At 42.6% G+C, this 144179-nt stretch overlaps 2 long non-coding RNA genes across 2 annotated transcripts; one reads left to right on the top strand and one right to left on the bottom strand.

Moving 5' to 3' along the window:
* The first annotated feature begins 32656 nt into the window (after nt 1–32656).
* Nucleotides 32657–120483, top strand: LOC109280561 (uncharacterized). The gene is made up of 4 exons (XR_002086939.2): nt 32657–32966; nt 35757–35876; nt 44600–44682; nt 117221–120483. It is a non-coding gene; the product is annotated as an uncharacterized LOC109280561 (long non-coding RNA).
* On the bottom strand, nt 52902–56122 carry LOC132248745 (uncharacterized). Its single transcript, XR_009460101.1, has 3 exons — nt 56059–56122; nt 54759–54841; nt 52902–53768 (listed from the first exon to the last, which is right to left on the bottom strand). It is a non-coding gene; the product is annotated as an uncharacterized LOC132248745 (long non-coding RNA).
* Nucleotides 120484–144179: the final 23696 nt, after the last annotated feature.

The following is a 144179-nucleotide window of genomic DNA, read 5'->3' on the forward strand; positions in this document are numbered from 1 at the left end:
CTTTCCATAATGAAGCTGCTTCCATCACTCCTGACAACTTGGGAATTATACAGAACTCTGGCTGGGACTGATAATACCTATGAGTAAATTGTCCCATGTCTAAAGTGCCTGCCTGTGCATTGGGGTTAGGGTGGTCTGTTTGGATACACAAACTTGACATGGTTTTTTCCCATAGATACTCTAAAAACTTGCTGCCTCATCTGATTGTCATTAGTAGGATTATTTGTGGAGTGATAGTACACATGTTTGGTGCATGGAGTGGAAAATATCATCAAAAATATATGAACAGAAAACTAAAAATATTAGTCTTCCCACCACTATGCATGTAAGGAAGGGAGTAAGTATGTACTTATGGAAGGAAAGAAATCTACCTATGCAATGTGTTGCTTCTTTCTGACAGTCTGATAAGCAAGAGGACTTGGCATGGATCAGGAGTAGAAGTATAGGAAGTTGCTCAGTATCTCTTGATTTTGTCTTCCCCAAAATGTGGTAGAAACTAGTACAAGTTAGACAGTTTCTCCCTCTGCACTATCAAATCTTTTCCCCTGGGGCACTAGGATGGGTGAATTGTGGATCTACAGTATATCAAGGTCCTGAAAGATTTCTGCTTTCCATGAAGCAGAATGAAAAGGCATCTATGGGACTGACCTTTCCCAACTATAAGATTTTAAAACCCATGTTTTAGGCTAAATGAACTTCTGGCTTCTCTAGGGCATTTGGGCACCCAACTGCCCTCTAAGCCTGCAAAGAAGAATAAATAGGAGAATCCGACATGGTGAAAATTATGGAGTTTCTTCATTACCCAGAGCATGGATGGAGTAGAGGCCTGAATATGGTTTGAGCTTACAGGACATTCGAAAGGGAGGCAGGGAGAAGAGTTAAAGAAAAGAAAAACACTAAGGCTTGTTGCTACAAATGTTGAATATAAGATATAGGAACATAGCACTGAGAGGGGCCTTCTGGGTCATTGAGAATTTTCAGGCAATCATTAACCCAAGGGACCACCGTAATCAGCACTTCAAACCCTCATATACAACTACAAGGAATAATATACAGAACACTAAGAACACTTTACTTCACTTTTTTCCCCCTTGTTCACTCTCTAAAAGTTGATTAACTCAATTTCTCTTGAAGATTCTAAGTAATGTCATCTGTCCAGAGGGAAGTAGGTGTCCCTGGAGGAAATACCACGGAGAGAGACAGATAAAGAATTTGAAATAAGAAAGGAGAGATGTCACAGTCATTGCAACTGCTAACATGCTGCCTGAGGTCAAGGACATATTATTTTTTCTCAGGCAGAATCTTCATGAAGTGGCTTGAAGTAGTATGGCTTTTAGGCTCTCAGCAGGCCTCCAGTAATCAGATATTCATATAATCACAAAGGGCCTGTCAGTGAGCTGCTCTAATTTTTGCTCCTGAAGCATCATGTATATCAGCATTCCTGTGCTGAAAATGGTGGCGGGGCCTTTTTAACTATAGCTCATCAAACGAGCTTTATTTAAAGTACCCCACCACCATTTTTCAGCACAGGGACGCTGATACATGTGATGCTAGAGTCTGCTGGAGCGTGTTCATTGCCATGCTCCAGCAGACTCAATGAATCAAGTCTGCTTTGATGTGCTGCAATTACAGCCTGTCGAAGCAACCTTGATGCATGTGTATAGGTGCCCCAAGTGTTCATCAAATCTGATTGCACTCAGGTAGAAGATAGTGTACTTAGCAAGCCATATACATAGGAACTCAGCAGACTTTTTACTACTACTCTGTCCACTTGGGATAGAGAAGAAAGCACCATTTTTTCTCTCTCGCTGCTCTTTAGGAGGTGAAACACCAGTGACAGGATTTGAAGCAAGTGTATTTTTCCTCTTCTGATCTTTGGCCTTACTGGGAGAAACAAACTAAGAAATGGTGCCAAGTATGCTCTATGAATTATACATGAGTCCCTTCAGAAGTTTCAGCTAAGTTAACTTGGAAGGGAAAAAGTCTTCTGATTCCACAGAGCTCTGGAATAATATGTGGCAAAGTTATCATGACACAGCACAGCATGTGCTAAAAGCTGTAAGTTAACATAGTCTCACATTAGAAATAGGAGAAAGCACTTGTGGATGTGAGAGCCAGGCCTGATATTATATGTGCATTTCTCTTCCTCTGGGATCCCAACTTAACTGTTAAGTGCACTGAACTTTTTTCTTCTGCAAATGGGTTTGCAAACCTTCTTTGTTCCCATTACTGTATGTGTTCAGACCAAAGGTCTTTAAAAAAAAAAAAAAACTTTAGTGTTAACTTAACAAGGCAAAGGGTTATTAAACTAATTAAATTCTGTACAAAAGTGTAATCGATATTTAAATAATAAATCAACTTTGGGTGCTCTTAATAATCTTGGTGAAACACATTTCAATCTAGAGGCATTATCTGGTATTTATCTTTAATGAATAATAAATGGACACTGATATTGACTGAATAAGTGATTAAATATTCTATCAGTAACAGAACATGAAAATCATTTTTAATTATTAATCAACTACGAATTTTACTTGTCAAGTGCAATCATTTTTTGACATGAATGACTTATTTTCCTTGCTATCACCAGAGGGTAGGTAAATTCAAAATACAATTAAGGCTAATATTGGACATTCAGCACATACAATATCCACCATCTAGTCTCTCAAGCAAGAGAGGATAGGTATTTCAGAAGATACTATAGATCTTTAAACAGATTCCTCCCAGTTTCACAGGGTCCAGAGAGTCCTATTCTCTCCCAGATCAATATATGGACATAACATAGTTTGCACTTTGAAATGTGAAATTGAAACTCTCACACATCTTTTCAAGTGTCTCTTTTCTGAATATAATCCACTCTGAAACTCCAGCACTGCTTTTTTTCACACACACAAATTTCAGTTTTGAGTATGCAAGGAAGGCTGATGTAGGACTCTATAGAATCAACATAATTCAGTGGCTTAGGCACAAGGTTGACAGTCCAAGGGACTAGATCCTTTCCCCAGCAATGCCATTGACTCATTATATGACTTTTGACAACCCAGTTGACTTCCTTGTGCAAAACAGATGTAATGATACAACTCTACGTTTGTAAAGTACTTTGGTGTCTACAGATAAACACTGCCAGAAATGTGCTAAATACATTATAGTTTTACTACCTGGGATTTACTAAGGAGTTTATTATTAAGATCTGTGGAAAACTTGGGAGCATAATTCTTGCTTTTTCCAGGATTTCAACTCAAATAACTACTTATTAAGGTATTTCCCATGAGTCATTTAGCTGTTGCTGATGACATTTCACAGACTGCTGATCACAGCCTACTTCTATCCCCATTCATACAATAAATACACAGATTAAGGGAATAAGAGAAGGTCATCTATATCCAGTGTCTCAGAAAATATTTTATAAGCTTTATTTTATTTTTATTTGTATAAGTTTGCATACAGCCTACAGAGAATAGGAATGGTTGCATAGCACTGCTTATGGGAAAAATATACCCATCCACCTCTCACTACTTTGTAACAAAACTCAGTCCTTTGAACTGATGTCACAATGCTGCATAAGCTCAGCTTCATATGTTTTTAATTTTTCTGTTCTGTATTTATGTGAATTTAAAATGGTGAATTGGTCAGGACTTCCAAACTGGAATGCAGTTCCACTGAAATGTGAACCAACTGCATATGCTTCCTCAGCCTGGCAAAGGATGTTTGTGCTCAAAAGCTTGCAAAGAAGATTTTTTTCCAACTATTCGTGTTGTTCTAATAAAAGATATCAGATTAACCCAAATACCTTGTCAACCTATATAAATAGCATTTTGGGATCCGTTCTTACTTCCTCCATGGCTCTTGATCAAATGGTACCAGCGCACAAGAAAATGGCAAGTAGACTCTTCCCTTTATGCGAGTAATGTGCATACGTAGAATAGTGGTAAAGGACACATTTCATATGCCTCGTTAGTCAGCACTTTCTACTCTCTGAGGATTAGATGTCCCCAAGGGACATGAAGCATACAAAAAGGAGGCAGATCCAGAGTTCCATCCCCTTAACCACTGGCTACATGTAGGATATGGCAGATTGGTATGATAAACCTCACAAATACACCTGACAGATATAGAGGTGAAAAGTCTTTGTATGCCTGGGAACTCAAAGAGCAGTTCTGTATTTCTCATTTGTCTGGTTCTTTAAAATGGGCATGGTTAACAAAGAACAAAGCTGAGCAATGAGAACTCATAGAATACATTTATGTTGGGGATAAATAAGCAACAAAATCCATCTCACTCCCATAGCTGTATTGACACTGTATGGCAAATAGCACTGAATTCAAAACAATGACCATAATCTCCAATGTGATTGCATCTCATTGTGAACACACACAAAGATCAGAGCTAATAAGGAAGTAGGTTCCATTTTCTCTGACATTACCTACGTGACGCTCTAGCAGGGCCACACATTTAGGGACCTTGAGGAACAATCTGTGAGAGGTAGTTCATGACATCACAAAAACACAGAGACCTACAGAATAGCTTGTTCTGCCAAAGCAGCTTCCTACAGAGCTTTCTTCCTGCAGTATCTGGCAGGGTGTTCTGAATAATGGGAATAAAGGAATGGGAGGCAGAAAGCAAACAGATACCAAAGAAGATAACCAGTAAAGGAATCAGCATTGATAGCTTTCAAATAGTCTATAATGGTCTCAAAGAAAGAGAAGTTTCTTTTCTCATTCTATCTACAAATGGTTCAATTTCCAGGACTTTGAGTAGTGAATTATTGTAAGATTGAAAAATGTCAGTCAGAACAATATATTTGCACATAGTAACTGCATATCTGTAACAATGAAACTTGATAGAGATACCACGGATGATAGAGACAGAGGGTCTCTATTTCCACCAGTTTACTTACGCTTTACAGGCCCAGCTTATGTAGGGTGAATTAGCACAAGATACGTTTGTCATAGAGAACAATAATTTGATTGGGTTTATGTTCACAGGCATACTCCAGAAAGTGGTCTTCCAAGGAACCATAATATTTCAAGAGGAAAGATTATGTTCCTCACATAGAAAGCACTGAAAAATATTCTGTTGAGTGACACTGAGGTCACATTTTTTAATCAGTGCCAGATTGGGGGAGGAGGAGGATTTGAACTCTCAAACTTTCTTCTTTATGAGATTAAATATCCAGATTTGGGGTGCAAGGCAAACAGTTTGTAGAAAGATATATGAATTGTAATAAGTTATAAAAAAAGGACTGTTAAAACACTAAACACAGAACTGACAAAATGAGATGCTTTTTAAATACAATGCATAATTAACCCCTGGAATTCATTGCTAAAATATATTGTAGAGGCCAAAAAATAAGGGCCATTAAACATAATTATAAATGTATATGTAAAAACCACTACATCCAGCTGCATTATACAAAATACAAAATGTACAAGGATGTACTTAAAATACAAGGTAACAATCAACAGGTAAAGCCTAAATACCTTGGAAGTGTAATGGAGGCTTTGTGTCAATTTACCCTAATCATTTTAGAGGAATATCACTTGAATATTCAAGTAATATATGTAATACACTTTTGCTCTCCTGTTTAGGCTAGTCCTCTCCAGAGAAGTGTAAATATTTAGATGTGTTATTTGTTTCTCAATGTTCCCCTCAGGATAGAATTGGAGAAGGAATTTATTTTAATATATTTCTCCAAAATATATTGCAACACTTTAGAGTTTCTGTTTTGGCATTGTATTAGTGTTTAGCTCTCATGGGTACATGTGAAGTGAGCCATCGAGAGCTGGTAGCAGAGAGGGCAAAATAAAAACCACAAGGTGGTTGGGAAGATATGCAAGAGAAACCATGAGGTGTCAGGGAACATGTGGGAAAAGAATTTCCCAACTGTAAGGTGATCTGGGAGATATGGAGGTAGTAATTAAATCTTGGTAGGAAGACTAGGGAAAATAGTATGAAGCCCTGAAGTTATGTACACCCCAATAATTGGATTACATTGAGTGAGAAAAGTTCTCTATAAATAAGGGGAAATCAACAAAAAATAGAAGCATGGAAATTTAGGGTTGGGGGGGACCTCAGGAGGTCATCTAATCTGACCCCCTGTTCAAGGCAGGACCATCCCCAACTAGATCATCCCAGCCAAAGTTTGTCTAACCAGGTCTTAAAAACCTCCAAGGATAGAGAGTTCACAACCCCTCTGGGTAACCTGTTCCAGTGTTTTACTACCCTCCTAGTAAGCAAATTCTTCCTAATATGTAACCTAAGCTTCCTTTGCTGCAACTTGGAGCCTGTTGCTCCTTGTTCTGTCATCTGTCAACACTGAGACAGTGTAGCTCTATCCTCTTTTGGGCCCCTCTTCAGAAAGTTGAAGGCTGCTATTAAATCCCCTCTCAGTCTTCTCTTCTCTAGACTGAACAAGCCCAATTCCCTCAGCATCTCCTCATAAGTCATGTCCCCCAGCCCCCTCACCATTTTTTTTGCCCTCTGATGGACCCTCAATTTATCCGCATCCTTTCTGTAGTGGAGGACCCAAAACTGAACCCAGTACTCCAGAGGTGGCCTCACCAGTGCTGAATAGAGGAGAAGTAGAAAGATGTAGAAATGTAGATGTTTGGAAACACAGGTCAAACACATTGTACAGCAGCTACAGTTACTAAGCAAAAGTGCTAATATGATTTTAGAGACCAAAAGTCATCCTCCATTTTGTACGTCCAAGTTCTGCATGACTACAGACTTCATTCAATACTAGCCTCTTTGCTCTTGTATTTGAATGATGAGGTAGTTCAAAACAAGCTGTATCTGCTCTGCCTTCAAAAGAAAACAGATACTACAGAGAAATACACTATGTCTTATATGTCAGGTATATTAAGCCAGAGCAAAACATCTACCTATTAAACTTAGTAGGGTTATAGTATTGTTTTAGCCATGATAATCCAAGAAATGTGCAAGGAGGAAAGGGATTCTTTTCTTCCATCCTTTCATTTGAGAGGGAACTTAGACAAGCTTTCGTGAAGAATAGTGCTTTAGGCTGAAAAGCTTGTCTTACATCCTTCCCAACTATACAATTGGTCTCATACAAATTATCACCCAAAACTGTCTTTCTAGATTGTGGGCAGCCAAGTCTGAGCTACTGCTCAGAGATCTAAGTACTGACCAGGGTCAGGAGGAGCAAACACAATCCGGGGACAGTCTGGGTCAGGACATCAGGAGGTCAATCTGAGAGCAAGGTCTAGAAATAAACCAGGTCAGAAAGCCACCTAATTAAACAGAGAGTCAAGTCAGAGACCAAGCTGGGTTGAGAAGCCATGAGATCAAGCAGAAAATGTGAAATCATAGAGCAAGCCAGGTCAAGATGCCAGGAGTTCAGACAGCAGAGACAAAACACAAGCCAGAGAGAGAAGTCTAGGATCATACTGAACCCTGTTACACACACACTTCCTGTTTCTGTTCAGGGCTTTACATGGGGCAAGTAGAGGGTCAGCTGATCCTGGCCAACCACCCCAGTGACAGGGAGTGGACAGAGGTTTAAACCCTACTGGAGGGTTTAGGGCATCCTGGGTCAGTATCAGCATTTAGCTATAGGGTGGCAGGCTAGGATGAGCAGATGTGTTGACCAGATTGAGACACCAGGTTTGAAGCTGAAGCCTGACAAGAACTTGCTTCTATCAATCTTATTCTATTTCTATGCTGTGGCCAAAACTGCAGTTCATGTAGACATATCTGAGCTAAGTGAACTAGCTACTCGTATAACAACAGCAGTGAAGCTATGGCAGACTTCAGCAGCCAAGTATTGTCCTCAGACATCTTGTGCAGCCTGCCTTGACGTCTATACTGTGACCAATGTACACACATTTAAGAGCTATGTGGAAATTAAGAGCAAGAGTTTGGTTGATGCACCTGGGTGTTATTAGGAAGAATAAACTAATGTTTTGCCTCAGTGGATGGAAACTATAACACAACATGGTACCAGAGGTGATTGAAAACAAGTAAGTGTATTGCACAGATTAAGGTTTAAGAAAAAGACACAGAAATAAAAACAAAAAATGGAGCAACTATGGGTTCTGTTAGAGCTGAAACTCTCCAGCCATGTGGCAGAGAACTAGAAGGCTGAGCAACAATTTAACCTGTACATGAAGGTGAGTAGAGCCACTGAAAAGCCAAGTGACCAGAAGGTAGCTATTTTTCTGAATATAGCAGTTGTTGAGGGCCTGGATGTATATAGCAGACTGCAACTGAGCCAAGCAGAGCAGGCTGATTATAAGACAGGGTTCAAATAGTTTAAAGAGTACTGTACTCCTAGGTCAGATATAGACATTACACTTTTACTGATATAAGTGATAGGAAACTGGTATACCCGTAATAGAACAGAAGTCTGGCACACAAAACTGGTCTATACCCATAACAGAAATTCAGCAAACATAGACTGGTTTAAAAATGATGGAACCGAGTCTAAGATTCTTCCCTCCCTCCCCCAAAGGACGATAGTGTGTTCTGTTCACTATTGGTTTAAACTATGCTGCCTCTGGAAAACAACATAACTTACATTAATTCTGCCTGGGGCTTTCTGAACGTCTTTACCTAGCCCAAAAGAATGAGACTTTTGAAATATCAATTCCACATGAGGTCACAAAAAGAGGGAGAACCCTTTGGAAATTTCAGAAGGATCTCAGGCTGCTGCATCAATCCTGCAGTTTTGGAGAACTTATAAACTCTGTGATTAGAGATCAGATAGTGATATAGAGTTAGACAGTGTGTATATCTATTTGTTAAAGAAGATGTGGTTCTTTCAGAAAAAAAACATGTATTGTTGGCCACAGCACAAGATCTGACTTTACAAATAGTAATACAAACCATTAATGCAGGATGGTCTGTAAGGTACATACTACTGCTTATCATCTATTTGAAGCTGAACTGTTAGTACTTACATTGTTGTTTAGAAATGAGAAATGAGATTTGTTGTTCCCAAAGTATTACACCAGGATATGTTACAGAGACTATATGAAGGGCACTTGGGTATACAGAAATGCAAAAGAAGGGGTAAAAAACCTCTGTACTGGCCACAAATAAATATGGACATAGAAAAATGTAGTAAAGCATATGTAACCTGTCAAAAATACAGAGTCAAGCAAAACAAAATGATAGTGACTCAAGAAGAATTGGCCTCATGGTCCAAAGTAGACAGATCTGTGCACTCATACTAGATAAAAAAAAATCTATGTATTGGTTTTAGACTATTATTCTCACTATCCAGAAATGGGAAGACTTGACAAAACTACTGCAAAGCATATTATAGAACAAGTAAAATCTGTCTTTGAAAACATGGCATACCAGTTGCAGTGAGGTCTGACAATGGCCCATGATTTGATGGATGAGTTCCACCACTTTGCAAAGGAATATGAACACATCACCTCTAGCATGATATCCGCAGTATACTGGACTTGTAGAAAATAGGGTCAAGATAATACAATGGCTGCTAACAAAGGCAGAGTGTCTCATGCAGATCTTTATCTGACATTAATAAATTACAGAGTAACTCAATTGAAACATGGGCTTTCTCCAGCTGAGCTGTTATTTAATAGAATGCTTAGAACAGGGTGACCTAATTTGGTAACCACTCGGCACATCTACACATGCATTAATGCACTTTTCCTAATGTGAATTAAATTTAGTCCCTCCAATGTCAATGTGCATCAGGCTGCTCTAATGTGCAGCAGTGAAAGTGCACACTTTTTTAGATGCACTTAATGTGCAGTAGCCTGTTTTACTGTGCATTAGCGTATTTGTACATTTTTACATGACACTTTAATGCACAGTAAAATAGACTACTGTACATTAAAGCACACGTGTAGATGCACCCAATAATAAGAAAAAACACATTGACCTAAATGCTTATAAGTTCTCTGTAAATTTAAATACAAGCTTTATTATGAAAAGAGGTCATGAGAACTATAACCTTAAATACCCTGAGACAGAGTATGTATGCACAATGGTAAAACAGGGGTCCAGGAGGCAGCTGTCTCTTGAAGTAGCTCTTACATCTAACGAAGTGGAGTGGAGACAAGTGAAATAAATATCTACAGAAGAAATAGGAAATACCTGCAGCAGAAGGACAGCAGAAGGAATAAAGAATGTCTGACTGGAGAAGGATATGGAGGAGCCTAGAGCACAGATTAAGACAATACGAAAACTACAGCACAGACTAATCAAGACAATGAAGAGTCTAATGTGATGTCTCCGGACCTGCAAGCGTGTGAAGAGCACCACAAAGACGTACTGAAAATTGTTAATTTATTTTTTAAAAATTGAAATAATACCTATATATTCAAAGAAGTTTAGTTTAGGGCTGGAAGGGACCTCATGAGATCTTTGTGTCCAGCCCCCCTGCTCTGAGCAGGAAAGACTGCTGGGGTCAAATAACCTCAGCAAGGTGTGAGTCCAGTCTCCTTCTGAAGATCTCGAGGGTAAGTGCCTGCAGCTTATTTCAGAGTCTGGTCACCTGAACCATGAAGAAGTTTTTCCTTATATCCAGTCTGAAATCTTCTTCTAAGACTTTCTGACCATTGCTGTAGGTTTTCTCCTTGTGGCCCTTTGGTGAATAGTTGTTTGCCTAGCCCCTGATGCTTACCCCTGATATATTTGTAAGCTGCCATCAAATCCCCCTCATGTCTTCTCTTTTCTAGGCTGACCAGTCCTGTATATGTCAACCTTTCCTCATATGGCTTGCTCTTCAGGCGTCTAATCATACGAGTGGCCCTTCTCTGGATCCTCTCAAGCTTCTCCACATCCTTCTTGAAGTGTGGTGCCCAGAACTGGATGCAGTACTCCAGCTGTAGCCTTACCAATGTGGAGTAGAGTGGGAGAATAAATTCTTTAGTTTTGCTTGAGATGCATCAGTTGATACATGCTAGTGTATTGTTCACTCTGCTATTGAGTGATATGGATTGTGTTTTCTGCTCAGGAGGTATATTATATATACCTTCAAGAGTTAGGCATAGTTTAAAAGAAAGAACTAGAGGACAGCCTGATGGCTGTGTCTGGGTTCTGTTAGCAGGAATATAGAAACCTCCTTATAAAAATGGCTCCTGCCTCAATGAACAGAATCCACAACGCAACACCATAGATACTACTACCTCTATACTTCAGTGGGCATGTCTACATGAGACATTTAACTGTGCAGTAAGCATCCAAGTCTACACATGCAGACATTTACTGTGCAGTAATTTATTCTCATCATGGGTAAATTTGCTACTTATAAATACACGTAGCAAATTTACTCATAATTAGCACAGTGAATGTGGTGCTGGGGGTGCATGGTAAGGTGGGGTTCTGTGGGCAGCAGTCCAGGAGGGCTACAGCGGGGAGTGCAGGAGGAGGTGGTCAGCCAGTACCTCTTGCACCTGGTACCCCGGCCCCCACTGGTGGGTGTGCAACTTGGCCAAGGCCTTGGCAGAGGCAGGCCCACAGCTGCTCCTGCCACAGCAGCTCCTGCCACAGCAGCTGGCACTCCCAGTGTCAAGTATCCTTCATCCACTGCGCCTCCTCCACCCAGGCCTTGTGGAAGAGATCCCTCTGGGCCTTGCAGATGTTATGCAGCATGCAAGCTGTGATGATGATCCAAGCAATGTTGGCCTTGGCAACCATGAAGTTGGTTGTGAGGGTGCTCCAGGGTCGCTTGAGGTGGCTGAAGGTGGACTCCACAAAGGTGTAGGGCCAGTCCAGGCACCAGTTAAAGTGTGCCTTGTGGGTGTGTGGGTATGGCCAGCTTGAGCAGAACGATGGCCAACCACGTGACCATAGGAAGGGACCACCACATGATGCTGTCCTGCCACTCCAGCTGTGGGTGGAGCTACTCCAGGAGGTGCTGCAAAGTGGCCCATGTTATCTGGAACTACTCGAGCCACTGCTCATCAGTCCAGGTGGTCTGGATGGTGTGCATACCTCAGTCCTGGCTCGCTGGGTGGGCTCAGAGGTGGTGGGACTGAAGGCCCAGGAGGGCATGGATGGCCCTGCCAGTGGCACCCAGGAGCAGATTGTCATTGTCCCTACTGGGGTCTGGGTGGCAGCATGGAGTCTGGGTGGAAACAGCGTAGCACCAAGGGGCCTGGGACACCATAGGAAGCCAGGCCAGGTGGCCACACAGCACAACAGAGCCACCAGAACCAAGACTGCCCTGGGCCAAGTGGTGGCCCTCGTGGTGGGTCAGCACAGTGGTGAGCAGGAGCCCAGGGCAGCAGACATCACTCTTGGGACCTGGGGCTGGAGCAGCCATGGCATGGTGGGCAGAGGCTGAAGCAACAGATCTGCTTCATGCTGCCCCTGCTCTCTGTAGGCTATTCTGGGCTAGGGAATCAGGTGGTGCACAGGGCTGCCTTTTAAAGATGGCCACTGTCTGCAGACAGCTGTGGCCAGAGCTTCCATCTCTCCCTGGCAGTGGCAGGGGGCTGGTGCAGGGTTCCATAGAGTGGGAGCAGACTGCTGCCATGCACAGCAAATCTGATCCTGCTTCCCTACATGTGTAGGTGCCTGCTTGAGGTAGGTTTACTCTAGAGTAAATCCACTCCAGAGCAAATGCATGTGTAGATGTACCCACTAAGTACCTATATTAACTAAATTAACACTAGCTTGTATGTGACTGTGCTGTTTTCCCACCTCTGATTCTAGTGCTGTCAAACACTTAGGTTCTCATATGCCATTAGCATTAAACCACCATGACTGTTAAATCCATCCTAATAGTACCCATATTATAGTTAAAGCCTGCACTTTTAAGATCAGTGCAAATAAAATCTTTCAATTATATTTCTCTTTGAAATTCATTTTTGTTCACTGATTGAAACCAAAGTGATATTTTAAAATCATAACCAAGCCAACTCTTATTAACCCCCTGCACCATAGAGAAAAAGCCACTCTTCAGAATCACCAACACTCTTGACTTTATCATTAGTTTTGTAAAATGTAATGTTTTGATTAAAGCTCCCGGTTCCTAAAACAGTGCAAAATAACACAAGAATTTGGTTTCCATTTCTAAAAAAAGTAAGTTACCAGATCTTCATTTTTTAAAGAGAAAAGCTTCTACTCTAATGGCTCAATCTCAGAAGAGAAAATAGAATAAACCCAAATCTTTATCTTTTAAAAATATCTCCTCTCATAGTTTTAAGGCAATTTCTTAATTTCTGGAGCCTGGCTCATGATTTTTTAAAGTTTGTCCATGGCAATACTACATTGGTATAAGGTGCTGAGGATTTGTAATGGAATACAATGAGCCCCTGCATATTTTCATGATGTTACTATAAGTCTGCAATACAAAGCGGCACGGTAGACTTCCAGCTTTCCTTGTTGGGCTAGTGTGTTTGTAAGCTTCAGACAGGTGTTCACATTCTGTTACAAGGATAAGTGCTCGCTCTAGAGGTTTAGCAGCTTTGAGTACAGAAAAGAAAGGTGGGGGGAGGGCTGCAGTGCAGAAGTGTTAGTATTTAAAGATATAGTCTACATTTATCACATTTGTCACTTGCCATTAATTTAAGTTCCCTTTATGCATCTGTTCAAAAAATAATTAGGATTTTATGCTGCAGTAAATATGCTTGTTCATCCATTAGTGCAAAGCAGAAGATTAATTGCATTACAATGGGAATCGGGACTACAGCATTCAGAGCTACAATGATAATAGTGACAGCTGGGCTGCCCACAATACTTTGCTCTGATAAGCTTCCAAAACAAGTGTAGATGAGAAAATAATTAAATCACTGACAAGGCAATGCTAGCCCTGTTCTAGTTGTGTGTGCAATCAGCGATACAACCACTGGAATAACAAAGGATCACCCTACAAGCAACAATACTAGGATTGCTCCAAAACCACAGCATTAATATCTTTATTAGAGAAGTTTTTCTCTTTTATTTTTTTAATCATAAAAATTGTGCTTAGATCTCCTTTTACTATGACTTGCTATGGAAGGTTTGAGAGGAAAAGAACCTTATAGGGACATCCAAGCATTTCTATATGCGTGTTCATTTGGAAATACAGATGATTTCAGGAACTCAGAGGCTCTAATTGCAAATCGTACCACATAATTATGCAGTCACCTAATCAAGTGAACTGGTGAAAAGAAAGGTAGGCAGGCTGAAACTGCAATAATTCACCAACAATGATATATCTGTTTGACTAAAGGCAGAAGAAAGAGCACAGGAGACCCTTAAAAGGGTCTTCATTCCTAAAGTACATTAACAAAGAAAAAAAAAAATCATCATAATCCTGTTTGCCACAGAAAAAAAAATGAACCTGGGCATGCTCTTGTCTTGCAAATTGTAGAGCAATATAAAATCCACTTGTTCATTTGCTGTTAGAGGACATCCTTGTTTGTCTAGAGGATCATGCATAAATGTTAAGTTTAAGTTATTGGAAAGGACTACTTGGACTTGCAATTCAAACATGCCCCCTTTGTGATCAGTAGGAGTCTTGCTATTGATTTCAGTTTACACGTGCATTAATGCACCATTGCTACAGCACATTAAGTTTAGTACTTGTAATATGAGATACTTACTACATGTACAGTAGCCAGTGTGACTGCACGGTAGCAAAGACACATGGTCTTTTCATGACACTTAATGCACAGTAGAAGAATTCTAGTGAGCATCAGTGCATTAGCACGGCTTTTGCTGTGATGCACTAACGTGCAGTAGAATTCGTCTACTGCACATTCAGCATCTCATGTAGGCACACCCAGTGAGAACAGGACCTGGTCTGTATCTTGTATATAATTTAAAAATATATTTTAAGATAGATCTTTAGCCATGTTATGTTTCAGTTTTTTATCATCAGAGACATTGCCAGGTGTTTTGCAGTACTAATAAATACAAGTAAGCCTGGTAACAAAAATAGCCAGAAAGGGTACCCAAGCTTTTTAGTTACAAAAATAAGCTGTTAGAGAAAATGCACCTTTTGGCCCTGGCAGCTGCTGAGTAATTAAAGCCAAAATGCCTTTATAAAATTTCAAATAAGGTTAATGTTTATAGTGTGGGTGACTTTGCTTGTATAATTTTCTTCCAGCTATTGCTATGTCTTGCATATTTTAATTGGCTAGGCTACATATATGAAATTCCATTTTCAGTGGAATTATCTATATAACAGCATTAGTAGTGTGCCTTGTTCTTAAAATCCAAGATTACAAATGAATGAACATTTGTTAAAACCATGTATTTGTGTTTTTTGTGTATGTGTTCAGTATCTCCCTTGTTGGATTACCAACAAGGTAAGTGGCTCCTTGAGTTTACAGGAAGCTGAAAATGCCATCAAATCACAAAAAAAAGTTATCACATACTTGAATGTCTTGGATGCATCTAATACATGTGATGTTGATACTGTTAAAGTTAAACAAGAAATTATAATTTATAGGAGTAGTGAAAAGCAAATATAGGATTTGCCAATGTACCTTGCAAAACAAAAATAATACTAATGCCTTTCATTTATGTAGCTCCTATTTTATCAGTGAAATACAAAACACTTTACAAAGGAGATCAGTGTCATTAGTGAATGAACAAGTTACAAGTCTAGAGTATTGAAGCCAAGTCTCAGGTATAATAAAGACTGTACAGTTAAACAATGTACAGTTGCACCCTATGAACCATCCAGAACCAAGGCATAGGAAAACATATTTGAACATTCCAGATTTTATAAAATTATCTTTATGTAAGGAAGATGTTTATCAGTCATAAATAGAATTCATCCATTCTTAATCAAAAGCCATATTTTGCAACAGCTTAACTGAAATGGCTATCAGCAGAGAGATGATTTTTTTTTCATAATGTTTTGAAGTGTGTAAAGCCCTTTGGCCAAGTATAACATTATTATTCAGGGTGCCAGGTAGTGGCTGCTCCTTCCTTCTTTGATTATCTTTACTCTTCCCTCCTGGGGATGAGATCACAAATGGGTTCTTTTTTTCTAAATTATTTATTAGTAACATTACATGCATTTCTCAATATTGTCTCAACGGAAGTGTTAGGCATTCACATTCATACACAGACTATTAACCATGTATCTATTATATTGCTACTAAAGCAGAATGGAAAAAGGGAGGGGAGAAGGTCATCCACAATAAACAAAGGTCTTGTCTTTTTTGACAGATTTATTCAATGACAGCACACTCTAAAGGGGTTAGTTAAGGATTGCCTCCAAATCAGGTTGCCACGGCATTATGATGGAAAACAAATACCCACTGTTTGATGTTTGTGTCTTCATGTTATGACATGGTAGCATTGTATCAAAAACACTGTTGTAGCATTCGGATGCAAATATTATGCTTTGACATTCATATTAGATGCCATCATTCTTTGATTTGGTTGAGATGCAACTGTGAAGAAAATTAGATGAATTCTGGAAGACAAGGTTTTTCAGGTGAATCTGATATCTTTTATTAGACCAACTTAAATAGTTGGAAAGCAATTTTTTTAAGCAAGCTTTCAGGTTCAAAAACCCTTCATCAGGAGAGGAAGTTTCTGCAGTGGGTGTGTGCTCTTCCTGGATGGAATGAAAAGTAAAGAAGCCAGAGCCTGGGCTGGTATGTATACAAGGTAGGCAGTCACTGAAGATGTAGATTGAGAAGTCAATGGGTGAGAGAGAGGCTGGCTGGGATGGAGTGAAGGGGGATGAATAGTGGAGAGGTACCTGGGGAGTCAGATGTCAGGTAGGTTATAATGTGTCATAAATCCAATGTCTATATTCAGTCCATGATTTTTAGTATCCAGGAGGTTGATAAAGTGGAGTTCATAGGCTCATCTCTGGGAAGTGATTTGTAAGTTCTCTTTGAGGATCAAGACTGAGAGATTGGAGAGAGATTGGAGAGGATCAAGACTGAGAGATTGGAGAGAGAGACCCAGACTGTCTCTCACCCATTGACTCCTCAATCTCCATCTTCACTAACTGCCTGTCTTGTATGCATACCAGCCCAGGCTCTGGCTTCTTTACTTTTCATTCCATCCACAAAAAGCACACACCAACTGCTGTAACTTCCTCAGCCTGACAAAGGGTTTTTGAACCCGAAAGCTTGCTTAAAAAAATTGTTTTCTAACTATTTAAGTTGGTCTGATAAAATATATCAGATTCACCTAAAGAAACTTGTCTGCCTCTGTCCTTAGAACAACACAGCTACAACCTACACCCCTGTTAGATTAATTCTGGAACTTGTGGTTGGAAAACCTTAAATTAGTTGGGGGGGGGGGAGGTTGTGTACTGTATGTGCTTTGCTAACAATCTAGATGCATTTTGCCAATATAAGCTTAGGTCTATTTATAAATACCTGGTTAGCATCATTAACTTGGAGTGTGCAAAGCAGGCTGTATTCAATTTGGATTCAGATTTGGCCCAATTTGGGGAACAGCGATTCAATTTGCTGATTAGGATCACTGTCCCGATTTGATTCTGATTTGGAGAACCAGCGATTCGACCACAGACACAGCTTTATATGTTTTTTCTACATACCTCATGGTACTAGGTACAGCTCGTGAACGCCAAGATGGTGGTGGGGTGGATGCAGCATCCCACATGAGTGTGGGGTAGTGGGCCCTGTGTGATCAGCAGTGGACCCAGAAGTGGACCAGAACTATTTCTGGTCCACTGCCGAGTAGATTGGGGACCTCCCCCATCCCACCCCACCCCACCCCCGCCAGCTCAGCTTTCAGCTGTGGAGAGACCCCAGGTGTCCCCCAGACCCAGGAGGCACCAATCACCAAGACAGGAGGTGGGAGGGGGCCCCCTGCGCACTCCACAGCAGACCCAGAAATGGACCGGAAGTGATTCTGGTCCACTTCTGGGTCCACCACTATGTGCGCTGGGGACCCTGCCACATTCCTGTGGGACACTCCATCTGTCAAATCTCTGTGAATTGAATCAGAGGCTTCCGATTCAATTCAGAGATTAATGGGTCTCCTGATTCAATCTGGATTCCAAGATTCAGCTGCTTAATTGGGCTGAATCTCCTCTGAATTGAATCAGTGTCTGCACTTTCACACAGCCCTATCACTAACTGGAGAGGAAGAAACAAGCATGTAGCATGGACTCTACATTTCTGTATTTCTTTTCGCCTGCAGAAGTTCCACCACAGAAAAATGTGGCTAGAGACTGAATGGTAGCAGAGAAGGGGCAGGGGCAAGAAATGCCACTTTCCACACAGTTCTAATATGATGCCTTTTCTCAGCACTAACATTTCACCTCACTATCAAGAGATGCACATTTATACAAAGTGAACATAAAATGTGGATGGTCTGTTTTTTCACTGAGGCATTTTATGACTTTAAGGCTAGGGACAGATGTTCAAAAAGCCTAAGCCTGAATTGATTCAATTTTTGCAGGTTAGTCTAACCTGGCTAGGCTAAATCACTTTGTATTTGTACAGACATACCAATATGCAGGCACATGCCTGCAGTAGCTCAGGTTAGAAGCTGGAGGGTGCTACAGAAGCCCTCCCTTCCTTGCACAGTGCTAAGCTGAGGGGGGATGTGGCCAGGCCTGGGAGGTCTGCCTGTACCATTTCAGGTTTTCCCCCACTTACATGCTGCTCAAGGGGTGGGAGCACTCTGAAGCAAGGCGGGGGGGCATGCAGTGCATACATCTGTTGATGATACCAAGCTTTTCAATCTCGAATCCTGCTTCTTTCAATCTCTCATCCTGCTTCCCATACTGTCTGCAGCAAACTGACAAGCAAGCTAGCAAGAGGCTGACAGTGTTTATCACCTCATTAGCAAAACAATAGTCTCTCTCCATTATTTCAAATGCTTCTTAAACAGCTTACATGCTGACCTGTTGATTAGCAACAAACAGCCCTAAGTGATCACTGTTCTGTCTGCCTGTCCTTGTGAAATTGGAAAGACTCGCACACAGAAACACCTTTCAGCATTAACTAGCATACTGCATGCCTAGGGACTGTGAGGGTGGGGTCCGTGCTGTGGGAGATAGGAAGCGGGGAGGGGGGAAATCCCTGCTTTTCCATCAAGCAGTGAGGGTCTGGGGGTACAGCAGGGGTAAGCCAGCCAGATCCTGCTGTGTCTGCCAGTCTCTGCCGGAGCTCCAGCCAGGGAGGGGAGGGGAAAGGAGGGGCCAGCCCTGTTGTGGAACAGAGAGCCCCGCCAGCCCAGATTGCTGCTGAGATGCTGGGGGGAGTCTGATTTATCTTAAACCAGCAAGGGGTCTGGGATAGACATTGCATAAATTTGTTTGAGCCAAATCAGTTAAGTCTGATACTACATTCAACCAAGTTTATCTCAAACCAGTTTCAGCCATTTTCAAACTGGTTTATGTATACTGAACACAGTTCTGTTGCAGGTTTAAACCAAATTCTGATAATTTTAACTGGTTTATGTACAATGTCTGTCCCTGGCCCAGACCTCCAAGTAAGAAAGCATGATTAAATCATCCGATCTGACCACCTGTCCTGTACACTTGTTTTATACACCAGTCTTTGAACTTCATCTAGTCATTCCTGTACTGAGTTCAGTAATTCCAGCCAAAAGATGGAGAACAACTACTTTTTTGGTTAGCTTGTTGCAACAGTTAACTTACAATTAAAAAATGTCACCTTATTTCTTATCTGAATATCTTATTTTAGCATCCAGGCATTGGCTGTTGTAATGCATTTCTCTGTAAAATTATAGAGCTATTTACCGCCCAGTATTTCTCCCTGATATGGTACTTTATATCAAGTCACACCTCACTCTACTTTTTAATAACCTAATAATCTCCATAAGTCTCTTATTGTAAGAACAGATCATTTGTGTTTCTTTTCTTGAACCTCTCTAATTTTGTAACCACCTTTTAAAAATAGACGTATCAGAAGTGGATCCAATGTTCTGTTTTCAGTCCTACCAACAATATATACATAAATAAAACTTTTCTCTCTTCTCTACTAACTGATGCTGTGTTTACACATCCAGAGACTGAATTAGCCTTTTAGCTATAGCATTGCACTATGAAACTTTATTGAGATTTTAATAACTGCAAGGTTTTGGCCACCATTAATATGTTCAGCTTCAAGTACAAAACAGATTTTTTCATCATCCTAACTGCATCAGCTTATTTTGGGAGAGCTGAAAAAAGTCAAAATTTGAGTCTTAGCAAAAATGGAGAATAATATTTTCTTTGGAACAGTGGCTAAGTTACAATACTGCTTACCCAAAACTGTGCATTTTATGAGTCACCAGCAGAGCAGCTGGCACTGCTCATGTAAACAGAAACACCTTTGAAGGTTTTGAATAGTGAAGCTACTAGCAATGACAGAAAAAATCTATTAGCCCCAAGGTGTACTGTAGGGCACCAACTTTGTCAGAGAATAAGCATGCCTAGAACACTCTTATTTCCCACTGCAACATACGTCCAAGTTATTTTCTAGAAACCTGGTTGATGAAACATAAAGCAGTAGCTGTTTTATTGTTTAGTATCCATTATTTTCTTAAAGAAAAAAATAAAAACAACAAAAAATACTTAGTTTGTCTAACTTCAGGAATGGCTCTTTTCTTGAAGAACTTTAATAGCAAGTTGACACCTATAGAAGAGAGAAAGGTAATGGGGGTTTAAATAATGAAAAATGTATGCATTTCTTTGTCCTATCCCATGATTGGTTAATCGAAAACTATGACAACTGGGTCAAACTTTTCTAGTAAGACCAACTCAAATGGAAGCCATGTTGGGGCAATGGACCAGCCAACATGACTTTTATCCAGGACAGAGACTGGTATGGAATTATGACCTGTAAATTATTACATTGAAAATGTGGGAGGTCTACAAAAGAGCTAACCAAAGTCATACTACAAGAATCTGATGCCTGAAATTTGTTTGTGTTTTGTTTTGAGAACTGAAGACCTCTGGTAGTATATATTCAGATAGCTCAAGTCTGCTTGCTTATGAATAAAATTGTTTGGGCTGGAATGATTAATGGGGCACTCTGGGAAGACTACTACAAACAGCTAGTCATTTGCAGTACACTAAAAAATACAAAACAGAAGCTAACAATGAAGGGTAGAGGGTCAGCTGGCTTTCATTTTCATGTTTTGGCTCTGAGCCTGACATTTTCTTTCCTTTATTTTTCACATCAATTTATGAGGTCTGATATCTACAACATTTTAGGATTTGGTGTTTCCAGAGTTTTATTAAAGCATCCTGAACACTGCTAGATTGAGCAGGCAAAAACATTTATCACCAGTTCTAGATATTAGTATTGTGTTTCTTATCCAGTTTTCAAACCTGATCTCTTATCAACTGGGGTCTATATATCGACAGGAAGAGCCATGACTGCAGCCTAAAGCTGAAAATAACCAATGAAGGACATCAGCACTTAGTCTTTGCCTTTTTCCTTTCTTCTGCCTTTCCTTTTGTCTGTGTTGTGCCTCCTGTAATGTATAGTTCAGAATCTTATACAACAAAATTACATCAGTCTCACTGATGAATGTGAGGTGTGAGTTTGGTACACTGTGGGTAAAAAAGGAAGCCTATATTACTGGTAATTATGACTGGTAATTAGAATACCTCCAGACAGTTCAGATGCCAGAAGCTGTTACTGTTGTACAAGGAACGTAGTTTATATTTAATTGATGAATTGCCAACTTTTCCATTTGTTAAAACCAATAATTGCCAGGCCCATGACAAACCATAGCTTTTAACTTACTAGTTCATACTGCAACAAAAAGATCCAGCTCTACTGCTGAATATGATACTGACATAGTTCAGAAAGAAGACTATGTGCAAGGTAGGCCAGCAGTGATTCTTTTTTTGATCACACCATTGATACATTATAAGAAACCATGTTTTCAAAATGTGTAGGTACAGTTTGCAAACCTGTTTCTTAAGAACAGAAATTTCTTCCCCTGTAAATTAAATATCACATATTCTCTCAGGGCTGGCAATTTTAGAAAGAGAGGAGTTGGATTATAAAATATTTATCTCCACTCTTGGTTTGTTTTTTACCAGCTTATATTTCTGGCAAAGAATTTTCATACCCATCAAGGTCATTCATCGTGTTGCAAATAATGCCAAGATGCAGGGAACACTATATTATCCAGATTGTTTACTGCAAGAGACGTGTTTGAGATTTGCAGCATGTCAAAAATTCAGACAAATTCAGTTGTAGTTTTCTACCTGGCGTTTTCATGCAGTTGTTGCATTTGATCTTCCTGAAGCTCAGCAGATGATGCCATGATCCTGCCTTTGTCAGGGAGTTTGGACTAGATGATCACTTTAAGTTCCTTCCAGCCCTACTATTCTATGATTCTAAGTGCCACCTCAGTAGAAATAATTTTGCACACCTAATACAAGTGATGGATTTTCTCATCTTTGTATCAACTGTTTAGAAGGCTGGGAACTTGTTTTCTTCTTCCATCTTTCAACTTCTGGCTAAGCCTTTTTCTACTAGTTTTTTTGTTTGTCCAAGTGATCAATGGTGAATAAAATAAATTGCCAGGTGCATAATATAAATTGAGGATTCTTCACTGAGTAGCATTGTTAGGGTTTTCTTTTTCAGATAGCTCATGAAAGCAAGCAAACAAACAAAACACAATGAAGGCTCTGAGAGGACTGACATATGTACCAGAAAAAATATAAAAAATAAATAAATATGTGCAACTTGGCCACATGATAGTTCCAGAAGTATAAAATCCATCTATAAATACTTAATTATTGTAAATAAGAATAAATTGGTTTTTGCTGTGTTTTAAAGGCCATACATTTTTTACAAGTATTATAAATAAGTGAAGCTGATATGGTCTTGAATAGGATTTAACTACAGTTGTACCCAGGGACAAGCTGCATTCAATGTCATCTTAGAAACTTCTTTGGTGCCAAACATTTGTGGTTCCTTCATTTTAAGTTAAACTCCAGATCACCTACAACTCAGTCTGGTACCTGTTATCAAGTATGAGTCATACTCTTATTGAAGACTGGGAAGAACAAGCAAGGAAGTATTAGGTAAAATGTGTCATGTCTTAGGGCTTTGTTACATATTATACTTTATGCTTCTCAAATGCTGATAGTAGTAGTGTTAAACTTAGTTTACAGTACTTACATGTTCAGGCTAAAAACCTTCTCTGACTGTCCCTGACCTGTACAACTGTGATTTGCTACTAGAGGGCTGGCAGCAGGGGTCTGAATAGAAATTACAGCTGTGAATAGACACTAGCGGTCTGGTGCAGCAGGACAAACTTCTATCTCTGCCCTAGGGAGCTGGTTGGAGAGATGAGAAGGTGGGGGTGGGAACATGAGGCTGGAAGGGGGAAGAGATTAATAAGGGGAATGGGTTGTGAAATGGAAGGTCGAGGGGAAATGGGTGGGAATGGTGGCTGGTCTGGTTAATGAAAGGAAGTCAGCCACTGAAGCCACTAAGGGATAAAACAAAAAGAAGTAAAATAAAGGAATAAATAAAGAGAAATAAAGTAATTAAAGAAATAAGAGTAATTAAAGAAAGTATCAAATTTTGATAAACTAGGACTGGGATTGGGAAACCACAGCTCACAGGAACACTACCCCTGTCCCAGGAGGGAAACCCCGTCTCACAGAGACCCTGATCTGCCCCCCTACCTTGCTTGCTCCCTACTCTCCCTAGCCCTCCCTCCCAGACTGGTGCATGTCCCTGCAGGCTACCTGCCCAGGTCACATCTCCAGCGGCGGAAAGGGCAGTTGACTTGGTGCCAGTGCCATCCCCTGGGCAGTAGAATTTGGGGGGGTGGGAATTTTGTTTATAATTTCAAAATTGGCTAAAATTGAGCATCTTCCCTGTTTCAGGGATGTATATTTGGTAGCCACATTGGTCTGAGACAAAAAGAAATGAAAACTCTAAAACTCTTAGTTCAGAGATGATACCTGAAACATGGAAAATGCTGAATTTTAGCCAATTTTGGAATTATAAACCTCACTGCCAAACAACAAAGAAAGATTTCCATACCTCCCTGCCTTTTTGCCATCTGACACTACCAGGGAAGAAATCTTGCCTTATCTGCACATCAAAGAGCAAGTCACACAAAAAAACTCCAATAGACCCAGAGGAACAGATACCTTCAACTTTCTCTGTGCAAAATGAAATTTATTTTCTACCTGTGGAGACTTTTACCCTCTTTAATTTTCCCCTCAGCCTGAAGAAGGGTGCATGTGCCTGAAAGCTTGCAAAAAGAGATAATTTTTTTGTGATTTCATAGTAAAGTTGGTCTAATAAAAGGTATCATCTCTGAACCAAGAGTTTCAGATTTTTGCATTTCATAATTTAATACATACATTTGATAAATAGGTTATGGGAAACAAATTTGTGTTTTCAGGGAACTGAACTAGAAAGAAAGTCTTCTTCACCCCCTATATAACCTTAACCCTCTGCACACCCTAATTTTAGGACATTTACCCAGCAAATCAATAGTTGAGTTAATCAATCTAGATCAGGAAACTGAATCTAGATGGCATGAGTCCTAATTCCCTCTCTAACCCCTAAACCATGATGCTCCTTTTCTTTACTTCATTTAGTTTCCTTAATTTCTTTTTTCCTTCCTTTGCCTTTTTTACTTTTTCTGCCAGGCTCCATCCAATTGATTTGTAGCAGCTGCTTGGCTCGGTAAAACCCTATAATAATTATATATTGTATAGTAATAGCCAAAAGGTTGGAGACCCTTGCTGTAGATGGAGAGAAATATGCTAGCACAGCAATGTAAGGAAGTATGAAAATATTTAATATAATGTACTTTTAATTTATAAGACAGCTATAGTGCAATATAAGGTGATGAGACAGAAAATTGAAAAAATGATCATTCTATATTTTAGGAAATGCAATATGATAGAAAATCAATAATACATTGAAGCCCATTTAGACAAATGCCTTGCAATAATAAACCTGTTAAAAGAATAAATGCACTATGTGCCAGTATTTTTTATTATAATTATTTTCATTATAGAGTAAATTTTCTTTTAAATGAATATGGAACAAATCAGTTGTTATCAATGACGTTTGAAAGACATAGCACAACTAAAGTAGAATCACTTTTAAAAAATGAATATAGAGATATTTAATTACCTCTTCACTAGAGTTGGTAAAATGAATTTGGGGTTTGGCCACAAAAAAGTCCGGCAAACCAGACTTACTGACATGTAAGTTATATGACTATTTATTAGTGAATGGGAGGTCAAAGAAACATAGAAAAGCATCCAGCCTTCAAGGAACCAGGAGTTTCCTGTTGTGCTGTGACTGCTGGATTCTGCCTCATGCTATTTGTATTTAGTAAAGTAAAGGATTGAATTGTTTGCCAAACTCTTGAACCCCCAGTACTAGCATTGCCTAAGTAGATTAAAAAAATACAAGTCATATGTGATTATCAGCTGACTGGAAGATTGAAAGAAGTAGTTTTCTAATAAAAGGTCTGGTGAATGAACATTGTAGTAGAAGGGGGGGGGGGAGAGGAGGTTGTTTGTTTTTGTAATGGCAGCATTTCTATTAGAAAATGGACTGAGAATTACCAGTTTAGTCCACTGAAGGAGATTATCAAATCAGAAAGCCAGGACACTGGTAGGAAATATACTGTGGCATATTTATTTTCCTAGGGAAAAACTAAAGTGATGGTGCAAGATGGTCACTTCTATGCAGGCTATTTCCTCATGTGACAAGATAGCAACTGAAGTCAGAGAGGTACTTTAACTCTTGGTAATAGCAGAACAGGCTCAGTAAGGGTCTCTTGACTCTAGACTATATCTCACCCCCTCTAGCACAGATCTGTTGACCTTATATTTTTTCCATACTCTAGTTTGAAGGGATTTAAGACCCTTGAAGAAGGAACTTAAGACCCTTGTACTTTGGGCACTGGTTCAATCTGTTTGGATTTTTATTGAGATTCCTGGAATGAGCCAAGAGCCCTGGATGGGAGCATTTCCAATATATGTAAGTAAAGAGGAGTCTAGACATCTTCCTATTCATATATGCTTGTTCTTAACAGCTAGTCTCACTGTACTAACCAATCTGAACCACAGTAATCCAACATTATAAAATAAAATTGGGAAGTGATCCTTTCATTATGTCCTTTTATGAATTTCTAGAATCCAAAGAAAAGTGACCTTTTAAAAAGAAAGTGCCCCTGTATAATTTAAAAATACTTCCATAGTATGTTCCACTTCCATAACTTAACAGCAGTTTTATTTGCAAGCAACTTGAAGTATCAAAAGAATTAGATTTCTCTCCTCTTCAGTGGTCTTCATGGGTAACAATCTTACATGCGCATTATCCTCATGTGGAACAGCCAGTCCTAGATACAATTATAAACATTTCCTCTCTGTCCCTCAGTCATTTCTATGGCTGTCAATGTATTTCCAGTGAATTAAAAGGGTGATTTCAACACATCCCTCTGAAGTGCCATGGTATTCCACAAGAAAGAGTGCTTCCCCTCACCTGCAGGTATGGCATAAAATGTGTCATCTGATATATTAGACAAGATGTGGGTCAGAAAGGAAGTGGTTCTTTCCAGTGGTAGTATATCTGATTTAATGTACCAAAGATCTCAGTCTCTTATGGCAAACACCATCCTTCCCTGTTCCTTAATAAATACTAGCTCATATGTAAAGTCACAGTCAGGAACAGCATGGTACTGGGTATTCATTACTGGAAAAGAAGCAGTGTTTTTAGCAGTTAAAGCAGGGAAATTGGAACTGTGGGTTCCAGTTCCAGCACAGCTTGACTTGATGTCTAACCTTGGACAAATGACTCATTTATAGAAATGGAGATAGTAGATGTTTCCTTCTTTGGTCACAAAATGTGCTCCTTAAGTACTCTTTATCCAACAATTAAAAAGACGTGGATAAGTGCTCGCTCTTATTCTCATTTTTAATGTGTGTATGTCTATGTCTAAATGCATATGCATGCATGTCTGTGGATACATATACACACAAGCAAAAAAGAGGTTGGGGCAGAGGAGGGACAGGAAGCGGGGAAATAAATAATAATAAACTGGTTATTAGGAAAAATAACAGAGAAAATTGTGACCCTGCTGAAACTGCAAGGAATTAGTCTGAATTGATTTAAAAATCAAAAGAATTTCTGGAACGTGGATGAGCTTTACCTCAAAGTACCAAGTCCATTGACCCACATGCACAGCTGCAGCATGAGGAAAGCACACAGTATGCATGTCACCTATCCCCTCTCCACAACTCCCCCACCTAATAGCAGGTAGGGATGGCATGAATTATTAAACAGAGACTCTGGTTGCTAAGTAATTGTATTTTGCTTTTTTGTTTTTATCCCTTTCTGTAGATGATTCCCTAGAGTTCTTATTTGAGGTCTGCACTTTTAAAAGAGCTTTTATGCTCAGTCACACTTTAGAAAACATTTTAATTAAACATAAGTCACTTTTGCTTTGATGTATTTGCATCTGATATATGGACAAATGTGTGTATCAAAAAAAGTGTAAAAAAAGAAAAAAGATAACACAAAATAGAAAGGTCAATGTCCCTCACTCTGCAATTAGCCAAAAAGGTACTAGTCTGATGTCTACCAACAGGTGCTTGGCAAGAAGTACAATTAGCCCAGCAGAAGTTTTATTTGCAAGCAACTTGCTTGCTGAAGTAGACAGTTTAAAGGAGCAATGGCAATGGCAAATGGTCAGTAGTTGAAAATTAAACCAGCAATCTAAGAAGACTGGAATGCAAAGGAGACTACTAATAGCAACATTATTATGAAATAGCAAACACATTACCTTGCTCAATGTATGATGGAGAACAGATAACATGGGGCTTTGTATAAGAACATGCTCTAAGGAGTGGAGACGTGCTTCCTACTGTCTTATTTCCTGAGTTTGTTTGGTGTGCCTGTAAATGTCTCAAGTAATATGTCTTCCATATCCCCTCTTTGAAACTAGCTCATAGTCTAATGAAACTTCACTACCCAAAACCTATTCTTTCCTTTTCCTTTATTTCAACCCATTATTCTGAATCTTTCATGATCACTCTCTTAACTAATAGTCACTACCTATCTTCCTTTGCCTAAATTGTACCCTGATTTCTAGTCTTTATTGAACTGTACTCTGTCCAGGCTGGGGACAACATTATTGGGATGATGATGAACAGTGTGATAGATGATCAGCCAGCATCAATCAAGGGTCTACACACAGCTGAGTAAAAGTACAAGAATACTTGCAATTCAGATATCACAGTAAGGAAATGCTACCTTTTTAAAACACATTATGTTTTTTTTCCCCACCTTCATCTTTTTATGTTCCAATTTAATTTTTTTACTGAACACTTCTTCAGTTTTCCCTTGGGTGCTTTGACGTGTTCTTGACATTAAAGTTGGCCATAGTAATGGTGCTTTGTTAGAAGCCACAGCTGTGTATCCTAAGGCTTAGGGCTCTCTGTGTCTTGGTAGTTCTACAACTTTGTTCCAGTCTAAGGGGTAATCTAAACCGAACTGGCCATCAATGGTTCCACACAGCTGAGGCATTAGCTGACTCATCAGGTGGTAGCAGTGTAGGAGCCAAGAGCACACCTGTTCACTAGGTCTCTGTGAAGTGGCAAGTATTCAATTTGGATTTGGCCTATTCAGAGGGACAGTGATGTGATTCAGTTATTCGAATCACTGTTTTTATTTGATTCAGCCAAATTGGGTTCAGAGATTCGGCATTGATTCAGAGATTCAGCCATAGGCTATAATAAGAAATTACTAAAATACCTATAACTGTCATTTTTTTTTGCAGATTCAGATGGAAACAGCAGAGATTGTATCTGCTTCTAAGGGCATAATGCCTGCCAAGTTTTAAGGAGATAGGTGCAGAGTTTTCTGTGAAAGTGCCCCTCAAAGTGTTGAAAGCAAAACTCATATCACTTGTGTGTGTTAAGGGGTGTAGGATGTAGCCATGTTTGTCTAAGGACACAGCCAGACAAGCTTCTCTGGGTCAATCTGATATATTTTATTAGACCAACTAAATCATTGGAGAAATATATCTTCACAAGCTTTCGGGTTTGAAAACCCTTCGTCAGGCCGAGGAAGCATCTGCAGTTGGTGTGTGCTCTTCCTGGATTGAATGAATAGTAAAGAAGCCAGAGGCTGGTATGCAAGAAAGCCAGTCAGTGAAAATGTAAATTGAGGTGTCAGGTGGTGAGAGACAGGCTGGATGGGGGGGGGGGGGGGAGGGGTGTTAGGGGGGATGTAGGAGGTAAAAGTGAAGAGTTAGCTGGGGAGTCAGATGTCAGACAGGTTATAGTGTGTCATAAATTCAATGTCTGTACTGAGTCCATGAGTTTTTGTATCCGGGAGGCTGATGAAGTGAAGTTCATAGGCTTCCCTGTGAAAAGCATTTTGTAAATTCAAACAAGCACCAAACCTTGCTAACCCCATCACCAGAAGCCAGCTTCCTACAGCCAAAAACACACTGACTGGATCCAGACCATGCCATGACAAGAAATGTAAAACCTACCAACAAAGCTCCCATATGCCCACAATTACTACACTCCAAAAGAGAACCATCACCATTCCTGGATCTGAGCTGTCTACCTGTACTCACCCTCACAACTCCACTGCAACCAGTAAGATCTTTGAGAGGCCTGAGGCTTACAGGTCTGGGCTTTCCCCAGCCAGGACTGTGCATGTGTGTGGTGGCTGGAGGTTATCAGATGCCCCCTACCTGCCTTCCACCAGGGAGGTTTGCGGTCCTGGCATTTCCTGGGGCTGCTTCACCACCAGCAGTCCCTCCGGACCTCCCTACCCTGGCAGGGTGCAGTTTTAGGTCATTTCCAGGACCTGGGGCCTCCTCCTTCCCCAAAGCCCCAGTCCATACCTCCAAGTGTTTCCTGAATAGGAGCTCAGCAGGGTCATGTTCTTCTCCTGCTGGCTGGTGATAAACTAAACTGCTGCCTCCAGATCTGAGAGTGGGGCATTAAATGATTCTGAAAGTAAATTAGAAAAGCAAATAGGTGCAGAGTGAGGAGGGTGTCACTACCTCCAGCTGCATGTGAAGCTTGGGGAACCCCACCAGTGGGAGGTTCACCTTCAGGAACACCAGCTGCTCCACCAAACCAGGATCCAAGGAGGTGCAGTGATGTGTCACAATATCACTAGCGATGCTGAACACCCTCTCACTTGGAACACTGGTCGGTGGACAGGGCAGGTGTTCCCAGGCAACCATGGCCAGATCCTGCCACACCTGGATGCAGGTTACCCAATAGGTCAAGGGGTCACAGTGCAGTGGCTCCACATCCTTGGCGAGATAGGTAGCCACCAAGGCCTCTGTGGTACCTGCCAGATGGTGGGGGCTGCTGCCTCTGGAACCCAACAGTGAAGCCATGCCCTTGGCCCACATTGGCAGTAGCTGTGGTGGTGGTTTGTGGTGGCTTGTGCTTGGAGTGCTGGCATGGGAAAGTGAAGCCTGCTCTTCCATATCCTCCCACCACTGCCTCTCTGACTCTGCTCACCAGCACATCTGCCCAGTGATTGAGGATTTGCTGCTGCAGATGCTCCCCTTCACCCTCAGGTCACACATGCCCGCCACCATGTGGACCATACTGGACCACAATGGATGCCCTCCTTCAGCTGCATTTTTTATTCCCTCCTTCAGCTCCTTCTCCATTGCCTGCACCTCTGGTGCCCCATCCAGGAACATCAATCCCCTGGAACTTCTCGTTTTGATTCTCAAGCTCCTTCACTATGAGGATCATCTGGCTAAGGAAGGCATTGCCAGCACTGAGGCTCTCAGTGGCCTCGAGGAATGGCTTAAACACCACCAAGATCTGGGAGATGGCATCTCACTCTGTTTTGTTAAGGGGGCCATTGATCCCAATCTCTCCAAGCAAGGCCATCTCATGGATGGCTTTCTGTTGCTCTATGAGCCTTTCGACCCTCAGGTATGTGGAGTTCTACCGAGCCTCCACATTTTGCATGATTTTGTGCTTCAGAATGCTCAGCTCTGCCTGTTTGTCCCACAGCATCTTGCCCCTCTTGATGCTCCGGTAGAAGTAGCTCACCACCTTCCTGCATTTTGAAATGAGCTGGCTGGTAGCCATAGTGATGGCACCATTACCAGGAGCCCTGTCCCCCTTCAAGATTCCCTGACTATGAGGTGGAACTTGTGTGCCACACAGCAGATGCCAAAGTTGGCATCATGGACAGCCTTCACCATATTGGACCCATTGCCGGTGACCATGAACCCATGGGTGAGCTTACCCTGCCCAACGAGCCACCCCTGCACCATTCGGTTCATGGGCCCCATGATCTCAGTTGCTGCGTGGGACTCATCCATCACCTCGGCTTGAAGTAGATCCTACCGACGGCCTGACTGATTGCGTTAGTGCCCTCTAAGGGAGAGGTAGGCATGATCTCCACCCTGGCTGCTCTAGATGCCCAAGGTGAAGTGCAAAGCCACCTGTGGCCCCGCCTTGCACAGCTCCTCCCTTAAGTACTCCCTGCATGCCTCATACAGGGAGGGCACCACTGTCCTGCTAAAGGTGGTGCGTGCAGGTAGGATGGGGCCATGAGCACAATAAGCAACCTGAACTCTGGATGCTCAACAAAAGGAGAAGGGCTGGGCATCCAGAGCAAGCATCACTCCAATGCTCTGGGTGACCTCACTCACCTTGGGAACCTTTTTCTCCACCTTTCCCCCACTGTTCCAGAGTGGTCTGCCTCTGCTTCAGGGGGACATAGTCTTTTGAGTGAAAGGGGGGCTTCTTTTTGGGCCCACTCTCACTAGTGTCAGGCTCAGGAGGAACAAGGGCAAGGGGGTGCTGCCTCCTGAGATGCAGCAACATTTCTGTGGTGGTGAAGTGTTTCTCGTCCTTGCCCGACTGACCTTCTTTTGGCAGTGCCGGCAGGTAGCATACCTGGGATCATCTGCCACCTCAAAATGATCCCACACTACACTACCCACCCACTTCTGGGTTGAGGGTGGTCATCCTGCCTTATCCGCCTCCTCACCAGGCAGAGGCACAACAACAGGAGGAGCTGAGCCACCTGCCCCCACAAATTCCTCCAAAGTGCCTTCCAGAGGAGACCTGCCTCTAGGGGAACTTTGAGGGGTGTGGAGCACAAACTCAGATTCCCCCTCCTTCCCCAGAATGTCCTTAGCTATGGCACTCAGCTCTGCTGCTTTCAGATCCAGCTCCTCCTCTGGCACTGGAAAACTCATGCTGGGAACTCAAATTGGGGTGGAGACTGTCATGTGGTGCTGGTGGTTATTACTGGTGTTAGTGAAGGTGGTATAGGCTGCTCCCACTAGCAGCAGAAGACTCAACACTGCCAGAAAAGAGGATGTGCCTATGTTTGGGGGCGGGGGGGGGGGGGAGAAGAACTTGCAGCTCTCCCTCTTCCCCCTCTCCCTCCCCTGCCAGAAGATCTGGTACTTGCCCTTCCAGCACACTTCATAATGTTTGGTGTGATGTCCTGCAAACTGTGTATGTGTCTGATATATATGTTGTGCTTTCCTGCACAGTGATGACATACTGTCAGGGAAAACAAAGAGAGAGAGACTAGCTAGCTAGCAAGAGACTAGATAGCAAGCCATAGCCTTTCAGACACTGCTGGTCCTAGAGAGACAGTTCAAAAAAGGCACAGATCACTTCACACACAGCCTTATATGTTGTTTCTATGTCCCTCCCCCAGAGCACTGTGATTGGAAGGGAACTCAGGGAAAGATCGCAGTCACTGGCCAGCTACAGATGTCAATATCAGAGCAGTCTTCTCCCCCCTCCCCTTCCCTCTTCCTGTTTCCTACAGGCCTGCCTTCTGAATCTCTAAATTTTTCCAAATCTTTTCTGAATTGATTCAGAGGCTTCCAAATCAATTTGGGCCTTTTAATAGGTTTCCCAATTCAATTCGGGTACAGAGATTCAGCTGCTGAATCAGGCTGAATCTCCTCCAAATCAAATTGGCTACTGAAGCTTCGCAGAGCCCTACGGTTCACCATTCATTACAGGATTTCACCCCATCTCCTCATCCTGAAGTATTCATCCAAGAGCCAGAAAAGACAGCATTTTTGGCAGTTTTGTGCTGAAGCAAGTAAGTATATTGCCAAAAGCTTTTATCTTTATCATGCTTCCAGAATAAGGTCTCACCTCAAAACATCACTTCAGTTTAATTGGAATTCTTTTCTACAGCCTCCTCCACTACCTTATATCTACCCTTAATAGAGTAGCACGACTCATTCAGTTAAGTTTAGGTATGAAACTGACTGCACAGAGCCTATTATGAATGTAATAGCATGCACAACATGGACATCCCATCTGAAAATGGATGAAGATCGCAACCTGGCTTATGTACTTCTGTTGTAGAATCTCTTTTTTTAAAAAGCAGGAGCATTTAAATGAATGAAGTGACTTATTTCCTGTGTCTCAGTTTGTCTCGCATGGCTTTCTCACTCACACTTTAGCCATCTCTTTCATTCTTTAAGTCTCATCTATCTGCATGTGTATTTTTATCCTGGTGTGCCTTGTTTTCTGAAAAGGGTTGATGTTGCTACTCAGAACTTTTCAGGGTTCCTCTTTAGTGTGGGGAAGTTACATACTCTCTGACAGAGCTGCCCTTCTATTCAGAGAGCAGAATGCTTTTGACAGCCTTACACATATTTCTATTTCTGAGGCATTTCTTTTTAAATCTCACCCTGCTATTCCTCATTGGCTCCCAAATTCTGCTGATTTGAGACACCAAGGAGAAATTCCAAGAACATTAAGGAAAATCTATTTCAGCAATAAAAGAGATGCGATCCTTTCTATTTTTCAGAGCGATACAGAAGGCGAGATGAGAAAGAATATTTTTTTCCTTGTGGGATTTACAAAAAAAGAGAGGAGCTAATTCAACATTTTATATAATGACTCCAGCAGTCAAACTTCATGCTGTTACCTAATTTATACCGAGTTCTACCTAAATTCAAAATGTAAAAATAATAAAGTCCTGTCTAATTAATTAGCATTTCCCCCCTTAAATAACAGAGACTGAAATTTTCCTGACCTTCTATTCTTTTTTCTTTTGACTAAAAGAAAAATTCTTCCTCCTAATAAGACACCTATGACAAGCTCTAGGTTTCCCACTGTCAATTAAATTTATAACCATGTTCAAAACAAAAAACAGAAGCAAATCCCAAACACCATACAACCAACAACACATTTAAATTTCCCATCCCACCAGTTTTCAGAACAGCCCCATATTCAGTACCCTTGCACCTCCAGAAGTGCTATTTAAAAAAGCTGGAGTTTGTAGTGTATCTTGGGGTGCTCAAATACCATGATGATGAGAATGGGACACATTCCAATACTGAATAAAGGTGGAAAAAATATTAGGTGATCTAGTTACTGTTTTAAGGAGACATGTTCTGTGGAACAATGGAAATTTTTCTACCAGTTTTAAGTGGAGCAGATTCTCTCATTTTACATGTTTCATGTAATAGGGTTTTTGTCATTTCCCTTGTCAGACTCCTTTCACCATTAAAAAAATCCCAAACACACACCTTTCTTGATATTAAGATTAAATGCCATTTTTCTTCCTCGTATGACTTCTAGGCTGGCAGATACAACACTAAAATGTTGATTTCATTTTTATAGACTTCATTGAGTTCATAGACATTAGGGCTGGAAGAGACCTCAGAAGATCAGAGTTCAGCCCCCTGCCCCGGGGGGTGGGAAGTCAGCAGGGATCATAGGATCCCAGCAAGATAAACATCCAAATGTCTCTTGAAGGCATTCAAAGTATGTGCTTGAACCATCTCCGGCGGCAGTCTATTCCAAACCTTGGGGGCTCAGACAGTAAAGAAGTTCTTCCTTATGTCCAGCCTGAAATGGTCATGAAGGAGTTTGTGACCGTTTGACCTTGTCATCCCTTGGGGCACTCTAGTGAACAGACGTTCCCCCAGATCCTGGTGAACACCCCTGATAAACTTATAGGTGGCCATCAGATCACCCCTGAGCCTGCGCTTTTCCTTGGCTCTCAGCCTGTCATCATAAGGTCTGTTTTTCTGACCTCTGATCATGCATGTGGCTCTCCTCTGCACTCTTTCAAGCTTCTCCACATCCTTTTTGAATTGTGGAGCCCAAAACTGGATGCAATACTCCAGCTGTGGCCTCACCAAGGCTGAGTACAACAGGAGAATTATGTCCTGGGATTTGCTTGAGAAGCATCTATGGATGCAAGCCAGCATTTTGCTCACTTTACTACCTGCAGCATCACAATGAAGGCTTATGTTCATCTTGTGGTCAATCATGACCCCCAAGTCCCTTTCATCTGTAGTGCTAACCAGTGTAGCACTGCCAAGCCTATAAGGATGCTGCAGGTTTTACTTCCTAAGGTGGAGAACCTTGCATTTTTTGGTGTTAAACACCATCAGGTTCTTGTCCGCCCATTTCATGAGACTGTCAATATCTGCCTGGATCTCTCTCCTGTCCTCAGGTGTGGATGTTTTACCCCAGAGTTTGGTGTCATCAAACTTGGCCAGTCCACTTCTGATACCAATGTCCACATCATTAATGTAGGTGTTGAATAGTGTAGGCCCAAGGATAGATCCTTGAGGGACCCCACTGGTCACAGAGCACCATGACGATTGACTTCCGTCAACCACCACCCTCTGGTCCTACCACGGAGCTTAAAATACATAATTGTATATATTCCCTTCAAGAATATGCAGACTTTTGTTTCCCATTATTTATCATTTAGCTAAGCTACAGATATTTAGGTCGACATTCGTTAAAAAAAAAAATGTCAAAAACACAACTGCATCCATATTTGTCTACTTAACTAACTAGCCTTATGTTCAAAAGTGCCAACACTGCTCCAACTAGCTTTAATTTCCTCTTCTCACAGTACTTCATTACCTATTAGGAAAATCAGAGCTACCTGAATAGAAACTACTACTCTCAGTGCGAAGCAAATATTGTGAGAAGAACAAACCTACCCACTGTGGATTCATCCCCACATACAGAGGTATGTATTTACAGTGGCACAAATTTGTGCTGCTATTTTATGCTGATGTGCTTGGCCCGCTTCAGGCAAACTGCCCATTTTCTGCTTCTCCTGGCTCCCAGCATGCTGAAGGAGCCAGAGCAGACCTAAAGGAGGGGAGACACACTGAACAACAGCTAGAGCATCTCCCTAGAGGACTCTGCCTCCAACTGCTCTGGTGCACACTCTTGGAGTATGCGCCATGCTGCTTTTTTTTTTCCTGTGGTTTTTCTTGATACCATGAGTTCCCAGTATCAAATGTTATCACCATGCTGCAAATTTGAAATGTAGTGCATGGTTGCACATGCACCATGTACAGTTTGCAGCACCTCAACTAGGTTTGAAGTTTGGCAAACCGTATGTGTGTGTGCTTGTCTGGACATGCCCAATAAATTTAAAGCAAAGGATTACCAGCCAGAAGAGCTGGGTCCTGGGCTTGGCTCACGTATCAACCTCTTTTGATCCCTTGGATACTCACTGAAGGTTCTGAGTCACAGAAAGACATTCACTAAATGGGAATAGTTATACCTCCTGCTTTCTAGGGGGCTTGTAGGGTTTAATTCATTAGTCCATGTAGCCCCTTTGGAATCCTCGTGTGAAAGTAACTAACTATATAAAAATGCAATGTATTATTGTCCTTAAGGCAAAAGTAGTTCATAGAACACACAAACATACACTGAGACATTCGGACTTATTTGGCTTCTTATTTGGAGCTCAAACATGTATTATTATAGTCAGGATCTCACCAGGAGCTTATAGGGCTTGATCCAGCCCTGTTGGACTCAATTGGCTATTTTCATCAAGCTTAATAGGAATTAGATTGGAGAGAAAATCATAAAGAAAGCCATCTCACTTCTAATACCTGTGTATTCAGTTCCAAATACTTTAGGTTATATATACTATCATCCTTCTCCACGAATTGCATGGAGTACAGATTGAGATGAAGCTGTTGACCTAGTTGTAATGATGGTCAGGTCTAGGGAAACAAAAAAGTAATAAAAATGTTTTGCTATAATAATGGGAATAAAAACCAAGGAGCTTTCTCTTGGACAAATCCTAGATGCATTCTTTCCCACTCTAGAATGGCTTGAGTTTCTTGTAGCACTGCCTCCAACTGAATAGAGAATTAAAAAAACAAGTGTTATTTTGCAGAATTTCTCTGGTTGCTGTAAATATACTGGCTTCTATTAAAAGAAAAATCACCTTGAACTACAGTTGTAGGTACAATTCAAAGGAATCTTGCTCAAAGAATTCCGCTCTGTGAAACATGGTTCACTGAGTAACTAAGCTTAGAAACATTGCTAAAAAGCCTTTACCCACCTTTTATGATATAGCAGATGCAGCCAAGTTCTCCCGTTTTCTTAGTCCTTCATGTTTTGCTTACATAGGACGTTTGTATTCTCATGACAGGGCCTCAATGATCTGAAAACATGCCATCCCTAATTTGAAGCAACTTTAATCTGGTTTCTAGTTCTAGTTAACTGTGCTTCCTGGCAACATTGTGGGCACGAGCCACTCTAGGTGATAACTATCACAATACGAAGCAGGCTAAGTAGGTAAAGATCTTTAAGCATGTGGTAGATGTTTAACATTTATTAAATAATAAACACAAATAATTAATAGCATGTAATGCTTCCCCATCATTAGTGCCTTTTTTCATGCCAAGATATACGGCATCCTTTGCCAAAAGTTTATCAGTTCAGCCTTGCAACATCTCTACCTTCAAGATGAAAGGCTTATTACTCTTCTTTTTATAGATGGTTAAACTAAAGAATAGATTGGTCAAGCAACTTGCTTATTGCCATGTAATGTAGCAAGTCATGGCTGCATTAGTAAAAGAACTATGTATGCCTATGCCAACTCCCAGTGTACTTCCTTAACATAACCATGCTTCCCCTCATGCTTCCAAAATGGCGTGTGTATTTGCATAATACATATTGTGCTTTGCGCTAAACCAGAACACTCGTATTCATTTGAAAACAAAAGTATGTTCCTATGGAACTTTAGTGAGGATGTTTAAACATTTTCTATTTATATTTCCTATTCTAGAGTACCAGGAACATAGAAAATCCCTGTGATGTTAGCTAATTAACACAGCAGCACTTTCCTGTTTTATTAATCTGTACAATTATTTTTTAATAACCAGGCAAAAGATGTGTGGCTGATTTGTTATTTCAGTCAGATTGTAACATCTGTATGCACAGCAAAAATAACCATCTGAACCATTTATTGAACATGTAACATTAGTGCAGTGTCTTGGTTTAGTAACCCAAATCCATGACAGGGCTTATTCAAATGCTGTATACCAGTTGATTGCAACACCCAGGCTTCCAGTTCATCTAGGCTAAGTACAGATGATCAAAAAGCCCCTGGCAGAAGTACTGTAACTTATCACACTTTACTCAAAGCATGACATTTTAGAGAAGGAGCCACCCAAACTGACGTTCACTTTCAGTGACGGGGCTCACAGCCTGCCTGCACTGGGGGCGCTCCCACATGCCTCCAGGAGACTGCCAGAGTGCCATCTTTCTCCAGCCCCATCCCTCTGCCAGCTGGTGTCAAGGAAGGTAAAGGAACTTTAACTATGTATTGTTTTTCTAGCTCCTGTCACCAGGAGGTGGGGGAGAAGAGGCAAGAAACAAAGCCCCCCGCCATTATGATCCCCCCACAACTTGCTGGCTGGGGTCTTAGGGTAGCAGGCCACCAGGGCATGGAGGGGGCTCCCTTCCCTCCCCCCAGCCTCCTAATAGTTGCAGCCAAATGCTGCAGTGCAGCACTGCCTGGCCAGGGCTGCTGCTGAAACACATACCCCAGAGCGTTTTCCCTGCTGCCCTGCCCCACCACCAGCAAGCAGTCATCTGCCACAGGGCTGGGGCAGCTGCCAGGAGAGAGACCCCCGACTCCTTCCCCTGCACCACGTCACCTCCAGCTGGGCTGTGGTGCATCTGAGGACTGGGGCGGCTGTGGGGACTGAAACCACCTTCTCTCATCACCCCCCACCCCGCCAGTCTGCACACATGGCTGGGATCAGAGGCTGTCACTGACTCAGGCCAGGCTGGCCTGGCACTCAGGAAGAATGAACAAGCTCTGCCTGAGGCTAGAGCACAGCCCTGTGCAACACTGCCTGGGATGGCGGGGATCGCGCTCTAAGTCAACCTTCAATAGGGTCTGGCACAGACAGTCGATAAAGCACTCTACCAGAAAGCACTTTATGTTGGTACACATCCATCAGGGTTAACTTAGAACTGGATCCACCATTTTTAAAGCACTGTGTGCCACGAATGTCTGTTCCATTGTGGCTGTAAAACACTTCCTATGCATGTAAAGAGCATGAAGTGTAACATCGCTACCTATCACTAGATTGTTAACCTAGTTTTGGTACCAAGCATTAGTCTCAGAAACAGTAACAGATATAAGTTAATCTGGAAAAGTCCTACAATGTATTAGGAAAAAACAAGGCTCAAATTGAAGTTATGTGGAAAAGCTAACCTGTTTCAAAAATAGCCTAGTCAACCAATTGTCATTATGTTGACATACCCAAAAAATTAAGCTTGACACAGTGCACATCTACATGTGTGTTTTAATGTACATTTGCTTATTTTAATGTGCATTATAGCATCAGTTTTAAAAAAAAAGGCATTTTTACATGTGCTTCCAGATGCGATGCCAGGCACTTTAATTAGCGAGGTGTGCTAATTAAAAGCACCCATGTGTTACGTGTATCAGTGTTGCCACACATCATCACATTGAAAAAATGGTGGCAGGATGCTTTGAACTAAAGCTCATTGGACATGTTTTATTTCGAAGTGCACAGCTGCCATTTTGTCAGCGTAGAGGCGCACAATGACACTGATACATATAATGTGCAAAGCTGCTGAAGCACATCAATTTCTGTGCTCCAACAGACTCAATTAATCAATTAATTGAGTCTGCTCTGATGCTTTAGATCTCCAAGCTCATCATAGCTGGCTCCTCACATGTACATAGGAGCCCAAAGTGTGCTTTTGCTAATGTGCATTAAAATAGGCTAACACGCATTAAATCATCACTGAAAACTGTGTGCGCCTGTACACGAGCATGGAGGCTGCTCTGACATGCTGTAATTTCAGTGTGTTGGAGCAAACTCAATTTACTGGGTCTGCTGGAGTGTGGTAATTACCATGCTTCAGCAGCCTCCCGCATCTCGTATATCAGTGTCCCCGTACTAAAAAATGGCAGCAGGGGAAATTAAACTGAAGCTCATTGAATGAGCTTTAGTTCAAACACTCCCACAGCCATTAAGTCTGTTAATACATGTGTAGACGCATCCACATTAGCAAAGAACATCAGTATCATAGCTAGAGATGGAACCTGAGTTTTACTCCAATATATTGCCTAGTTAAGATCCTGCTTCTTGCCTTTTTATGAAATTCAACTTGATTCAAATATTCTTACAGTTAAAGATACAAACTAGTCTGTTTTAACCTTCAAACACTTTATCATTAGACATTTCCTGGGTTATAACAAAAATAAAGAGTTTTTGAGTATCTAGTTGCCAGTTTTAATCCATATCCATGGCCAATACAAGCAAGAACAATCTGTTTAGTTGTCTTTTTTTTTTTTTTTTTTTTTGAAGCAATAAAACTCTTATTCTTGAGCAGAGAGCCTGCAGCCCACAAAGAGACTGGATCCAGACTGTACAGTTCTGATCCAGTCCACATTTTATTAATATTGCACCAATTCCCAGCTGTCTGATTTGGCCCACATTCTGCATTTGCAAATAGCACACTGATCCCTTCTGGCCCATTGTTCCCGTTATGCACAGAGAATTGCTCGTCTCCTCCCTGCAGCCTTTGGTCACAGTCATTGCTGAATAAGCCACTCCAAATTCTTGCTTACGATTTTTTTTTTCGCAGCACATTTTTTGGCTGAGGCTGCGTTAGGGAGGTGAATGAGCAGCCCTGACACACACATAGCTGGGACAGCTGGAGCAGCTGGAGGGGAATGATGGCTTGCAGCACTGGCTGGGTTACAAGCTGTGGCCCGCCATTAGTAAAAGGTTGCCAATTTTACAAGCAACAAATGTGTTTTATAAGTAAACAAATTGTTCAATTTGTGTCAAGGAGGAACGGAATCTGATTATTTTATTTTTTAATGAATATCTTCAACCTCAAAATAAGTAAGCATATCCTAATTGCAGTCCAAATAATTTGGAATTTACTGCATCTAGTTTTGTTCCATGAAGCTTTAAAATCAAAAATACATAAAACTTATTAGGAAAAGAACAATATAGACTGGCATAGATGTCTGTGATCTTCAACTTCTGGTTTTAATATAGATAATGGCAAAGTTGTAATCTCTTTAGGAATACTAACCGGAAATCCTAGCTTTCTGAAAGAGGAACATGAGCACTGATGTAGTTAACCAAACTACTGCTTAATTGGAGAGTTGCTCAATATCCTTCTTCCCCACCATTGTAAATTAAAATTTATGAATATTGAAACTATTGTAAAAAAGGATCAAATTTTATATCTTTCAAAATAATTTCAAGTAGTCCCTCAGGATTCAATATTCCATTTCTAAACAAAAAAAATTCTGTTTTCCTGAGCAAAAATACTTTGAATTTTGAAATTTGAATGAACTTACTGTGAAGCGTTAGAAATAGAAGATCAAAACCAAATTTAAATACTCTAACCCAATCTGAATATGTTTTCAGATTTTCAGTTCCCAAAAATATTTTACAATTTGACATTTCACTCTGAACCAATGACTGAACACTGAGATTCAGTTTTTGATTTACTGTAACCTGACTCCTGAATTTCTTCCTAGACACAACAGATATTAATGACCCCCCTCCATTTTGATGGATCTTGGTCTTCCAATAATCAACTTATTTTCGTCTGCTACTTGTTTGTTTGCTACCCCTGGGAATTTGTCTCCCCACCTCCAAATTCACAGCTCTTATCTTGGTTCTTAACATTCACTGTGCTTGCTTCTCTCCTCAGAACATATGAAGAATGCCTTGGATTCAAAAGGTTGTCTAACTTTATTCTAACCATGCAGTACATCCAAAAAGAGATATCATCTGTGGAAATCCTTGCCTCTCAAATAATTCCTGTACCAGCACAGCTGCAACATCACACTGACACTACCATAACTAATGTGATTCAAGCCACCAGTGTGGGTAAAAGTGCTGCCATATGACCCACACTGAATATATTGGGAACATAAAGTAAAGCTATGCATTGTTTGCTATAAGTATATTCAACAAAATAAAGTTTGCTTAGATTCTAATAAGCACATTCAACACAGTCATGTATCTTACAATCGCCTCCTGCAGAATGAGTTGGAAGGCATACTGAGCATGAGCCAAGACTCAAAGTAAAATTCTCCACTCCTGAAATCTATGTTAAAATTGCCTTGTTTTCTATGCCTGTCTCTGTCTCACTATACAACTATTGGAGACATTTCAGATCCCTGTTACAGTTTTCTTTTTTCTAAAATGAGATTAAGATTTACAATTTTTACTTTGCATAAGGATAAAATGAGCAGTAATTCATTAATGCTTTAAAATATTTTTGAGAGCATTAGGTAAAAGGGATACATTTTTGTCTAAGTATTATGTTGACTAGCTCAACAGTATGTTTTACCTGAAATCCTAAAACAATTTTTTTTCCAAATGCTGTTTCTCATAAGCATAATAAAGAAGATTTAGCAAATGTACAGAATTTTTTATCTTCAAGCTGTAAGTAATTTTGAGTTCTCTAAGTATTTAAAACTGCACTCTAGTATATAAGCATGGCATTATTAGGCATTGCTATTACTACATTAGGATATCTCAGGCAAAGTTGGGAGCAACAGTATCAGAAGTAGTAACGAAGTTTGCTCTGCCTCAGTTTGAAGTACCTTGTTACTGCTTTTTTGACATGTTGAGAACTTGCAGCTCCTAATGATGTGAGAGTCCCTGCTGGGTTACTTCTCTCTAGTCCCGGTTGAGGATGGTTGTGTGAGTGAGATGCTTGAGTAATTTTGGGGGCACTTCTGCAAAGGAAAGCATTTTGCAAAACCATGTTTTTATATTTGGATCTCCAGGTTTGGGGTTTTTTGCCCATTCTCACTAACTGCTGCTCATAGATTATTTCTCAGTAAATCTTGGATTGAGGCTTTGCGACAGTCTCTAGTCAGTATTATTGGCTATGTTTTAATCATATAGGCTCATCACCAATGATCTGGGGAAAAAAGAATTTAAGGTAAAGGAACTTTAACTATGTATTGTTTTTCATGTGCAGTAATTAATAAATACAGCTCTGAATTTATGTATTACCTAAATTTCCATCCAGTTGGTTAGTTGGCATCTGATGGTCAGGATCTTCATACAGAAAAAAAGCTGAACCATGAATTCTTTTCAAGTCTGGTGCAGTGTCGTAAAAGCTGTTTACAAGATAACAGCTTGCAAAGATGGAGGTGAGGGATTTGCCTGCTGCAGATAAAGATAATTTCTATAGAACTACATATGCAGTTGTCCCCATCTGAGCATAGAAACAGAAAGCAGCAGAAGTATATGAGCCAGCACTAATTTTTAAATATTTGGGAGAAACTTGATCAAATATTTGTATGTGGCCATGCCCCCAATTATGTCAATATGTTGTGCTAGGTTCTAGATCTATCTTAGTGGTGCCAATATCCTCTCTTTGGGCACACTGCCATCAGGTTTTCTGGAGAGTTCACTCAGTTAGGGTGAGTTTTTCAATCCTCTACTAGTAGTCTCCCCTTGTGCTTGATACTGAACCTACAATACCTGCAAATTTCTGAGTGGATGATGACTTTGTTAGGGAGACTAAATTTAAATAGTCTTTGTTTATAGACTGTTTTTGTTGACTTCGAGTGGTGATTTCTTTTGTTTTTAATAACTACAGCTATGGAGGCTGGTGTGAGGGGAAGGGTTAGCAGTTCTCTGAGATTTTTGTTTGTTTCTCCAAGTGTCAAAAGGTTCTCAGATTCTAAAAGCAAAGCAGAGCTCTTTTCAGGGCATCTTGGATATCTGTGTACCTTAAAGGGAATGCCTTTCTGCAAGCGGAAACTTTTATCTTGGGGAAATGAAAGCTACTTTGTTTGATGCTAAAGATGATATTGAAGAACAAAATGAGAGTTATAAGGGAGAGGTGTGAGGCAGAAGCTGATTGGGGCCTAATTTGGGGCAGCACTCTGGCTGGTGGATGTCCTCATATTTTTGAGACTTCTGCTTTGCAAAATTTGCTGTGAATAATTACTCCAATGTACAAATGGAGAGACTTAAGCAAGTCAGGGTGGGAGTAATCACAAGGGCTTGATCCTGCAGCTGTTAATCATACATGTAGCCTAGCTGGAGGCAGCATTGAAGTATGGCTTTGAGATTCAATAGGATCAGTACACACACACATACACAGTTAGTCTCAGAACTGTACTAGGCTCAGCATTAGAGCATGAGTGTCCTGATTCTAATCAGTACAGTGTAATTGTACTATGCAAATTAATACAATCTGAAAGCCTTTTTTATTTATGTACTTGGAATCAGTAAGATGAGAGAGTCCTCTGGGAAAACAAACCCATATTATTCACAGCTTCAGATAAATGGTAGAGTTGTTTGTACCAATTGGGAAGTTTCCAAATGAAGCTTTCACCTGCCTCTGCAAACCTACTGTAGACTTACAAAGGTTAGATTTTTGTTTTTTCCTTTCCACACCTAGGTTTTCTCTGACTGCAAGGAAGTCGCTGCCCAAATACCACAAGGATGTATTTGTTGTTGTCTGATGTACAGCAGAACTCAAAGGTGCGTAATCCTTTATGCGTACAGCATAATCAATTCTTTAATCAATCAATCCAATCAATCAGCACTTCAATCCTTTATGCATACAGCAGTCTGCGTATTTATTAAATGTTGCATGGATGCCTTTAGAATTGGCAGGCCAGTTTTTGTATATTACCAAATATTGCAAAGGAAAGAATTACATTTATCTGGTTTGTGGCCATTTTTAATTGCAAATTAATTAGCTCCATCTGGCCCACAATTTTCCACTTAGCAGATAATAGCTTTTGAAACTTGTGTTGTTTCTGACATGGGTAGGCAAGTACTGAAGATTGCAATTTTTGGCACATGTTACGTTCTATGCTTAAATAAAAGTGGGCTATGACCAGCCAGGTCTAAATTGAGCTACTTTTTCTCAGTGCCATAACCTAAAATTCATTTATTACTTATTGCCTTTGCTGGTATTGACTGATAAATAATTTTTAAAGCTAGTAATTTTATTTTTTTTTAACTTAAAATTGACTATTTGAATAAGCTCTCTCCAGTTGTGTTTTCCTATTGATGAAATACCTTTGCTACACTACCTAATATAAATGGATTTTTTTTAAGTCTCCTTTGCTTGACCATATATACCTCACTGTATAAACATCAGGCCATATGAGAAAACCAAAAGCCTTTAGCAACTGCCATATCTACAACAGAGTAAAACTTCTAAACTGAGGGAAACAAAGTTTCTAGAAAAGAGAGAGGGATTTTCCTTTGGCTTAGAAATATACTGTTCTTTAAAGGCACAGAGACAAATTCAGACTAAAGGTAAATCAAGCTCAGGTCACAAGCCAGATTTGCTATAGATAGCTGCTTTGCAAATGTGCTGAGACCTAATTCAGTATCGGTGTCAGAGTTATTCTCCAGTTGTATATTCATGAATGTACTTTGCTCTTTTATTTCTTGTGAAACAATTCCTTTTATGGCATGTGTGGCACTTTGATTATTATGCTAGACACTTTGCCTTGTATTGTGATTGCCTCCATATTTATTGGGGAAAAAAAAAAAAAAAATCGAGTCTCTGCCTTAGTGCCCTCTGTCTTTAGATCCAAGTGTGCATTATTTTTAAGATGCACGGTAGTTCTTTGAAAGCAAACTATTTTTTTTTTTAATGGAAGTCTATCACACACAAGTCAATTTATCTTACCTGGCAGCTTGCTTCTTTTAAAGGAAATGTTTTTTTTTTTTTCAAAAATGCCACTCTTTCCAAGACCAAAACATTTTTTTAATGTCATTGTCTGGTGTTTTGCAGTATTTCCCTCTCCCTGCTAGAATATGTTGTAAAACTCCACTGCCTCTGGGTCTGGCACATGTAACATTGCAGAGGGTTTTGGTTGGGTGCAATTCCAACATAATGTTAAAAACATGGATAAGCAGACTGACAAGCCAAATTCCAAATAACCAAATAATAAATAGTAAATATTTAATAACTATTTTCAGACACAAGATCTAACTGCCTGTGTGTGTTAGTCCTCTGGCATTGCTGTGATAGTTTGTGAATTGGAAGACAAGAATGATGAGTAGAAAGTTCCCCCAAATGCTCGAGTATGAATACAACAGCTCTACCCTCTTTCTTTTTTTCTGCAATACCCATCGCTTTCAGAAAAGGTTGGATTTTTCTCCAGCCCAGGCAGCTGCTCTTACAGAATGAAGGATTAAAGATGGCTTCATTTCTTCCTCCTCTGTAAAGACTTAGGGTGCATACATTCATCTGCTGCATCAATTCTATAAATCATGTAGCTTATTTTAAGCTTCATGATAGTTGCTTGGAACTGGCATTTACTGGTGTTGGAAGCCACACCAGGAACCTGGTGTGAGTAACTTGGTGTTGTGGGAGGGGCAGGATTTCCTATCACAGAGTAGAGAGGTTACAAATCTAAAAAAAAACAGCCTAGTTAAGGTAGAAGGCAGGAATAGTAGGCGTTCTGGGGCTGGGACAGGTGGCTGGGTTTTCCCAGCCCCATAACTACACTCCAAATGCATACAGATACTCACTGGATCAGATTAATTCATTCCTAATTTGAGTTAGTTCACCTACTTGAGTGAACTAATTTAGATCAAGCCCGCCATTTTTGGCTTGATCTAAATCCCCTCCCTAAATGTGTGGGCAGATCAGCATTTAGATTGACCAAACCCTACTTAAGTCAATCTAAAATATAATGACTGCACGTACCCTTGGATTCTTTCTAACTATATTATCTATATAAACATGATCGGGATTCCAGAATATCAGCTGGCCCCCCAAGTTAGGTTGAGGCGACGAAGATGAAAAGTCTCCAGTATACCCTGAAAGGACTGATTGCTGTTATAGTTAGTTTCTCATTTTTTGTTTCTCAAAGATAGATTGAGGTTAGACTGATTAGGCAAGTACCCATATCATAAAACCTACCCCTCACAGTTGGCTCTGCTTAATTACTTTAAGGTCAGTCTCCACAGTATGACCAAAGCTAAAATGATCAAGGTGAATTAACTTCCCCCCAGGTTTGAAGAAATTACTTCTCCCAGTCAGGGATGAGTACACTCTGGGAAACCCTGCAGAATGGTTTCTGATACTGTACATTAGTTCTAGAATATGAACCCTAATAAGCGACCTCTCTGTAAGCCTTAATATGTAATGAAGTAGAACCAAGAGCATTCATATCCAAGTAGTTTGTAACTCACTTAATTCACAGTGGATTGCAGAATTAAGGACTAGTCATTCAGCTATTTGCTGCAGCTTTTACAGTAAGAGTACTGCTCTTAACAGCTGGAGTTTAGGAGTTTTCCGAAGTAGCCGACTGGAGAAGTGGTGTTCTTCGAAATTAAAACTAAGGCAAAAAAAACTAGAGTGCCTCTGTGGTCCCATGCAGCCATTTAGTGCAACTCTACATACTGTAAATTAATTCACAAAGACAGCTTCATGGTAGGGGGCTAGGGGTTAGGAATCTAACCCAGAAGAGCATCTGGTTTCTACTGTGTAATTTCTGAGAGTATTTAAGGATTAGAGTATTCTTGGGATTAGAGACAACAGCCTAGACATACCTCCATTTTTTAACATGAAAAGTGATTTGTTCTCTCAGTTTCTGTAGTTGTGCATTGGTTTACAGGAATTGGAGAATATTCCTGTATGTCATATTTGACCTTATTAAATACAGTTGAAGTGGTTACAGTTCAGCACGACTGCCCTGCAGTCCAAGTTTAGCAGCATCAGATGACAACGTCCTACTATCCTTTAACATGAAGCATCTCTAGTACCACTTAAGAAAACCTCAGCAACCTCTTTAGCAGAAGTGCCGTAAGTTAGCCCTGCTCCCTCCTGAAGTACTGCTTTGATCCCCATGTACCCAAACTGCTGCTCTGCTATACATTTCCTTCATAACTTGTTGCGTGCCACACACAGAAAGTGCCCATGCCACTGCATCATGTGTGGCGCACATTGGCCACCTCAGCACTAAAGACTAATGACCTAGACCAGTTTGCAAAGTTCTGGCTTGTCTCTCTCCACCACTGCCATCTTCAGTATAAACAACAGACCTGCTGAAGTGTGCATGCAACTGTCTCCCTCCAGTGGAGGCAGCTTGCAAAAAACCCAAACTTGAATGCAACTAGCAGCTGATGCACATTTCCTATTCCTTTCATTTGATAGATATCCTGCTTTTCTTCAGCAGAAGGTTCATTATTTTCTTTCCCATGTTACATGTGTGGTCTTCTGCATCTTTGATATGTGTACAGTTTTGGATAGTAGCAAAAGTACAAAAGTATTACAGAATAAAAATGAATCAACTCTCGTTAGTGATACTCACACTTTTACTTGTCTGTACTGTTTGTGCACACAGTTCATGCAACCAGAGACAGATTCTGCTTTACCCATGAGGGGTTTCGATAGACTTAGGAGCCTGTGTGCAATTCTATTCCATCCTGCTCAGATACATGAAAAAACAAACAGTCAAGGAAAACTGTAAGTGGGTCCATGGAGGATCTAGGATTGTGAGAAGAAAGGTGCAGATGGGGTGATGCAGCATAACACATATTTCTATCCAATTAAGAGTCAACTAGAAGCTTTACTAAAAGGTTTGGGGTGTAGGGCTATATTATTTGGTTTAAGATTGAAGCAAAAGCAAATATAGCTTTATTGGAATGTGCATTAATTTTAATATATAAAAATTAACAACTAGGCAAAAATACTCAAAAAGGTACTGTTTCATTAGTTCTGTAATCATTACAGTTATGAAACTGAAAAAGAAATCTGTAAGACAAAAATTTAGTTTTCTTGATCATTTTGACAGTGCATCCAATATTTGAAGGCTGTTTTCAAACCCAAGTTAATATTCACTTGAGTTAATGTTTTTAGCTAGAGTTAAAAACAGTCTGCTGGGCTGTGAATAGGAACTGCATTACCAAGAGCAGCAAACAGACAGTAGAACTGCAGAAGGAAGAACAGCTTGCTTAGTGGAACATTGAGACTATTCAAAAAGAGGAAGGGCCATTAACACCTGTGAAATTAAGAGTTTAGAAGGGAACAGGTAGATTATGAGCTATGAAGTCAATCAATTCCTTCACTGCTGCCTGAATAGAAGTACTACTGTCACTACCAGTCAGTTGTTTTTAAAGTCTGGGCAAACAGGAATCAAAGGGAGATGCAGATGTACCACTGCACCATCCCTGGATCCACCCTTATGTGGCTCCTTCTTCCCCTTGTGGCTTTTCTGTGACTCAGTCTTCAGAGAAAGATAAAACTATGCAAATATGATAAAAAGTAGATGCACTCATGAATATTAAGGACTTTAACAGGATGGAACAGTCTTGCTCTTTGGTATCCAATAGGTGAAGTAAACTTTGGTCTTCAGTGTTCACAACATTCTGAACTTGAGTTCCTTATTAGTCACAAGTAGCACATTTCCGTCATACATACAAGGTGGCATTGCTCGATACAGATAAGTAGCATTTTTCAACCTCTCACTAGAATCCTAGCACAGAAGCAATTAAAGTAGCCAAATGAAGCAAAGGCAGCAGACTTTTACCACTAGAAGTCTCCCTGCATTTCATACTAATGCAATTAACAGAGGTCAATTTAAGTGCTGCACCATGTCAGTAAGTCAGTCTCCCTGTTTTACTAGGAATAATACTTATAATAGCACTAATTCAGAAAGGAAAGGTATTAAATATTCTAAACTCTTCTTAATCCCATCCACCTGCAAGATTCAAAGCCCTAGTAACTTCATTCAGGACCCCCTCCTGTTCATAAGAATTACATTCCTCCACTTGAAGAATAGTGGAAATGCCAGATAAGTGATCAAGCCCAAATGAGCAGCTTGAATTTCAAAACATGTATTGACTACTTGCAGCAAGCCATTTATAATAAAAAGGACAGTGAGCAAATTCTGGTGTAATGGCATGTCTGCAGATATTCATTCTACAAGCAGAAAGCAGCGACATCTGTCCAGTAAGTGCTTACTGCAAATGATTTCTTCAGTTATAACTGCAGGTTACCAGCTAAATGGTGCTTTTCCATTACTAACAATGTCAGAGGGGTGGAAGAGGCCTGAGTTTGTGAAACAAAAAAAAGATATCCAGTTCCTTTATTTATTTAAATTTGGCAGGGCAGGGTGTTACAATTGTAGAATTATACAAGTGTACATAGTTCTTAAAGAAAGAGGAACTTGAAGTATGCCTCTAACGGGTGGACAAATAAAGGAAGACATATTTCAGTCTAGGGTACAGTATGTATAAAGATAATGAGTCAGACATTCTGTTATTGTTAAATCTTGTTACTTATATTTTAAAATAAAACTATGACCTGGGCATGCCATTGCTGACAAATCACAACATCTTACTGCTAAGTCCTAGCTTCTCTTCCCCATCTAACCATTGTGTTGCTTTCCTCTCCCCTCCCCCAGTGCCTTGTGTGAAATTAAGCCCTGGATCCTGCAATTTGCAGGATCTGGGCCTTAAATTAAAAGGAGTTATCACCTCCTATCTATACCATGAAGCATCTACCAACTTTCTGGTTGCTGTAACACCGGATTTTTAAGGCTAAGGGGAAAGAAAGTGCATTTGCCATCAGAGGTGAAAAAACTGTTTTAGAATAGCTTCAGGAACATTTGCCTTTCCATAATATATTAAAAACAAAAAGACACCAACACTATTCCCAGGTGTACAGTTTGATGCAGCTCTTTCTGAAAGAGACATTTTGACTGACTTCTGGTTAATTCCCCCCCTCCCCCTTGGCTTTTTTGTGTGAATATATATCAGTCTGTAAGCATGGGGGTTGCCTATACAGCAGAATACCTCTCCATGTGTACAGTTAGCAGCCCCAAATTTCTTTGTCCTAAAAGTGACAGTGGAAAAGCAGTATTTCTCAGTTCCCACTGGCATCCTCGAACTTTTATTGAAGTTCCTGCTAAGTTTTATTACAAAGGCCCCTTTTCTTTCTAGTTTTAATCTGCAGCTCCACTTCAATCTGCAGGTAATATTTAGTTGTCTTTATCATAGTTCTGCTCTTCTACCTCCTGGGCTTTGCAAAGACTCCAGTCTTTTCTACAGAGAGATTGTTATTGCCAAAAGAGATAGCATAAGAGACTTATGGGTATTGCATCTTCTTTGAAACTTTACTTCTTCAGCCCTCTTAATACCCATGACTGAATGGATGAGTAGTTTAGCATGTCTCATGTAGTAATTATATTCCCAACTAGCCCTTTGGATGTACTGTATGCACTTGCACTATGTGTTTGGCAATTAAACAATAAAAAACTAACAGGCATGGTCTGACCAGGTTTTGAGGCTAGGATTTTTCAAGGAGCTTAAGGGATTCAGGCATCTAAACCCATTTATATCTAATGAAAATTCAATGTTTAGGTCTACAGCAGCTTTATAAGTCATGCTCTTCATGGTCAGTGCTCCACATTGCCAGCCCCTCACATCTCACTTTAAACCAGTTCCATGTTAGAGTTAGTGATGCTGGCACTGAAATACATGGAAATTATTGTGATTCAACTACCAAGTATATGGAACAAAATATTAAAATTTTCACCAGAGTCAATGGATAGAAACCTCAAGGTTAAGCACAGATTGGTTGCCTGTGTGAGGCTGCAGTCCTCCATTAAAACTACAAACACATATCCAGGATCAGCTTTGTGTATGTATCTTTAGGTGGAGATGAGCACAATGCTCAAGACCTTCATCTTTCCAAATTGAGAGAGTTCAAGATGCCAGATGTAATGGAAAAAGTTATCATGAATTTTCTGGCATATGCTATATATTAAAGAGGTGTTCTCCCAGGCCATATAACTGCACTCTTTGTTGTGCATAAGTTGCCCAGAGGCTGACTTCCTGTAGCATGCTTGGGAAGTGCCCAGGGTAAGATGCATACCATTATACAAATCTATGTAAACTCATGGCAAGCTACGGAGCCCATTGTTTCAGCTAGGTATTAAGCCATAAATTCAGGGTCTGTTTCAAGAGGCAGAAAGCCTCTGAAGACAAAGTGAGGTCAAAAATGCCCAGAAAAAGCCAGCATAGTATTCCTTTTGCATACAGGAACTCTTTACTTGCGGAAAGCTGGCAAAGCTGCCCTCTCATCCCTTGATACAAGACATGTTGAGGCATTCTGGAGGAAGTAGAATGGGGTAGTAGAGTACTGGTCCGTTTTGTCGCATTCTCAACTAGCAGATGTTTCATTTTTTACTTTAGACTAATGGCAAAGTTAGAGGTAACCTATTGTTTTAGCTTCTGATGGGGCCTGGCAGCCTTAGAGATCAGAACTAGTTCCCTACAGCGGACAATCTCCCCAGTGTCCAAGCACAGTAAATAAGGAAAGGACTGCGGTCTTACAGATCAGCAGGGAGACAGCGTGGTGTGCCCAAGGGCTATTATGGAAGCTTTTGAAAACAACAGAAAGAAGGCAAGGCAGGGGACCACCTAAGGGACTATTTGGTTCAGAGAGATACGCAATCTCATAGGCAATGACAAGCAGGGAGGCTTTTTAACATCACTGGCAGAACAGTACAAACAGTTCAATGAGAGAGCAGAAAAAAGGCAGATGGGAAGAGTTGTGAATGGGTTTGAAGGTGAAAACAAAAATTCTTGAACATGATAGTGGAAACAGAATCCATCATCTATCTGAAAAAAAATAAAATAAGAAAAGATAAAAGGACTGACAGGAAAAAGTCATCTTGGCAGGCGCATTTTGTACAGACTGGAGCATGAGACACAGGTGTAAAAGCAGTCAGCTGAGGTAGAGATGACAGTAATCAGGGTTGGAGATGAAGGCTGGGACAAGTAAGTGGTACCCATAGTTAGACATTTTTCTTTGTTACATATTCCTCTTTAAGGTCTTTAACATCAGCTGGGTTTTAAATTTGGCTCCTGGAATTGCTCCATTTTCAAATTTAAATAAAAATGCTCCTTGCTGTCAACTTCAGAAAGGCAGTTTGGTACAAAATCTGTGCAGTCCAGGTGTGTAGGTTGTTTAAAGAGCCACTAAATAACTTATCCCATCACCAGCAAAACACAAAATGCCCTAGAAATTAAAAAAAAAACAAAACTTATTTTTATTATTTATTTAAGTAAGAAAGATGATGAGTTTCCTTGTTTTGAAACCAAAGGGTCTTTGGGCAACTCTTACATTTCCCTCTTATTCCCCACAAACAAATCAGAGACTCTCAAACACTTTTAGAAGTAAAGAAATAGACTGTGGAAACATTTCACTGAATTCAAAGAGGAGTTAAAGAAAATTACATTCAGATAGGACAAGGCAACCTAGATGTCCCCATCAGTAGCTGTAGCTAGCTGCCCAAGGCAAGTCTAGAGCTGCCACATAGCTGCCTGCAGACCTCAGCCAAGAAGCCAGATGCCACCAAGAAAGAGGGAGTGGGGGAAGGGAAGAAATACTCGGGCTGCCTCTTCCCAAGGCCGACATCCGAGAAAGAAACATCAGTATAATCTGCATCAACTTTGCTTTGCCTATAGGAGCAAAGGAAGGAGAAAGGAGACAAAGCATTGAGGAAGACAGATGGGAGCCTCAAGAGAAGTACAGTCTCTATGAATAGCTCCTGAACATGTGGGTCATCTCTGGGTTAGGAAAGCAACTGAAAAAAAAAAAAAAAAAGTGTCACCTTGTCACCATCTGCAGTCATCACATACTGTTAAAGATAGAAGATAGCTTTTTGTACCCATTCACAGTAGACCAGCTCCCCCTCAAGGGAGAATGCAATATTTACTTACTGTCACTTTATTTTCTGTCCTAGGTCTTTATTAGATTTTAGGGTCGTTGACTTTGTTCTCTACGGTGGCTTTCTACCCTAATTTAGAACTCCTATGATCCCATTGCCATACAGCTCAACTCATATTTTTGAGTAAGAAACATTAGCTTCAGGGAATAATTATGAACAAGAGGACATTTGCACAGAAGCAGTTTACTCTACTAGGAAATAATCTGATATTGTGATAGCTTGGTGTCATGGTAATAGCAATGTTGAGAAGAAGTCAAACCCATTAAGGTTCTGTTTTCATTCTACCATTGACTTGCATTGTAGCTTTGGGTAAATAACTTAAATTTTTCCTGAACCTCAGTTTCCCCATTTGTAGAATGGGGATTATAGACACTCCCTTCACATGATCTTGGTTAATTTTTCCAAGTGCTTCTGTAAAAGCATTTATTTATTTTTTGCTTTGTGCTTCTCATCTCTGACACATTTAGAAGGTAGACAAACTGGAATAGCTCAACTCTTTCTGTATTTGCTTGTCCAGAAAAGCTTTCAATCTCACCTGCGATTGCCCTAGGAATGGGGAGCATTCAAAAACGACTACTATTTAAGTGTCATTTCAAAGAGCTCAGATAGAGGGCCAGCAGCTTGGGCCCAGTCCTAGTCTGCCTTCTTTATTCAGATTTGCAAGGATTTCTGCAAAGGCAAGACTTTCACTAGCCCAGAATGGTTGTAATAAATCTCAGCAAACAAGTGTGCCTATACCTCAGACAGATGTGTTTGTTCCTTCCTAAAAATCCTAGTCTGATGCCTCCCAGCTATTTTTGTAGTTGTGACACTGCAAGATGCACACAGTGCCCCACCACCCCCTACCTGTTCCTCGAGACAACCAGCAGAAACAGGAGCGACTCACAATGGTGTTCCAGGACAAGTCCACACTGCTGCTGAACTAGCCCCTAGAAACCGCAAATCAGAAAGGATTAAGCCACATCCCCTTGGTCTCTGTACTAATGCAGGCATAAGTTACCTTGGCTGTCCCAATTGTTAATCTTGATCCTAATGCTGCTTATATAGACTCTGAAGCAATAGAGGCAGTGAGCAGTCTTCTTTCTAGATAACCAAGAGCTCTGGGACCCACATGCCTTTCTCACATGACCTTTGACCATGCGAGACATAACCTCTCACATGAGCAGCATCCAGATTCCAGTTGGTCCAAGCTATCAATAATCCATCACCTGCAGCATAGCACAGAGATCACTTAGGCATTGCAGGGAGTCCTAGATGTCCCTGTAACAGGATCATGGCTGTGACACTCCCTTGTGCCCATGCAATTCCTGCTGTGCTTGGACTCCTAAAGTACCCTTCCTCTTTTCCTGCCTGCCACACCTTGACATAACTATTAGTTTCCAAAAGGTTGCCCCACGGTCAGACTTTGTCCTCTATTAGTCTGTGGGTTCCTCCCAAGCCCCACTGGCCCCTGTCCTGTCCCCAGGTGGTGGGTGGGGTTCTCCTAGCTCATCAGTGATCCAATGTATCGATTGCCTATAAGGACTAAATTTCATGGCTTGTAACCTTCTCTATAGCCATGCCCATGCCTCACAGATGCTGCCAGTCATTGCTTAGGTGGAACACTTTGCTCCAAGCCAATGCCAGGTCACCTGAGGCCTCTACACCTTTCTTGGGGCCTCAGACTTCCTGGGCTCTTTCCCCTTCCTCTAGCTAGGCTCTTTGCCTAAGCCCATTGCCCTAGACCTGGCTTCCAGAGTCCAGCCCTGATCTAATACTCCCAAGCCCTGGCTTCACCCACTTAGTTTGCAGGCACTGGTTCTGCTTATGGGCCCCTAGCCCACTTTCTGCCCCCTTGAGCTCTGGCCCTTAGCCCTCTCAGCTTCCAGCTGCCTGTGTCTCCAGGAGTTAGCCCCCCGCAAACACTGTCTACCTACATTGTGGGCTATATAGCCTTGGCAAGGACTCAAAATACTACATGCCCCTCTAACACTATGTGAGCTCATCCTTCCCTTCAATCCACCAGAATAAGCCACAACACAAGCCTCCAGACTATAACTCAACAATTCCCATACTGGGTATGGGCATAAACAACAGCTCCCTGGCTGTGCCACATAGCTCTCCCCCATCCAGAGTTATACTTCCCCACCACCTCTAAGCACCTTACTTGCAGTCCCAGAACAGCTTGGTCAGCCCCAACAGCCCTCCTGCTGCAAAGTTCTTACTGCCTCCAAGACCAGACTACCTGCCCCTAGCTCACACTCTGTGCTTATATGCTGTCTAAACCCCACCTCTTCGGGTCAGGTGGCTCCCCAGCCACACACAGAGGTTTAAAATTAGGGCCTGAAAATCAACCTTCCTCTCCCTGCTGCTGTTTAGCTGAACTAGTTGCAGGCCCTAGGCAGCCTAGATGTTTGCTTCTGTGCATCTTTGCCCCCTGGGCAGCCTAGATGTTTTCTCCTATGCAACTTACTGCTGGCAGCTGGCTACAAATCTGTCTATACACTCCTGGTTAGCCTGCTTCCTAGTTGCCAGCCTTCCCTAAGCTTGCTACAGTTTCCCTTTTAAAGTAACAGGAGCCTTCTGGCTCCCTGTTTCAGTCTCTTTTATGCAGTGAGCATTAAAGTTACAACACAAGGGTTTCATTATAACATTGCCTATGCCAAGCTCATGCTGTCTTATGCTCTAGCACTTCAGCTTGCGCATCATAATACACAGGATGAGTTATTTTTCTGTTTGCAGCCAATTGTTCATCTATTACTTTTGCCAGGGAAGAAGCTGCTGAAAACATTCATTAAAGATATGAATTAACTTGCATTCCAATTCACTGCCACACATGTGGGATTGTTTTTCTTTTTCTTACCCTCGGATTTCTTTTTAACTGGATAGAAGCAGAGGTAGCAGCAGCAGCAGAATTATTAGCCTTTTTTTTAGCAGTAAATTCAAGCTGACATATTATGCCAGCTCAGTGAGAGGGCTATTAGCCTCCTTCATTGTGAAGTGTTGGTACTGTGTATGAATGCGTGTTACTTGTTAATTTTCTCACTTGGGACTCCAACTGTGAACAAGGGCTCCCATTTCCCTCCCTATCCTAAACAGCACAGTGTGCAGATGATGCAGTTCTTAAAAGGAGACTGACAGTGCCACTTGCTGCCATGGCAGACTTCCTTATTTCACCTGCTAGGGAGGATTTTAGGTTGATGCTTCATAATTAGAGATGGAGCTGTAGAAATCTGTGTTTGTTTCCCACCCCCAGCTGTATCCATTTCATCCCCCAAAGCCTCATTTTGGTTTAAAGGCTTCAGATCCATGTTTTGATGTTCACATAAAGCAATGCGTGTTGCTTGGATGATATTAAAAAAAATAAATTATGTGACCTATAAAACTGGCCTGATTTCATCTTACAAAAGATGACTATAATAGAGAGCGGCAGCCAGCAATGCATGTTGCTATATCGATTGCTAATTGGGTAGACCAAAAGAGAGTCTGCTGGAGGGAGTTTCTAGGAGCAGGTGAAAGGTGGGGGCAAGTGAGAACAACATCATTGTGGCACTGTTCTAAGTTTGAGTCTGCTTGAATAAATAATCCATTTCTGATCTTATTGCCAGCTCCCTTGTCTTATTCTACTCCTCCGAGCCTGTCCCAAAGCTCCCTAATCTGTTCTCAAACATATATAGTTTTGGTTCACTTGTGTTTTATCAGTAAGCAGTGTGCAAAAGTGTGAAGTGTAGGGCAGGCACAAATAGCAGAAATGTCTTACAGTGGGGGCTCACTCTGAGGGGTTGCAAACCCACGCAGTATTTGCACAAAGTCTGAGGATGGCTCAAAAGCTGTTCCATGTGTTCCAAACTTAGTTGCTTCAGAGGCCTGACAAAGCTTCAGTGAAGGTCAAGGAGCTCAAGCAGAAGCCTTTCATTTGCTGCTCTACTTTCTCAGCTCTCTGGAGATAGACAGCACATGGTGTGAGAATGTATAAAAGAGATGCATATTGACATTGTTGAGTGGGTAGCAAGAAGAGGGTGAATTTAAAATGCAATCTCTAGAGTTCTTCTCTGGAGTTACTGAATTCTGGTCTCATTGGGATTGGCTGTGTCTCTATCTGAACTGAGAAATACTCAGCCTCCTTTCCTGTGTACTTTTTCTAAAAGCATCCTTAACTAGATACATCATACAATAAAAGGGCTTCTGATTGTTGGTAAGGGTATTTTTTCTCTTTAAAACCAGAGTTGCTGCATTATTCTGTATTACCTTTAGCATACTTTTACAATACAGTCCTCAGGGAAGAAATTTCCTGCCCACACTTCAGCAAAGGTGTATTAGCTATAATCGTAGAACAAGCAAAGCTTCACTGGTGGCCGTGTTGAAGATTTGGTGGCTTGTGAATATGTCATGGATACAACAAGTTTGCATTTATTTTTCATTCTCTTTCATTTATACTCAGGTACACTAAAATCAGTGTCATTTTTGGAGTGTAACAGGAAAAAATTGATTTTATGTCTATGTAAATAAGTTGGGGCAATTCCACTTTCACCAGAGCAATTCCACTGACTTGTGAGAGGATTTTCAGAAAAGTAACTGAGTAGAATTTGCTAGTGCCTTAATTAGGGAAAATATGTGTAGAATGGATAGGTCTATGTTCTTTCTACTGTTTTTTTGTGAAGAGATCTTTATGAGCAAATAAAATATGTTAACAATGCAGTTTGGATATGATATTAACCTTCTAGCACTTGCTTAATCTAAGCCACTCTTTAAGGCCACTTTTCATGTTTTATGTATTATGCTATTTAACTGTTTACTGTTGTCATTTTATATGACTCCATCAAAAATAAAATGTGCCTGGCAAATCTGAGACAAGCACAGCACTGTATCTCCCTTTTCCCCACCGTATGCAGCTTTTTCTCAGTAATCACTCCCTACGCAGAGATTTTCCAGTGCCAGGTGGAAAATCAACTGTGCATTTTGGAGGAGTAAGGTATATGAGAGAGAGACTTCTAATGATACACTCCACCAAGCCAGCTCCATTCCATCAGAGTTGATGTATGAGCTCATATGAGAAAACTAACAAACAGTTTAAACTTTTTTCCTGAATCTGCAGTTTTTATCTAAGAAGTAATTTTAAGCCAAGGGAGATGGAAAACCCCTCTTTATCTCACATTGCCTCCTTCAAACAGCCAGTTCTGTGTCCCAAGCCCATTCAATAATTATTTATTTTGTTACTTTAAGGAATGTGATAATACATTAATCTCTCCCTTTTATATACTCTTTTCCAACCGGATGGAAAGCCAAAGCACAATAAAGAAAACTATATAGACTCCAGTGTGGGTTTATAGGAGCTAGGCACACACATCTCTCTCTGTCTCTTCTTTCTCTCTCAGAGAAAAAGGAGAGTGAGAGAAAGAAGTATCACTGCATCCATGACTGAAATGCAGCTACCTATTGTGTTGGGGGGCGGGGGGGAACCAACTGTTTATTAACTCTGAGCAATGCTGAACAAGTTTGGGACAGGAAGTGAAAATAAAACACTATCATGTTCAACCGCAATGCAGGGAAGATTTTATGTCACCAGAATGTAGTTATCTAGATTAGCCTTGATGAATTTCTAATACTAATACTTCTGCAGAAAATGACTTCTTATTGATAAAGATCCCACATACTTAGGATCTTGGTTTTATCTTTCATATAGAAGTCCAAAAGGCAGCTTATGTGATGTGACCTCTGTAGGCTTTACTTAAAAATAATCTGTGATCTTTCCTGGAAATAACAAATACAGCAGCCACAAAAATTAGCAACATTTACCTAGCAATATTAACATTACTGAGATATTACTATTATGATGCTTGGGTTTTTTAATAAGGCATATGGTATAAATGCCTAGGAACGAAGGAAAGCAATTATTCTCTTCTATAAATATAGGAAAATATTGCAGCATGAAAGTAACTCCTGGGAATTTTAATAACTAGAACAATACCAGGAGAGGGAGTTTAGTTTGAAAACTACCTTCTTACTTTATTGTAGAAGAAATGGCATGAGAAAAAGACAGTGAGAGTCCATCCCTTAGGGTATTTTATACAGTTGGGATCAACCTGTCTGACCACTTGGTGCTATTTTTGATAGACAGTGAGCTGCTCGAGACCTCTAGCTGCAAAAAATCTGGGAATCTAAGAGTCTATATTCAAAGGACATTTTGTAGAGATAAAGTAGATTCCCTAATTTTTGTAACTTTCCACTTAATTTCTTTCCTGCTTGCTTCTGTACAGGCTTGGGGGCTATTATGTGGGTTGGAAATAGAAAAACACAATGACTCTCAACTCCTAACAGTGAAAAAAACCTTGAGAGTCTAAGATAAATTAAAGCAGCCTGAATAGCACTAAAAGAGTGACTGCATATCTCTGTGTGGGATCACTTTTATTAGTTGACTGGGATCTTCTGTTTACTCTTTCCCAAGAACAGCAAAGCGGAACACAAAATATATCAAAGGAGATGGTTTTCTACAATGTATCACTATGCTTTAGAAACTGATGGATGCAGGATGCTACTGGTGCAAACTCAGCACATTAGTAAGATTTAGCAAAAGGTAGATTTTCTGCTAGAGATAGGTTACATACATGAAACTTTCATTTAGTGCTGATCTATCCTCAAGTTTTGGATTGGATCTTTCTCTAATTAATACAATAAAAATAACATGCAGTTACTGTTCACAGTTTTAAATATCCCAAGATTTTAAGCTTCCTTTTCTATGTTGTTCTATTAACTATACTTAGATCTCCTTGGATCATTAAGAACTCGTATTCTTTGTTGTGTGCGCCCTTGAAATACATTTAGATTAGTATACTGCAACACATCACAGTTTAGTTTTGGAGGTTATACTGTAAACAATTAATTCCTTTTATGCATTATGTTGGAATTGGAATTTAAAGAAATTATAGATATGTCTTCTCCGTTAGGAGTAAGAAATGGCTTTGGTTCAAAAAATAATTTGTAAAGGAGAATAAAATTTTCCTATTTGTGTTCATTTTTTAAAAGTTTTGATTTATCATTAGCTACAGGATTAAACTGTTCAAACAGACATACCTGATACAGCAAGATATAAAACTATTTGAAGAAAACAGAAGGAAACATTAGAGGGAGAAAAAGGACAAAATCTTAAGGGATTTTTCATTAATGAAATAAGTTCACTATAAGTTCACAAGCAACATAAGGTGTTTAGTTTAGCATTCATATTTTAAGCCTTGTTTTATATAATTATTCATCAGATGGATCAGATCAGGTAAAACGTGTCAATGCAGTAAATCAGCTTCATTTTTATATGCACTTACTCTTGTACACTGAAACCCCAAGATGCTTTACATAGTTAAGTAATACACTAAGTTAAATAATAAATAATGGCAGAAGAATTGGTAAATTTAGAGGGTGGCAATGGGAAAAAGTGGCCAGTTTCTTAGCTGGTATCATTTGGCAGATTTGTTAAGTCAGCCTTGTTAAGTCGCTAAATGAAGCCCTGTCCTTATTTGTTTTCAGCTGAGGTTAGGAAATGGCTGGTGAATCACTGGGATGCAGAGGTATGGGAAAGCTCATCCAGACAATCAGATATAATCAAGAGATCACAGCATGAATATCATATACAATAAAATAGAAAAATGCCCTGCACCATGAGTCATAACATAATGTTGAAGACTATGAGCATAGTTGTGTATAAGTGACAAGAAAGTCATACCTAACTAACCTGATTGCCTTCTATGATGAGATGACTGGCTCTGTAGATGCAGGGAGACTGGTGGCAAGTCTTTTGATACGATCTCCCACAACATTCTCCCAGGAAAACTAAGGAAGTATGGGCTGGATGAATGGACTGTAACTTGGATAGAAAACTGGCTGGAGCATCAGGCTCAGAAAGTAGTAATCAATGCCTCAATGTCTAGTTGGCAGCTGGTATCAAGTGGAGGTCCTCAGGGGTCAGTCCTGAGGCTGGTTTTGTTCAATGTCTTCATGAGTGACCTGGAAGATGGCATAAAGTGCACCTTCAGCAAGTTTGCACATGACATAAAACTGGGAGGAGTAGTAGATATGCTGGAGGCTAGGGCTAGGATTCAGAATACACAAATTAGAGGATTGGGCCAAAAGGAATCTCTTGAGGTTCAACAAGGACAAGTACAAAGTCCTATGACGAGGACAGAACAATCCCATGCACCAGTACAGGCTGGGCAGCAGCTCTGTAGAAAAGGACCTGGGGGTTACACTGGATGATAAGCTGAATATGAGCCAGCAGTGTGCCCTTGTTGCCAAAAAGGCTAACGGCATACTGAGCTGCATTGGTAGGTGTGTTGCCAGTAGGTCAAGGGAAGTGATTATTTCCCTCTATTCAGCACTGGTGGAACACATCAGGAGTACTGTGTTCTGTTTTAGGTGCCCTGCTACAGCGAGGATGTGGACAAATTGGAGAGTTCAGTGGAGAGCAACAAAAATGGTGAGGGGTCTTGGAAACATGTCTTATGAGGAAAGACTGTGGGAACTGGGCTTATTTAGTTTAGAGGAGACTGAGAGGGGACTTAATAGTAGCCTTCAACTACCTGAAGCAGGGTATAAAAGAGGATGGAGCTAGACTGTTTTCAGTGGTGGCAGACAATAGAACAAGGCGCAATGGTCTCAAGTTGCAGCAAGGGAAGTTTAGGTTAGATATTAGGAAGAATCTTCTCACTAGGAGGGTAGTAAAACACTGGAATAGGTTACCCAAAGAGGTGGTGGAAGCATCATCCTTGGAGGTTTTCAAAATCTGGCTAGACAAGGCTTTGGCTGTGATGATCTAGTTGGGGATGGCCCTACTTTGAGCAGGGGGTTGGACGAGATGGCCTCCTGAGGTCCCTTCCACCCTAACTTTCTATGATTCTGTGATTCTATGAAAGTGCAAAAAGAGTGGTAAGGAAATGCATGTTCTGTAATATAGACTGAAACAGGTCCAAGAGAACTGACTTTGAAAGTCCAACCTTATTTTTTTCCTGTTTCACCAAAAACTTCTTCCCAAATGAGCTAGATGTTTAATTGAGCTGAACGTGAAAATATCTGGGTAGAACGAAAGTGAACAGTGGCACTCTGTAGAATACACATCCCTTCATTCTATAGAATGAATCCCCATCTTAGGTGATGCCTTCATTGATCTCAAGAGACAGTTAAAGTACTAAATGATCTCATCACTGGTGTAGTTGAACAACCAGAAGGAATGAAGTAGCATGACCATGCTTTCAAAGTCAAAACCCAGTTATCATGATATAGCTATGGTCATAAAATAATCATGCAAAAAGTCATTCAGTTTTACTTTTTATTTTAAACACTGCTCTTCAGCATGGATGCCCATTCTACTAGAGTGACTGTTCTTCCTAGATGCAACACATATTGTTCTTGGTACAGAAATACCCCTTAAACAGATATTTTGGGGTTGTAAAATGAAACTTCTTGATTGATGAACAGGAAACTAGGATATTCCCAGTGTCCCAAAAGTAGTTCTTGAGATAACTGGACTTCATACGTAAAGACAGACTGTCTTACGGTCACTTATCCTCAAAGCTGCGATTACTGAAGTACCTGAGTTAGAGGCAGTCAGAGGAGATTTATGCCACTACTTCCTGTGATATGCATCTTCTTTTTTATAACCAATTTTAGCTTTCAGTTCTGTCAGGACACAGTTCCTTTTGTTAGCAATGAACTCCGTGTGATGTTTTTCCTTAAAATATGCTTTTCTTAGTCTAGTAGTTTACATATACTTGCTGTCTGTACCAAATAAAGAAAAAACATAAAAGTTTGGAGTTTGATGGTATAAGTTCCTTAATAAGTAACATAAAAGATTATTTGTATAAACTCAGCATTTTGAAACTCCCTGCACTGTAGTTTATAGGTGCTAAAATGGCAAACATATGTTTATGCCTATGCTTTGTAGTTGTCCTAGTTACACTCCTCCATCCTGTGCTCTAAGGAAAAATACCAACAAAGAATAACAGAATATAAGTATATCTCTTATCTCTTATTTATGTATCTCTGACATTTGTCTCTACTTCATTATACAAAATAATTCATTTATCTTTGGAGGGGAGCAGGTCATGCATGCTTACATTTGGGAAATCCTTGATAGATAACAGCAAATGTTTGCTTCGGAAGAAACAAATTTAGGGAGGGCACCCTATGAGCCCTGTATGTCCCTATTAAAAACTTTTATGCTACACGAGGTCATGCAGTGCCTCATTCTACATTTCCAACTGAGAATAAACCTTGTGCATCTTTGTAAAGAATCCTGTGATTCAAATCATCATGCCAGGTATTAGGAGACTTTCATTTTCTTTCTTTTTCCTAATGCTCCATTAACCTCCAACATCTGTTCTCTCTGTGCACAGTCAGCAGCACCACTAATCTCTCCCTTTCCTCTCTCCTCTTCTAGCAAAAACAGTCATCTTTAATAAAGCTATGTTTGCCTCCCCACCTCCTTCCTCCTCTCAACCCCACTATTCTGGTCTATTAGCACATGCCATGCCATAGGGAATCTGAAGTGCTGCATAGGCATTGATTTTGCTTTACTTCAGCACTTTTTGACCCCAAAGCAGTGCACTCGTATGTCCATTAGAAACTTTTTTTTTATGCCTCCACTACTCTGTGTGAAAAGCGTTAGAAATCTTGAATTGAAGCTTTAGGCCACAGCCATAGGTACTAGGCTAAACTTGTCCCTGACTGGTGGCAACTTGGGACTAAGCAGTTCCTAAAGTATTTTGTCTCCTGACTTGCCTGCTTTATCCTGATGGACCTACAGTGCTGACCCAGCTATTTAGAGGGATTACTTGATCTCCCACCTCAGTGCAGCTTTCTTTGGAGTGGAAAGTAGGAGCTACTGCACAGATTGCAGCACTATACTGCTCAGGATAAGAAAAGTTTATGATAGAAGCAAAGAACATACATAAATATGTGTATATATAAGTTCCATAGAAAGATGGAACTTGTTGTAAATCTGAAGCAGAAAAGCCTCTTCTGACCAACATCAATTGCATGCATTATGATGTTGTTTATCTTTGTGCTTTTTAGATGATTCAAAGAGACATGAACTGCTAGTGTAGAATGTTCTGAAGAGCTAATAAGAAGAAATTAATCTTCCAAAGGAAGATAACGCTTTGCTGGCAGCATGTCTGTAAACTGATATATTAAACAAATGCAGACTTCTGAGTTTAAAAAAAACCCAAAATGTTTACACAGTAATAAGATTAATGGCCACAGAAGCACTATTGGTCATGTTCAAGAGTCCAGCATCCCTAACAACATCTTCAAAACATCTGCATTAACTCTAAGTGGTCCTGAACTAAGAATCAGAATCCAAACATCCCTGACTTGAGAAGGCTTTGAAATCTGAATCCATCCTCATGTTTTCCAAATGTCCATTTTGCTTAGAGGTCCTTGAGTATACAGCCATCATCCATTCTCTGCGTACATAAATGTACTTACAACATCCAATACATTTTCACCTTTTGTGATTGCTAGTGGTGAATCAATGTTCTAGCCTATAATATTAGTGTTCTTGATGATGACTGTAAGAATGAACTCTTGGCAGGCATCAGCAAAGTGACTGATGACCAACCAGGCTAAGAGGGGACACTGGTGAGTGGGAAACCCCATATACTCTACTCAGGCTTTTGCATCCTGGAAGGGTCAGGTCACTCCAGCTTCACTTTATCTTTCAAGTGGGTAATCAACATGGGAGGCAACAGTTACAAGTTATAAATCCAGTTAGTTTTACAAAGAGAGGAATGCTATGGGTTGACTCTGCCAGTGGGAGAAATTACTGAAATCTGTTTAGCTTTCCAATACAGTGGTTCACTTAAGAAGAGATAGGCATACTCCATCTTAATGCCAGGGCCCTGTTTGATAAAGTAAATTCCCTTTTTCCTAATTTGGGAAGAAAGGCTTCTCTTCAAGTACCACTACAAAACTCATGCCATTTTAATCCAGGTTCCCCTCAACTAATTTTCTTCTTAAAACTGCTGCAACATTTCTCAGAAGAGGAGCTGGAGCCTTACAAAGCAAAATTAATGGAGGCTAGTACAAAGGCTTTGTTACAAATTGCACTTTCAACTGCTCAAATGTTGATTGGTGTTAGTGCTAGCTCAAGGTTGGAGCAGTCACATCTTAGAGCTAATAACCTTCTCAGACTGTCCCTTACCTGCACAGCTGTGACTTGCCACTAGAGGGCTGGCAAGGAGGGGCCAGGCAAGGAGATACAGCTGTGAGTTGCCACTACAGAGCTTGGGAACCAGGACAGGCTTCTATCCCTGCTTCAGGGGAGAGGGGGTTGCACCCAGAAACATGAAACTGTGAGGCAGAAACTTAATGGGATAGGGGTGGGTAATGAAATGGGGTGTGTAATTGAAGTGGGGATGGGGGAAAGGTGGTGAAATGAAGCCAGCCAGCCAGCCAATGAAGGATAAAATAAAAATAATTAAAAAAAAAAGATTTAAAAAAGAAATAAAGAGGAAGTAAATTAAAGAAGGTCTCATATTTTAATAATTTGTGCTTGGGGTAGGGGGGGCTCTGGTCATGCTTTCCAGAGTGGTTGGGAGTGGTTAGAGATGACACTTTTGGGGGAGTTATTGCCCAGGAAGGAGGCCCCGGCCCTAGCTCCAGCCCACTCCCTGTAGACCCCACTCCTGGGCCTGTCCAGGCCCTGCGACCTGGCTAGCTAGGATGGCCTCTGCAAGCTGTTTACAAAAGGTTGTACCCCTGGGGGTCGTAAGATCACACCCCAGGGTGGGAGGGGGAGTTTGCTTGGTGAACTTTCCAAGCAAAGTCCCAGAACTGTCCCCTGGGTAGTAGAATTCAGGGGGTGGAAAATTTGTGCACACAGAGCAGGACGGTGGAGGAGGGGACACTGCATCCTGGGATGCTGGAGGATTGCACCTTGGGTGGCTCATCTGTGGGGAATGGCCACATGTTAATAGGACATAACATGGCTCAGAGATAAACCTGCTCTGAAGTGGTATAACTTTAAGCCTTGTAAGTGTGCTTAAAACTAGTTGGTGGTGTTAATGGGTTGATAATCCAGAGGTTAAGATCTCCAAGAGTCACCTAAAATTAATGTTTAGCAAGGCCCTAAGATTCAGTGGGCACTAAGTCTGATTTCATTTACTGTGAGATCCATGCTGTAATCCTGGTAGTCAGCAGGGGATCCATGAAGTGATCATATCCAACACTTGAGTCAGTAGCTCTATAAGCCATCCTTTGCACTGGTTACAGGGGATAAACAATTTGCCACTAGGAGAACCATTCAAAAATCATTCTGATCAGATTAGCAAAGAACGAAAAATATATAGCTTATGCTTGGAATTTGCAGTGCTTTTCAAATTAGTCAAAAATGACTCTAATCTCTGTGGTGCATAATTGGGATACTTTAATAAATTGATGTTCTTAATGCTTGCTCGCTATTTACTTAATATTCATCTTATTAGGTCTAAATGAAGTGCAGTGTGAAGTAGGACCCTTGATATAAAGTGCCAATTACTGGTAACTGCTGGTTACTGAAACCAAATAAAGCTCACCCTTTGCATGGATTGGATTCCCCACTCCTCCTCCACATTGATTTTTAAGCAGCCATCTTCTACAAGAGTGCCTGAGCTCTGAGACATCAGTGATTGCACTGGTCCTCTCTCAGGAGCAAAAAACCTACACCTGGCTTATAATCACATGTAAAAACAAGGTAATTAGTGCTCACAGGCAAATGCATCTACAGTTTGATATTACCTGGCAGAGTTAAAAAGTTTGTATTTTAGATCTTCTTGGTGGCTTGGACTCATACTGGAGAATGATAATCACCTTACACTCCTATGTGAGTTACACTTGCCATGAATATGGAAAACAGGAGTTAATGAGTTCTGTTTGCTAACTTAGTCTCTATTTTTGTGGTAGATGAGGACTTAAGACTGACCATAATTGCGGCTCCCTCCCCACAGTGCACCAGGCAGCTTAGCTGGTAAGGGAATCTCCTAATCAAAGGTCCACCACAACCTAGCAGCCCATTGGCCTGGCATGGGTAAGGTACACTGTGTTTGGCAGCCAGTGGTGTAGGGGAGTGATGTGGCTAGGATCCACCTTTGACTTCACAGCCTGACTTACCACATATCTATTTCCAGTTGGGCCTTTAGCATATGTCTGGAACATGTCTAAACTCATGTCTCTGGAGCTGTAATGAGACATCTGAACTACTCTTCCACCAGTCCAATGGATTTTCTACTAATTGGCCGCACATTCCTACTGTCCTCTCTGCAGTGCTGGGTGCAGAGAATGAAGGGCAGGAATTTGGCTTCATAGAGGTACCTTTTAGACCTAATGCCCCCAGGATGGTGTTGCTTATTAAAAACAGTTAAATCTTGTGAATTTGTGACTTAGGGATTGGTAATGATAACTAAAACCTATGAGTGGACTAATACTAAGTAAGAAGCTATTTTTGACTTAGTGAGTTATATTTTCCATGCCATATTGAGATAAAGTAAAGGATGTTTTTTGACATTTACAATGAAGACAAAAATATATTATAAAAATTCCAAGCATAAATTGTACTCACTGGGCCTGTCTGCACATGCATTTAAGTGCATTAAATTTGGGGGAGTAGTTTGCTGCTCCGGGAATAGGAATGGCATTCTTGCTGCTCCAGGAATAGGCTGGCGTCTACACATGCAGGCAACCTGGGACTAGATTTAGTCCCAAGTCAGAGCAGCCTGCCATGTATCTCTGTGGTCACTGGAGAGAGTGCCGGCCACTGGTCACACGGCTGCCAGCACTTGGCAGCCATGCTGAGGCCAGAGGCAGCTGCCAGCATTTGGCAGTCATCTTAAAAGCACAGCCCTGCCCTCTGATCCCTGCCTAGCCCCTCCTCTGATGGGGAGCTGTGTGCCCAGTGCAGGGGCAGCATGTGGTAGCTCCCTCCCTGCCCACCCTGCCTCCCCACGCCATGACTTTTCCAGCTCCTGCCTCTGTCCTTGCTCCTGCTAGCAGAACCCAGCACCCCACTTCTCCAGCCCAGCCCCTGCCAGCAATGACTAGCACCCTGTGCTGCTGTTGGCCAGGGTACTGGCCCTATTGGTCCCACCAAGTTCCCTCTTCCCAGGCCCCAGGACAGTCACACACCCAAAAATCGGGCCCAAGGCACCAGCTGTGGGAGGCTCTGACTTACCCTTCCTCCTACACTCCATGCTTCAGCCCACCTGCCCCACTGCTCACACCCCCCTGACCCCACCCCCCGAGCACCACTGTAGGACACACACATAGGAGAAAACATACACATTTTATTAACAGAACCCCCCCCCCGCAATAGAACACCATCCCCCAAACAAACACAGCTCCCTCCCCCTTTGCCCCCACACAGTGCCCTTCCACCATCCTCCCCACCCACCAACAATAAAAACCCCGTTCCCCAAACTTCACCGATACTTCACATGGCTGACCCTATCCCTGTGTCCATCTGTGAGGGACTGAGAGGTGGGGCTGCCTCCAGGGAGATCCTGGTGGCAGGCAGCCAGGACCCCGGCTGCAGACAGTTTCCCTGTGGGTCCAGGGGCTGCGGCAAAGCCTGGGGATGCCTGTAGTGAGCAGGCACGGCATGGCCTGCTCCAGGGTGCTGCCAGGGGCCTGTTGTGGGTGGGACCCCAGGGCCCTTCAGGGCAGGAGGGGCAGGGGGAGCCAGGCATGGGCACAGCCTCCCCTGGGTGGCCCTGTGAAATCAACTGCTGCTCCAGCAGCTCCACGCACTGCTGCTCCAGAGCCACCAGCTCAGGTGAGTGGGCATGGCATGCCTGCAGCTGCACCTCCTCCTGGGCAGCCTCCCAGGTGATATCTTCTGCCCATCACACCTGCTGGTTCACCCCCCAGCCCTCCACTGTGACCACCAGCCACTGGAGCAGGTAGGTCCCATTCTGGCTTCACTTCTGGTGCAGCTGGTGCCTCCAAGCAGTTCCAACAGTTGGTGGTAGTGAGCCTACAGCAGTGGTCCTGAGGGCCCCTGTAGCTTCTCCCCCATGCCCAGATGTTGGCCTTACAAAGGCAAATAAAATGCTCTGCTTCAGGAGCCCTGAACTGCCTCGCCTCAGATTGGAGATCGGCTGCATGCAGGTGCCCAGGGACCATGGTAAGCTTGTTCCCCGGGCAGGCCTGGGCCCAGGTGGGTGTTTCCCATCCCCCCCATCCCCCTTTGCTTCCTGATGGGCTGGTGGCATGTCACCTGCCTCCCCTGCCCCCTTCCCAGGGTGAGCCAGGCCAGGCTGCTGACAGCATTTGCTGCCACAGCTCCAGCCCCTGCTGAGCACCCCTCTGCCCAGGCCCTGGCACCTGGGCTTGGGGTTCACAGGGCTCCCAGACAACTGGGGTGAGGGGCTGGCCATGCCCCCACCACCCCCAATGGGGGCCTCTCTGGGGAGGTGCCCCAGGGCTGGCTCCTTGCCATGCTGCCACTGCACCCTGGGTGTGCCCCTGCTACATGTGCCACAGGCAGTGCATGATGAGATGTTTGTGAAGGTGGAGGGCTGCCCAGGCCACTACACCCTGCTGCGGCTGATCTTGCTGGTATTCTGGGCACACCTGTACTCCTGGATCAGGACCCTGAGCTATGACGGTGTGAGGCAAACCCAGCCTGCTCCTCTGGTGATATGTCACTGGATGTGTCAAGGTAGGGAGCGGGCTCCCAGGGCACCAGAATGTGGGTGAGCTCCCACATATGAAGGGCATGGCCCTGGGGGCCACACTGGACTGATTATTGTGGCTGGTCATGGTCACTCAGTGTCACACAGGTCCTTGACTTTAATGTAGCATTGCCATGCCAACTAGGAGTGGCTCTGTGCATGCATCCCAGCTGCCAAGGCCTCATAAATGTGAGTGTTCAAATGTCTGCCCTGGGCAAACTGCCTCAGGACATCCTCCTGACCTCACAGTGCCACAAGGTCATGCACCTCCTCCTGGGTCCAGTTTGGACCCCAGGGCTCCATACCAGTGAATGCACATGGACAGGGCCAAGGCTGGACCTGAGAGAGGAGGAGGACATTATATTCCATGTTGGCTGACTGAGCTCCCATGCAGCTGGCCCTGTGATGCCAGCCCTGGAAGGCTGGGAGCAGCACCCCCAACAGGAGAACAGCCAGGGAGTTGCAGCCACATGGCCGAGATGCTTCACCTGCAAAGAGAGACAGGTAGAAGGTGAGCAGCAGTGCTGAGCAAGTGCTGGACCTGGTAGCACAGGGCTGGGAAAGGGGTGCAGCAAACTACAACCCTTGGCAGCACTTACCTGTGGCCAGGCAGCATCTCTGGAGTGGAACAGACCCAGCAAACACAGCCTGTAGGCTGTCCAGGGGGGCACACAGGGCCTGCTGGGGTGCTGTAGGCACAAGCAGTTCCTGCTGGATCTCTGGAGTGTGTGCCCCAAGGCACACAAAATGGCTGCAGGCTAGGGACTGCCAGAGAGCAGCCCAGCCCAGCAGCAGGACAGGGGGTCAGGTAGGAGCCCTGGGGCTGGGATCCAGCTGGCCCACTACTGGCTAGGTAAACCCAGGTGGGAAGCTCCTGCATTACTGCTCAGTAAGGCATCTACACATGTGTTACTGTGCAGTAATTAATTGGGTGTAAATTTACTACCTACATCATGCCAGTGTCAAATTTATGCCCAAGTTTGCATAAGTCATCATAGTTACTGCACAGTACAGGCATGCATGTGTAGACACACGCATGTACTGTGCAGTAATTTAGGTTATTGTACAGTAAGTGTGCATGTGTAAACATGCCCACTGACTTACTGTATCAGAATTGCATGATTGTACTTAAAGCAATTATCTGTACAATTTCTTATAACAAAACTTCAGAGAAATTATGATGGAAAAATCAAAGATTTTCACATCACATTGAAAGAATAGGTAAGTCTGCAAAATGGCATAGTTGATTATCTACATCTCCTTGAACTGAGAAAAGTTGAGTTTATCCAAGACTGTTAGAATCAGCTTTCTTGTCAGGTTCCTATGGATGGCATAGGCCAGCGCCCTTTAAGATGACTAATTATCAAGAGAAGATTCTATTGTGATTCAGTGTGTGCATGCATTTGGAAACAACTACAGGGCAGGTGCTGAAACCCTAGAGCTACCTGCTGCCCCCTAGAAGTCAGCTTCCACCTGCCTGCTCAGCCACCCATACAAATGCCTAGTTATCTCATCTGCTGTGGTTTGATGTTACTAATTTGCATTCAGGCCCTTAGTCTGATTGAAAGGCAAAAACTTTAGTTTCCTCCCCTCTGTCATATCACAGGGCCTCCTCTCTCAGGCCCTCACATCCTGCTTTTTGCAAACACCCATTCCACCCACCAAATCAATCCCAAGCAGCTTGTCAGCCCCCAAGAGTGTTAATTGAAACCTCCCTGCTGCATTTACAGCTGCCCCATGCCACTTAGCTCAAGCTCCTATTATCGGGTTTCCTTATGGTCCCTTCAGTTCACCGGGAGGGAGGGTCTTCTCACTCAGGCCTCACCCCATGCCCTCCTAAATGTGTCAGGACTTCACCCAACTCTATCCTTTACTTGGTCCTACTCACAGTCAGTTTCTGGGATCCAGTTTTCCCTATGCTTCAGGAGCTACTCCTCCTTATACTTCCAGGGCCTTTCTGCCACGCCTTTTGCTGCTTGTTTCATATAGCCCAGCAGCAGCAGGACTCCTGGTCTGAGCCACTTACCTTAAAGCCATCTACCTCATGCCTTGGGGCTGCACACTACACAGGTTCCACTATGTGGACTGAGTCTCACCACCCTTGCTGCTGTTGCATGAGCCCTTTCCTCTCCCTTCACCCATCTCACCACCACATGATCTGCGAACTTACCAGTTGTACTCCAGCTGTAGTGTCCTGCCTCAGACACCCCTGGCCACCACTGCAGCTGGAGTGGTAGCCAGCAGTAACTCAAGAGCTGAACATTGAGCCTGGAAGTGGGCTGGAAGAGGACTGCCAGTTAGACAGCCCTTGTATAGGCATAGGCAGACAAGGTTCTTTGGGTGAATCTGATATCTTTTATTAGACCAACTTAAATAGTTGGAAAACAATTATTAAGCAAGCCTTCGGGTTCAAAAACCCTTCGTCAGGCTAAGGAAGTTCCAGCAGTTGGTGTGTGCTCTTCCTGGCTGGAATGAAAAGTAAAGAAGCCAGAGGCTGGTCTGGTATGCATACAACACAGGTAGTCAGTGAAAATGTAGATTGAGGAGTCAATAGGTGAAAGACAGGCTGGGGGTGGGGGGAGAGAGAAGGGGGATGAATAGTGGGGAGTCTGATGTCAGGCAGGTTATAATGTGTCATAAATCCAATGTCTATAACCTGAAAGCTTGCTTAATAATTGTTTTCCAACTATTTAAGTTGGTTTAATAAAAGATCTCAGATTCACCCAAAGAACCTTGTCTGCCTATGTCCTTAGACCAACATGGATACAACCTACACCCTTGTATAGGCAGTCACTTTTAGGTCTGTGTTCCAAAAGGAAATCCTCCCAAATTCATCCCATTAGACACAGAACAAAATGTTTTATTGTAAGAGACTGCAGGGAGGGAAAAAGCAAAGGACAGCAAGCTTCACAGAACTTAAGAGGCATTGTTTCTGTTATCCAGTAGTTTTGGAGTTAGAGCACTGAACCAGGATGCAGGACAGTCAAGCTTAGTTTTTTTGTTGGGTATACTAGGGTAGGATGTTTTCAGTCCTGCCTGTTAAAAACTGTTCCACTTAGTATATAATAGAATAGTAATACCAAAAAAAAAAAAAAAAAAAAATCATTGGAGCAGGGACTGGAAACTTTCAGGGTAAATGGGGTAATTCCAATTCTTACTTTCCTCTTTTTTATCTCAAAGACTAAATATTTTATACATTTGAAACAGTTTCAAATAGTAGGACATCTGTGTTCATTCCCTGTGTTTGATCTGCACTGCTGTTTTTAGGACAGTGTCCTAACCACTAAGCTGCAGGGTATTCTGAGCTGGTGGTGCTCCCTCAGTCCCTTCTGATCTATAAAACACTTAAATAGTCTTGAGACAAAGAGTGGGAAGGACTCTTTAGTGTAGACTCCAGTCTAATAGTTAGCTCATTCATTTTGTTTCTATTGCCTGCTCCAGTGAATGTTTAATTATTTATACTGGGTCAAAGAGCGTTGAAAAAAAGATTGAGAGCATGGTAGATACGGCCTTCTCCTGGGAGAGTGAACTATGCATTACATCCCTTCAAGCAGAGGAGGGAATTGTTCTCAGATATCAGAGGTGAATACTCTAAACCCAGAACTATTAGGATTTAGAGCTGAAAGGTGGAACAAGTCCTTTTGTTCTGTAAACCTTTCCACCATTTTTTAACCTAACACTGTTCAGTGAATTCAAGTTTAATTGGTGAATCATTTTGGGACAATAGTAAATTTTCCAAAAATATGGTTGGCCTCCACACCCACACCCACAAAATTCCTACCTCTAATTACAATAACTCCTGTAAAATGCTTCTGTTACATCGCAAGAAAAACATACTGGGGATAGGCCAATATTTCTATTCTGTGTGTCCTTATGAAAGGCTGATGGCATGCTCTAGATACATTTTTTTTTCCTCCACAACAAAGCTAGTTCAGAACATGCAGAATAGGTCTGAATCATCAGGGGAAAGGAGGAGGGTAGGGGGAATATACTTAAAACAGCTTTTTCTAAATTTTTCTCTATCTCATCTAAAGTTCCTCTGTAGCTTATTAAGGTCAGAAGAAAAGTCAAAAGAAAATCTCTCAGCATTTTTAATAAAGCTTCCCTCAGCAACTAGCTTATTCTAAAGAAACAGGTGAAGCAAAAAGGAAGGTGGACTAATGAAGATGAAGCTCTGGCATTCTGACATATCCATGCAGGTCCGTTATCCAGTTCAAGAAGAACGGATAAATGGATAGACTAAGAAAAAATGCAGCTTTGATTCTTAAGTTTTTGGAAAACTGTACTGCTTTTCCAACTGAGCATTGAGGGTTTTCTGCCTCACATTATTTAATGGTGTTGGGGTTAAAGCAGCCCCAGAGACATAATAGGTAGGAATATGCACAATTGCACTGAAGATGAAAAGCACTGATGTACTAGGGTCTAAAGCTGGGTCTCATTATTAAGGGTCCGATTCTTCTTACTCAATCCTCCTTAACAAGTGAGTTCACTAGAATCCTCTCTACTCTCAGGAAAGGAGACTAACACAAACACTTTCACAGGTATCCAGTATAAAATATTGCTGAGTTTTTTTGTGGTGTGGTGGGGGATTGTGATCAACTGGTTTCACAGGGCACTTTCTGGGTAAAAGAAATTATGAACTTTTCTGAATATGCCCTGTAGGGAGGTTTATAATTGTCTTAGAAAAACTTTCTCCTCATGCCCCCCTTCTCCCCCCCCCCCCGCCAAATTTTTTGTTTCCTCACCATAAAAACCTACATAACAGCCTTGAGGGAAATTTAAGATGCCTGTTAGGGAAACGTATATGCTTTTCTTTTCAATACAGTTCTGTTTACAGTGATTTTTTCACAATAGCTCCAATCCCCTTGGTTTTTCTCAGGAAGTAATAGTGTAGGGTGAGAACTGCAAATCCTTTCAAATAAAAGTATCTGGCTCCACTTCTTCATGAAGGAAGCATAATTGTCTTTACTTGACAATGCAATTACTGTATTTACTCAAAAATAAGATGACCCTAATTATTAGGTGGTCCCTCCCAATAATAAGATTCTGCATATGGAAGAGTTATAAATTTGTTATAATTTCCAGGTATAGAATCTATTTGTTGGAGGGTTGTCTTTGTCCCAAAAAGGACCAGGCCCCTCAGAGTCCAGGCAAAACCCAGCCAGCCAGCAGCCCAGCTACTAGTAGTTTAGTGAGGAAAGCTCTGGAGAAGAAAAGGCACAATCCTTTTCAGAGGTGGTGCCCAGCTGGCCAGCAGCCCAGGTGGCAACAGCATGTGGGGCCAGGTTATCCTTCAAAAATTTATGTGCAGATGAGGTATAAGGCAACCTGGTCCAGCTCCACTTCATAGAGGGTGAGGCCACACTCATCATGTGTGACAGGCTGAGAGAGGAGGCAACAGAGGGATTCTGGGTGAACAGTTTGAGTCCCCTTTTGGTGATATTTGATAGACATTTAAGGTTGGTAAAGTAATAGGAATCAATAGAACTGAGAAAAAGGGCACAGCTCAGCTGTGGGAGTGAAGACGAAGTCGAAATGTAATCTGTGTATTGGTTCACCATAACTTGGAAGAAGAGTTGGTGCTGAGGGGGGCTGAGTGCAATGAGCACTACCATATATCTTAATCAGATAGGCTTCCCTAATCTAGTTTTGACGTCAGTTCCCAGCAGCAGATTGCGTCTTGGCCTGCAGGCCAAGATCAGGATGTTGGCCTGGTCTCTCAAGAAGGCTTAGGAAAGATTTGTAGTAGCTGGAGCAGCAGTAGTGGTAATGGCAGTAGCAACGTTTGGAATGGCAGCAAGGAAAGAGATGGGATAGGAAACAATGGATGATAGGAAGCAATATGCACCTGATAGGAAACAATGGATGAAAGCTAAGAGGAGGAAGTAGTTCTGCATGAGAATCTCTTGAAGGCAAGGTTTTTGCTTGGGCATTTCAAAGCTAGAAATGACTCAGCTAGGAATTTCAGCAGGCTGACACTGCAGAGAATGAAGAAGGTTTGGGAACTTGGTGTGAATTGCCTAATCCAGATGCCAAGCAACTTGAACTAGGAGGTAATGTTTAAGGTTAAGAAAGCATACCAAAAGTTCTGAGAGACCTACAGGAAATGTGAGGAAGACCCTGTGCTGGCACATTTTGATTCTGGGGCTGTTGAGGAAACCCAAAAAAGAGTAGTTAGTTGCCCAAAGGGAAGGGAAAAAACAGTATTATGGCAGTGTGGGACAAGAAGGGAGTATGGCTAACAAAGACAGAAGAGATACTGAGTGTGGTGAAAGGGTTTTACCAAAATTCAACATTGGCAGACTGTTACATCAGTGATCCCTTGACTCCTTTTGGTGAGGTTAGAGGAGGAAAGGCACCAGCTTGGAGGAAAGTGAGAGGCATTAGCTGGAGAAGGTGTGGCCATTGGAATAACTATGGGAGGCAACCTGAACCTTCAAGACAAGAAAGGCTCCAGGGAATGGCAGGATCCCAGAAGAATTTTACAAGATTTTTTTGAACATACTAAACCCATACCCTTAATGTTGTTCCAGGAGTGTCTAGAGAGGGAGTAGCTGGAGGCAGGTATGGACACAGGTATACCAACACTATTGGAGAAAGGAGAAAGTTGAAGAACTGAAGGCTAATCCACTTACTGAACCTAGGTTGTAAGATAATGGCTAAGGTGAAAGGAGTGAATAGATTTAAAAAATCATGGGAAAGGTGGTCCACAATGATCAAGCTTACTCATTCCCCACCAAAGTAGTAACTACGACACTACTATTAATAAGCAATGTGATTTGGTGCTTATTGGCCCCCCCTTGCATGGAGTCTTGGTCCAGCTCCCTGTGGCAGCAAGCAGGGACTGCTCAAATTGCTGAATTTCTGAATCTTTCTCTGAATCTTTTCCAAATTGACTCAAATTGACTCAGAGGCTTTGAATCTATTTGGACCTGTTTACTGGTCTCCTGATTTGGTTTGATTCAGGTTTGGAAATTCAGCCACCGAATCAGGCTGAATCTCCTCTGAATCAAATCAGCACCCGAAGCTTCACATAGCCCTACTATATAAGTCAATTCCCAAAAAGCAAACTTTTAAATACCATTCTTAAGCTATCCGTTCTGACAGGACTGAAGATTGAATGTGACACTCCTGAATCTTAAATTAGAAAAAGGGCATGACCAGGTGGATCATGAGTTCCTTTTTGGCACACTGAATAAGATGGGGATCCCACCAGTGTCTCTAAGTTAGATTGAGACTTTATACAAAGGAGCATGTTGTAGGCAAGAAGTGAATGGTTATCTAACAGAGGAAGTCAAGGTCAGAGCAGGCATGACCTGTCACAACTCCTATTCATTTGCATCATCGAGACATTGGTGCAGAGGATCAGGACAGATCATGTGATCAAAGGCATGCCAATCCCTGGAAGAAAGGGCACACTAGCAAAATGCATGTTGTATATGGATGATGTTAACCAGTGTGTCCCTAAACTGGTCAATAAGACATACAAATTACTACAAAAGGTGTCAGGGCAAAACTAAATGTACAAAAAGTAAGTGCCTGATGGTGGGGAAGATGGAAGGAACAGGGAAACTGGAGTTACAGGTCATAACAGACCAGATCAGGATATTGGGAATGGAGGTAGACATGTGAATGATAGGCAAAGTGGCCAGACAGAAAGTAAAAGGGAAAATGAAACAAAAACTGGGGAGCTGGTATGACTGCAAGTTGTTGATAGCAGGGCAGGTAAATGTAATTAAGGAGGTGGTATTCCCAGTCATACTGTATGTAGGCATGGTGTCCCCTTCATCATTGAGCACCAGATGTAGGATTCAATGGGAATTGATGGTATTCTTTTGGAAAGTCAAAAGGGAAAATCTTAGGAGAACAATGTTATATAAGGAGAAATTGAAGGAGGATGGGGTTTCCCAGATGTGTTTTTGTTTGTTTATGCAAATTATGTCAGATGGGATAAAAGGGGGTGCCAAATCAGATGGGCTTGTCTGGTAGTATGCAGGGATATTATTTAATCAATATAATAAATGTAAAATGTCACTCTCATGGTCCTGGGTCTGGATAATGCTGCCAAGGTATGAAACGATTGTAAAATTTGTGAGTCAGTAAAAGATACAGACAAGAGCTGCAACAGAGTTGGTGGACCATAAAACAAATTAGTGCGTGGGCCAAGAAGGAGACGATATCCCCATTTGAGAGGTTCACAGCAAGAAGAAGCATGGACAATTTGGAAGGGAGTGTTTAAAAAAAAAAAAAAAAGCTTACAAAACCAGCACTGGGACTTCAGTTGGTGGCTAATATGTTGGATTGTATGGGTACATGTGCTCCATTACAGTTGGGGACTATGTAAAACAGCTGAATGCCCCAGACAAACATGATTTTGGGAAGAAAACATATGGCATAAGATGTGGAAGTGTCTGTTTGCTAGAATGGTCAGGAAGGGAAGGCAGAGAAACTCCCAAAGCAGCTAGATACTAAGAGCCAACTTGTTCTAGAAGCAGTTCTGTGTGGACTATGGGCTGGGGCCCAGAGGAAGGACAAAGGAACTATATGGAAAGCTGTAGTGAGCTTTCATGAAGCATTGTGGAAGACAAGAAACTTTAGTATTACAACAACTGGAACTCTTGGTAGAAGATGCCTTGCATTTGGGCTTGAGCAAACTGGGGTGGTATCGCTGGTGTGACACAAGAGAAGTAGGTAAGGAGCAGGTGATGGATTTATGGAAAAGAGAAAAATGGAAATAATTATTAGCTCTAGGAGGATGAAAAGATGAGGCCTGAGAGGCAGTGGAGTTATAACTACAGTCCAGGATTTGGCTAGGGAAAGGCTTGATAGGGGCTAGGACCAGACATATATGGAATAAGGGGTGATAGGTGTTAATAGATGAGCTTGGAAGGCAACAGGGAATAGTATAGTATTAAGAAATTAAAGGGTCCAGGCTTCTGAGTTAATGGGAATTTAGGGAAGGAAGGATTTGTTGGATAATTTATTAATTCATAGATTTCATAGACATTAGGTCTGGAAGGGACCTCAGAAGATCAAGTCCAGCCCCCTGCCCAAAAGGCAGGAAGTCAGCTGGGGTCATAGGATCCCAGCAAGATAAGCATCCAGTTTGCTCTTGAAGGTGTTCAATGTAGGTGCTTGAACCACCTCCGGCGGCAGGCTATTCCAGACTTTGGGGGCTCGGACAGTAAAGAAATTCTTCCTTATGTCCAGCCTGAAATGGTCTTGTCATAGTTTATGACCGTTCGACCTAGTCGTCATCCCTTGGGGTGCTCTGGTGAACAAACATTCCCCCAGATACTGGTGGTAACCCCTGATAAACTTGTAGGTGGCCATCAGATCACCCCTGAGCCTGCGCTTTTCCAGGCTAAAGAGCCCCAGGGCTCTCAGTCTGTCATCATAGGGTCTGCTTCCCTGACCTCTGATCATGCGCGTGGCTCTTCTCTGGACTCTCTCAAGCTTCTCCACATCCTTTTTGAATTGTGGAACCCAAAACTGGACACAGTACTCCAGCTGCGGCCTTACTAGGGCCGAGTACAAGGGGAGAATTATGTCCTGGGATTTGCTTGAGAAGCATCTATGGATGCAAGCCAGTGTTTTGGTCGCTTTACTAGCCGCAGCATCGCACTGCAGGCTCATGTTCATCTTGTGGTCAATGATGACCCCCAAGTCTCTTTCTTCCATAGTGCTAGCCAACGCAGCACTGCCAAGCCTATAAGCATGCTGCGGGTTTTTCTTCCCAAGGTGGAGAACCTTGCATTTATTGGCATTGAACACCATCAGATTCTCGTCTGCCCACTTGCTGAGCCTGTCCAGGTCAGCCTGGATCACCTGCCTGTCTTCTGGTGTGGATGCTTTGCCCCAAAGTTTGGTGTCATCGGCGAACTTGGCCAGTCCGCTTCTGACTCCACTGTCCACATCATTAATGAAGATGTTGAACAGTATGGGTCCAAGGACAGGACACCACGATGAGTGACTTCCATCAATTACTACCCTCTGGGTCCAACCCCGGAGCCAATTTTCCAGCCAGTGGATCATGGAGGACCCAAGGCGACAATTGGCCAGTTTCTCCAAGAGGCGATCATGGGAAACCAGATCGAAGGCTTTTTTGAAGTCAAGATATATGACATCAATCTCTTCTCCCTTGTCCAGGTGATAGGTCACCTGGTCGTAGAAGGAAATGAGATTGGTCAAGCAAGACCTACCCGCAACAAACCCGTGCTGTCTATCCCTTAAGATGTTGGCGTCAGCCAGTCCATTAAGGATGGCCTCTTTAATAAACTTTTCTAACATCTTCCCCAAAATAGAAGTCAGGCTAATGGACCTATAGTTAGCCAGATCCACTTTCCTCCCTTTCTTGAAGATAGGCACCACATTGGCCTTCTTCCAGTCTTCGGGCACTACACCAGAGCGCCAAGTGTTTTCAAAGATCCGTGCTAGAGGCTGGGCTATGATGCTCGCCAGCTCCTTGAGTACCCTGGGGTGAAGATTGTCAGGGCCGGGTGACTTGAAGGTATCCAGCTTCTCAAGATGTTCCTTCACGAAGTCAGCATCAATGGAGGGCAGGGGATCACCCTCACCCGGACTTCCCTGCCCCGTAGCGGGCATGGGCGTCCCATGGGGCTGATGAAAGACTGACGCAAAGTACCTATTTAATAGGTTGGCTTTTTCCTGGGTGTCAGTTGTCAGTTGCCCCATCTGGTTCAGCAGGAGTCCAATGTTGCCCCTGCTTTTCCTCCGGCTCCCCACATATCTGAAAAAGGACTTTTTATTGTCCTGGATGCTCAAAGCTAGTTGGAGTTCAGTTGCAGCCTTGGCTTTCCTGGTCTGCTCCCTACAGGACCGGACCAGTGCAGAATAATCCTCCTTGGAGGTGACTCCCATCCTCCATCCTTTGTAGGCCTTCCTTTTTAGCCTCAGGAGGTCTGCTAGGCCCCTGGAGAGCCAGGGGGGCTGCTGTGCCCTCTTGCTGCCTTTCCTCCGAGATGGAATAGACTTAGTTTGTGCATTGAGGATCACTCCCTTGAGGAGCAACCACTCTTCTTGAACTCCCCTCTCCCCATTGTCATGGTCCCTTAGGGCCTCACTGACAAGCCTCCTGAGCTTGTCAAAGTCAGCTTTCCTGAAGTCAGGGACTTCAGTGTTGCTGACTGACTTGCCAGCTTTACAGAGAATGGTGAAGGTGATCAGCTTGTGGTCGCTGTCACCCAGCTTCCCATCGATCACTAGGTTGCCGACTAGGTCATCCCCAGTAGCCAGTACCAGGTCGAGCAGTGCTTTGCCTCTCATTGGCCCATAGACTTCTCGAGTCAGGTAGAGGTCATCCACGTACGAGAGGAAGCTTTGCGATCGCTCAGATTTTGCTGAGCGATCCTCCCACGAGATGTCCGGGTAATTGAAGTCACCCATGACAGCCATGGTCCTGGAGCATGCGGCCTCAGCCAGTTCCTGGGCAAACTTTGGTCAAGCTCAGGACTTTGGGTGGGAGGTCTGTAGTAGACTCCCACCATTGTGTCCCCTGTGCCGCGTTCCCCACAGATTTTAACCCAGAGGGTCTCCAGCCGTCCACCCTGGTCGCCAATATCAGCTTTCAGGGATGTGTAGCTTTCCTTAACATAGAGAGCTACACCCCCGCCCCTTTTCTCTACACGATCCCTCCTGTACAGGGTATAGCCATCTATACCCGTGGTCCAGTCATGGGTGGAGTCCCACCAGGTCTCCGTTATCCCTATGACATCATAATTATTTGCACTGAGCAGGAGGATGAGCTCCTCCTGCTTATTCCCCAAGCTCCTGGCATTTGTGTACAGGCAAGCAAGTGCCCCCTGGGGGTCTCCTTCCTTGCCCACAGATTTTACTAGGGCTGGGGTAGGGGTGGGCTCCCTCAAGTGCCTTGAACTGCTGGCTTTGCAAGGATTGCTCAGTGGGCCAGCAGTGGCAGTAGTGCCCCCGTCCCCCAGGGGGCTTAGTTTAAAGCCTGGTGGAGCAGGTCAGCCAATCTGGCTGAGAAGAGCCTCCTCCCTAGGGGAGAGAGGTGGAGGCCATCTCTTCCCAGCAGCTTGCTGCCTCTCTCGCCAAAGAGCGGGCTGTGGTCATGAAAGCCAAAGCCCTTCCAACGACACCAGCGCCGCAGTCTTTGGTTGACCACGTGGATCCTCCTCTCCTTCCTCGGCCTAAGACTGGGAAGATCAACGAGAACACCACCTGTGCCCCCAGACCCTTTAGCCCCGCTCCCAAATCCCTGTAGCGCCTCATGACCCGGCTGGGAGCGCTCCGAGCCATGTCTTTGGTGCCCACATGAATTAGGAGCATGGGATAGTGGTCTGTGGGTTTGAGGAGCTCTGGGATCCTCTCCGCAATGTCCCAGATGCGGCCCCCCGGGAAGCAGCAGACTTCCCGGGCTAAGGGGTCGGGGTGGCAGATTGGCCCCTCTATTCTCCTCAGAAGGGAGTCTCCCACAACAAACACCTTACGTTTTGTCTTGGGGAGAGCAGGGGCGGTAGCTGCAGTTGGGCCCATGTTGCCTGAGGGAGCTGGCAACTCAGCAGGCTCTGCTGGAGCGGCAAGAGGTGCATACCTGTTGCTCAGCTGCGGTGGGGCAGGGGCCTTGGTGTGGCGGGCCTTAGGGCCCTTGACCACCATGGTCCATGCCCCTGGCTGGACAGAGCGGGAGGTCCCGGAGTCCTCCTTTGGCCTGGAGGGAGACTGTGGTCTACCCTCTGCCCCCCCCCCCCCGGGGGAGAAGGGCCTGGCAGTAGGAGTCTATCTCCTGCTCGCAGTCCCTGATGGCACTCAGTCTCTGGACTGTGACCTGGAGCTCCTCCAGCTGGCGCGCCAGAGACCCCAAAAGGGAGTAGACCCCACAAGGGGAGGTCACCATGATCCCAGGCCCCAGAGCCTGGAAAAGGGACAGGCAGCCCCTGCAGCTGAGAGCCAGGGGCTCCATCTGGGTGGAGGCCGGAACCAAGGGCTCCATCTGGGTGGCAGTCTCTGAGGTGCCGGGGGAGGGGGGCTGCAGAGCCCGAGGGGACCCGAGGGGTGCGGCGCATGCCCATCCGTGTCATGCCTCTGGTAGGCTGGCTACGGCTGGGACTGTCTACCCTGGGGGGTGCGCAGGCAGGGTCCTGGGACCTCCCGCGCGAACTCCGCGCTAACTCACGTGCCGGCAGAGAAGCGTGCCTGTTTGCGCAGCTCCGGTCATGTGGCTCCCTGGGGGGCTGGGCGAAGTAGGGGCCTGGGCGGGGCTTGACCCGGCCCAGCTCCACTCAGCCGCCTCCTCCCACACACACACTAAGGGGGTTAGCCCCCTCTCTCCACAGGCCCTGCTTACCTCCGGCTGTGCTGGGGGTCGGCGGGGGGCTCCACGGCTGCTGGAGGGTCTCTGGGGGGCTTCGGGGGAGCGGGGGTGCAGCGGGCTTTCACCCGCGCGTCTCTTGCCGCTCCCGCGACTAACTGGGGCTTTTCCCTGTCGGCGGGCCCTTTTAAACTGCGCGCATGCGCAGTGGACCTGCCGTCGAGAAAGCTGCTCTTGGGCAAAAGGGAGCCCTGCCTGGGATTTGGGGGACCCTGCCCTACTGAAGGGGGACAGGTGAGTAACCCCCCCTACTTCTATCTCTCCCTGGGGGGCTGGGCCAAGTTGGGACCTGGGCGGGGCTTGACCCGGCCCGGCTCCACTCAGCCGCCTCTTCCCACACACACACTAAGGGGTTAGCCCCCTCTCTCCACAGGCCCTGCTTACCTCCGGCTGTGATGGGGGTCGGCGGGGGGCTCCGCAGCTGCTGGAGGGTCTCTGGGGGGCTTCGGGGGAGCGGGGGCACAGCAGGCTTTCATCCGCGTGTCTCTCGCTGCTCCCATGTCTAACTGGGGCTTTTCCCTGTCGGTGGGCCCTTTTAAACTAATGTCCTATATGTTTTGTTGGTCTTATTTGTAAAAGCTTTGGAAAATGATTGAAGCATGTGTGCCCGTCTCTGCTCCAGAAGGCGCTCTCGGGCAACTCTTGAGCGGGCGGCTAACTAGATCTGCCCCGGTCTCGCAGGAAGGTCCCCGGAGGGTGCCTCGGGAGCCGGTAGCAGATCCCCAGAACTCGCCGACCGAGGTCTCGGCTGGGCCCACAGCAGGGGGGTCCCCCTCTCTGCGGCCTCCAGTGCCAAAGCGCACCTGGGCGGGTTCTCACGGGGCTCCGACCTCCCCTACACCCCGGCCAATGCCACCTTTGGTCGCGGATCTTCTGCTCCTTGTTCCCGGCCCGAGGACTGCGCGTCGTGGGCCCTCTTGCCCTTGCGGGCTTCTTTCCCGACGCCCTCGCCGGCGTCTCTGCCGGCGCTTCCCCGGTTCCCTCACCGGTGGTTCCGGCTGGCTCTTCCCCGGTTCCCTCACCGGAATTCCTGCTGGCTCTATCCCGGTTACCTCGCCAGAATTCCAGCTAGCCCTCTCTCCGGGTTCCTCCTCGGCGCCTCCACTGCCTCCCTCGTCAATTTCGCTGCTCTTCCTCGGCGCTGCAGCTCTCCCAGCCTCCGCCACTCCCGGTGCTCCTGCAGCCTATCCGGCCCACGGCAAAGGCCCCGTGCGGGTGCCCGGTTCCGGCCCCAGGCTCCCCTCCGGGCCTCACGTCCTCCCGCAGCGCCCCCCCTCTGCCTTCGAGGCCGCATTTTATTTCCGCTGAGTGGCACCTCTGTCTGACGTCACTCCGCTCCAGCTGTATGAAAGCGCAGCTAATGAGCCACGCGGGTGGTTCCCCGGCCTGCACGCCGCTACCACTCTCACCTCCTGCGAAGCATAAGCGAGCTTTTCCTCTGGCTCTGGGCCAGGGTCTCTTTCTAGCCCCGTTGTCCCTGGGACATAACCCCCCCTTAAGATGCCTTGGGGTGCTGCTTTGTCTCCCCTCCGGGTCATACCTGTGGGGTCGGTCCGTCCTTTCACCGAATCCTTTTGGTCCCCAGTCTGGTCTTCACTTCCACACCTAGACAAGGAGTCCGCCACGGTATTGGTTTTCCTGGGTCGGTATATGACGCGGAATTTATACGGTTGGAGCGCTAATGCCCACCGGGTGATCCGAGCATTATCGGACTTGGCTGTACTTAACCACTTCAGCGGGGCGTGGTCCATCACTAGTGTAAACTCCCTGCCTATCAGGTAGTACCTGAAGTAGTCCACCGCCCACCGAATTGCCAGGCACTTGCGCTTGATAGTGGCATACCTTTTCTCTGCCGGTAGTAGTTTGCGGCTCGCGTATGCCACGGGTCTTTCGCCCCCCCCATTCTTCCTGGGTGAGGACTGCACCCACCGCCATCTCTGAGGCATCCATCTGCAAGATAAAGGGTTTTCGGAAGTCAGGGGTATGAATTTTGACATCTTCGTATAATGCCCTCTTCAACTTTTCAAAACTTTGTATCATTTCCTCAGACCACCTGACTACTCCCGTTTTCTGCCCTTTGAGGGCCCCCGACAGGGGTGCTGCTAACTCTGCAAAATGGGGTACAAATCGCCTATAATAGTTGGTTAGTCCTAGGAAGGACCGTAACTGGCGACAATCTTGCGGGGCCGTGAAGTTTCGGATGATTTCCACTTTGTCGGCCAAAGGTTTAATTGTGCCCCTGCCAACCAAGAATCCCAGATATTTTGTTTCTTTTTGCGCCAAGGCTCACTTACGAGGGTTTGCGGTTAGGCCAGCACGCCTCAATTCTGTGAGGATGGCCCAAAGGGCGCTCTTGTGTTGCTCCCAAGTCCGGGTGTATACGATGATATCATCTATATATGCTGCTGCATATTTGGCGTGGGGCGCCAGGATCTGGTCCATCAGACATTGGAATGTTGCAGCGGCGCAGTGCAATCCAAAGGGCATCCTAACAAATTCGTACAGCCCCCACAGGGTGCCGAATGCACTCTTCAGCCAGTCTCTCTTGGCTACCGGAATCTGCCAATATCCCTTGGCCATGTCAAGGGTCGATATATACCATGCATCCCCTATCCTTTCTATCAGCTCTGCCACGTGGGGCATGGGGAATGCGTCGAAAACTGCCATGGCATTCAAGCGTCGGTAGTCCACACAAAGTCTTAATGATCCATCCGGCTTACCCACTGGTACCAGTGGGCTTCTCCAGGGACTTCTAGAAGCCCGAATAACTCCTAGTCGCAACATGGACTCAACTTTACGGATAGTTTCTAGGAGATGGTGGGGAATGGGTCGCCACCTCTCCCTCACTATTGCCCCAGGGGGCGTTTTTATGGTGTGGTACACGTTTCGAACCCAGCCGGGCTCTTCGTGAAAGACCCCTCTGAATTCATTTACCAGGTTTTGGGCCTCTCGCTGTTGTGCAAAAGTTAGTTCCTCCCCCAGCCTGACCGGGGTATTTTCTGAAGAGGGCTCCGCCCCTCCTTCTGACCCTCAGGGTCCTAGGTCCTCGTTCTTGGCTTCGGAAAAGGCTGCCCATCCCTCGGGTTCCCGCCACTCCCTTAGGAGGTTTACGTGATAGATCTGCTTCTCCCGAAGGTGTCCGGGTCTGTGAACCTCATAAGCCACTGGCCCCACCCGTCGGAGGATCTCGAACGGCCCCTGCCACTGCATTAGGAGCTTACTAGTGGACGTGGGGAGCAATACCAGGATTTTCTGCCCCGGCTCAAATTCTCGCTCCTTGGCCCGGTGATCATACTGGCCTTTTTGGCGGGTTTGGGCTTCTCTTAGGATCTCGTGGGCCAGGTCCCGGGCCAATCTGATTCTCCTTTGGAACATCTGCTGGTATGTCTTCGGCTCCTGGGAGGGTTCATAGGCTTCATAGGCATTAGGGCTGGAAGGGACCTTGGAAGTTCATCGAGTCCAGCCCCCCGCCCAAAGGGCAGGATGTCAGCTGGGGTCATAGGATCCCAGCAAGATAAGCATCCAGTTTCATCTTGAAGGTGTTCAATGAAGGCGCTTGAACAACCTCCGGTGGCAGGCTGTTCCAGACCTTGGGGGCTCGGACAGTAAAGAAATTCTTCCTTATGTCCAGCCTGAAACGATCTTGTAGTAGTTTGTGACCATTCGTCCTCGTCATCCCTTGGGGCGCTCTGGTGAACAAACGTTCCCCTAGATACTGGTGGTCACCCCTGATAAACTTGTAGGTGGCCATCAGATCACCCCTGAGCCTGCGCTTTTCCAGGCTAAAGAGCCCCAGGGCTCTCAGCCTGTCATCATAGGGTCTGCTTCCCTGACCTCTGATCATGCACGTGGCTCTTCTCTGGACTCTCTCAAGCTTCTCCACATCCTTTTTGAATTGTGGAGCCCAAAACTGGACGCAGTACTCCAGCTGCGGCCTCACTAAGGCCGAGTACAGGGGGAGAATGACGTCCCGGGATTTGCTTGAGAAGCATCTATGGATGCAAGCCAGTGTTTTGGTCGCTTTACTAGCCACAGCATCGCATTGCAGGCTCATGTTCATCTTGTGGTCAATGATGATCCCCAAGTCCTTCTCCTTGCTCCCATTCTTCTCTTAGAACCTGTAATAGGCTCCGCGGGCGATGCCCCAACACTAGTTCGAATGGCGAGAATTTTGTGGATTCTTGGGGGGTGTCCCTGAGTGTGAATAGTATTAGGGGGAGGAGGAGGTCCCGTTTCCAGGGATCCTCCTGTATGCACTGGCGCAATGCCCGTTTTATGGTTCCGTTAAGGCGTTCTACCAGCCCATTGGTCTGGGGATGGTAGACTGAGGTGCGGAGCTGCTTTATCTGGAGGGTCCAGCATACCACCCTTAGAACTCCGGACATGAAATTTTTCCCTTGGTCTGTCAGGATCTCTTGTGGGATCCCCACTCGGGCTATACAATTTATTAATTCCTCCGCGATATGCGGGGCAGTTACAGTTTGCAGGGGGATTGCTTCCGGGTATTGGGTGGCATAGTCCATGATAACTAGGATATATTGGTGACCCGAGCTACTGTGGGGCACTGGGCCCATGATGTCTAAGGCGAACCTCACGAACGGGGTGGTGATAACAGGCATGGATTGGAGGGGGGCCCGGCGCTGCTGCAGCCTATCCGGCCCACAGCAAAGGCCCCGTGCGGGTGCCTGGTTCCGGCCCTGGGCTTCCCTCCGGGCCTCACGTCCTCCCGCAGCGCGCCCCTTCTGCCTTCAGGGCTGCGTTTTATTTCCACCAAGCGGCTCCTCTCTCTGACGTCACTCCGCTCCAGCTGTATGAAAGCGTGGCTAACGAGCCGCGCGGGTGGTTCCCCAGCCTGCACGCCGCTATCGCTGTCACCTCCTGCGAAGCATAAGCGAGCGTTTCCTCTGGCTCTGGGCCGGGGTCTCCTTCTAGCCCCGTTGTCCCTGGGACAGCATGTTTTAAGTTTTGACACCTTAGTGTTTCATTTTCTTAGTTTATGTAGCTTTTGTAAGGTAATATAAGCTGGTGGAAGCAAGTTTGTAATTTTCTGATACTTTCATAAAAATAATAGAAAAATAGTTCCTGTCAGTATGCTTGCTCAATATGGGCCATGTGTTTTAGGCCACCTCTACATGTTACAGGTATCATGCAATTACATGGTTAGTTATGCATTTACCTTGAGACCAAGTACATGTGCAAAGTAGCTATCTCACCATAAAAAGCTCCAAATATAAAGTTAGACCTTGAATATGTGTACTAACCTTAGTGCTGTTTGCTGTCAAGCTTTAATTTGCATGTATAGCAGGGTCTCCCCTACACCTGGGGGACCCTGCTCAGCTGTGGGCTCCCAGGCTGACGACTGCACTATGCCCAGCTGAGGCTGCGACTTCTGCACTATGCCCCACAACTTCTGGGGACTTTCAGTCCAGCGAGTGAGGACTCTGGGTCCCAGCAACACCCTGAAGTTCCCAGTGAGGGACCCAGAGTGCCTCCTGGTGCTGGAACCCAGCTGGATCCTGACAGCCACAGGGTGCAGCTGCAATCTCCCAGCCCCAGGAGTACATGAAACATTCGCTAAGCTAGTCACTGAAATACTTTTGCCAATCAAGGAATACAGGAAAATATTAGGAAGACTTCAAGAAATAGTGTTATAAAAGAGATTTATAAAATCAAAGGATCAAATATTGCTGCTACAGAGTAAATGGATGCAACCTTATTTCCAGGAGGAGTAAATTTGACTGTAGGGCTTCATTGGCTTCTTTCCTAGCAGCCTGAAACCCGACCAATGACTTTCTAGAAGCACATCAAAGTTTTTGTTTATTAGACCTACTGTGCCTCTGAATAGGCATATTTGAAAAATTGATTCTTCAGTTTTCTGGTCAAATTTTTAAAAAAGGGAAAAAGAAACATCTTTTTTAATTCATGATGACTAGAGTAGAAATTATTTTGATTTTCTTGATAAACTAAAAATGGAAAAAAAAGGAGTCAATTTTAATAAAATGAAAGCCCAAATTTTGGAATGGTTCAGGAAACAAGCTCTTCCAACATCCAAATGAGAGTCAGCCATAAAATATACCTCAAAACATGAAAGCTTATTCATGTATCAAAAGAAAGGGGCAGAAAGGCTGGGGAGATTTTATTTTTATCCTTTTTCTTCCTGAGGTGACAAAAAGATATCTAGCAGCCTTTCAAAATAGTGTGTGAGATTGATGTAACCAGACTGAATTGAGACTTCCCATATTTGAAAAACAGTATCTGAGCAATACTCCAAAAGATGGTTTTTAAATTCCCAAAATTAAATGCTTTCTTGAAAAATAATTGTATTAAAGTTTATCTTCAGCTTTCTTCTGTATCACAACCTGTTGCCTTCTTTTCACCTCCCCACAAAATCCTGATGCTTTAGTAAATGCATTTAATTTGTATGAAATCCCATTATACTCCAGTACTCTGAAGGCCAAGTGTCAAAATTCCTTCCCAGTATTGTGCCAACCAGACTGCCTTTTTGAGATTCTGGACATTATGAGTTTTTTTTCTTATTTTTGGGTGAGGATGAGTGATTCAAACAAGTGAATGTGGCAGTTCCTTCAGCTGACACTCATTCATTTATAGAAGTGAAAGTTGTATACACATTAGAACAAGATTTTATGGGTTGGAGATGTGAGTTTAAAGAGAAATTCCAGGGTGGTGAATTTTTGGGTGTGTACAGAAGTTCAGGCAGTCTGTCAGAGAGGTGCTGTAACTTGTGGGTCTTTACACAAAGTGCCATGAGTTAGAGCACTGTTGAAGCCAAAAGGCATTCACCTGTTGGATGTGGGTAGAGGAATAGAGGAGCTCAGAGCCTGCCTGTACTGGCCCAGGCCAGCAGGTGAGGGCACTTCAGCAGCTTCCCAGGAAGCTGGCAGACTGGTCCTCTTCCCAGCCTCCCCCCCTCTCCCAGCCCACCCCCCTCTCCACCTGCAAACTAGTAACTGTCAGCAGTGGCTAGAGGGGAAGGGGAAAGGATGGAGACTCCTTACTATGAAGCTCCCCCCTAGCTATTCCTTCTGGGTCTCCAGGGGATCCAGGCTGGTCTGTGAGGTAGGTGGCAGCTTTGTTTCTCATTCCCTGCCCCAGCTGCAGGCATGGCAGATGTAAGGCTGCCAATGGCAAGATGCTTGCATGGGTGGGGGGGTTGGGGAGACGGGAGCCACCTGCAGGGGTGTTGGGGAAAGCTGGGATGTGCCTGTGAAGTCGGGGTGGCTCTATTTCCCTGCTCTTCCCACCCCAGCTCTGGTGCAGCAGCTTCTGTCTCTGTCAAGATGCTCATATGGGGGTGGGGGGAAGGGAGCCCTCTTTTCCTCATGGCCTGACCCGGCTTTCTCCCCAAGACCCCAGCAGGGGTAGCTGGGTGTGGCACATTTGGCAGGGAGGACTTGCTCCCCCACTGCACAGGGAGGAGACAGACATTTTCGTTCTTCTCTCTGTGACAGCCCTCGGGGTGGGCCTGTACATGGGTTACCTAAGATGTTTTGCCTTTATAGCACCCTTATCTAATACTACATCAGATGAGGGTTACATTTTCACTCAATCAGTCATTTTAAAAGCACTCTGAAGCCATGAACATTTGTCGTGTTAAGGCTACAGAGCGCTTTATGGGGTCTCACTGCACAAAACTATAACATCTGTATACACCTTTTGTTCAGTACTTTGAAATGTGGACTCTCTCTGATCTGTTCAATTTGCTTTAAGATTGAAATGGTTTCAATTGAAAAACTGTAAATGTTGATCCAATCACCATAAGTGGCAGCAGAGAGTCATTAAGAATGACAAGTGTAGTATTTTTATAGTATATTTAGAGAATTCTTGAACATTGACAAGACTCTTTAGCTTTCTTTATCCTTATGTAACTGCCAAACGTTACTGAAGAAATTGCACCATTGATATTCCTTACCCAAAGTAATTGTGTAAGTAAAAAAAGAAACAGCCTTTGTCTCAATTTTTGGCTAAACATTGCCTTGATCCAGAAGAATGATAGTTGAGGTGAGTCTTCCAGGTGATGACCAAATGCTAATATAGCACTTAATTAGAAAACAAAGCTAATTGTCTGACAGACTAATTACATATGTTGGTACTATGTTACCCCAGAGCCAAGATTCAAATAGGGGGTTTGTAACATGTAGGGAATATCTTTACTAGGTAAGCTGCAATGACAATATACAAGGCAGTAAACCATGCAGTAAGCTGCAGTACTGCAAGGCAGTGAACCTAGGAATGTGCAGCAAAATGACGTCCATCTATGCAGTGAACCTAACAAACAGGCAATAAGCTGCATTGCTACAGTTCAATGAACCTGGAAAGCATACAATGAACTCCACCACAGCCAAGTAATGGCCTTGGGAAACGGGCATTGAGTTGCAATATTGCAATGGAATGATTTTTCTGAGAAAAATACAAGTAACTTCTGCATTGCCATAGACAACTGTAACATTATAAGAAATGCAAATAAGTCTACACATCGACTATATTCATTTAAAGATATGTATGAAATGGACTATCAGTTTGACTTGTTTATCTTCTACTTATTTGCTGATCTTCCTAACGTGCTGTAGATGGCAATGTAGGTAAGCCATCTCTGAATTCCTAATGTTCCAGCAGTCAGCTTCTCTGCATATATTAGGCAGCAAAGGCAGCCACTGTGTACAGACCTTGACAGTAAGAAAACACAGGGCATCTTCTAGAATCAAAGATCAGTTGAACTTTGATGTTGTTAGAGGTCTTCTGAGACACATCGGCTTTCTTAAGAGTGTCTGTTTTTGTTCCTTCTCCCATCACTCTCTTTTTACCCACCATGACAAGTCTAATTTTAAATGCTCTGTGGTGCATCTTATGCTGTAATTTACACTAACATTGTTGTTCTCTGTGTTCTGTAAAATATCTTAGGTATAGTTGCAACGTATCTTTAGATGACTACCTCTCCCTTGCATAGAAGGATTAAATGAAAACCAAAATTCGGAGTGAAATTTCCCTTAACTTCTTTGGTATGATACAGCTATAAGCACATTTTCTGGCTTGAGTCAATTCTTACTTTAGTGCCCAGCCAGAATTTGCTGATGCATATGGGACTCACTTATCACGTGGGTATAATCTTGACCAGTTTGGGTAACAGAAAAAACAACTGGAACCTCTGTAAGGTTCATTTCCAGAATTATTTTCATCCCTTCTTCCTTTCCCTGTGCAATAATTTCACTGCTCTATTGGGGCCAGAGATAGAATTCTGAAAATGTAATGAAAACAGCTTTTTCCTGCTGTATTTCCATCACTGTGGCTAGAACTAAATGCGCTTGTACACGTGATGGTCATCATGATGTACATGTGACAAAAATGTCACTTGTGTGTCTGAATGGTATCACATATTATGCATGCATCAGTTTGGAGGGGTGGGGGGGTTGATGAATTTGCATCATTGCAAACTAATGCAATGATTCATTACAGGTGTTAGCTCGCCCCCTGGCAGCAGGACAAGCGGGCAGACTCTGAAGAAAAAAAGGATCGGTTCCCTTGCCACTTCTGCTTTCAGCAGGTGCCTGCTGAAGACAGAAGCAGAGAAGGGCCCAATCCTTTTTTAATTATTCTTTTGGCAGAGCCTGCCCACCTCTCCCACAGCTGGGTGGTGAGCTGCCGGCAGGCCAAGCCACCCCTGAGCTGTGTGGGGGCCCTGGTCCTTCCCTCCATGGCAGTGGTGCCCCCAGGGATGACTGTGCAGGCTGCTAGTGGGCCAGGTGCTATCCCCGTTTGGAGAAAGCACCCAGCCCAATCCAACTGTTCCCCAAGCCCACCTGTTGGAAGCCCACCAGGTGCTGCTCCCTAGGCAGGCTCAGGGAATATTTGGAGCAGGCTGGGTGCTGCCTCCATGCTGGGGCAGCACTTGGCCCACTAGCAGCCCACCCAGGCAGCCCTAGGGGTGCTGCCACCATGGAGGGAAGGACCAGGGACCCATGCAGCTCAGGGGCTACTCAGCCCACCGGCAGCTCATCCCCCGGGCCAAGGGCAGGTTCCAGCTCTGACACAAAAAGGAAAAGGATCAGGCCTCTCAATGAAACAGAAAATTGAAATGGTGGGTTTCAATTAAAAAACCCACCATTTCAGTTTAGAGGACATAGAGTAAAACCCTGAGGACTAAACTGTCATCACATGTACAAGTGCCCAAATATTGCAAAGTCTTTGTAAGTGAAGGCAGTACCGGGGCCCTTTTATGATGCCAGCTAGGTTGGAATCTGGTGGTGTAGAGGAGAAGGAAGTTAACCAAACTATTCTGAAAGATTTATGTATAAATGTGAGGGAGGGAGAGCAAAAAATCTGCCTCTCCCTATTTCTAGTTGGCCAACACACGTGGAGATCACATGCTAGATCGGTAGAAAGAGCTACTTTTCCAACTTGCATTTCCTCTCAGTCCCAGGACAAATGCTTGCTGACAGCTGGAATCCATCCAGAGTTCTTAACTGCAATAGGGCCCCCTCTGACTGCTTGCACACATTCTTCCAAATATACATGTACACTTGTACACAAAAAATATACACAATGTGGGAAAAAATTAATACCTTCTATGTAGCCCTTGTCTTAAAGATAAGAAAGAATGTTTTGATCCAGTTTAGGGGTAGGCGAGGAATGTTTCAATCATTTATTCCTTGTTTGGCTCATCTTTATGGCAGTTTGAGTTTGGATTGAAGAGTTAAGTTTCCCGTTATTCTGTCATATCCAGTTCACCTCTCTTATCTTCATTGTAAAATTACTTTGTGCCAACAGCTGGCATCTGGGGAGAATTCTCCTGTCATATTATGCCTGGTATTTAGAGTTGAAAACATTTGTTTCAAACTATCTGCAATTATCATTTTCTTTCTCCACCCACAGTTCAGTGAAAAATGCCTGTGATTAAATTTACAAACTGAAAGTTAAACACAAGATATGTTTCATTTGAAGACAACTGGTACTCTTTTTTTCTGTTATTTCTACATGGCAATTAATTAATATTATTAAATTAGATTACTAAAGGTTACTATTTTTTTCTGTATGGTCTGAATCTTGCTTTTTTCAGTCACTAGTTTTAGTTTTGAACATAAAACTATTAGTATCTGTATTTTTTAAATATCTTTTAAGTGAAGGAATGGGAGCTGAGGTGATGCAGGCACTATGGTGCACTGTTGCCAGCCAAGGGTTTGCAAGTTTGAAGCTATAGCAGAAGCACTCATGGTGCAGTCTGTCAGACTCCAATAAAACTGTGAATTCTGCTAAATACCTTGTCTCAAGGACATGAAAGAAAAGTGTAGGAATGTATGGTCCAGTTATTGTTAGATAACTCACTATAAAAAACCCAGCACCTGCTTAATGAAATTATCTGCACATTTGGAGTCGTATTTGCTCGATTTAATCATAAAAATATTTGTTATGTTTTCTTCATTTAGCTCTACAGATGCAAGATAATTATGGTAGCTCACTTTATTTTATTTTGACTATTATATTAAAAAGGATTGCAACTAGATGATCTTTATCAGAGTACGTAAAGGTAGACGCTTTAATTGTGTTTTAATACCTGCAAATGTCGCTGGAATCAGAAAGAATCATTGAGTTTCCAATCTGTGCATGGCTTTCTAGGTTTAAAATTTAGGAGGGAAGAACACTATCTTTTATATTATCCATGCACATTTGAAATTGAATTGAAATTTGTATATGAAAGACATAGCCTAGCCACATCCTGTGGTTCTCTCTGGCTCTGTAACTCTTAGACTAACACAGCTTGCAGCATGCAGTGCCTCCACTAAATCCTAACACATACTAAAGAGTCAAGGAATAGTTGCTGACTATAACCTACAGGGATTAATACTGGCCTGACATTAACTTGTCAGTAAGCACAGTAACTGTGCTTCTCCAAAAATGCATTGATAGAATTTAAACACAGTGTAAAACATCCAGTGTGCACTATTATAAAGCACAAGCCATTTAAAGGAGAGCCCATTCATAACAAACCTGGTATGTGTGCCTGAAATGAATCAATCTATAATATTTAGTGATGGTGATCGATTTCCACTCAGAAGTAGGGGACAATTCATTGTTTTTTCAGCACTATATGTGACATCTTCCTCCTGCTCATGTCAAACTGCTGGGCAGAATAAAAGCAAGAATATTTGGTGCTTAAAAGATAGGAGATTTTTTTTTTCTTTCTCCCCCCCTCCACCTTCCCCCCCCATCAGGAAGTTTTCTTTATGCTACTTTTGAATCAAGATTTTGAATTTGGTGCATGGAACTGCATGGAAATGAGATGCCATATCATTTTAGATCTAATCTTGTGAGAAGTGCTTGTTGGAAGTGCTACAGAATCTTAATAACTGCAAAGTCACCTTCACTTTTGTTTTACATTTCATTCTAAAGATGGGAACTCTGCAAATGTAGTATACCCTGAAGTCTTACTGGGCTGTTGGTTTAACATTAACTTAGAGGGAAGGATACAACCTAGTAAAACCCAACTCAGCTCCTACAGCTCCTGTTTTTGCCTAAGAAATCTCAAACCAAAGGGCAACTCAGCATTTGAGTGTTCATGAGGTGGTCATGGTTGATGGTTTTGCAAGGGATGGTTGGAGATTTTCCCTGTCCTGATCTTTGATTTTGATGACTATGATAAGGTAGATAATGAAAAAAAAATCTTCATACTTTAGGCTTCAATAGATTGCACATGATTATTTTCTCATTGCTGCCGCTGAACTATTTTATTTTACTTTTCACCCACTCCAAAAGTTGAATTAAAAAACTAAGTACAGAGGGAAAGAAGGTTAAAACTTTGTTCCTTTAAGTTATTTATAATACTTTTTCCTTTTACTATACACCACTGAAAAGCTTTTAAATGTCTTTAACTACAGCTCACAGAACACACCAACCCTACTCAGTGGGACATGTTAAAGTAAAGTAGCACGGGCATATTTATATCAGCAACTCTTTCCTGTTAAGTAATCTTTCTATTGAATATTTTATCAGAAAGTCAGTTGCTATTCCCATCTGTCTTATCCACAAGCATTTACTGTTGCTATCATTCTTTTACCAGAGATGTACATGAAACTTCCTAGCCCTTCATGAATTTCTCTGATTTTTAACTTATGCTCTCAGATTTCACCAGATGGGTATGTGGAACAGATATTTGATCTCTCATGTTCATTGCCTCACACCTTTTTGCTTGTAATGAGTTTTATGCCAGCAAAAGACATTATATTGAAACCCATGAAGAATGAAGTCCTCAGCTTACATCTACAGAACAAGTTACCACATGACAGGTAGTGTCAGCTTCTATCACATGACCTCTTTGCTCACAGAAGGTCCTGGTGACAAGGTGGGGAATTCAGTCTCCAGACATATTCATTGTTTGGCTTTTTTGATGAGGCTGCTTGTCACAAACAGAGATGGAGATAAATCAAGATGATTTTGCTTCTGCCTGACATTGCTGTTCAGAGATGCACTCCAGGTGATCTCAAACTCCAAAACTGGCAGGAGAGGTTTGGGACAAAAAGGTCCTGCATTTGCCCATCTCTCACTGTAATGATTTCTGTCATGATTAGAACACCCATCAACTGGAATCGTGATGGTTAGTGTGACTACAAATTCATTTTTGCAAACTATAAACCACTTTATGTCACTTCTAACCTGCACTATGATTCAACAATTGAGAGCTGAAAGACTGTATAGGCATCATCAATCCCTCAACAGAAGTCATCCCATAGAGACACTTAAAACATGCCTGTAGGAAGCTAAGGCCCTGGCTGGGATTTAAAATCCTATGATAATGTGCCCTCCACAGCATCTGATGCCAGATAGTTTTGCTAGGCCTCTCAGTGGAATAATGGAACTGTACCTTGCCCTGTTTCTGTACAAGCACTCTACTGGAACAAGAACCCTGTGCTACCTCTGCAAAAAAGTCAGACATTTGCAAAAATGGCTTTTAGATGTTGTTAAACATGATACAAATTATATAAGGCCGTAGAGAGACATTAATTTAAAGGCACCATAGGATCTGATCCCAATCCCAACCATTGTGCCTCCTGTCAAGCCACATGTGCATGGCAGGATGCACAAGTTTGACTGCCCTACTTACAGGGGGAGCTCAAGATCATGCAAAAAAGTCACAGGGACATTCAAGCCTCAATGTGGTCCCCAGAGGCAACAACGATCAGCTGATCATTGACTGTTTTGGGACTGAACAGGGGCTCAAGTGGCCCCATGCATCCCTTGCTAGCCAACAATCAGTAGATTGTCAAATGGATCAGGACTGTAACATGGCTCCAACCAGCCCTACATGGGCCCTGCTGGCCAACAGTCAGTTGGTCATTAGCTGGATGGGATATGCAGCAGGGTCCAACCAGTCCCATGTAGTCCCTGCTGGCCAACCATCAGCTGTTGGCTGGATCCAGTACCACACCAGACAGAACTGGCCCCAATGCAGTTCTGGATTCAGCTGAAAATCAACTGGTTGTCAGCCAGTGGCGACTGCACCAGGGCCAGGTGAGACCCCTGTGCAGTCTGCTCTACCCCATGTTCAATTCAAAGCAAGATGGAAAATAGCTACAAAATTATTACATTTATTTTGTGGAATAATTTTGTGGCTTATTTCCTGCTTTATTGTGCCATGTATTGCCTAAATGTGTGACTAGGTTACTATTTAAGATGTGATTAACAGGTTAATGGCATTTTAAGCATAACATCTGCTAGGGGCCTGAGATAGAAGAGACAGAATGAAGTTTAGAGTAGACTCAACTCAGCAAGGTTTCAAGAATATTTTAGAAATTTTGCTGAATTATTTTTTCCATTTCTATCAAGTTCATCCCCCAAATGGGATACTAACAATTTAGCACAGCAGTTGTGGTTTGTTTACTTATTTTGGCAATACATGTCCATGTCCCCAGCAGCTGACTTCTGTCCTGTGTCCCCAGGGAAAAAAACAACCCCAAAACATATTATAATCTAATACATAAATAACTTGAGGTCAGTTTATGGTGCTGTGCATTCATTTGGCCTTGTAGGGCTGAGCTTGATGGTACTCCACAATAATCCTACCCCAGATTTTGGAACAATGGAGATTACAGCTGTATTTAAAAGAAAGTGCCTATTACATACTGGTTCAACCCATCCAGTCAGACAGGATGTTCAGTGCCTCATTTTCATTTATTGTAAGAGAATGAATTATGTTTATTCTCATTTTAAGGCCTCTTTGCTGTGATAATCTAGTGTAGAGCAGATTTTGTGTAAATGTCACACATATAGTCAGAGTTGTAGTTAGCAATGTATAGAAGGAAGTGTAATTGAGACTATCTTAACTTCATACTTTAAAACTTTCGGCTTCAGAGCTTTTGGTGGAGGTGGGGGAGGGAGAAGGGAATGGGTTAACATTTTTTTTAACTTCAGAAAAATACCAAAATAAAAACTCTAACACTGGAGTAATACTAAGAATGGCATGAGATTGGAGTTATTACATATTTATAAAGGAAATAATATATACTTTTCATAACTTGTGATCTGTTCTATCAATATAATGTTTATATGTGCACAAACAGATAAATATACAGTCTGGCTAGGCACACTTGCTTACTGACTGGTGAATATATAACATGATATTGATATTCATACAGTCTAGCCAGGTATACTTACTTACTGACTGGTGAATATATATATTAGCTGGAACTGCCTTCCCATCTTTATAATATAAGAAAATAAATAAGGCATAGCTAGATTATGTTTGGTGTACCTAATATACCTGCAGTACCATTTTGGTCCTTGTATATTCTTCTATATTTTCTCACCCTAACATTAATTTTATTTACTAAAGTCTCTGCCGCCCCCACCCCTCTCCTTTATTTGACTTAGTCCAATTTCCCTCCCATTTGGATCCCCAAAGACACCTTATTTTAATATGCTTTACTTCCTTCCTGAGCTGTGCAGATTCACCCTAATCCTCAAATGGAGGGGAATATTAAATCCATAGACACCTGAGAAGTGTACTGGTTCCTGGCATGTTCCTGACTCCTACTCTAGGGGAGTCATAGAACTATAATATAGTTTATCAAATGTTTTCTGGAGGGAGTTATGCAGAGCTATATTTTAGGCCTCTGAACTATGCCTAGTTTTGTGACTTCTGTCAAGTCTCTTTGTCCTTGTACTTCAGCATCTTTTTTCTCACGGGTTTATTAACAGTTTACCATTCAGTAGAGGTGCACTGATATATTGGTGCCATATTGGATTGGTGCTGATAAAAGGAAACTTAACACTATCAGCTTTTTTGGCTGGTGTAGCTGATAATGTACTGATAAATATAATATGCCTTCTGGCTGGGGCCCCTGAACACCACATACGTGTGTGCAGTTGCAGCCTGCGCGTGGCCAGACACTCAACTGGGAGGTGTGGACAGCAGCGCTCTGAAGGTAAGTCTGTGGAGGGGAAGGTGCCTGGGGGAGGAAAGGGGCATGGGAAGCAGATTGAGGCCCCCACAGTGAGGGAAGGAGTGGGGCAGGGGCAGGGGCTGGGGCTGGAGCTGAAGCTGGGACTGGGGGTACTGCCCAGCTAGAGTGGTGAATGGGACCCCAGGGCTGGGGCCAGGGTGGGAGGCAAGATGGAGCCACAAGCAGCTTATCCAGGGGGCACTGGTGGGGGATGGAATGGGGGTCAGCTCTGCATCCACCCCCAGGGAGGCATGGGGTGGCATGTGCCCCCCCAAGTTTGTGCATGGGGCAGAGGCAGCCTGCCCATTGTGGGCTTGGGGCTTTATGCTCTGCTGCCTTTGCCCCAGGAGCCAGGCGCTGGCTGCACATTCCCTGCCTGCCAGGCAGCAAGTTGTGCCTCCCACTGCTGGTTGGGAGAAGCACTGCTATCAGCACACTGCTCCCAGGGCAAAGGCAGCAGGGTGGAAAGCCCCAAGCCCACAGCAGGCAGCTGACCTCCACCTTCACCCCACTCAGCTCCGTTCCTTAAAGCATCCCTGCACTTAAAAATGGTGGTGTTGCTTGAACTAAAGCTAATAAAATGAGGCACCCCCACTTTCATTTTTAAATGCCAGGGTGCTGATCCCCTGGATGAGACGTCCACAGCTCTGTCCCACTCCACCCCTGGGAATCCCACACACTGCCTTGGCTGGGCAGCACCTCAGCCCCAGCCCCTGCCCCACTCCCTCCCTCCCTCACCATGGGGTCCTTAGTCTGCCCCCACTCCCATGCTCTTCCCTCCCCTCCCCAACACTCCTTCCCCTCTACAAACTTACCTTCAGGGCTCTGCTGTCCAAACCACCAAGTTATGCTCCTGTTAATTGGCTATCAGGTTGCTATTGGCCAGTATGCCTGGTGAATAATCGACTATCAATATTAGCCAAGAAAATCTCTATTGGTGCATCCCAACCATTTAGTATTATGGTGTTGTGTCTTGCAGATTCCAGGGTGCTTTCCATATTAATTAGTTTCCCAAGGGTTTTACAACTTATGTTTTTCTCCTTTAAAATGTACTGCTGTTCCTGATGTGTAAAGATAAGTTTAAAAGAAAACCCCATCTGTTCTTATATTTTATTCTCTGAGAGATGCTGTAATTTCACTCAGTTTCTTCCTTCTCCTTAATGTTGCCTGTGACAAATCTTGAAACACATGTATTTTATATGCTCCCAGAAATCCCAGGGGATTAGAAATCTCTGTCTTCAGAATCTGATGCTTTTGTTCAAAACACAGCAAAAGTAGTACTATGTCTCTGTGTTTGTTTGGGGAGAACTGTAGAGAGCCATGTGTGCTCTGTCTGTAAAAGTGATTCTTAAATATTTTAGACTTAGAAAAACCCTTGGAAAATGTCAGCTTTCAGTTTTCACTATGTTTTGATTACAGAAAAACAATAAAATATTTTTTTCTGTTGCGAAGGGCTCAGAAAGACCACAACTGTTCAGAATGTTTTTTTTTTTCCCAATATGCAGTACCCTGCAGCACCTTTAAAAGGATTTAATGGCACCTTGGTTGAGAATCACTGATTTACAAGGTTTACAAGGACAGAGGCCTCTTTCAACTGTATGAAGGAATAGAATACCTGCTTTAAATATTCTAATGGATAAAGGATCTCCCTTCTCCACACCTTATGAGAGTCCTCTTGCTCTTACATTATTTCTATTTTTATGATTTTCTGTCATCTCAATTTTTCTGCAAGCTCCTTTTCTTTAATTTTACTTTGAAGATTCACTACTGATTGCAAATTTCCCTCCACATTTATATCTAGTTCTGTGACTCTGGAAGGGACCTCGCACAATCATCGGGTCCAACCCCCTGCCCAAAGGGCAGGCAGCCAGCAGGAATCAAATGATCCCAGCAAGATAGGCATCCAAGTGTATCTTGAAAGTGTCTAGAGTAGGTGCCTGCACCACCTCTGGGGGGAGTTTATTCCAGGCCCTAGGGACTCGGACAGTAAAGAAATTCCTTATATCCAACCTAAAATGATCTTCCAAGAGGTTGTGACCATTGGACCTAGTCTTCTCATGGGGTGCCCTGATGAACAGTCGTTCTCCCAGTTCCCAGTGCACACCCCTTATATACTTATGGGCTGCCATCAAGTCATCCCTGAGCCTACTCTCTCCAGGCTGAAGAGTGCCATGTCTCTCAGCCTCTCCTCATAAGGCCTGCCCTCTTATTCTCTAGTCATTCATGTAGCTCTCCTCTGGACTCTTTTGAGCTTCTCCACATCCTTTCTGAATTGCAGAGCCCACAACTGGACACAGTATTCCAGCTGTAGTCTCACCAAGGCCAAGTAAAGTGAGAGGATGACTTCCCGGATTTTGTTTGAGATGCATTGGAAGATGAAGGCCAGAGTTTTGTTTGGTTGTAACACCCAAGTCCAGAACATTTATAAATACAATGAAGAGTACAGGACCAAGAACGGAGCCCTGGGGGACACCAGTGGTTGCAGTGCACCAAGTTGATTTGGTTCCATCAACTATCACTCTCTGGGTTTGTCCATGGAGCCAGTTCCCCAGCCATTGGACTGTGAAATAGTCTAGGCCACAATTCCCCAATTTTTCTATGAGGACATCATGGGACACCAGGTCAAAGGCTTTCTAGAAGTTCAAGAATATGATATCCACCTCTTTTCCTTTGTCCAGGTGATGTGTCACCTGGTAATAGAAGAAGATCAGGTTGGCCAGACGAGATCTACCCACCATAAAGCCATGTTGGCTAGCTCTCAGAATATTCCTTCCACCTGTTAGGATGTTGATAATGGTTTCCTTAATGATTTTTTACAGGCTCTTTCCAGGGATTGATGTCAAGCTAATTGGCCTGTAGTTCCCTGGATCTTCCCTTCTCCCTTTCTTGAAGATAGGCACCACATTGGCCCTCAATTGGAAGATTGTTAGGCACCTCACCCAAGCACCACAAGTTCTTGAATATCCTTGCCATAGGTTGTGCTATAATGTCAGCTAGTTCCTTTAGCACTCTTGGGTGCATTCCATCCAGGCCAGCTGATTTATGGATATCCAGCCTCTTAAGATGTTCCCTTACAAGATTAGTGGTAATGGTGGGAGCAAGTTTGCCCTTCTCCTGGTGATCCTGCCTTTTGTCAGGCAGGGTGATCCCAATGGGCTGATGGAAGACCGAGCAAATAATCATTAAAAAGATTGTTTTTGTTTTCCTGAGTGTCGGTTAGAAGCTGCCCCACCTGGTTTAGCAAGGGTCCAATGTTACCCTTGTTCTTTTTCTGACTTCCCACATATTTGAAGAAGGACTTTTTGTTGTCCTTAATTTGAGTGGCCAGTTTGAGCTCATTTCAGCCTTGGCTTTCCTAGTTTGCTCCCTACAGGTGTGGGCTAGTGCTGAGTATTCCTCTGTAGTGATGTTTCCCATCTTCTATCCTTTATAAGCTTTTTTTAGGTGCAGGAGGTCCTTAAGTTCCTTATTTGGCCAAGGGGGTTACCCAGCCCTTTTGCTACTTTTTCTGCAGGTTGGAATAGACTTCCCTGGTGCTTCAAGGATTGCATCTTTGAGGAGATACCATTCATCATTGACATTCCTCCCTGCCAGGTTATGGTTTCTCAGAGCCTGAACAACTAGCCTCCTAAGCTTGTGGAAGTCATCCTTTCTAAAGTCAAGGACTTCTGTATTGCTTACTGACTTGCCAGCTTTGTGGTGAATAGAGAAAGTGACCAACTCATGGTCATTGTCTCCCAGCTTCCCCTTGATTCTCAGGACACTGACTAGATCATTGCCTTTGGCCAGTACCAGATCCTGCAGCTCCCTGCCCCTTGTTGGTCTGTAGACTTCTTGAAACAAATAAAACTTGTCGTTTCTGCTTTGATTTTATTAAGCTGCACCTCCATAAAGGATTTTAAAGCTCTGATTTCTAAGATTAACTCACCAAAGTCCTCTCTGGTTAAATGAGCTGTTTTGTCCTTCTCTATTTCTGCTCTGCATGTGGTTTCCCCCTGCAACAACCATCTTTGATACTTTAAATCTCATGAACTGTTCTCAATAAGGATTTTGCAGAGTTTCTTCTGGGGAAGTAGCTTTTCAAATTAACCCGTTTGCATAGAGTACACTTTCTACAAACAAGAAAAATGCTTTTTGGGTGTTAAGGGGGTCAGGGAGCAGTGATGTTTGTGGATTATGCCATCTCTCCTATGGAGTGTTAGCTGCAGGCAGCCATCTGCTCTGTGATATCAAGTGACCCTTGCCTTGAATTTTAACTTCATTTTCATTATTCTCTGTGGTTCTCAAGGGACATCACACAATTAAATTTAATTAACAATTCATTTTTATTTTGCTGATTTTCCCTATTAATTTTACAGAACAACATAAGGAGGGCAGAAGATGGGTAAGAGGTACTTTGCCTTTTCCACCCATATTCTTGTGCTTTACTGAAGCACTGGCTGCCATATAGCTGGCCGTAGAGAATGTAGGGAAAGAGTGAAATAATGTAGAGGGTAGGAAAGAGGAGCTAGCACTGATCTCCTGGATGAGTATAGAGGGAGGTTTGGTATGGGAAGAGGAGCCTACACTAGAAACAGATGAGTTAGTGCTCAAACAGACCTCAAGTGGCTAAGTCCTAACTCTCTTAGTTCTTTTTGAATACTAACTCTTCTGATTATGTTATTGTTGAAAGACTACCTGCATGTAGTAGCAAAACTGGGGGTGCAGGGGGAGGAGGGGGGGGGGGGGAAGTGAGCAAGTGCCAAGTATAAAGGAGCACCAGAATGCCTCCTCCAAAAATGTTTAGTGTGGCAGACAGTCAGGAACCCTGCACTATGGACTCTTAGCCATTGGAGCTGAACAGGCACAGCTCCACACCCAACAGTGTATCTTTGGGGCTGGGGCAAATGAAGAGATCAGAATGGTGCTTCCCCCATGAGTCTTTGCTTCACCAGGCACAACCATGTACCTGACAGCATATCTGGGGCAGTGGGAATCAACAGAGTACCAGAGGCAACTCTCAAGGAGCTCATGCCATGGGACTACTATCTCCTGAGGCAATGCTGCTACAGCAGCAGCAGTGGCAGCTATAACAGATGTTTTTGCTGTAAAGAGAGCCAGGACAGGCAAGACCCCTTGCCTCTTCCCCCCCGCCCCCAGTCTACAGTGGTCAACAAAGCTGCCATGCCACTCTGACCTAGGTACTGAAGGAGCTTGTTATGCCTCAGTATATGTGAAATTATAATAGGATATAATCACAAAACGTGTATAATTTAGAAAAAAAAAGTATTACTTTTTCCTCCTCATGGAAGTATCTATTGCCTGTTGCAAACTGGCAGCAAAAGGATATGTTAAAGCTAAACTTTTAACTACAAGTTGGCAGAGAACTCACAACCCACTTGACAAGATAGCTCTCAGGACTTTCATTTTCTATTAATGGAAATATAGTTGATTGATGCTTATGAGAAATTATTTACTGGTTGTTTAGATACTATTTCCTATATCATATAGCAAGTTACTTTTACTTCTATGATTAAAAGTTCTTGGTAAGTTAGATATTAAGCTTTTATGACTACACTAAAAATATGAACTGTATTTATAAATCTCCTTATTGAGCCAGAAAAAATATACTAGAGATACAGGAATCATCTTTACATTATTTAATCCAAGGGTGTTAAATTTATTCAATCTGAAGTTTTGGACCAGAGTGTGGAGGAGTGTTATCTGGCCTGCGGGATTACTTGCAGAGCTAGAAATTTGGCAGCACTTCAGGTCAGAAGACTCCAGAAGTATCATGCCAGGACATGGGCAGCCAGGTCTTGGGCCACTGTCTAGGGCTGGGATAAGTAAGCAGAATACAAGATCAAACAAGTTAAGGAAGCCAATCCAAAAGCGGAATGCAGGGACAAGCCAAGTCAAGAAGTTAGGAGGTCAAACAGAGGGCAAAGCCAAGAAGCAGCAAAGCAGTCTTGGGTCAGGTTGCCTTGCTGCCCTGACACTTCCTGTTACAGGTCAGGGGTTTATATGGGAGAAGTGGAGCCTCAGCTGGCCCTGGCTGGCCACTTTAATGACAGGGAATAGGTAGATTGTTAGTTTTGGCACTGTATTTATGACCGAGATACCTTGTTCCGGGCAGACCCAAACCCTCAGACCAACCAAGACCTCTCCATCCGATAATAGGTGAATTTTACTGATACACAGTGATACCAGATAAGAATAATGCAAACAATTCTATATCTACCAGGCCTTGGGTTCATAGAGTCAAGGTACATCTGGCCAGTACACAAGCTTCACTCTGAGTTCTCTCTTGAATGTCAAACGTCAGCAGGTTGGAGGTTGAGGCCCAGCCCCCCAGGGGGGGACGGGTGAGATGGGCTGGTGGTGCGCCCTCTGTTCATGGTGGCCTTGGGTTCTCCTCTCAAGGGCCCTTTGCTGCTTTGAAATTTCTCATTTTGTATTCTCCCCTGCCCCCTCTCTGATGACTCCTCATCTCTGGGCATTGCTGATTTGCCTTCTTGTGGTCATCATACTGTCCAATTTCTGTCCTGTCAACATATTCCTTTGTTTCACAAAACCATCACTTGCACACTTCCTAATTTGGGCCGTGAAGGGGCAAGAGGCCATGGTCTCCCCTGTTGCCCACTTTAGGACAGGCAGTGAACGCTGGTGGTGAACAGGCTCTGGCGCACCACTTCAGGAGCAGCATGGCCCTAAAGAATGGTGGGGCAAAAGTGGGGGCCCACTGCCAGAGCAGTGCTGGGAAGAGTAGCACTGCAGCATGGCATGGGGCAGAGAAGCCAGAGATTCCAGGGAGGATATGGCAGCAGAGCTTCGTGATGCAGCAACATGTGTTGAAGGAGCTTAGAGATGGGGTGGAGAGGGGCAGCAGAGCTGTGCAGCAGAGGAGCAAGCAGCACAGAGACCCAAGGGATGAGGCAGAGAGCTGCAGCCGAAGTATGGGGTGAAAAAGCCTCAGAGTCAGGGTGGAGGGCTGCAGCCGAGCCAGGCGGCAAGGCAGCATGTGGTGCACAGCTATATTTTAGGCCTCTGAACTATCCCTAATTTTGTGATTTCTCAGAAGTTTTTTTTGTCCTTGTACTTTAGTAACTTTTTTCTCATGGATTTAACAGTTTACCATTCAGTAGAGGTGCAAGGATATATTGCTGGCATATTGGATCAGCACTTATAAAAGGAAAATTAACGCTATCGGCTATCAGCTTTTTTTGGCTGGTGTAGCTGATAATGTACTGATAACTATAATATGCCTTCTGCTTGGGACAGGGGGGGAGGGGGAGCAGGGATCCAGAAGTGGTGGACCAAGAAGTGGACCGGACATGCTTCTGGTCCACTTCCAGGTCCGTCGCTGAGTGTGCTGGAGACCATGCCACGCTTTTGTGGGATGCTGCATCTACCCCACCATCTCACCATTCACAAGCCGCATGGTACCTTAAGGTATGTAGAAAAAACAGTTAAAGCTGTGTCTACGTCCCAATCATTGAATCTCTCTGAATCAATTCAGAAGGTTCCAGTTCAATTCGGAGAGATTAAAGGATCTCCTGATTCGATTCAGATTTGGAAATTTGGCTGCTGAATCAGGCCGAATCTCCACCGAATTGAATCAGCGACCAAAGTTTTGCACAGCCCTAATATTCAGCTTATAGCCATTTATTCTTATGCCAACATCATCCCTTTGGTTTAAATAATAAGTGACCAGAATTGTACAAAGTATTCAGGTAAGGTCTCTAGTAGGGCCAAGTAAATGGCATTGAGACCACCCCAGCCTTATTGGAAATAGATCTGATTCATCCTAAGATTGCACTATAGGCCTGTGCAAATAAGGAACTATTCAATTTGGATTAGGCCAATTCAGATGCCAGAGATTTGATTCAGAGATTTGAATTGTGTTTCCAATTTGATTCGGTCGAATCAGCTTTGGAAGATTCGGAGTCAATTTGGAGAGATTCAGAGATTCGGCCATAGAGTACAATGAGGAATCAATGAAATAGCTATAACTCTGTTGTTTTTTGGCTGATTCAGATGAAATTTGCAGGAGTGTTATCCCTGCTGAGGGCATGATACCTGCCATGATTCAAGGTGATAGGTGAAGGGGTTTCTGGTAAACTGCACCCCAAAGTCCTAAAAGCAAAACTCACGTCACGTGTGTGTGTGTTAAGCCACAGTGGGGTAAAAACTGCAGGGACAGTAGCCCCTGCTGAGGCCAGAAAGTCTCCCAAGTTTCAAGGAGATAGGTGCAGGGGTTTCTGGGAAACTGCACCTCAAAAATCTGATAAGCAAAACTTGTGACAGGTGACACTGTGTGCATGTTAAGGAGGGGTGGTGAAAACTGCAGGCCTGATAGGCCCTGCTGTGGTCATGAAGCCTGCCAACTGTCAAGGAGATAGGTGCAGGGGGAGTCTGTGTTCTGGGGCCCTGTACCTCTGGCTGCTAACAGGCAAAACTCGTGACATGCATGCTTGTGCAACTATGTCTCTCTTAGGGTGCAGGGAGGGGCCAAAACTATTGCAGGCCTGGCTGCTAGGCCCTGCTGTGGCCACAAAGCCTGCCAGCAAGGAGATAGGTGCAGGGGGAGTCTGGGTTCTGGGGCCCTGCACCTCTGGCTGCAGGCAGGCAAAACTCATGACATGTGTGGGTGACACTGTGTGTGTGTGTGTTCAGATGCACCCTTCCTGCACTGGGGCCTCTGCACAACACAGCAGTGTGCCCTAGTGAGGTCTCCTCCTCCCCTACAGCCTCGATCTGGTCCACCACTGTAAACAGCAGCAGGTAAAAATCACATAGGTGACTCAGCAGTCATCACCAGTAGCATCTAAGGTAGCCAAGCTAAACTGTCACAAAGCCTTTCTTTTTATAAAGGAATTAACAGCAAGAAGTAAAAATGTTGTGTTGTGTTGGATATATGTTACTCATGATGTGTGATGGCTTACCTTGTGTTTTTATGTTTATATGTTTAATATGAAGAAAACAGAATAGTTAGAGAAATATATCTTAGGAAGCTTTTGGGTTGAAAAACCCTATGTCAGGCTGAGGAAGGACCTGCAGTTGGTGTATCTCCTGGTCCTGGATAGAAGGAATAGTAAAGAAGCTAGGGGCTGGCCTGGCCTGCAATACAGGCAAGAAAGCCAGTCAGTGAAAATGGAAATGGAGGTGTCAGGGGGTGAGGGACAGGCTGTGGTGGGGGTGGGGGAGGATATAGCAGCGCAGGTAAAAGTGCAGAGGTACCTGGGAAGTCAGATGTCTGGCAGGTTGCAGTGTGTCAGAATTCCACTGTCTATAATGAGTCCATGAGTTTCTGTACCTACTACCTAGGAGGCTGATGAAGTGCAGTTCATAGGCCCAGCTCTGAAATGCGGTTTGTACATTCAAACAAGCACCTAATCTCATCACCAGAACTGAAGCCAACTTCCTACAGCTCAAAACACAAAACCTGCCAACTCTCTCCAGTACCCACCCAAACTGCACTCCAGAATCTATCAAAGAGAAGAATACCCAACTACCTGTGGGGGTACATTCCTCACCAAAAAACACTCTGCCTCCAGTCTCTCAGGCCTGATCCTGACAGGGAACAAATTACAAACCACTTTTCACAGGTAGGCCTATGAACTTCACTTCATCAGCCTCCTAGGTACAGAAACTTATGGACTCAATATAGATTAGACAGTGGAATCCTGACACAATGCAACTTGCCGGACATCTGACTCCTCAACCCTGCTCCCCTCCCTCTTCTAAGTTTCTGTTTCCCCATAAAGACAGCTCTCCAAATGTCTGAATTGTTGAATCTTTTCTGAATTGATTTGGAAAGTTTTAAGCTTCTAGCAATTCGATTCAGAGATTCTGCCTCCAAATTGGGCCGACTCTTCTCCAAATCAAATTGTGATCTGAACAGCCCTGTTGTACTGCCATTTTTCTGGCTTTTTTATACTTGAGTTGATGGTTATCAGGTGATATGCAAGTGCAACCAATTCCTTATCCACCTCTTTATTTACAAATGATGAGTCATGCCTTATAGCAATTGTTTTTTATTAGTCCCCCAGGGCATGACTTTACAGTTTGTACTCAATTTCAGCCCTTTTGTGTTATTCTACTCTGTGTCATCCAATTCTTCCTGTGTGGATAACTCATCTTCTTCTGTACTGATAATGCCTACTAATGTTGGTTGTCTTCAAATTTCACTGACACACTCCTAATATTGATACGGTCATTGATGAAAATATTAAAAAAGATCAGTCCCAAGACTGACCCTTGAACTGTGACTAAGAAACTCTTCCTGTCCTGATATTTCCCCTGTCCAGCACTGGCTCTTGCAGTCTCACCTTGAGTGAGCTGCATATCTATATCACAATTCCTTTGCTAATCCACATTCTTTCCAATTTAACTAAGCTTCCCATGTTGTACTGTATTATTTTCTTCTCTAAAGTTCAGATAAAGGATATTACCACATTTGCTTTGCCTAGAAAATTAATACTTATCAAATAAATCTATCAGGTTAGTCTGGTACTATTTACTTTTGGTTGGAAAAAATGTTGCATTTCCCTTTCACTTTTTATATTGAAGATACTTTCTATATCTTCAATCATCCTTTCCTTCAAAATGTAAGGGTTTTATACTATTGAGGTCAGACTTATAGGCCAATAGTTGCTCAGCTCACTTTTTTCTTCCTTCATAGGGTGCCTATACACATGCATCAAGACTGCTCCGACCTTTTGAAATATAAAACCTGAGTTATGGAACTGAGTTTTATTCTTACATTTAAATTAAACCTAATCAGTTTTTGATCATTCTCTTCAAAATGTCTTGTTTACAAACAACTCTTCTATAATGCCTCATCACTTACAAAAATAGAATTTAAAATACCATCACCCACTTCTTGGTTCATCGACTGTTTCATGAAGAATTTGTTGGCTATCTAAAATACAATCCCATTGGTTGATTTACATAATCCTGTACGGTCTTTGGAGAAATAAACCAGGAGCACATCCCCTTCATCAGAGAATGGCTCCTATACACTAGTGTAACAGTGGTTACAATTGATAATATGTACTAAAACATTCAAATAAAATTTGACAGCCAATATATATTATAGTGTAAATATATACAAATGTGTTCTTTTACTGGGAAAAAAACCCTTAGAATATATATACATCACAAAATGATGAGAAAAAAAGTAAATTTTTCATCATAACATATTGTCAGCTGGAAACATTTTGACCAGTTCTGTTTCTAACCCACAGTAGGATATATTTGGGACAAGATTTAGGACAAAAGTCAGATGTTCCACAGCCCAGGCCTCCGACTTATCCATTTGTCTGGATAAGTTTCTGCTTGTGGTTGGTGGAGAGCTGATTTTATGGCATGGAGTAAGTATAGCTGTTATCTGTCCCTAAACTGTACTAGCCCACACACAGACATGGGGAATAGGGCTGAACCTTCCTGAGCCTGCAAATTACTTTATGCTCTGGTTTTGTTGCACAAATAACATCTTCCATCAAATTGACGAGTCTTTTTTGTTAACTGGCTTCCATAACAAATATTCCACCTCTCAGATCTATTTTCATTAACACAGATATTGGTGAGGTAGGATAAGGGGTTCTATAGAGGTAAAGGACACTTCCATTTTCAGTAGCTATTGTTGTATTTTCCATTTTTGTTTTTATATTGTATCAGCATAATGCATCTTATTATGACTGACAGGCCTGAAATGGAATTTTTGCTGTTCTCATCAGCTTTCAGAAAAAAATGGGGACAAGTTTCACCAATTTAGACCCATAAGGATTTGACAGCACCTGACTTATAAATTATTGTGTTCCTTTCAACCACTGATTGGTTTTTAGACATAAACAACAATAGAAATGACAATATAGTAATTCCCCTTTTTTGGTCTGCTCGTATTTCTGAAACTACTATGTTTGAATCCTTAGTTAACTTCAGCTCCCCTGACTTCCACTTACAGATTAAGTTTTCACTTTTAGAGAGTTTGAGTGATGGTTTAGTATTTTATTTTGGGGTTGTTTTTTTTTTAATTTAACCACTTACAGATTTTGCTTATTTTTTAATTTTGTTAAGGTGATCTGTTTTGTAGCTTAGCATTCCTTCAAACAGAAAACATTGCAATGTAAAACAATATACATTATGCATCGATTTTATTATAAATCAAATTAAGTTATCTGACAAATTCATAAAAAACAACATTAATTTCAGTTTTGGTTGGGTCAGCTTGATTTTTCATTTCTCTATTTCAACTAACATTGAAATATTTTGGGCTGAGATGGTGCAAATGTGAATTTTTTTAATCTCTGTTTAGATATTTGTTAGACATCTTTTCAGGTTGTAGTTTTCTGTGGAAAATGATTTCCTTTTTCAAAAGTAAAAACATGTATGGCTTTCTTTTTGCATGAAAAGTAATTACTAAATTCTGACTAGCCAAAGTAAAAAAACTGTTATGATTGGTTGTTGCTATGAGGAGAAAGGTTCCTTAATCTTGAACCCACTCCCTGTAGAAAAGTGCCATACAACAACAAAACTCATGAATCACCATATTGGCCTACATATTTAGCAGTTTTATCAGAGAAGTTAACGACTGGATGTGATATGGGTGATATATTACTGGAAGTAGTCTCTCCCATTCAGGTTCGAAGCTAACATGCAGTGGCTTCCTACAGACATTCAGTTTCTCCTGGGAGAGTCACTGCTGTCCCAGGAGAAGCCATGAATATACAGATATTCAAGTTTTTTCTCCTAGAGTAAAAAATGGCTGCTTCAGGAGAAAAATAACATGGGAACAGCCAAGCTGGAATGCTGTATCCAATTCTGGGCTCTGAAATTCAGAAAGGATGTGGAGAAGCTTGACAGAGTCCAGAGGAGAGCTACATGAATGATTAGAGGACAAGAGAGCGGACCTTATGAGGAGAGGCTGAGAGCCTGGAAGAGTGTAGGGTCAGGGGTGACTTGGTGGCAGCCTATAAGTACATAAGGGGTATGCATCAGGAACTGGGAGAATGTCTGTTCACCAGGGACCCCAAGAGAAGATGAGGTCTGATGATCACAAACTCCTGGAAGACTGTTTTAGGCCAGACATAAAGAAAAATTTCTTTACTGTCTGTGCCCCCCAGGCCTGGAATAAACACCCCCAGAGGTGGTGCTAACACCTACTCTGGACACTTTCAAGAAACACTTGGATGCCTATCTTGCTGGGATAATTTGACCCCAGCTGACTTCCTGCCCTTTGGGCAGAGGGCTGGAACCAATGATCTCATGAGGTCCCTTCCAGCCCTAATGTCTATGAAGTCTATGAAATCTATTGAATACAAACAATTCTATATCTACCAGTCCTAGAGCTGTCACAGAGGCAAGGTACATCTGGAATGCAAGCTTCACCCTGAGGTTCTTTCTTGACTGTCAGATGTCAGCAGCCTGGAGGTTGGAGGCCCCCTCCCCAGTGGGTTGGGTGAGATGGGCTGGTGGTGTTCCCTCTGTCTATGGGGGCCTCAGGGTTCCCTCTTGGGGATGCTTTGCTGCTCTGAAATCCTTCCTTTTCTTTCCTCCCCCTGATAACTCTTCATCTCTGGGTATTGCTGTTTGGATGACCACAGGGTCATCATACTATGTTCTTTTGTGTCAAAATATTCCTTTGTTCATAAAGTCATCACATTCACATGCCTTAATTTGGTCATTTCATTCAAAAGCAAAAACACTTGGGATTTCCAGAAGTTGGCATTGTAACCTGGGAGCCCTTGAGCCAGGCCTATTTGTGTTATGAAAATAAAGTTTGAAAGTTTTGAATTTCTTAGGATGTGTATGTCTGTTGGCCTCAGGCACCCTGTCAGCCTTGAAGGCTGTGAAACTGAGACGAACAGGCTTTTAGAACTCAATTAACCCTTGCCATTCCCCTACCTAATGCAATATCTACTTTACCTACAAGCTGACAGCTAGAAAATGATATTTAGAGGTTTGCTTTTAGGAACTGCCTTGTAGGTAAAGTAGATATTGTATTAGAACAATGGTCTAGCAGAATGGCAAGGGTTAATTGATTTCTAAAAGCCTGTTTGTCACACAGTTTCACACCCTTCAAGGTAGAACGTGTGTCCGAGGCCAACAGACATACACATTCTGGGAAATTAAAAACATCCAAACTATTTTCATAATAGAGGTATTATGGCTCCAGGGCTATAGTGCTCGCTTACAAAAACCTTTGGGATTTCTGGTTTGGAAAGAAATGACTAGATTAAGGTGCATGCACATGATCGATTAATGAAGATAGGATTTTGGCTGACAAAACAGAACATGGACAGTATGAGGACCACAGGGAGACCAATCAGTGATGTCCAGATATGAAGAGTCATCAAAGAATACAAAAGGAGTAGTTTTCAGAACAACAAGTTGGCATCGACCCCTGACCTCCAAGGTTACTGACTTTGAACATTCAAGCAAAGAACCTCAAGGTGGCATTTACGTACCCGCCAGACGCACCACTCGCCTTGTGTATATTCTAGGCACTGGGGAATTTGGGTAATGTATGTTGTAATCATCTTGCTTGCTTTGCCCGCGTTGATCTTATTTCCTATCATGGTGTATCAATAAAATGTGCTTATTATCAACTGGAGGAGTTGTGGTCAGTCTAAATGTTGTGTTCACTTAGAGCAGGGTATCAGAGCTGGATTGTGAATCTAGTGCTAACACAATCCAGTTCCTAAAAGCAAACCTTTAAATATCATTTTTTAGCCATCATTCCCCTCCCCCTGCCTGACTGCACAGTGTCAGAACTTCAAGCTTTTCAGTGCCTCAGCATTTGAATGTCTGCAAACATGGCTCTAGATAATCTTTTTCTACCAGGAGAGCAAACCTCGGAGATTTTTTCCAGATTATTTGAATGTGTGTATACAGCCAGTAGTACACAAAGGGAAATTCTATAGTACTTCTGTTTGTAGTGTACCTTTTGTAAGAGAAGTAGCTACCAGTCTGGCCATCATTACACTGGGCAGCAGCAGCAGCAGCGGCGGTGGCAGGAGCTGGGCCTGGTGAGGCATGGAAATAGCTGTCCTTCCTATCTCTCCTATAAGTATTCCAGTTGCCCACCTATTAGTATGCTACTTCCTGTTATGTACTCCACAGAGAACTTTAGTTTTCAGATCTGTCATTTTGGCATCATTCCCCAAAATAGGACTTCAAAAATTAAGTTAAAATTTCCCAAGAATGTGTTCTATGTATTGAAATGTTAAGGTGGTAGCTGAAGACTTCAGATTGCTATAACACTGTTCCATCTCTCAACAGCAGATTTCCTGTACCAGCGTATGTCAAGCAACATAGCCTATTGCTTGAAACAGTGTAATTAGATAATTTACCTGACAAATTGCAGATGATTTTAATGAAAAAAGATCAAGCAGTTCACTGTGAAATCCAATAAAACAAATTATTAGGGAACTGTTGAGTACATTAGATAACCAGCATCAGCAAATGACTAAATAAATGATCAATGTTATCTAGTTTTGTACAAAATGCACAGTTCCTAAATATGTCTGAAATGTACAAACAACAGCCACTCATAACTCCGACTCTATTTGAAGGAAGGACTGCGAGACATAGATGGCTTAACTCCTTATGCTATCAAAACACTACAGTTAGCACATCAGAAGCCAAAAGGCAGCTGACATACAGGAAGAGATACTAAGGTAGATACACAAGTGCCATACTGTATTACCATGCAGAGACATTTTGGCAGATTTGAACTCAGTTGTGAAAGCATTGGATATATATCATATTTCCAGGCAAATGAAAACTGTAGCATTTCTATATGTTGTCCAGAAAGAGAGAGAGTCAGTGGCCAGCCTTCAAGCCCCCCCATCAGATTTATCCTCTTTTTGTGATTTTAGAAGCTGTATTAGACCATTTGCATTAAAACTCTAGTTGTTCATGTATTTTGACACTGATGCTATGATTTAATTCTGACTGTCATGTTGGCTCTGCCTGGTTTTGAACCTGCACCTTTCTGCATCAACTTTGTATATTTCACCAGCTTCTGTTGATGGTTTTTGCAGGTGGTTCATACTGTTATTTTCCACAGCAATGTTAAAAATGTTAAAAATGACCCCAAATTGACATACTTGGAAATCCAGATTTTGCTTGCATAAAATGCTTGCCTCTGGTGGACATAAAATTTGATCCTCACTTTACTAACTGTTTATTGTTGTATGAATGGCACAGTGCCCACTTTTTGCTGATGGTTATATACATTAACTCTCCTAGGTGGTCCAGATCTTCATTTCCACTCAGACTGCTTTATGCTACACTGCATACACAAGACAGATTTAATATTGGATTAAATGGGCAGCCAAGGATTCCTTAAGTATGAAAATAATATTAAGATGATACGCAGTCAATGGATCTGACTCTGCATCATACTATTTGTGATTTGACAGTGAATGAATTGAGTAGCAACAGAAAAAACCAGAGGGGTACTGTGATTCTGACAAATTAATGTGCTAAGGAGATGTGCTGCTACTTTTTGCACAAATACTAATTTGCTGTCAAATTGAACCCCAAATAAAGTGAGCTGGAAAAAATTCCTTTCTGGTGAGTAACCATGGCTGACTCTTCATCCAAGGAGAGGGGGCAAAATTTCCTAATGATCTGTCAAAGTATGCACTGCACACTAGAGCATGCCAGCCAGCTACATCTACCTGCAGATGTGTTCTAAATGGTAGAGGCCTGTGCTGCAGCACTGCTGGTCCCAACTTCACAACCCAGCTGGTCACTCATGGAGAGAATTGTAAACCAGGCATTTCTTACCACTCCCTAAAATCTGATTCTGAACTGAACAGGTAAAAACTTCCTTTCTTCTTTCCAAAGGACGATTTTGAGATGATAGAAGCAACAGAATTGTGATGCCTGTCTTCCACTACCTTTTCAGAATTTGAACGAGGCATGCGTGGAATTTTTGATGACATGATTTTTTTTTCATTGGAAAATATCCATTTATTGAAACTGAAACTGTTTATGAGAAGGTGGCAATTTTGAAAAGCATCTTGTTGGAAATCTTTTAAGCTGTAAGAAATCCCATTTTGAGAATTTTAACATGAAAATGTTTGGCATGTTGTGTCAAAGTGATTTTTCATTTTAAACTGTAAATTTACTTAAACTGTATAATAGTCAAAATGAAAATGAAACGTTTCAAAGTTATCATTATTAAATGGTTTGTTGAACAAAATCCATTGGCTGTGAAGAAAAAAAATAAAACAGTGTGTTACCAAAAGAGGCAGTGTGTTAGTTCAACACAGCTCTGTAGCATCTGCATAGATCCGGTGCTTCAGAGGAGATTTTTGGCACTTTTATCTAATACCTGATTCAATCAGTTATTAGATACAAGTGCCAAAAAGCCATACAGAAGCACCTGATCTATCTGGACCTTGGGCGAGCCAGGCTCAACTAACACAATACCTCTTTGGGGCATACACTGTGCTGGTGCGGGGGTGTGCTGACTTAAAGTAAAGCACCAGGTTTTTTTTCCCCCATGTCTGTAAGCAGCCAATATGAGGGGTTTTTTAAAGATTTTCAGTTCACAAAAAGATTTAAACTTTTTACCTCAAATCAGGAAAAAAAAATCAGAACTTCTAATGGGACAGGAAAACCACTTCCTGACCCACTCTATATAACAGAAGAGATTTCTTTACCACAAGAAGCATACAATAATGGAAAAAAAATCTTTACACAGTCCTGTTCCTTACAAATAAATGTAAATACATGATACACATGTTCACGTATACTTATTCCTATATAATTTTTCTAAACAGCTGAGTTTCAGTTGGATATATTTAAATTGCTCTAGATGAATACATTCTTCATTGCATAATTAAAAAAAAACAATTCAAGATACAGAACTTCAAATATCATTTATAATATATTGACTGTCATAGTTAAATGTATAATGTGTGGGAGAGACTGAGGCAAGCCAGGATTAATTTCCAAAACTAACTCTGTTAAATGACAAGTGTTTGTTTTCTGCAAGAACTGTAAAGACTTTTGCTTGAGGATGAAAACTTAATTGGATGAGCTGACACTGCCATTGGTAAGTGAACTAAATTTTATAATTTGCATCAAAATTACATTACCGAGCTAGCAGGACCAAGATGTTATGTTAGTCTTTGCCCTGCAAATAAATAATATTCTAAATTACAAAAATATCTAAGATTATCCAACTTCAGTGAAAGTTAAGGAATTAAAATACTGGCAAAAATCTTCAGGTAGTTTTTGGGTTTTTACTAAATGTGAAACAATCCATTAATTTTCTGATAATGTCAATTTGTTAGCACCCTGGTACATTTAACATTTATTTTAGATGGATGGATTGTGATAGATTGTTTTTTCTTCTCAGACCCAGGCTGGCTAAGGAAAACTAACACATATATACTACTGTAGATTTTAAACTTATATGTCTCCCCATAGGCGATGCATAGGGAGGTACCAGGGGGAACAGGGGAGCACATGCCCCCCCTGAGATTGGCCCTCGCCAGCCAGGGAGTGGGGAGCACTGGCCGATGACCCCCCTGACAAGTACTGGCGGCATTTCCGGTTTTGCCACCGGCACTTCTGGGGTTTGTGATCAGCTGCTACGGAAACCTCCCCCCCTGCCCCTGGTTGGCAATTGGCCACTGGTGCCACCCCAGAGTCAGGAGGCACCAGTCGCCCATGTGTCTGTCTTTTTAGTTTTATACCATTGCCCTCTCAAATTTTGCCCTTGTGAGATCAGAAATTCACCTACAAATTATCTTGCTGCTTCTTTTTTGTTTGAAACTGTATTCAGTTCTACTGATCTCAGGATCACCTCTGGGATCATTGTCAAAATCTGTTTTCAAAGTTATAAAATATTTCACATCACAGCTTCTCTGCTCACCACTTTCCCCTAGATTCTTCATATCAGATTGCTCAAACTCAAAAGAATATGTATTAAAGGCCCAGATTTCTGTTCAACAGCTTGACTGATCCCACTTTGAAAATGTGTCAGAAAGATGATTTTCCCTTCCCTCATTTTGCAGCAATCTGCCCAATTCTTACAGGCCATTTATGATATCCAGGAAAGAAATTCCTGGATTCATACATTTCAGAATTTTGACAGAAGCTCAAAACCCAAATCACCATCCAAATGATATAGTCAGAGCCATTTTTGCTGACAACTGAACAAAGGCTAATCCTACTGATCATTAGAATACCTGCAGTATCCACACCACATGCACCATCACTATTTTTCTGTTTCTGTCCAACAAAGTGAAGAGAGAAAGCATTTTCCTCTGATCTTTGCTGTTTTTAATTGATGCTCATATAGTCCCCATTGTTATAGTCTCTGAGCCTTTTTAACCTGTTTGTAGAACTAGATGGAGAAATTATGTTTGAATTAAATTCCACCAGAACCTGCAGGTCTATTTAATTCAAAATAGTTTGTGAAACCAGGTAAATTTTTCCAGAATTTTGTTTGGAAGCAAATTTCATGAAAAAGTTTTGTCAGTGCCAAAATATCCTGTTATAAGTAGGTCAATAGCAGAACTCAATATGAAACCTAGAATGATTGTCTTCACATAATCACAGAAAAGTAGAGTTAGAAAGTTGTCTAATTCAACCCCATGCTCAGGGCAGGATCATCCCAGTTTAAACCATTACAGTCAAGTGCTTGTCTAACATGTTCTTAAAAACTGGCAAAGAATTGATTTTTAATTTTTAAATGATATTTTGTTGCATTTGTTTTTAAAAACTGCATTGTATACTATATAATAGATGCTGGGCATGTCTACATGAGATGCTATGTTGCCATAGCGATGAGCTACAGTAATGTAGCATCAGCGGGCATGAACCATGATGCCGCTGCTACTGCACAGTAGCATTGAGCTACTGCACAACAGCATATTGCTACTGTGCAGTAGGGTCAGAAATGATCCATGCAATGCTGGGACTGCACAGTACCGGAAGTTACTGTGAAGTCATTTAGTATTTGCTTTAGCGAAGTAACAGCTGCACAGTCAGACACACATGTAGATGCACCTGCTATGTACTATATTATGTATATGATTATGTTATAATACAAAATGAAAAAAGTTTAAATAAAAAATGAAGTCTTTTAATGACTGAGATTTTAATGGAATTTTTCTTCATAGATCATTTCAATTTTTTTTAGGGGGGGATGTTTCCCTTTAAAATGAAGTTGGAACTACTTGCTATCTTAAAACACTTTATGAAATCCAGTGTACAGCCCTAGGTTTTTGTTTCCTAACCTAAGTGTTGGATTTAATGTCTATCTCATTACCTACTGGTTAATTTTGGCAGCATTAAATACATTTTTATTACTTTTTGTAAACTAAACAGAGTGCCGTAAAGTGGTTGTATCATCAGTTACTGGTAAAAAGAAAACATGTACTTGCTTAATTTTCTCCCTTTATACAATGTCTCTACCTCAAATTGTTGCTTACATACCTTAAAAATATCTAATGTAGCCCTCTTAGTTTATGAATTACTTCAATGATAATCCTGGAGTGTAATGCAGTAATCCATATAAAATAGAAATTTTGAAACAGTTATTGAAATAGCAGAAGAACTGGAATAATCCAAATATTTCAGTGCCTTCTCTATGGTTTGTAACATTTGGTTCCCATTCTCTAGGTTATCAGGCTCAATTAGGTTCCTTCATAGCAATCTGTCACTCATTATCATGATACCCCCTCATATGTGTCAGATCAGCCTCCTCAATGTAAATTTATTCTCTTCCCAAAGACATATGAGTGGGTTTTAAAGCATCAGCCTTGATATTAATTGCATAAAATACAGGCATTCTCTAGCACTGTCTTCCCTGTTACTCATAGTAATAACTGATGCTTGGCTTCTCTTAGTCATTTCGTAAGTCCAACCATTTCATACCACTGTTTTTTGGTAGATGTCAATAGAGCTGGTGGGAAGTAGGTGCAGAGTTTTCTTGAAGAAATTTGTGAAGTCTTCATTATGGTAAATATGAATAACACTAATAGTGCCTATGGCATAGACCAACCTAATCTGCCGCTTACCCACATATAGATGTATTATATTAGAATCTGTCTATTCTGTCCCATTTAGGAGTCCCACCTCCCTACTCAGAAAGTATATCTCTGTAGTTGAATTCCAACCCAAACTCAAAAAAGCACACAGGCACACAGTCATTTTTAGTTAATCACATCAACTCCACCTTTCAGGATCTAATATTTGCTATCTCACATCTGCCCTAACTTTCAATAATTTATTTCACTTTACTGGCGTACAGCCACTAGATTAACACACCACTGACAGCACTGTACCTAGACTCCTGGCAGCCCTCGGCCAACTTTTAATATTGGGTCCCCTTTCGCCAGAGATAATGATGATAATAATTTTAAAATACCATTCTGGGGCCCCCTTTCTGTCCGGGCCCCGAGCAGCTGCTCGGTTCACCCATGTCTGACCACTGATCTTCAGAAAGGACATCTTTCTCTTGCTCTGTCCATCTCCGTTACTTGGGAGCATTTTGTCCAGAAAAAGAAACAAGCATACAAGTATTTTCAAGTAGACCATAGAGAGAAAAGAGAGCTCCTTATTTATACTCACTGCAACTATCACTCTACTGAGAAGGTAAACTGTGGAGAGAGCTGCTTACGCAAAAGATGCTTGATTAGCACTTTGATTTTAAGCCCCTTGTTTAGACAGACATATGCAATCCAGGCTGGGTTTGCTGTCTGACATTAAGCTGTCTTCCACAACATTTGCAGACTTAATTACCTAAAATCTGATATTCTGCCTAGAGGAAATGCAAATGGCTGTAGCAAGCTACACTAGAACTATCCAAAGTATCCTTCTAATGCTGAAAGATCTTAAACTAATTTCTATTGCCCGGGGTTGAATTCTTCTCAGTTTTTTGCTTAATGTTGCAGATATGGTCAGGCTTGCAACTCTCCTGTAAGCTGTATCAAAACTGCTTGTTCTTGACATTAAAGTATGTATTTACCAAGCTTTTCATATGCTTGTATACAGCTGCATAAATAACTTATTTGCTGCTGGAAATTCTGAAAAATTGCTTGCATGTTTAAGTGTAAAAAAAAAAAAAAAAGAAAGAACAAATTGCAGCAAATAAGTAAAACTGGTTTCATCACATAGTGTAGGATTTGGGGTTTTTTCTATTAAAAATAAAAATAAAGAAACTTCTAAATGAAATGCATTGAATTCCATGATTTTATTTCACAAATGGTGATATGAAATGTATTTTGATATGTTCATTTTTTGTTAACATTAACAATTTGGCAAAACTAAGACATATTTGTGAAACGTTTCACTGTTACAGAACACACATTTTTCCCTGAAAGGTGTTTCAGCCAAAAAATTGCCCACTTTTGTTCTTAGTGTAATTCTCTATCTTGTGGACAGGGCAGATATATATAAACTAGAGTAGCAGTAAAATTATGTGAATACTGTACATTTAAATTCATAGGAACAAGTGCTTTCCTATAGGCAGCAGCCATTTGTGATCAGTCACATTGCAGATGATTACGTAGGCAACACACATACATACAAAGTATTCTCTTATTGAAACATTATTCTTGCCGTTCTTGTTTTCTTAGTTTTCTTCAGTCTAAAATGAGTCATTTAGGTTGATAATAGATGGTTATTTGTTATGGTAAAGTCATCACTAAATTAATTAAGAACACATTTTTCCATAGCGTTCATTAAAAAAGGAATTAGGAACTGAAGTTACTATCCTATGAAAGCACTAAGTAAGGATGTAGTTACATGTGAGTTAGCAGTGCTAACTTTAAGGAATGTTAGATTGTATTAAAGTTAGCACATGCTGTGAGCAGTCATATGCTAAAGGTTAACCCTCTTTCATGTGCACTGGATCTAATGTGCTCTGACCTGCCCCTAGTGGGCTGGCTAGCTGGGCCATGGCTAGGGGTGTGTATGTATGTGTGCTCTGGGAGGTAGGGGGAGGGGGTGCTTTAATTAGAATGGCTCTGAGAGCACCTGGCTTTAATTAAAACACCCGGAGCGTTATGTGTATCAGTATCCCTGTGATGAAAAATGATGGTGGGAGCACTTTAACTGAAGTTGGTGGAACAAGCCTCCACCACCATTTCTCAGTGTGGGGACACTCAGAAAAGAGACATTGGATCTGATACATTCCCGGCAATCTCAGGTGGCAGTCATTAATAAACCTTGATTCTTTCTGTTTATTTTGTTTATATGTATGTAACACATAAGTGTAGAGCATTGCCTGTGAACATTTAGGAAAAAAAGTGGAGGAAGGATGATTTTCTATTTAAGGGTTAGGAGACAGAAGGGTCCTACACATTTGAGAGGAGCTTTTTGTGCACTTTTGGGCACAGTACTTTGGCCATTGTTTTTTCGTAAATTAAAACAGATGTTGGGGCTTTTCATAATTTCATAGTTGGTAAGCTCGGAAGGGACCTGAGCAGATCATCAAGTCTGGCCCCCTGCCATGGCAGGAAAGAGTACTGGGGTCAAACGACCCCGGCAAGGTGTTCATCTAGCCTCCTCTTAAAGACCCCCAGGGTAGCAGCCAGCACCACTTCTCTTGGAAGTTGGTTCCAGATCCTAGCCGCCCTGACTGTGAAGTAGCATCTCCTGATGTCTACCCTGAATCTACCTCTGCCAGCTTGTGACCGTTATTTCTAGTCACTCCTGGTAGTGCTCGGGGGAACAGGGACTCTCCCAATGCCTGCTGGTCCCCTCTGACTAGTTTGTAACAGGCCACTAGATCCCCCCTCAGCCTTCTCTTGTGGAGGCTGAACAGGTTCAGGTCCCTCAGCCTCTCCTCGTAGGGCCTGCCCTGCTTCCCCCTGATCATGTGGGTAGCCCTCCTCTGGACCCTCTTTATGCTGTCCACATCCCTCCTGAAGTGCGGTGCCCAGAACTGGATGCAGTACTCCAACTGTGGCCTGATTAGTGATCACCTCCTTGGACCTGCTCAAGATGCATCTGTAGATGCATGACAAGGTGTGGTTGGCCTTCCTGACCGTGTCCCCACACTGTCGGCCCATGTTCATTTTGGCAGCAGTAATGACTCCAAGATCCTTTTCTGCCTCTGCACCGGCGAGAAGGGAGTTCCCCAGCCTGTAGGTATGCTGCTGGTTCTTCCTCCCCAGGTGCAGCACCTTACACTTGTCAGTGTTGAAACCCATCCTGTTCTCATCTGCCCACCCCTGTAACTTGTTTAGGTCTGATTGCAGCCTATTCCTCCCTTCCAGCATGCCCACTTCCCCCCACATCTTAGTGTCATCTGTGAATTTGAACAGGGTGCTCTTTACGCTCTCATCCAAGTCACTGATGAAGATGTTGAACAGCACGGGTCTGAGGACCAAGCCCTGTGGAACCCCACTGCCCACATCCCTCCAGGTCGAAAAAGACCCGTCCACCACCACTCTCTGGGTGCTGCCCTCCAGCCAATTAGTGACCCATCTGACTGTGTAGGTATTGACCCCACAGTATCCTAATTTTGTAATGAGAATGGGATAAGAGACAGTGTCGAAGGTTTTCCTAAAGTCCAGAAAGACTACATCCACTGCTACCCCTGCATCTAAGGATTTTGTGACCTGGTCATAGAAGGCCACCAGGTTGGTCTGACAGGACCTGCCTCTAATGAACCCATGTTGGTTGCCCCCAAGCATAATCTCCCCTGCTGGCCCCTCGTGGACATGCACCAGGATAATTCTCTCAAAAAGCTTACCCAGGATCGAGGTAAGACTAACTGGCCTATAGTTTCTTGGGTCCTCCTTCCTCCCTTTGTTGAAAATGGGGACCACAATGGCTCCTTTCCAGTCCTTTGGTACCACGCCACAGCACGAGTGCTTGTAAAGCTGTGCCAGGGGTCCCACAATGACTTCTGCTAATTCCTTCAGCACTCTGGGGTGGAGATTGTCAGGACCAGCTGATTTAAATGCATCCAGTCCCTCCAGAAGTTCACTAACTAGGTTCTCACTGACCCTAGGCCTGGGTGCACCTCCCCTGGGGCCTATGGGGGTCCCGGTGGGGCGGGGGGGTGACCCGGTCCCTGCTTAGAAAAATGGAGGCAAAGAAATGATTAAATAGGTTAGGTTTGTCATCTAATGTGACGACCAGATTTCCTAGCATGTCTTACAGAGGCCTCACGTTACCCAGTACCTTCTTTTTACCCCCTATTTAAAAAAGGACTTCTTGTTTTCCTTGATCCAGGTAGCTAGTCCCAGTTCCATCTCTGCCTTGGCCTTCCTGACCGCCCCCCTGCAGCCCTGAGAAACCGAGGTATAGTCCTCCCTGGTGATGGCCCCTCCCTTCCATTGGGTGTACACCTCCTTTTTAGCTAGGAGACATTCCTGTATGCTTTTGGTGAGCCATGGGGGCTTTTGTGCCCTCTTGCCCTCTTTGATCCGTGTTGGGTTTACTTCCCTTTGGGCTTGGAGGATAGTCTCCTTAAGGAACAACCACTCTTCTTGGACACCTGACTCCTCTCCTCTGGGACCTCAGTGCCTCCCCAACTATTCTCCTTACCTCATTGAAATCCACCCTCCTGAAGTCCAGGGCTGATGCCTTGCTGCAGGCCTTTGCCACCTTTTGTTTCTTGATAATCAGTTTAAGTTGCTTAGAATTGGATTTTCTGAGGTGCTGAGTACCAACAGCTCCAGCTGAAGTAAGTGACTCAGCCAATGCTCAGAAATTCTGAAAATCGGGCTCAAGTTATCTCATCTGGAAACCAAAGATATAGGTACCCAAATTCAGTGGTCACTTTTGTAGGACTCGCTCTCCAGTCTTTCAGTTCTAATTCTCAAAGGGAATTTACAAATCATCTTTTGTAGACAAGCCTTCTCTTTATCAACCTACTGGATACAAAAGCATGGACTTAATGTAGACATTGGGTTAATGACACATTACAATCTGCCTGATAGCCGATACCCCAGGTAATTTGCCTCTAGCTGACCACCTGCATTCCTTCATTCATTTCCCTCCCTTCTTCCTCACCCCTCCTATCTCTCTTGCAAACTTCCACTCATTTGCTTTTTCACAGACCTGCTTGTTGTAAATTTGCTTCTTTTCTACCTTGGAGAACACATAACATCAGCAGAGTTTACGTATGGCTCATGAAGGGTGTTTGTGACCAAAAGCTTGCAAAGAACTTTTTTCCAACTATTTAGTTGGCCTAATAAAATATCTCACATCTACCCAAAGAACCATGGTCACTATTGAGAACTCTGTTTCTCAGTTTCCCTACATGTAAAGCAGAGGGAAGGGTAGGGGTGACTCTGTGTCAATTCTCATGACTGTAAATAGCATTTTATGAGCTCTTCGGATAGATGATGTAAGCAAAATCCAAGTTCAAGGTCTAAGCAGCTGATTGAGCTAGAGTATTTAGGACATACCAGTAACTAGTCAATAATGCACAAGGATGAAGTGGCCAGATCACACCTGGATGCCAGTGGTTTCCCATCCTAATGACCAGTTACTCATGTGTGGCTGGGACAACTAGGGACATAAGTCTAGAGTAAGGATGAAAGTCCTGGTTCAGGTTCCATAGAAAAAAAAACCTTACTGTTCTGCATCCAAGCTCTCAGAAGAGATTATTAAAATAAATATTATTTTTGATTCAGGTTTTTAGAAATGATTAGCAATTAATAAAGCACAATCATGAAAGTATTAAGATTAATCTCAGTTACATTAACAACATGAAATATCTTAAATCTATACACAAATATGGATAGGAGTCCTTTCTGAATTGTTTTAGAAAATTATAGTTTTTAAAAATGAAGACCATACTTCAAATTATATGACAGAAATACATTTTCTTATTTTTAAATAATAACTGCTGCCCCTTAGATTATAGCAAATTAATTGCCATACAGTGACTGGTTAATTATTTAGAGATACCTATGTAATTACTATTTTCTTACAGGTCAAAGTAAAAAAAATGATTATATCTTCAGCTGTGTGGGCTGCATGAAAATTAGTTTGGGATCTGTACTGTGCAATTATGAAATGATCAACAGAAGCATTTAAATGAAATGTTAGCAGTCCTGTGGTATTTGCCAATAGATTCTAATACTTTTCCATGTGACTGCAGAATGGTTGCAGGATATATATCCTACACAACAAATCTGAGAAGTTCTTAGGCCTCCAATTCCTATTTTAAACAGGATGGAAACTATCAACATGTCACAGAGTTTTCACCACTTACTTCCTCCCGCAAAAGCATTTGGCTCACATATTTCATCCTTAATTTGACACTTTAGGTTGCCTCATGTTGCAACATGTCAAAACGTTTATCATATCAACCACTTACCAACAGCTCTGACTGGGCTAAGTTTCAGAAAGTGGATGAAAGTAGCAGAATGAATGACACAGAGTGAAAACTCAAACTCTACCCTTTTCAAAGCCGGTTGCAGATTACAATAAACAGGTGGGGTTTACCCTAAGTCACATGAAAAAAAAATTGTGAAAAATTGCATTCTCATTTTTCTACCTCCTGTGGTAACCTCCAGTGAAATCCATCCAAGGCCACTAACAGAGTGGAGGGAATGGAAATGGGAAAGTGCAGGCAGGGATTCTGACTGACATTTCACTAGGAAGAGTCAACACATTGCACTTGTACTGTGATAGCTATTGGCAGAGTTCAAGTTTGAAGAACTCTGGGGTGTCATTCATATGGCTGTCACTGCTAGTGAGTATAACTATAGCTACTGGCATACAGTCCCAGCCTGCAAGGAAGGAAAAAAAAGCAATATTGATGGCAAGTCTATTGAAAGATGCTAACATGCCTCAGGCAGCTATGGGAAAAAAAAATATGCTAAAGGAATGTCTGGAGATGTGGCCTGTATATGATTATACATAGGTTTTATAATGATACTTTACATTTTTATAACAATTCACCACCTATATATTGAGGGGAAGTTTACTGAAGCACATGCTGTATATAAATATTATTTATATTAGGTCTTTTGCAGTTTGGGAAACCAAGGCACAAGAGATTAAGAATATTTTTCCAAAAGCGCCTGAGTCTCAGAAGCCTAAATCTAATTTTCAAAAGTGGTTTAGGGACATGAAAGGGAGATTTTCAATGGTACAAAGAAAAGTTATGTCTCCAGGGTCCCACTGAAGATCAGTAAATATTCTGCATGCCTTTGAAATAGCCCCATAAATCTCATTTGATATCAATGATACTCAGACTCCAGAATTATTTAGGCCCTCCTACTAATTTTACACTATGTGATAAGTGCAAAGCTCATTAACTATTCAGTTTACATGTCCCCTGCAAGTCTCCCCTGGTACTGGGGGAAGATGGACAAGACCCTTATGTATGGGAACTGCTCCACTGACATCAATATGTGTTCAGTCATGCAACAGTTACAGGACTGGGCTTTGCTGAATGTCATTTGATTCATCAGAGTTGCATATGGCAGCTGGTACCTTGTCTTCTTGATTAATACTTTAGCTGAGGTTTACTGTATAATGTCAGATCCTCCTAGATATTCCCACATGCCTCCATGCACAGGCACATGTGTGTGCATACATATACACTAGGGGTGTATAAAACAGGGCATATTCAATTCAGATTTGGCCCGAATCAGGGACAGTGATTCGATTTGTTGATTCAGATCACTGTCCCAATTCGATTCAGCCGAATCCGAACCTGAGGATTTGATTCTGGTTTGGAGAATCAGCAATTTGGCCATAGACACAGCTTTAAATGTTTTTTCTACATACCTCAAGGTACTAGGTGTGGCTTGTGAATGCTGTGATGCTAGGATAAATGGAGCATCCCACAGGAGTGCCCCCCCCCCCCCACCGTGTGCTCAGCAGCAGACCTGGAAGTAGACTGCAAGTACTTCCCACAGGAGCACAGCCACCTCACACGTGCACCCCTGGCTCAGTAATCGGCCATGGGGGGACCCCAGGTGCCCCCCCAGAGCCAGAAGGCACAAGTTGCTGATGGGGGGGGGGGCGTGCACTCCCCCAGTGGACCTAGAAGTGGACTAGAAGTGTTTTTGGTCCACTTCCTGGTGTGCTCCTGAGCACACTGGGCACCCCGTCCCCCCCATGCTCCTATGGGGCACTCCATCTGCCCCACCATCTCAGCATTCATATTCATGGGCTGCCTGGTACTTTGAGGTCTGTAGAAAAAACATTTAAAGCTGTGTCTATGTCTAAATCATCAAATCTTTCTGAATCTCTCCGAAACAATTCGGAGGGTTCCAATTCGATTTGGAGAGATCAAAGGGTCTCCTGATTTGATTCAGATTCAGAGATTCAGACAACAGATCGGGACGAGTCTCCACCAAATCAAATCAGTGACCGAAGCTTTGCACAGCCCTAGTATACACACAGACACAGAGGTGCATGTGTGTGTGTGTGCGCGCACACACACACACACACATAATGTCACTGTTTTTTCCTCAGGCTTCTAAGGCGGAGTTGACAAGTCATGTGTGCAAGAAGGATGGGTGGGAGCATGTGTTACTTTGTAAATAATTTATGGATTTTTTTCTTCTGTTCTACAGCTAATTTGGGGTGGCTTGGAAGATTTTCCCCTTCTTTAAAATGCACAAATGCTTTACAATCTCTCTCAGATGTCAGAACATCTGGAGTCATGCCAAAGGAAAACAAAAGGAAGTTTGTCTGCTTGCTAGTTTAATAATCCTAGGATAGGAAATCAAGGATTATACATATTAGTCTTTTGGCATCCTGACTTGCTCTGGGAGACCAGCTAATGGGCTGAGATGTTCAATTCCATAATGTACTGAAAGCCTGTGATGTTGTGGATGAAGTTAGAAACATCTCATTACTGGAAGAGATCATGTTGAGAGCTTGTGGTCACAGTCTTTTCGTGGTGAGAGCTCAAGGGATTCTCCATATCACTAGCTGCATTGGTACACAACACATAAAATCATCAGTCCCTATCAAGGACTAATTAAGGCAAAGAAAAATGAAAATATTCTGAAAAAGGTGCTATGCCACTGGGTGAAATTTTTTGTCTCAAGCATTCCACACATGACTGCTTTGACTACTGAAAAAAAATCACAGCTAAATTACAGCCTGAATTTCAACAGAAAACTAATGAGGTTTTTTTTATTTTTTTACCTTGTATAAGCAAAGCTAATACTGAGGAATCAAAACAAGAGATGGCATTTTAATTGCTAAGATTTAAAAAAAATTATTAGTAGTGGCATGGTTACATATACAGAAATGATTTATTCTAAATTAAGAAAAGCCACACTGAAAGAACAAAAGATGAGTCTTTATAACCTATGACTGAACATGGAGAGGGAGCAGTGAGTGATAGATCTGAGAGTACCACTCACTTGTACAGGTGCAACACTTTCAGATGTTTTCCAATGGCTGTCCATGCTGGCCCCACAGTGGTACACAGGGAGCAAAATGCAACTGTGGAATCACAGAAAATGCAATCCTAACAATGAAAAACTCTATTATTATCAATGGTAGTAGTATTACTATTAGTATTATATGTGTAATGGAATAGAACCTAGGACCAGCAGTCATACAACAAGAATCCATGGTACTATGGGCTGTACAAAGAGTGGAAGACACATTATAGTTGTTTATATGAGGTATTTTATATACAGGCTAGCTCACTGTATTAGTTATTGCAATGTGAAAATGAGTTAGCACAGGCTAGTCTCCTGAGGACTTGTTAAACAGATGGCCCATCACATTGCTAACATTAGGACCTGGAACTTCTCTTTTCTTTCTTTAAAACTAAAACTGAAGTCCTGACCACTTGAAGTCTTTGAAATGTTATGATCTTTATAACAGGATCAAATTTTAGGGAGTTAACCTCAGTTTTCCAAACTGAAGTCCAAGCTAGGTAAGTACAGTCTATCTATATGAAGAATCTAAACATCTGCAGTTTCAGTTGGATGGATTTTTCTTACATTTAGTCTACACTGTTGTGTAGGATATCTGAGTGCTGTTAAATAGCTATCAGATTCCACCTCTAGTTTTTTTGCACTACATTGTTGAATTTATAAAGCAGGTTGCCATCTTCTGCGATGAAATGGGTTATGTAGAATACAAAATTATTCCAAAGCTCATTAATGTCAACAGAAAGGCTCCAACTGACGTTACTGGATTATGACCATTTGAAAAATGGAGTGGGGGCTCCAATCCATCCCTCTATCCCCCCCCCCCGCCCCCCCCACACATACACTCCAGTGCAGGCTGGGCAAATCTCAGAACAGATCTCCATCTTCTGCCTTCTCCCTCTCCCATCCTGAGACAGCACCAGGAGAGGAGGGGCAGGGCTAGGGGAAGAAGTTGAAAACATGCAGTCTCTCTTGCTAGATTGACTCCGAAGTGGAGCTCGATTCTTCACCCTCCCAATCCAACAGCATTCTCTGAAGCACCATGAGTTAAACTGAGGATCTGCACATTTCTCAGTGCCATGGTTGCTCTCACTGACTTCAGTAGAAACTGCTGGGAGCTTAGAGTGCCTATAGATGTGCAGAGAAGATGTGCAGCATGTTGGAGCAGACTCAATTAATCGAGTCTAAAGGAGCATGCTAATAAACGCATTCCAGCAGCCTCTGTATCTCGTGTAGTCAGCATCCCTGCACTTCAAAATGGTGGTTGGGGCACTTCAAAGCTTGCTGCCATTTTGACGGGTGGGATGCTGAATACATGAGACGCTGTGGGCGCTTTAATTAGAGCAGCTCTTGGAGCTGATCTAATTAAAATACCACCCCCCCCCCCAACCCCTGGAGCACATGTAAAGATGTCCTTAGAGCTTTTGAAAATTAAGCCCTCTATTAAGCATCCTAAATAAGGTATACATGTTAATGGATCTTGAATAAACCTGACTCGTTAAGTCACTTATGTACTTCTGAAAACTCCACACCGATGCATAAAGTATAGAATTTGGAATCTAACACTAAGCTCCTATTTCTGAAAAATTTTGACACAGCCAAATCCTGCATTTCTTACTTAAGCAAAACTTAAGTTTGCTGAAGATCTGCAGATTGGGCCCAATAAAACAGTTGATCACAGCAAACTATACTTGGACATGAACAATTCCCACTTTGATATGCAGTGACAAAATAGTAGTTACAAGTGTTTAATGATTAAGCTGTATGTAAATTTGTCTTGGCGAATGTAAGAGCAAAGCAAGTAAAGTTTTATTGAAAAGCTTTAAGCACTGTAATCAAGAGAGAAATTTTCTATATTGAGTGGGGGAAGAGAAGTGAGGTATTTTAAGTAACAGTGAATAGGAGTAAAGCTGTCTGCTCTAGCCAGCAATAAATGAGCTAATGGGGGCCCCAAAGCACAAAGCATCACTCGAGGAAGAGCCTCCTCATCCCAGAAATGGGATTTCAGACTGTGCTGTAGAATTAAGAAATTAATGAGAAAGCAGAGAAGTTGTCTAAAGTTGAACAAGGGCATCAATAGGAAGAAACTCTTAATTGAGCAAAGTATGCAACTTCATCACCTGGCTCAGTAGCTGTCATTGCACACTTCATTTGGCCGTTATGTGTTGAGGGTTTTGCAGGGGTTAAAGGAGGTGGGGCTTTACCCCATATCAGCTGCTTCATGACAATTGCTCATATGCATGTTCTTACCCCACAGTAAATAAAAGCTACCACAATTTAGCATTCATCTGTCTTGGAGTAAAAGCATGCACATAGTGAAGCAGTAGATGCTCTACCCCTTTTTTATTTTGATAACTATTTTGCATGTACATCCACTTAGACTTATCTGTACTGGACCCCGGTTTCATGGAGAAGCTACAAGGCCTGGGCAACAGTTATATGTGGCTTAGTGAAAAGACAGTTTTTCAATTTATAGCCAGGAAAAAAAACCTTAGAAAACATAAAGCCAAAGAATAATCATTGTAATAAAGTGGCAATTGTTCAGGGGGGTACAGCCTGCCAATTGCATGAGTAGCAGCGCTCTAATTGTGAGGGCCCAGCCGTGCTGGGCCAGGCACCTGTGGAGAAATAATAAGCACATGTCATAGCATGTGTTATACCACTGTACAGCTTGGCAGAAGGAAGGGTGGCTGCCCTGTGAAGCATTCTAAGTACACCCTTTACCTGGCACTTGTCACAAACCAACATAACAGTTGACCATTGGGAGTCTTTGACTGCTGACAGGCATAAGTGGCATGCTAAGCTAAAAGTAGGCGTGGCACATTTTGAACAGCAAGGACATGCCATTGAGCAAGAGAAGTATCTAAGATGAAAATAACAACAGTATCTGACTGGTTTACAAGCCATGTGGAAACGTAGGATTCATGGAAGGGGCTGATTGTCACGTGGTGGCCAAGTCACTTGTGTACCCACTGAGCTTCACTCACAACCCTGGTGACAGTATTGTCACCTTTGACTATGAGGTCATACGACAAGGATTCATTATTTTTCTGAACACTGTGCAACAACTCAGTGACTAAGCTTGGACAGAAGCATGGGTGCTGACCCAGTCTTTATAGGGCAAAAAATAGAGATAGGATCTCACTTGCTTTGCAGCAGGAAGCAAAATGTTGGGGCATCCTAATCTTAATACCATTCATTGACATGCATAAACCATGCTGCTATGGCTTATTATGTCTTGACACCTCCAAAAAGATAATCTGCTCCCTGTAGTTTAGTTTGGTCATCTGAATAATCAGTAGAGCAGCACATATTTTGGTTTTATGTATAAAGGATTACTGAATGCAGAATTATGAGAGAAGACATCTGATTCCACATATATTCCTGTCCATGCCGGGTCCTGCAAAGTGTGTGATTCTGAGAAACAACGACAGAAATCGTGTCTTTATTGTCTTAGCAAACACCCCACTGGCTGAAACCTGCTGAAGATGGATCTGCTTTTTCTCATTAGCTCAGCTCTATCCTTCAGCGAGCCCATTGGGATATGTAAGATAGTTATAAAATGGCTACTTTCCATTATGCCACCAAAATGGTTGCATACCCTCAGGGGCCTCTGAGTGATGAAGTAGAAGATAAGTTAGAATAGAAAGATACACATAAATGCCCAATATAGCCACCTCCCACCCTAAGCCCTGCCAAATAAGAGCAAAAAACCACAAAGGTAACAACTACCCAATTGTTTTATCTCATTCAATACAGCAGCATTACTACATATTTTTCATTGTTGTTTTTACGTAGAAGTTAGCCAGATTGTTCAAAACCCGGGGGGGGGGGGGGGTAAAAGAGGTATAATTTTGTCCCTTGATGGCTCCATTTTTCTCCTTGGCAAGAGAGTTTGTTGCAGCCTGGAATAGAGTAGCATCTATTTTTCCAGGGGTAAATAATGCCTCTTCTCTGGAGCTCCAGTGAGAGATGTTGAGGTGTTCCACCAGCAGGTGGCACTGGGAGCCTTTCTGCTTCTGCTTAGTGCTGTTATCTGTTTTGAACATGTAGGCCTTTTCCTTTTCTGATCTAGCTCAGTTTAGACTAAATTTCATTGATGAGTTATAGTTCCTCTCTCTACTTTTTGTTTGTCCATATGGTTTTGTGATGTGTACAAACACTCACAGTTCCTTACGTAGTAAGTTCTTTTCCCTCGTCTTGAGGGTTACTATATGTTTGTCTTGTAATAGAAAGTATAACATGTAGAAAATCAAGATGTCATGGGTAAATTTTGGGATCTTCATAAACAGTAGTTGAAAGCATAATGCCCATAAGGGTGCTTTCAATGTACATTACCCAAGAGGTCTAACATTGATTTGCCTGCAACATACCTCATTTTTGCAGATCTTTTATTTTCTGAATTGATACATTTGACTATAACGCCTTAATGGAGAGAAGTCCTACATATTTATGATGTAGTGCTGAGAGACAAGTCTCAGGACATAGCTTATTCTTGGTCCAAAGAAAACAAAAGTGTAGGTAGACAGAACAGCTGTCTGTATCCACTTGTAATTTTTCCATAAATATATTTATTTGCGTATTATGTGTAGCGTTGAGGCTCCTAGGAAGTTGCCAGTCCTGATCAGTGCTGTCCTGATGGGAGGCCAGATTGTTAGTTCTGGCACTGATATTCTTTGATTCCTTAGTAAGGATGTAAGAATGGACATGATCCCTTGAAGCTACCAGGAGGTCTCATCAGCATAGTAAAGTCACCATAATGACAGTAAGTCAAATGATTAATCCTGACAAAACAGGAAGTAATTTCTGCAACCTGCCTTGTTTAATTAAAGAAAGATCCTTTGGGTTTGAGTTATAAAGGAATTTGCTATTGCCACCTTAACAGAAAGCCTGATCCTTTATGATGATTAGGCTTTTAGTATCACCTTGCTGGAATGAGCTGGCTGTAGTACATGGGGATCTTTCCAGGGTAAGGGTGGACTTCTGGCATTTACTGTTGCCATAGCAGCTTATAAAATACTTCAAACATTGTAGTCTACGCAGTAGGAAAGGGACATGAAATGGATCTTTCTATCTGTACAACATACTTTGACTTTTTCCATTCCTCAGTCACCCTGAGAAGTTTCAAACGGCTCTACATTGTCAAGTCAAATCAGTCCCAAGGCCACGGTGATCACGGGGGCACTTTAGGTGCTGTGCATCATTGGTGATTTTTCAGGCAAAGTGACCTGGCGGTGCCCATCTCCTCTCCAAGTATGGATGGCCATTGGCTCACAAGGAGCTCATCTGCCTCTGAAAGGTGTTGTTTTTAGTCCTGCTGGGTGTCCAGGTGGGGGTGCCGGTTTAGTCACCAACAACCCGACCATGGAACAGGCTGTTTTACATGTTACCAGATAGCAGACTGAGAGAGGCCTGGCCTAACTTAATCTAACCTCCACAGAGCAAGATCAGGGTAGTGCAAAGGTGAATCAGAAACCCTCTTTGTGCACACAGCCCAGTTTACTGGTGTTCCAAGATCTGGCTCATAATATAGTGAAAAGGAGATACCCGACCTTCTCTTTTTCTTTCTGGGTTTGTTTAATTCATCCAACAGAAGCTCTCCTATTCCTCTGAACATTCATGTGCGTGAGCAATATGAGCATTCACACATGCAAGCAACAGATGTGAAGGTAGAAATTATTATGGAACGTCTTCAAATCTATCTCCATTTGTATGAAAATATCTTTACACGTTCAAGTCACTTGCATGTGAAACTTTTTGCTCTATTATGAGCCCTGAAATCAGAATTTACACGCATGAAACCCATTTGCACCATTTGCTCCCAGAGATGAAGCTTGTGTGTGCACATTCTATCAGCTGATCTAATACTCCTATATCGCTAACTTACACAGTCTGTTCACTGTCTGTTAAGACTGTGTACCCAAAGTCTTGTCTAAGATTTCTCCCAGCTATACAGCTAATTCAATAAAAGGTAGCACTAAAAAACAATCCTTGCCTAACAGCACAGAGACATTTAGTTCATGGAGTGTCATTCCACTTTATTTCCTTTTTATTCAAACCTTATAAAAATGATGACATGCAAAGAGACAGATTTAGATTCAGTGCAGGCAAAATATGTCCTTTGTTACTGGTCCAAATGTATCTCAAATTCATATTTATCAAAGAGCACATAGAGGTCTCAGAACTTTGTATAACATTTTAATGTTTCAAACAAATGCAGTTTTGGAAAGGCCATATAATTATTCCTTTCCCCTGATATTAAATCTCCAAAGTGCACATCTAAGGTGCAACAGCACAAAACAATATCTGCAGATAAAATACAATTTTGTCATTCCTGACTTTATTTTTTATTTTAAAAAAACCAGGGTATCAGATGAGCTCCTTGACATTACAAACCATAAATTTGATATAACCCATTCTTATTGAAATGCATTTGATAATTTCTGCATGAAATCCTTAGTTATCTTCTAGGAGAAGTATAACTTGGCACTTGTTCAGGGACTCAGTCATCTGACTTTGGACACTGACTCCCCCAAAACCATGCAGAAAGTCTATAACTACTTTGTCCTCAGTTTCTTTACCCCACATAAGTAATGAATGGCTTCATTGGTCCTTGTCTTGAGCTCCCTGAATGATCTCTGTAGATGTGCCAAGTAGTGTTATAAATCTCTTAAGAGGTTAGTGTGGCAAATTTTCCTGAGGGCTTCTTTAGAAAGTCTCATTTTTCTTTCTTTTCTACCATCAACATCTGACATTGAAGTGATCTTTCCTATTCCCACAGAGATAGATTTGGTGGGAATCTCTCTCATGTATATCAGCACTCATTCAGCACAGTGCACACAGAGGTGGGTGATAATACCTACCCTGGAGAACCTGCCTGACTACCTCTATACTCTCAATGTAGAATATCTGATTGGTAATATAGTCTGGTGTTTTTCTTCCCCTGTTTCCAGAGAGCTTGCAGATTTCTACAATGAGAAAAAAATGTTCCTGAACAGTCTGTCTTCCCCCTATGTCCCAACACTTGGTGCCACTCTTGCTAGAAGCTTCAATACTTCTTTCATGTAATAAAATATGGTATTTGACCTATACTCTTGCCTTCTCTGTTATCAGTCTTCAGTGAGGAACCTCAAAGGAATAGTCTAATAGTTCCATTTTACAGTGTCCTTTCAAAGACTAGAAGGGTAATGGCATCCCCAAGGCATTTTATGAAGACTTATTAGGCAGCCTGCAACAGATAACAGCAATAAAACAATTAGTTACATTCATCAAGATCACCTGAACAAATAGGGAGCAGAACGTAAGAGGCATTTGTACCCACATCACAGGAGAATATAAATCTATCTTAATATGTAACTTTACAAGACCAGCTAATAGACTTTTGTGTGATGTCAGTGTCGTATTTTGTTTTCTTTCTATAGTGCAATGTGTTGCTAACATGGGTTATTTCATTCATTTGCACAGTCTTATCAGCTCTATCTTTGTGTAGGCAGGTGTTTCTCAGCCTAGTAATAGCACAGAAGCCTGCAGTGGTATTCACAAGAAAACTGATAATTCTAACAGGGGCAAGGATGTACACTGACCCCTAGCGCAAAGGAAATATTAGCAGTCAGGATCTGGTCACAAAATGCAGATTCATTACCCTGAATATAAATTGTGTATCTTGTGTGCCAGAGTGAGGCTGATAAAATTATTTCATCTGCAGTTCCGGCTTTGACCCTTGCAGATAACTAAAAACTAAATAAAGTTAGTTCAGTGCCTACAATAACTGGTAGATTTACATATGGAAACACAGCTATTGCTAATGATAGATCTGAGGGCAATCTGTACATACTGATGTGGGGCACTTAATTAGGAAAGGTAGTGCCTTAGCCACAGGAGTATCCTAGAATTTGGAGAGATCAGGGTTGAAGTCCATTTTCTTCACAGAGTTCCTATAGGGCCATGAACAAATTTCTTGGTCAGAGGCATAGCAAACTCCTTAGATACCCTGGACATGATGGTGTCGGGGGGTGGGAAGAAAGGAGGAGAGGAAACTGAAATTTAGGAAAGCTGAGGTCAGTAGCATAACTAGGGGGGAGCATGAGTGGGGTCATGAGCCCCAGATGCTGATTAAAGGAGAGCACCAAACTACACACTTGGACAGGGGGGGCACCAGCTATGATGCCACTCTAGCACCTCCAGGCTTGGGCTGTGTGCAGGGGATCCCAGGGAAGCTATCGGCTTCAGCTGATGTCCAGGTAGAGGCAAAGGGACTCTCGTGTTCTGGCGGCTGCAATTGAAATTGTCTTTCAGCCAAGGAGGTTCTCCTCTTGCCACCTCCCTGCAGGTGCCACCAAATGCTGTGCTGAGCAACACTATAAAGCCTCTAACTGAGCAATAGGAGGACACCCCACTGTCTTTCCCTCTGCTCCTTTCCCCAAGCACCCTAGACCCTCTCTGTATCACCTATCTTCTTGCCCCACTCCATATGGCCCTAGCCTGTAACTTCTGTAGTGGCATCACAGTTGTATCCATTCTGCCTCCACCCTGCCTCTCCCTACTGCCTCCCACCCCCATCTCTGGTTTAGCATTTTATACCTTCTGCACATGAACCAGAAACAACTGCAGTCCATGTTAGAAATCTGTGGGATCCTTGCAACAAAGAATATGGAGAACACAGGGCTGTGACCATGCCTGTGTTCAGCACGGCTAGCAGATTTTCCAGAATACAGAAGTGAGAGTGGTACTAGGCATGCATTGTAAACCGCATGGGTCTAGGCATGTATCTCTGAATGTGTGAGTTAGAGGTAGTGGAACCCTTCCTCGCAGTCCCCTAGCATGAGCTGCTCCATAATACTGTCATCATATAGAATACATAATATTGATAGTTCAGACTTGTGCTCCATAGGCAAAATCTAGCCATATGCAGGCAATATTAATAGCACTGGCAACATAACTCTGTAATGCTGGCTGCCTGGTGGTACATCTAATACTGAATAAATAGAGCAGAAGAGTACACACATTTGATAGTGGAGAATTATAGAGGAAAAGGAAAGGAGTAAAAAAAAAAAGACAAAAGAACAAGATGGTGGAACTATTAAATATCTGTGGGTTTGCCTTCTTCAAAAGTTCCAAGGGCATGTAAGAAAGACAATCAGAGTATGGATCACCTCCATTTGCTATTAGGAGCTTAGTGGTGCTTTTTATTTGAATTGTAGTTTGAAGAACAGCATCAGTTTCTCTACTGAATCACCTCTCTAGTCCTTGTAAATACACTTCAGATAAAAAAAGAACACAGGACTGACTATACACTTGGTGCTTCAGCTGTCTCCTGCCAAAGCAACCAGAATGCTTCCCTAAAGCAGCCACTATACCCAGTAAACACTCATGATAACGTCTACAGAAGGGGTAAAGATAGGTCATGTCAGGGGCTAGGCATATTGGCAAGTTTTTTTGTATACATGCAATAAATTAATGCATATAATATAAACTTATAGTGCTGCTTATGTTCAAGGATCTAAAACTCTTCTATTGTAATTGGTAAATATGGGCAAGATGTCACAGAGATATCAAGGCCAACATTTTAAAAATGTGGACACCTAAAGAACTTAAACTCATATTTAGATTAAATCAATGAGACGTGTGGGTGCTCTGTGCCTTTGCAAATCAGACCACTTAGTTAAGTACATAAATATGAATAAATTTGTGCTACTATTTAGGTACCATGTTAGGCAATGCACAGTCCAAGTCATATAGAAAGTTACGAAGGGATAATGAACCACAAGTCCTAGTCATTTGATTCAGTCTAATAACTCCCTAATGTAATTACCTGGAGTTCTTAGTATGCAAAACATTGTACTTTCCAATCATTACAAAGGGTTATCTCTTTTTATTAATGAAAAAGAAAGAAAAACAACACCCTCAATATCTATCTAGCTAAAAAAGGCACAAATATTACTTAATAAAAAGGAGAGTCGACCCTATTAAAATTACCTAAGGCTTCATGTTTGTAAATTGTTTGAGTCAATGACCCACAAGAGGTTCTTTTATTCCTGAATGATTTTATTTGCAATATCCACCTTATAGCCTCTCTCCAGACTTTGCTGAGGATGCATTTCTAATGTTCTTGGTTGTTCCTTCCTATTCTTTGTGCTGATCGCTCTATTTTTTTAATAAGACTATAATTCTCCTTTTCATTTGCCAAGGAAATCAGGTGGTTAGTCCTATTTTGTTGAGGTTCCTTTTGTGTTAGAACAGCAAATAGCTACTTACTAATTACAGCAAATGTGCACGTATGCCTGAATTTATCAGCAGTGCTTTATGTTTATTTCAGCTTGAAACTTTGTGCAACTCCCAACCCTCCTCTACTATGGAATTTACTTCTCTTCCTTTTACATGTACAATTCTACAATCACTATGTTGTACAGGTTTTCCTCACTTTATGCTGTACATGTGTTCCTGAAAAACAGTGCATAACTAGAATTTGCATAAAGGGAACCCACTTTACAATGTAACAAATAGGGCCAAGACTTTGACTGTACTGAACCCCACACCCATTTCTACCACAATTACAAGACAATTTTGGTACTCACCAACAGCAGACAGTACACACAAGCACAGGACACTATCATAATGGGGATGGCAACTACAGAAACATGTGTTGCAGACAACAAGCAAGGAGCACAAATCCACACAGGAGACTATATTTTGGTATGCGTCACTCCCACAATGCACCACACAAAGCCAGATGACTGTGGACTTCCACCACACTGATAGCATAAGAGTGAATTTACCTCGTACATAATGATTTTTTGGTATAACAAGGGTCATCACATAAAAGTGAATTCACACATACAGAACCCGCATAAGGTGAGGGAAACCTGTACTGATTTTCACTGGAATATGCTGACTTTCTGCTTCAGTACTTGATTTTCCTTGTATTTATTCAAGGAGGCAGTATGGTCAAGTGGCCAGGGCAGAAGACTGGTAATTTTTAAAACACTTGTTCTCTCATTCCTTCCACTAACACTTTTCCTTTCCTTTCTCATGTCCTTGTGACAAGGTATTTAGCAGAATTTGCAGATTCATTGGAATCTGACATGGCTGTGTTATGAGCACTTCTGCTATGGCCTTGCACTCTTGACCTTTGGACTTTCAGTGTCCACACCACCAGAGTAGGGTACTGTCAATTTCCATGCCTTTCACTGGTGTGTCAAATCCATGTGGATTTGTCTGGCTGAACCATTGCTTTAAGGGAAGAACAAGCTTGTTAATGGACTTGGCCTAGGTTGGTATCCTATGGAGGGTCTCGTGTGCCATGTCTTTGCTGGAAAATTAATTTTTGATGGGGAGAAAGATGAATTATCCAGTCCCTCCTGATACCTTCCTTTGGTAGATCCATTTGTCCTTCCTGGTCAGGGCTCCGCCTCCCCTACCTCCTGTCTAACACCAACCAAAGATGTTGCTTGGGCCACCTGGATGACTATGGCACACTTTTTCGTGTCTCAGACCTTTAAATTTTACTGCAGCCAAACTGAGACGTTATTTGACCCACTTGATCACAGCCACGCCTTGCTTTATTTATACATCTTGTGGGCCGACGATTGTCATGTTCCCTGATGTCGTCCTCTTTACTTGCATTTTAAATTTGTCATGAGTCAGTGGTTTCCTAGTATCTGCTCCCTCTGATTCTGGGGAGATCCAGTCTATGCTATGGATCTCTATTTCCCACAGAGCGTCCTCAGGTAGATTATGAAGCCATCTCTGATTCTGCTCCTTCAACAAAACCCCCTCCTGGGGCAGCCATCATGTCCCTGCACTGGGACCACTTTCAATACTTGGCCCCTCCGGGCCAGTCAGAGACTTTACTTCTGGTCCTCCGAGCTGCTTCCCTGCTTTTTATCCCAGCCGCAGTGTTCCAGGCCATGAATCGGCCTCGGCCCCAGCCCGTTGTTATAAAGTGTGCCCACACTGACTTAGGAGCTGATCCCAGCTCCTTCTGACTCAGCGTTTTTTTTTCCTCTCATTCTTTGCCATGGTGGACGGGAGCACTGAGGTTTTACTTTTGCTGTGCTCCATTTCCAGTGCGGCATCCTGCCAGCTCCTCTCCTTGTCTGATGGAAATAAGTCTTTTCCACAGGTGCCATTGACATTGATTTGCTATATGGGCTTGGGCAAGTAAATGGCTTTATTTTTATTGTGCTGAGTGTTCTCGAATAAAACTGATATCAATAGGATCTATGAATGTTCAGCACCTCTGAAAATTGAGCTAGTAGTGTAGTTTTTGCAAAATAACTTGTATGTATTAGGAACAATCGTAGATTCATAGATGTTAGGGCTGGAAGGGACCTCAAAGATCATCAAGTCCAGCCCCCTGCCCCAGGGGTAGGAAGTCAGCTAGGGTCAAAGGACCCCAGCAAGATAAGCAACCAAGTGTTTCTTGAATAAGTCCAGAGTAGGTGCCTACACCACCTCTGGAGGGAGTCTATTCCAGGTCTTGGGGGCTCAGAAAGTAAAGATTTTTTTTTCTTATGTCCAGCCTACAATGGTCTTGTAGGAATTTATGACCATTGGTCCTTGTTTTTCCTTGGGGCGTTCTGGTGAACAGATGTTCCCCCAGATCCTGATGAGCACCCCTTGTGTACTTATAGGTGGTCACCAGGTCACCCCTGAGCCTATGCTTTTCCAGACTGAAGAGTCCCATGGCTCTCAGCCTCTCTTTATAGGGTCTATTCTCTTGACCTCTGATCATGTGCATGGCTCTCCTCTGGGCTCTCTCAAGCTTCTCGACACCCTTCTTGAATTGCAGAGCCCAGAACAGAATGCAGTACTCCAGCTGCAGCCTCACCAAGGCTGAGTACAGCAGGAGGATGACATCCTGAGATTTACTTGAGAAGCATCTATGGATGCAATCCAGAGTTTGCGTTGCTTTACCAGATGCGACATCGCATTGGTGACTCATGTTCATCTTGTGGTCAGTCATGACCCCCAAGTCTCTTTCAGCAGTGGTGCTAGCAAGCCTATCACTGCCAAGCCTATAAGTATGCTGTGGGGTTTTTTTTCCTGAGGTGTAATGCCTTATATTTATCGGTATTAAACATCATCAGGTTTGTATCCGCCCAATCAGTTGGATTCTTGAATGTCTTACCTTAATTCCAATCAGTTATAAATGCTCATTTACTTGCATAAAGCAATGAAGAGCCTTGGATTTAAAGGACTGTATTATTATTTTCAGAGTTAATACATTTGGCTTGCTCTTCCAACACTTACTTACTTACACGCGTAATCCTCCTTATTAACATGAGAAATCTCAAAAGTTAGTATGTTGATAAGAACTACTATTGTGAGCAACAAATTTCTCTTTGTATTACTTTAGCTGCTGTTAAAAAGCTGTTTCCAAGGAAAGAAAGTTCAAAAGTTATCATGAAATGATGCTTTATACAGTATGGGGCTCTTGATTAGATTTGTCAACACAGGTATGT

This window comes from Alligator mississippiensis, chromosome 2, assembly GCF_030867095.1.
Source record: "Alligator mississippiensis isolate rAllMis1 chromosome 2, rAllMis1, whole genome shotgun sequence".
NCBI classification, from domain to species: Eukaryota; Metazoa; Chordata; order Crocodylia; family Alligatoridae; genus Alligator; species Alligator mississippiensis.